The sequence below is a fragment of the Paroedura picta genome, chromosome 3, assembly GCF_049243985.1.
Source record: "Paroedura picta isolate Pp20150507F chromosome 3, Ppicta_v3.0, whole genome shotgun sequence".
NCBI classification, from domain to species: domain Eukaryota; kingdom Metazoa; phylum Chordata; class Lepidosauria; order Squamata; family Gekkonidae; genus Paroedura; species Paroedura picta.
The window spans coordinates 166,834,517-166,973,333 of NC_135371.1; the positions used below are offsets into that span (position 1 = coordinate 166,834,517).

Sequence of the window (138,817 nt, forward strand, 5' to 3'; positions counted from 1 at the left end):
AGGGGCTCCCAGCAAGAGCTGGCGGGGAATAAATAAGCAGATTCACCAGAGCTTTCGGAGAGAGATGCGAAGGCTTGGCGGACAGACACAGACCGGCCTCTGTGCCGCCTGGGCAATCCTGAGGCAAGGGGAAGGAGCCGCGTCAAATAGCCCATTTAAATCTAACTCCAGCAAGGCTGATCCGGGGCTTGGGGACCAAGCCCTGAGAGGAAAGGCTGAAGGACTTGGGAATGTTCAGCCTGGAGAAGATGGGGGGACTTAATGGCTCTCTTGAAGTACCTGGAAGGTTGTCATTTAGAGCAGTGGTCTGCAACCTTTTTTGGGTTGCGAACTGGGGGGGGGGATCCGGGGCCCCGCGCATGCGCGGCAGCCCCGGCACAAACACGCATGCGCGGACCTGCCACACATGCGCGTTTGCGCTCCTGGTGTTTAGTATCATTGACTTCAAGCAACATCTGGACAGATACTTATCATGGATGCTTTCGGCGGATCCTGCATTGAGCTTGGGGTGGGACTAGATGGCCTTTCTGACCCTTCCAACTCTATGATTCTATGATTCTAAGCAGCGGCTGGACAGAGACTTCTCCTGGATGCTTAGACTAATCCTGCATTGAGCAGGGGGTGGGGCTAGATGGCCTGTCTGGGCCCTGCCCACTTTGCCTGTGCCTGTTGGTTGCACATAAATTTATCCAAGAGCTGCCAATCTGTTTGAGATACCCCACCTTGCTTGAGCCAATTATATCCGTTCGCAAACTAATAGATCATCTAAGCCGGTGCCATTTGGAGGGCAAAGCTCAATGTGGGAATAAACTCATGGATGCTCCTGAAAATGGGGGCTGGGTGTCCAGTAGAAGGCTCTGTAGAACTTCACTCCTGTTGATGGATGGGTCTTCATAGCCACGGCATTCCCACCAATCAAATCACTGTCACAGAAACTTCCAGGGGGGCACTCCCTCCTGCTACGCTGATACAGAAGTGGCTAAACTGTGGCTCTGCAGATGTTCATGGACTACAATTCCCACAAGCCCCTGCCTTGACTGTTCATGGACATCTGGAGAAGTACAGCTTGGCCACCATTTCTGTTATTGTTGGGACTGAACGTTTCCAGGAATTCTTTCTAGCACTCTGCTGTAACGACCGTGTCCAGGTTTTGTGTTTTCATTAGTGACTAGATCCTGGTTAGCCCATTAACATGCAACAGCTTCATTGCCTGACAATGGGCACAAATTAAGAAGAAGAAGAGTTGGTTCTTTAATGCCGCTTTTCTCTACCCAAAGAGGTCTCAAAGCAGCTTACAATCCCCTGCCCTTTCCTCTACCCACAACAGACACCCTGGCAGTCAGGTGGGGCTGAAAAAACTGCTCCGTGAGAACAGCCCTATCACGACTGTGACTAGCCCAAGGTCACCCAGCTGGCTGCATGTGGAGGAGTGGGGAATCAAGCTACTCTTAATTACAACAACAAGCTGGTGTGTTTGGGAGTCAAGCTGCCTTGGTCAGACACAGATCACCAATTCTAGCTGCTCCACTGCAAATGAACGTATGTGGACAGTTTGCTTTGAGGTCTGCCATCCCTCTCATGCTTCCAGTTTTTCAGCATCCCGTTTGCTTGGGATAGTGGTTAGGAGTGCGGACTTCTAATCTGGCAAGCCGAGGTTGAATCTATGCTCCCCCTCATGCAGCCAGCTTAGTGACCTTCGGCTTGTCACAGCCCCGATACAGCCATTCTCTCAGAGCAGTTCTGTCAGATCTCTCTCAGCCTCACCTCCCTCACCTCCCCCTGTCTGTTGTGGGGAGAGGAATGGGAAGATTATTGTAAGCCTCTTTGAGACTCCTTTGGGTAGAGAGAAGTGGCATATAAGAACCAACTCTTCTTTTTCAGTAATATCAGGGCTCTCTCAGCCTCATCCACCTCACAGGGTGTCTGTTGTGGGAGAGAAAAGGGAAGGAGTTTGTAAGCCGCGTTGAGCCTCTGGATAGAGAAAAGCGGCATATAAGAACCAACTCTTCTTCGATCGACTGATGTCTGATGGGCATAAGGAACAGGGAAACTCGTGCATTCAGCATAGAACAATCTGTTTCCAAATAAAAAACATTATTCAGTTGTATTCAAGCCGGATGCTTTTGAGAGTTGAAATAGGAAAAAAAAATTCCTTCACATAAACACCCTGTAAGCAGTCCTCGGGGCAATGTAAATTTAAGATGCCAGAAAAGAGAAGCATAAATATTGTTTCAGATGCCATGGACAGGTGTTCTAAGATCCCAGACTTATAAAAACGGGGGGGGGGGGGCTGGATGGAAAACGAATAAAAGAAGGACATTATTGGGAAAAATGTGTGCGTTCCTGGAATCATGAAATCTTAAAATCTTGGCTTGTTCCTCATTTGGCTGATATGAAGAAGTGATGCATTTGACGAAGCAGAATTTCAATCTGCATGTTAATTGCATGTTTCCATAGCAAATCTGAGACATTTATATAAAACAAAACAGCTATGTGGAATTATGTGCCCTTGAACGGAGTTGTAGGAAAAGTCACCTTTAGTTTGGTCCATGGCCCGATGCATTAATCAGTGGGACCCAATAGGGCTTACTCTTGAAGAGACGGGGAAAGGACTGTGTAGCCTGCCAACCTCCAGGTGGGACCTGGGGATCACCCGGAATGATAGCTCAACTTACACCCCCCAAAGAGCCTTACGCTCTAGCACTTCCAACTTCCTGGTGACCCCTGGCCTCAGGGAAGCTCGCTTGACCCCAAACAGGGCCAGAGCTTTCTCCATCCTGGCCCCCGCCTGGTGGAACGAACTCCCAGAGGAGATCAGGGCCATGGCGGAACTTAAACAGTTCCGCAAGGCCTGCAAAAGGGAGCTCCTCCTCCAGGCATTTGGTTGAGGTCAACTTGCGTCTTCACTTCCCAGGGGCCCTCCTTCTGAGCCCCCTCCTATGGCACCCGCCATAATTCTGCCCAACCCGCTGGGCTATCGGGATGAATTAATTTAATGTTTCCCACATTTTTCTACTGTTCCACGTTGCTAGTTGTTTCACTTCATTCATTATTGTTAATCTAAGTTATCTGTATTGTTTCTCTTCTGTTTTATGTGAACCGCCCTGAGCCTTCAGGGATGGCGGTATATAAATATAATAAATAAACTCCAGAGTACAGAAACCAATTCCCCTGGAGAAAAGGGCTGCTGGGGAGCTGGGCATTATGGTACTGTGACCCCCTGAGGAGGTCCCTTACCCGCCCCAGGTCCCATCCCCAAATCTCTAGGGGTTTCCCAACTTCGATCTGGCAGTTCTACCCCTCATCCTCGTCCAGTGGCCAGGGGGTATGGTTGCCATCACTGGGTTAGGAAATACCTGGAGATTTCGAAAGAGAGCCTAGGGGAGGTGGCGTTTGGGTAGGGGAAACACCTCAACAGTATACAATGCCACGGAGCCCCCCTAACAAAGCCGCTATTTTCTCCAGGTGAACTGATCTCTGTCGCCTGGAGAGCGGGAGACCTCCAGCCACTACCTGGAGATTGGCAACCCTAGCCAGAGGGACCTGTACCCTGAGCCTCTGCAGTTGTTGTTTCTGCAACCTCTCAAGCCCAGGTCAGCCTTGTGAAGGAAGTTCCGTTCACTCTGGCCCTCGGCCCAGGGTGTGGCTCTGCGGGATCCGACACGGTTTACTCTCGAGGAAGCGGATAAAGGACCCCGAAGCCCTGAAGGTGCAGGGGTGCCTACTGAAGAAGGCCCACCGGCGATGTCTTCCCTTCCACCCCTTGACATATCTGAAATATTTCCAGCTGACGGTATGATCCCCGTTGGCTTGTTTGTTTGTTTGTTTCTCGAAAAGAAAAAAGAATCTGGAATTGGCTCTGCCAAGCTGCCCGTCACAGCCCGGGGCCCACGAAAATCCAGGGCACCTGGGCTGGCTTCCCCTTTCCCCGTCAAATCACAGCCTGGCTGCAGGAGGCAGCAGCGAGGGCCGATCTCCACGTCAGACTCTTAACCCCAGTTACGGTCTAGGCTGCGGGCCTGCCAGGAGCTATATATAGCCGTTCCAAATAGCAAAAAGGGGGCATGCGGAGGAGAGAGGAGGGGGGGATGTGGGGAGAAGCCCGTGCAGCTGCTTGCTCCCTCTTTCCCCCCCCTCCCCAAGGCCCTTGAGGGGAGATTCAAATATTCCAACAAAACAGGAAGGCTCGATGGGGGGAACGCTGGAAATGAGGAACAGCTGCGGGAGAAGGGGGGACCCCGTGCCCCCCACGGGGAAGGCCCAACAGCCTTCAGGAAATTGGCAAGAATCCACAGATGCTTGATTGGAGGAGGAGGGAGGAGGGTTTTGCTCAGGGGGGTGGGAGGAGGGGGGAAGAAAGCCCCTCCTAATGGAGGCGGTGGGGGGGAAATATACCCCTGATCCTCTCGAAAGGGAGGGGGACTTTAGCAAAAGGAATAAGAAGGGCAGCAGGGCGTAACCTGCTTCATTGCTTCGTTCCCTCACACCTGTCCTCCAAGCCTGAAATTACATGATAATAATTATAGCACACCGTTTGCTGTGTTTTCCAAGGGCTGAAACCCAGAATTGTAGAATTTCAGAGCCTATAGAGGAGGAGGGCCAGCAGAGATTCAGATCTCTCTCTCTCTCTCTCTCTCTCTCTCTCTCTCTCTGGGTGCTTTCACACCTACTAAATAATGCCGTCTCAATCTACTTCGGTGACTTCTTGCAAGTGTGTTTTGCCATTTCACACAGTAAAATCCCTTGGCAAAGTGTGTTGGTAGTAGATGCCTTAGGATGCTTAGGGCTGATCCTGCGGTGAGCAGGGGGTTGGACTAGATGGCCTGTCTGGCCCCTTCCAGCTCTATGATTCTGTGATTATAATAAGTCTGCAGGTTCGGTAGACACAGACACAGCTCCTCAAAAACAACAGCTCTTTTATTCAATACCGAACCAACTAGAACGGGAAACACAGGAATGTCCCAAACTTATGTAAAGTTCGGCTGGCCCCTCACAGAACCTGACTGGTTCTTATCGCAGGCTACTCATTGGTCCCTTTTAGTAAGAGTCAACGATTGGTTGATTTACGATTCCTCATTTGCATGGTGTACAGCAGGGGTAGTCAACCTGCGGTCCTCCAGATGTCCATGGACTACAATTCCCATGAGCCCCTGCCAGCGTTTGCTGGCAGGGGCTCATGGGAATTGTAGTCCATGGACATCTGGAAGACCGCAGGTTGACTACCCCCGGTACAATTTTAGCCCCACTGGGTCCACATACATAGTGTGTTGGAAGCACGCTGTTTCACGCGTGTTCCGATTTCAGAAGAGAAACAGTTTGGGTCGGTGCCAAGCACAAATGCCGCTTGGTGGCTGCCGTTCCCTTTGTTTCTCCTCCTCGCAGCTTCATGGGATCCCAGATTCCTAGCACAATGTAACCTGGTTGAGTGCCAGGCAGTCGTTAAAGGCACTGGAGGTGGGGAGGATCTTCCATTTCCAAGCGCACTCTACCCCTAAATACCAGAATCTGGGAACAGCAGAAATATATTTATAAATTCAGTTTACAGGCTGCCCAGTCCACTTTTCAGTGGGCTCACGGTGGCTAATAACATTTTAAAAAAACCAAAATAATTTTTAAAAACTAGAAAAACCTCAAATTTAAAATACAACCCCACAATCTATGGATAGATAGCTTTTTTGGGGGGGGGGGGGAGTGGGGTAGACCTGAGGGCCAACAATGGAAGGTGTCCAGTATCAGCCATAGATCTGGTGGGACAGTTTGGTTTTCCAGGCCTGGTGAAACTGCAAGAAGCCCCGCAGGGCCTGAATCTCAATCGGCAGGGCTTTCCACCAGGTTGGGGCCAGGACGGAAAAGGCCCTGGCTCTGGTGGACAAAAGGCGTGCTTCTTTCAACCATGGACCTCCAGGAGATTCACTCAAATGGGGGTATATGGGAGAGGGAGGCCTTGCTGATGGGCAACAACTGGAAAAATGGGGAAAATGGACCCAGCAGGGATCTTTTCAAAGGTGTCACCAGCTACATCCCTGCCTTCTTGGTGGCCTAAGGGTTAAAGGAAAGCGCTGAAGCCGGAAGCCTCGGAGGAGAAAGTGTAAAGCAAAACCCCCAGTCCTGTGTGGCACTCCCACCCCACACGCGCACCTGCAAGGGGGCTGTTTATCTGATCAGAAGGCAAACCACATTTCCTCCGCCACTCGCAGGTGCAGGGAAGGGCCTCCCTCCCGTGTTCTTGGCAGCATCTCCTCCTCCGAGCTTCTCACACCTGAATCTGAATCAGGGGAAGAGGCCAGAGAGACTCCGGTGGCAAAGGCAGAGGGTGTTGTGCCCTTGAATCATAGAAGCATAGAGTTGGAAGGGGCCTCAGCGGTCATCTAGTCCAACCCCCTGCACTACATCCCAATCGCTCATCCACTGTAACCTGCCACCCCCTTGAGCCTTCACAGAATCAGCCTCTCCGTCAGATGGCTCTCCAGCCTCTGCTTGAAAATCTCCAAAGATGGAGAACCCACCACCTCCCGAAGAAGCTTGTTCCACTGAGGAACTGCTCTGTCAGGAACTTTTTCCGGAAGTTTAGATGGAATTTCTTTTGCACTAATTTCATCCCATTGGTTCTGGTCCGTCCCTCTGGGGCAAGAGAGAACAACTTTGCTCCATCCTCTGGCAGCCTTTTAAATACTTGAAGATGGTGATCAGATCCCCTCTCAGTCGTCTCCTCTCCAGGCTAAGCAGACCAAGCTCCCCCAACCTTTCTTCATAATGTGCCCTCCAAATCAGCTCTGTACTCCCAGTCCAATCCAACTGAGGGATTCAGTGCCAGAGGAGGGCAAGGTGACCATAGGAACAAACCGCTTGGGAAGGAGATTAGCGGAGAAACCTGCAAGTTGACTTCAAGGCTCAAAATAAGTTTAATCAAACTGAGAAAAAAAGAAAAGAAAGAAATGATCAGTGCCACAGAATGAGCCCCGGTGAATTGCTCATTTTCAGAGAAGGAATTCTTCCTCAGTGGCGTGAATGTGGCAATTACGAGCCAATTGCTTCAGATTATTAATGTTATAGTTATTTATATGTATGGATTAAGAGCCTCTTGTGGCGCAGAGTGGTAAGGCAGCAGACATGCAGTCTGAAAGCTCTGCCCATGAGGCTGGGAGTTCGATCCCAGCAGCCGGCTCAAGGTCGACTCAGCCTTCCATCCTTCCGAGGTCGGTAAAATGAGTACCCAGCTTGCTGGGGGGTAAACGGTCATGACTGGGGAAGGCACTGGCAAACCACTCCGTATTGAGTCTGCCAAGAAAACGCTAGAGGGCGTCACCCCAAGGGTCAGACATGACCCGGTGCTTGCACAGGGGAGACCTTTACCTTTAATAATAACAGGGTTGTGTGCTCCAGCCGGTTCGGCAAGCATTGAAGCCAGAGCCAGCCAGCGCCGTGGAAGGGTGGCGCTGGTGGCATCCGGTGCCTGCATGCTGGTGCAGAGCTCTGTGCCAACGTATGGGCGCCGGCTGTCACGCTGCCATCACCCGTCCCCTGCTCGCCACTGGCTGCCTCGGGCTTCGGTGCTCAAAATCGTCCTTCCATCTACCGCAGGGGTAGTCAACCTGTGGTCCTCCAGATGTCCACGGACTACAATTCCCATGAGCCAAAGCGTCCCACCCGAGTAGCTACTGTGAGGGGGAGTGAAAAGTCGCTCAAAGAGCTTGGTAGCAGGAGAGACCCTGGAATCAAATGGTCCAGACAGGGCAGCAAGCCGTGGCCGCGTCTGCGCATCACTTGGCGACATGCAAAGTCACTGGCAACTGGCCCGGCTGGCTCACACACAATCACTTGGTGGCGAACAATTTCCAATGTGCAACAAGCATGCAATGGCCAGCGATACTAGGATTGTTTCTTGTATAGTTTCTATGTTCTATGTCAACCGCCCTGATCCTTCGGGGAGGGCGGTATATAAATATAATAAATAAAAAATAAAATAATAAATAAATCTACAATCACCTACAAATATCACCGAGCCCGTTAGGTCACAATTTCATTTCATTAGAATCATAGAATCATAGAAGAGTTGGGAGGGGCCATACAGGCCATCTAGTCCAACCCCCTGCTCAACGCAGGATCAGCCCAAAGCATCCTAAAGCAGGATTTGCCTACGTTGGTTCCCAGAATCCATAGTTCCCTTGCATTGAAGCCACTGAGGAAGAGTTCCTTCTCTGAAAATGAGTGATTCACAGGGGCTCGTTCTGGCACTGGTCGCTTAAAAAAAAAAACGGTGACTAACTTATTCTGAGCCTCGAAATCAGCTTGTTTGTTGCTTTGCTGGAACTCTTCGGCTGACTGGTTTTCATCATTGGAAAGGAGACCAGACAGATTCATGGAGGATAAGTCACTACTAGGCTCATTCATTCATTCATTCATTCATTCATTCATTCATTCATTCATTCATTCATTCATTCATTCATTCATTCATAATTTAATGTATACACCGCCCCTCCCAACACGGTCGGCCCGAGGTGGCTTACAACAGATAAAACAAAATATAACAGTCTCCATGAAACCTGTGTTGAAGAGGAGAAGGCCGGTTCATCTTTACCGCTTAATGCTGAAATGGTTTGCTTCAGAATCAGAATCAGGGTGCTGGTCCATCAAAGTCAGCATCGCCCACTTCAACTGTCCATGGCTCTCCACGGTGTCAGGTGGAGATTTTTCGCATCTGCTGCTGCCTGGTCCTTTTAGAGGAGTGGTTCTCAACCTTCCTAATGCCGCGACCCTTTAATACAGTTCCTCATGTTGTGGTGACCCCCAATCATACAATTATGCCAGTGTTCTTTCACAGAAATTAAACCGAAACTGACCCATGGCGTGAAGATCCATGGTTCATGATTGTATATCAATTGGTTCCCCCCCCCCCCCCGGGGTTTCTCAGTTCAGTTCTGCCTCTTGTCCCACCAGGCTGATCTCGCTCTTTTCCACTGCTCCAGACAGACGAATGCTCTATCTCGATCTACCCCGCAAGGCTGTTGTGTGGATGGCGCCTCTCCCGGCCAAGCTGCTTGCCCTGCCGCGACCCCTGTGAAAGGGTCATTTGACCCCCAAAGGGGTCACGACCCCCAGGTTGAAAACTGCTGTTTTAGAGGGATGGAACTTGGGACCTTCAACAGGCCAAGCATGGGGCCCCAACTCCTCCCTTAAATGCTGCTCCCGCTCTCCCAGCTCCATTCAAGGAAAGCTAACCCCAGTTGTGGTGGCCGTGGCTGCCCCGGAGTCTAAAGGAAAGGAGGGGCAGGGTGGCCAAACCATATCTCTCCAGTCATCCATGGACTACAAGTACCATGCGCTGGCAGGTGCTGGCTCATGGGAATTGTAGTCCACGGGCATATGGAAAGCCACAGGGATGATGGAACCAGCTGTGTTTTCCCCAGAATTCTGTTCTCTGTCCTGGCAGGGGCTCATGGGAATTGTAGTCCGTGGACATCTGGAAAGCCACAGTTTGGCCACCCCTGCTCCAGGGATGATGGAAGCAGCTGTGTTTCCACCAAAACTCTGTTCTCTGTGCGGGCAGGGGCTCATGGGAATTGTAGTCCATGGACATCTGGAAAGGTATAGTTTGGCCTCCCCTGCCCCATGGATGATGGAACCAGCTGTGTTTCCACCAAAACTTTCTGTTCTCTGTGTCCTTGATCTTTCCCCCTTCGCCTCCATCGAAATGCTAAAAACAGTCCAGGAAGCCTGGCTTTGATCAGCTAAACCAGGCGAGGGTTGAAGGTTTACATCCCCTCTTCCCCTCCCCAGGGCCCGCCTGCCTGCTCACTGTGTACAGACTGCAGGGAGAAGTAGGATCACGTTGGCTTTGGCACATGCAGGCACCGGCCTCTCCCACTCACTGAGCAAAAGAGATTTGTCTTTTCCGACAAGGAAGAGAAATAAAAGCTACGGGTGGGAAAGTGGACCAAACTGCCAGGTCCCAGACCATATCAGTACCCAAGCAACACTGGGAACACTCAGCATCATTCAGAGACCACCCAGGGCCCTCCAGTCCAGCCCCCCCACCTTCTCAGGGACTTAAAAAGCACCCCCTCCTGACAGGTGCTCATCCAACCTCCACCTAAAAACCTCCAACAAAAGAGACTCCACCCCCTTCCAAGGTGGCCCATCCCGTCTATGAACAGCCCTCCCCGTCAGAAAATGATGGCTTATATTTCAGTGGAACCTCCTGTCCCATCACTTGAACCCATGACTTCTTGTCCTTCTCGAAAGCTGCAGTGAACAAGTTGGCCTCCTCTTCGACATGCCTACCTTGTATGTAGTTCAGGTTTTCTCAGCCAGGGTTCCATGAGACCCTGGGGCTTCTTGACGGCCCTGGAAGAGTTTCCTGAATGGGTGAGAATTTGTTCATTATTTTTAAAATGTTTTTTAAAGTGTGTTCAACGTTTATCGGGTGATGACCATATATGGTCATGTTGACCCACCCACCCCCTCCCCAAATGGCCAATGGTGGGCCTGGAGGGGGTGGGAAGGGGCGGGGTCCCAGGTGGGCGTGTCCACAGCCATACTTCCCAACCATATTCTGCACAACTGTGCTACTTTGGGGAGTTCTCAAAGCCTGAAGAATGTTTCAGGGGTTTTTCAACAGTACAAAAAGTGGAGAAAGGCTGATGTAGTTAAACACAGCAGGTGGTGCGGAGGCTGTGGACAGCAGTTGTCAGTCGGAGTGGTTAATACTGACCTTGTTCGACCAAAGCTCTGGTTCAGTTTGAGGCAGAGTCATTGGTTTGCACATAACATTCTGGAAGAGTCCCAACCCCTAGGGAACACCCTTAGGGAGTCCCAGGCGATCAGATCTTGAGATTAAAATCAGGACAGGCCAAAGGAAATACCTCTATACAGAGAGGAATTAAATTGAGCAGTTCCCTGCCAGAGGATATAGTGAGGGCCATGGGAACAATCAGCATTAAAAGGATTTTAGATAGATTTGTGGAAGATAGGTCTCTCGGTGGCTACTAGCCGTGGAGACTGAGAGGAACCTCTATGTTCAGAGGCACTAAACCATTGAATTCTAGAGCCAGGAGGCAACGTCAGGGGATGGCCTCAGTCACTCTGTTGTTAGCCCTCCAGAGGAACTGGTTGGCCTCTGGGTGAGGCAGGATGCTGAACTAGATAGACCACTGGTCTGATCCAGCAGGGCTCATCTAATGTTCTTATTGTGGAAGGCCTTGCCCTCTGTGTCCTGTTGCTGGCCCTGCAGAGGAACTGGTTGCCATTGTGTGAGAAAGGATGCCATACTAGATGGACCATTGGTCTGATCCAGCAAGGCCCTTCTGATGTTCTTATGAAGGCTTTGGCCTTGATGCCCTGTTGTTGGCCCTCCAGAAGAGCTGGTTGGATACTGTGTGACAGAGAATGCTAGGCTAGATGGACCATTGGTCTGATCCAGCAAGGCTCTTCTGATGTTCTTATGAAGGCCTTGGCCTCTTTGCCCTGTTGTCAGCCCTCCAGAGGAACTAGTTGCTACCATGTGAGAGAGGATGCCATACTAGATGGACCATTGGTCTGATCCAGCAGGATTCTTCTAATGTGCTTATGAAGGCCTCGGCCTCTGTGCCCTGTTGTAGGCCTTGCAGAAGAACTGGTTGGCCTCTGTGTGAGACAGGAGGCTGGACTAGACGGACCACTGGTCGGATCCAGCAGGGCTCTTCTGATGTTCTTATACCGAGATCCTCTGGTTTTCAATGCCGGTTCAGAGTGCATTGCTGTGGTGTCCATTGCCACGATAAAGGCATCCGCGAACGTATGCGGTATTCTAGGCGAAGATATGAGCTGACAATGAGGGGAATTAGTTATTTGGTGGGCTTCTTTCCAGAGAATGTAGGAGCCTTAAGTACATTTCCATTCTTGGGTTTGGGGTTTGGCAAGGAAGAGGCCCGAGGATTGTAGCAATCCTGACTCATGCCTCACATAGCTGCTTGGTGGTGTTATTTTTATGGCCGTCCCATTTGCGAACCAAGACCAGAAAACGGGTTTAAGCTTAACCCGGGATCCCTGGAATCCTGGGCCACGGGAGGAGAACCTTCGCCAACCCACGGACAGCGAGGGCATCTTCCTTCTGGAGTCGGCTCCGGCCAACCTCAACAAGGCTAATTCCGGCAGGAAGGAAGCCTCGCTCAAGGGCTTTGGTCAAGATCAAATGCAGACCGATTGCAGACAGATTGCGTTCTACGGAGGGTGGTTTCCGCAAAGCATCCTGTGCCTTGGCAGACTCGCTTCAACTGCCCAGCTACAATTTAAGGATTAAATCTCAGACAGGCTCTCCCAGACCTTGGTGCTGACCAAGATTAGCTTCCGGGAGTGTTGTGATCGGGGCTCCCTGGGGTTCTCCGGCATGAAAATGGGAATTTGCTCCTAGACATTCCTTCCCCGGTGTTTCCCCCCCGCCCTACGGAATGGCCTGGCTGAGGAGATCAGGAAGTCCCCCCCCCCCCCCGCAATGGTTTCCCACAAAATAATGCAGGAGTGAATTATTCAAGGAGACTTTTCTTCAGACGCAGGAGGGAAAGTTCTTAGGGACTGTGTAGTCTATACCAGGGGGTAGTCAACCTGTGGCCCTCCAGATATTCATGGACTACAATTCCCATGAGCCCCTGCCAGGGCCTCACTGTGACTATCCAAGGTCACCCAGCTGGCTGCAGGCGAAGGATCGGGGAATCAAACCCATCTCGCCAGATTAGAAGCCGTCGCTCTTAACCATGACACCGCACTGGCCCCCGTGCTTAGCAGCAGTTTGCTGGCAGGGGCTCATGGGAATTGTAGTCCATGAACATCTGGAGGACCACAGGTTGACTACCCCTACTGCCGTAAGGGAGTGGCGGGAAATAAATCTAATAATAATAATAATAATAATAATAATAATAATAATAATAATAATAATAATAATAATAATAACAATAACAATAACTTTACGGAAACGAAGATCCTGCCATGAAGCTTTGCATCATTTCAGCTTTGCATCATATCAGTGCTTTTGCATCGTATCAGGGCTCTCTCAGCCTCACCCACCTCACAGGGTGTCTGTTGTGAGGAAAGGGAAGGCGATTGTAAGCCGCTTTGAGCCTCCTTCGGGTAGGGAAAAGTGGCATATAAGAACAAACTCTTCTTCTTCTTTAACATATCGCGTTGCCATGAGGTTAAGTCAAAAAGTGACTAAGGCTCCAGTTCACAGGCGCACAGGTTAATTCCAAATAAAACTTTAAATTCCAGGCAGCGGGGTGTAGTGGTTAAGCATCATCAGGACTGTGACTATCCAAGGTCACCCAGTTGGCTGCAGGCGAAGGAGCAGGGAATCAAACCTGTCTTGCCAGATTAGAAGCCGCAACATTTAACCACGACACCGCCCTGGCCCCCGTGCTTAGCAGCAAGAGCAGTTTATTGAGGGAGCGATATGACGCTCATGCTTATTTTTGCCGAAACTGATTTGATAGGCAATACATTGATCAATATAACCCCAGAAACCTTGCCCCAGTGGACAGCAGGAGAGCGTCCCCCTGCTCCCAGGAGAAGCGCATGACCTTGTCTTGCGTCCAGGAGTACATGGCATCATTCATGGAAGGCGGACTCAAGGCCAGCCTCACCAATAACGTCCAAGCTCCATCCTCCCAAGAGAATATTGCCAGTTGGACTATGCAAACTTTGCTAGCAATGCAAAGCAAGAGAAAGCCAGAAGAACAGTTGCAGTCACTTAACTTTCCCAGACTTTCCTCCCCACTGGCAGATGACTATATACAGAATGGCAAGGGACATTGACAAACCATCATGGCAGGAGGCCGGCCACCAGGCGGATCTTGTCAATGGCTGTGGATCAGTTTGAATCAGTAGAGCCTTTCTGCATGCACTCTTCTGCAAAAAAAAAACAACAAAAAACGCCAAGATGCAAACTTTTTGGGCAGGCATTTGCTGGATGATGCGTTCGTGTCTGAGCAGCATTCAAATGCAACAAGTTTGACTGCCGGACGTTCGTGGCAAAATCTCTTGCATCCCTAAAGAAAAGGCCTGATTACTATTAGGACAGTGGTATGGACTAAACTAGATGGAACACTGATCTGATCCAGCAGGGCTCTTCTGAGGTTCTTATTTTATTTTATTTATTCACAATTATATTTATTTACTGCCACTCCCTGCCAAAGCAGGCTCGTGGTGGGTCACAACATAAGACAATGAAACATCAATCATAAAACCATTCGAAACATCTAACATTATCACAAGAAAACTATGAACCCTGAAAACCTAATAATATCAAGATAATATCAAAATCCCTCTGCTGCCGCTGTAAACAGTATGGGCCAGAAAAGTGGGAATTATAGAAAAAAGCAACAAAGTGGGTCTTGGCCAGTCTAATACTTTGGCCTCTGAACTGGGGGACGAGGGAGAGATACCAGATTTTTAATCCCCGGTACTCATTGTGCCCAGCCTCAATGCCCTGTTGTTGGCCCTACAGAAGAATGGGTTGAGGCCACTGTGTGAAGAAGAAGAAGAAGAAGAAGAAGAAGAAGAAGAAGAAGAGTTGGTTCTTATATGCTGCTTTTCCCTACCCGAAGGAGGCTCAAAGCGGCTTACAGTTGCCTTCCCTTTCCTCTCCCCACAACAGACACCCTGTGAGGGAGGTGGAGCTGAGAGAGCCCTCATATTCCTGCTCTATCAGAACAGCCCTATCAGTGCCGTGGCGAGCCCAAGGTCACCCAGCTGGCTGCATGTGGGGGAGCGCAGAATCAAACCTGGCATGCCAGATTAGAAGTCCGCACTCCTAACCACTACACCAAACTGGCTCTCAGGATGCTGGACTAGATGGACCTGATCCAGCAGGATTCTTCTAACGTGGTTATGAAGGCCTCGGCCTCTATGCCCTGTTGTTGGCCCTCTGGATGGTTGGCCACGGTGTGAGATGGGATGTTGGACTAGAAAGACCACTGGTCTGATCCAGCAGGGCTCTTCTGATGTTCTGTGAGGGGAAGTCCTCAGCCCCTCTGCCCTGTTGTTGGCCTTGTAGAGGAACTGGTTGGCCCCTGTGTGAGACAAGATGCTGGACTAGGTGAACCACTGGCCTAATCCAACAGGGCTCTTCTGAGTCTTATGCTGAGATCTTCTGGTTTTCAAGGCAGGTTCAGAATTCATAGCTGTGGTGTACTTTTCCATGGTAAAAGGCCTAATGACTATCCAGATAGCAGTATGGGTTGCAGTGGAAGGGCGATTCCCATGCACCATTTTCCCGGCCTCAGGTGGCTCTCAGGATTTTTTGCTCTCTTTGGTAAACCAGTGTGTACTGTACAAGTCCTTGTATGGCTTCCCCAGTGGGGTAAACAGCAGATTCCCAGGATCAGTTTGGATCAGGAAAACGGCATGAAGAAAAGGTGAAAGCCTGCTTTCCTTTGCACCAAGGTTGTCATCAGAACCAGGCCCCCGCAGGTTCATTTTTATTCATCAAGAGGTTTTATTGGAGACTGCAGTCACCTTGAGACTGGGAGTGATTTGGGTTGTCGTTTCAGTCAATATGTTTGCAATTGGGATTTGTAAGCTCCCTTGAGCCCGGAGGAAAGGAAAGGAGGGAGGGACAGACGGCATTGGCTGAATTCATGTATGCAAGAGGGCGGGAGCACCGAGCTCCTTAATAGAATAAAACAGTTTTATTAGATTGAGCCATAACACCTGCAGGTGGCCCCCACTGAGGGATTGTCAAGTTATTGTTGAAGTGCCGTTCTAATTGTCCCAGTTGATGTGTTGTTGTTATTGTTATACTGTTATATTGATTTTGATAGTGTTCTATGTGAATGTTCAAAAATGTTTTATGTAAACCGGCCAGAGCCGTAAGGAAGGGCGGTATAAAAACTTAAATAAACAAACAAACAAACAAATAAATAAAATAAGGAGGCCCAAGACTGCATTTGCCTTCTTTACTGCTACATCACACTGTCTGCTCATATTTAGATTGCAGTTCATAAGTACCCCAAGATCTCGTTCACACGCGCTGCTACCCAGAAGAACTGAGATGGGAGAATCTCCTACCCCTCGCAGGACATCCCTATGTCTAGCAGACGTTCGAATCATTCGGCACTGAGCCAAAGAGACCCAGCACTGAATCGCTGATGGACAAGTACATTCAGCGTGAAATTTCCCAGCCTCTCTCATCTTAGCTGTACATTCATGTGATACAAGAATGCAGACATCCCTGGCTTAATCCGGATTTAATCCTAGCTGGCTTCTCTGCAATGCCTTCCCAGGCTACAGAAAGCCAGGATTCCACAGGGCAATTTATCCACACCTAAAACAGCCCACGGTTCCATGTGACTTCTCAGGCCAGTGGGGGAAATATTGGGTGAGCCACGCATCAGAATTTCAGGCTCACACAGAGCTTCAGTCCCCCACTTTCTCAGGGACGTAAAATCACACACTCTTGACAGGTGCTCATCCAATCTCCAACAAAGGAGACTCCACCATCCCCCGAAGAGGCCTAGTCCACCTTCGAACAGCCCTCGCCATCAAAAAATCCTTTCTGATATTGATGTGGAATCTCTTTTCCTGTAATTCGAACCCACTGCTCCTGGTCCTTGTCTCGAAAGCTTCAGTAAACAAGCTGGCTTCCAGTTGAAAATCAGAAGTGAAGAAGAAGAAGAAGAAGTGGCATTCTTATATGCCACTTTTCTCTGCTAGAAGGAGTCTCTTTCCTCTCCCCACAACAGACACCCTGTGAGGGAGGAGAGGCTGAGAGAGCCCTGATATTACTGAAGAAGAAGAAGAGTTGGTTCTTATATGGCACTTTTCTCTACCCGAAGGAGTCTCAAAGCGGCTTACAATCACCTTCCCATTCCTCTCCCCACAACAGACACCCTGTGAGGGAGGAGAGGCTGAGAGAGCCCTGATATTACTGAAAAAGAAGAAGAGTTGGTTCTTATATGGCACTTTTCTCTACCCGAAGGAGGCTCAAAGCGGCTTACAGTCACCTTCCCTTTCCTCTCCCCACAACAGACACCCTGTGAGGGAGGTGCAGCTGAGAGAGCCCTGATATTCCTGCTCGATCAGAACAGCCCTATCAGTGCTGTGGAGAGCCCAAGGTCACCCAGCAGGTGGAGGAGCAGGGAATCAATCCCAGCTCACCAGATTAGAAGTCCACACTCGTAACCACGACACCAAGCTGGCTCAGAAGTGAGATCAGCACATCTGCCCAACCATCCAGGATACTGACTGGAACTCTAGCTCTGAGTGACTCTGAGTGCGACGTGATGATGTCACTTCTGAGTTTTGCACCCAAAATGATCTGGTGCCGGTCGGAGCAACTGTCTCCCCAAAGAATCTGATTTCATTTCTAGTTGTCCAAAAGAACTGGAGGCAGACGGCAAGTCTTAAATCCATGGGTTCAAGGAAGCCCGGACCAGTGGGTGTTCAATCCGCTCTTTATACACACTTTTCTTGGATGCTTTAGGATGCTTAGGGCTGATCCTGCGTTGAGCAGGGGGTTGGACTAGATGGCCTGTCTGGCCCCTTCCAACTCTATGATTCTGTGATTCTATGATTCTATTGTGATCTCAGCATGATGGTAAAATAGGCAAAACTGAATGGAGAAACCTCCCGAAAACCCCAACTTTATATACATAAACGAACAATGGATTTTCCCGTCAGTGGATGCTACTAGTCCATTTCAGGTTTAAACCAACTGGATCCTGCAGACGGGATCTAGCCACACATCGATCGATTACATTGCCCACTTCGATCCTTCTTTGGACCTCCAGCTCGGTCCACGCCAGACCTGCAAGCACAACAGTAAGGGAAAGGTACTCTCTGTTCATGGTGCGTGTCATCTTCTCATCTCGTCTGACAGATTCCGCGGTATGTTTTTCCAGGCCTTAATCCCCATCCAAGATTCTTAGAAACTATTTTCGGACTCCGGCCCGAGAAATTTCTACCAAGAGGCTGCTGTTTGGATCCTTTCGTAGAGCCTCTCCGTTGGCCTGGTCCAAATCAAGAGGTGTCTCATTTCACATACCAAACCGAGCTATTTAAAGAGGTTTGACAAAGAGGACAGACGACGGATCTAGCCCAGTTTTGTCTATTCGGAGGGCCGAGGTTTCTCTGCGGCTTCCAGGGGAGAACTTTGCCAAATCCAGAGAGACATAATCCAGGCCCAACTGCAAAACTCGGCGCTTGGGGTTCACCCCCCTCCCCCCCCCAATGCTGCCTGTAGATAGCACAGCCTGTTTTGGAGGGCAGGAAATGTGAGCAAAAATAAAGCCAAGGGATAGTATTATTTATTAGATTAGAAGATTACATTTCTTAGCTATAGTATACCATGCAGAGCTTATTGGTGATGAATGAAGGACAACAAACTCCCGTTCCCCTAGATGGGGAAATCAGCTTTCTTTTGAACGGGGTCAGCTGCTGACCTGAAGGTCAAAGGTGAAAAGGCAGACGAGTAAAACCTCTTTTGCCCACTAACCGTGGGAAACATGAGCCAATGGATTTGGAGGCCCCCAGTTTACTGGGGCGTGAGGGAAGCCTGCTCATTCTGACCCCTGTTCTGATTCTCTGAGACTATCTGTGTTTTGTCTTTTAGCAGGCCCTCTTTCCCCCCATTAAGCCCGGGGAACTGCATGGGATACGCAGCCCATAGCTACGATCGTAAGCTCTGGGTTGGGAATTACCTGCCCATTTGGGGGGCCAGAGCTAAAGAAGATGCAGTTTGGGGAGAGAAGTGACCTCAGCAAGGTACAATGCCATAGACCCACTGGAACTTACCTATCTGTCAAAAAAAAATTTTTTTTACACAGACATCCGAGAAAGAATTGAGTTTGCCTTATATAATATAATATAATATAATATAATATAATATAATATAATATAATATAATATAATATAATATAATATAATATAATATAATATAATATAATATAATATAATATAATATAATATAATATAATATAATATAATATAAATATATATATATATATATATATTATATATATATATAATACTCCTGGGAATTGTAGTCCATGGACATCTGGAGGGCCGCAGTTTGACTACCCCTGCCGTAGGGTCTACCTTCCAAAGCAGCCATTTTCTCCAGGGGAACTGACCTCCTTTGCTTGGAGATGAACTGTAAAACAGAGGGGCTTCTTGCACGCCTTCAAAATCGCACAATGGTTGCCAATTGAAAACGCTATTGATTTGCCATAACGCACAACGTCGTTGACAATCTGCATCACTCCCGAAACCGATCTGCAAAAAGCGCTTCGTTGTAGCGCTTTCAGGGAAATCCCAAAAAGTGGATTCACCCTCCGGAAAGCGCTACACTCTTGCAACCAATCTGCAACACTAGATCCCTGGGTTCCACTGGCATCCCGAAACTGGGGGGGCGGAGCCTGCAGAGAGCAGGGTGTGGGGAGGGAAGTGACCTCAGCATGATACGATGCCCTCAGCATGGTATGGGTCCACCCTCCAAAGCAGCCTTTTCCTCAAGGGGAACTGATCTCGCGCACCTGGAGATCCACTGTGAATGAGGGAGATCTCCAGCCTGCGCCTGAAGGATGGCAACCCCGCCCCATGGAACATGTAGTGAAGACATTGATGGCTGTGCTGTCAAGAGCTGCCAAGTTGCAGGCCAACCTATGGCGACCCCAGAGAGTTTGCAAGGCCAGAGGGGGTGGTTTGTGATTGCTGTGACCTTAGACGTCCTTGGTGGTCTCTCATCCAAGCATTCCCCATCGCTGGCTCTGCTTAGGTCACAAGGGCTGATGAGATCGGGCCCGCCTGGGCCACCCAGCTCAGGAGACAGCGCACACCCCCTTGTGAATTCTCCGAGAAGGCTCATGAAATGTGTCTGCACACACGTTCGTCCCCCCGGTCATGCCCTCCTGCGCCCGTGAGTTCAGCCTGCCCGCAGCTCTCGTTGCCTTGCTGGGGTGCTCCTCCACGGCCTGCGAGGATCTGGTTTCCAGTCTCGCGCTGGTCGGGATTAGTTCATCGCAAACAATGCAAATCCCTCTGCACTTTCCCACGGCCTGAGCTTGGGGCTCGTCCCGGCTCTGCTGATCCCGTAATCTTCAGCGTCCCTCCCTCATTCCAAAACCGGGAGGGGGGTGGTGGTGGAAAGAGTCTGCAGGAGCTGCGGACAAAGCTCGAAAGCCCAAGACGTGATGAGGAGGGGGTCATCAGGGATGAAGCTGAGAGGCCTGCAAACCAGAAGAAAGGAGGATCTCCCAAAGGAGGAATGTGAACACCAAATCTGACCTCTGGTCCATCAGGTTAGTATTGTCCATGCTGACTGGCAGCAGCTTTCCAGGGTCCCAGGTGGTGGTCTTTCACATCTAGGGATGAGCAGAAACCAGCTCACGAACACAAGTTTGTCATGAATTTGGGCCAGTTGTTGGTTCCTGAAGGAATGTTCGCAAACTGAAGAACTGCCACAAGCTTTCAAGAATTGTGATGTACTTCATAGCGGTTCACAAAAGGCAGAAAGCAGGGTTTTAATGGCTCTGAATCATTTAAACTTTGGTTTCTCCTCTTCACAAAAAAGATGTTTTTAAAATGGTGTTACCCACCCTGAGATCCTAGGGATGGGCAGGCAATAGATTTATTATTATTAATTATTAAGATTACAGCCATTTAGACCATTGCTTTCTGCTCCCCACGGAAAGCGACGGGGAGCAGAAAGCAGGGGGGTCCCAAACCCTAACAAACCCGTTTTCTTAACAAAAGAATCTCCAGCTATAAACCACGAACCAAACCGAACTGCAAAGCTATGGTTTGTGCCCATCCCTATTCACGTCGCCCACCTCCTGATCTTTTTACCTGGAGATGCCGGGGATTGAACTGGGGACTTTCTGCATGCAAAGCAGAAGCGCTTCTCCTGAGCCACGCCCCCCCTCCACTTCAGAGCTTTAAACATTTTAAGAGACCAATTTAGGCATTTAGCACAATTTTATCCTGCCCTTCCCGCAAGGTGGCAAACATTCCTCCGGCTTATCCTAACAACAATAAATTGAGAGGCAGCCAGCCAGATGTGCTGAGTAAATAAATATCTAGGAACACAACAGGGTCAATGTTGCCTTCTGGAGACACTTCGGGTCCAGAAAGAGTTGGGGGGGAGGACTGAAGCTTCCTCTCCAGATACACCAAGGTCACATGTATGATTGTGCAGAATCAGAGAAGACCGGGGTGGGGGGTGGGGGGTGGATGCAACATGTAGAGCTCATCTAGTGGCCATTCTCAATGGGGGCCCTGGCACATTTGAAGGGGGCACGGAGGATCTTCTTAAGTAGCCGAAGTACATCTTTACCCACATAGACAAAAAAAGGAACACAAGGCCTACGAAAGAGCTTATCAGCAGCTTGCCTCAAACCAGTTCATCCAGAACCTAGGGATGCCAATCCCCAGGTGGGACCTGGGGATCCCCTGGAATTATAGCTCATCCCCAGACTAAAAAGATCAATTCTCCTTGAGAAAATGGCTGCTTGGGAGGACAGACTCTATACTCCATTGAGGTCCCTTCCCCGCCTGAAATCCCACCTACTCCCAGTTGCATGGCGAAAATCTCCAGGTCTTCCCCAACCCAGAGCTGGCCACCCTCTCCAGATTACAGAGATCAGTTCCCCTGGAGAAAATGGCTGCTTGAAAGGGGGGACTCCACAGCATTAGACTCCACTGAGGACCCTCCCTGCCCCAAACCCCACCCACCCCCAAAGCCTCCAGCTATTTCACAACCCAGAGCTGGCAACCCTAGCAGAGCCATAAGAAAAACCTGGTCTGGAACTCCTCCAGGTTCTTTAGAACCACCATCAAACAGGAAACGAATTTCCAAGTGTTACCAAACTGCTTTGTGTGGTGCTGATGGCTTTTGGTACATGTTTTCTGTTCTGGGGCCTCTCTGTCGAACACATTTGACCTGCATCCCCTGAAACATTTTGTGTGAAGTGCAGGAAAAAGCCCCATGAGCGCTGCTAAGTTGAGGTTGTGTCTTGAGGTCAGGTGACCGTTCACAGAGGACCACGCATGTGGGAGCTCACCTTGGGATCATAGGGCTTTCCCTGGCCTTGCACTGGCCATTCAAAATGCCAAGGTGCCCGTTTTCTTCGTGCCAGGCCGCTCTTCTTCTCCTCCCCCCCCCAGCCCTCCTTGGTAATCCCCTTTATCAGAGCCGTTGGGAGTCAGTTGACTGTCTCTCTCTAATCAAAAAGGGTGGGGAGAGCTTTGCTCCCGCAGATAAGACGCCAGGACCCTTGAGAATCCAAAGTCTGCAGATGGACATGGGCGATGGGGGAAGCTGTGGGATTAACAGATGCCTCCCTGGACAGATAGCTAGGAAGTCCTGTTTTTGAGGTCAGCTTTACCGAGCTTCTCAGCATTATCATCTCTGTTCTCGACCTCGTTCTACCGTACATTTCTTTTCGGCCTTATCAACAGAGCCCTCCTGTTTACCTCAGCAACTTGGTGGAGATGAGCAAGCTGTGGTTAAAAGAAGAGCCGGGGGAAACTCAAGAAGCTCACAAAATGGCTGCCGCCTTCTCTCTGTGCCATAAATTCGTCCATAACTAAACAGTGGTGTTATTTCATGTTTCGGTTTTGCTTCTAGGCATCGTCTGTCTTCCTCCTTTTAGGGACAGGCTTCTGGAGACATAATCGGGCTCAGAACGGGACTCGTAAGGTTAGCCAGCCGTCAAGAAGAGGCTCCTGTCTTTGTACCTGAAGATGTGAACAAAGGAGGTTCCAGCTTGAAGAGGTTCTTCTGTAAGCCAGAGAACACCTTGAAGGCCCACCGATGTTTCACTGATGATACAAATAGGGATGTCAGTCCCCAGGTGAGACCTGGGGATCGCCTGGAATTACAACTCATCTCCAGGCCACAGAGATCAGTTCCCCTGGAGAAAAGGGCTGCTTGGGAGGGGGGACTCCACAGCATTAGACTCTATTGAGGTCCCTCCCTGCCCCAAATCCCACCCACTCATGCCCATGAAGTCTCTAGGTATTCCCCAACCCAGAGCTGGCCACCCTATCCCCAGCTTAATCTTCTGTGTGATCTGCTATGTCTATGGACAGCCTGAACTGAGGGAGCTAGTTTTTGATCGAATCAGACCACCGGTATGCAGCCTTATCAGTATCCCCATTGCTCACTCTGACTGGAAGCTGCTTTCCAGGGTCACCACATTAAGGATTTTCCTGGGTCCTGCTATGGAAACCTTTTAGCTGGAGATGGCAGGGATTGAACCTGGGACCTTCTGCACACAAAGTAAATCGTCTCCCAATGAGCCACAGAAATTCCAGATGGACTTGAACATGTGAAGCTGCCACAGACTGAGTCTGACCCTGGATCCAGCAAGGTCATTTGTGGCTCTGACTGGCAGGAGCTCTCCAGGGTCCCTGATCGGGGTCTCTCATGTTGCCTTTACACAATTATTATAATTTGGAAATGGTGGGGATTGAACTATTAACCTTCTGCATGCAAAGCTGATACTCTACCTCTTTCCCACTCTTCCACATGAAGCCTGCTGGGCTTTAACACAGTTCTTGGGCCGGTTTAAGTTCACTCAGAACTCTCTCAGCCCCCACATAGCTCATAAGGTGTCTGTTGTGAGGAGAGGAAGTGAAACATAACTGAAAGGTGCTTTGAGACTCCTTTGAATAGAGAAAAGTCAGGTATATAAACCTACTTTTCTACTATGACTACGCCATGGCTTCCTTTATAAATGAGTAACCTTATTTTGCAGCCCCTCTACGTTTTGACATTTCACCAGGTACTGCTTGTCCAAGCCATGAACAAGATGGCCCACAGGAAGCCGGATCTCAGCAGATCTCAGCAGCTAAGAAGGGCTGGCCTGGGATTAGTAGTTGAATGGGAGACCACCCAAAATGTCCAGGGTTGCTATGCAGAGGCAAGCCACCTCTGAATGTCTCGTTATAAAGATCCCCCCCCCCCCATTTGAATCATAGAATCATAGAGTTGGAAGGGGCCATACAGGCTACCTAGTCCAACCCCTTGCTCAATGCAGGATCAGCCCTAAGATGATTTGCCATGTTTGTGCTTCCTCCCTCCAAATAATAAAGCTTCTTCCAGAAAGAGTAAATAAAAAAGAGATCTTTCAAAGAATTCCAGGAGACTCCAGTGGTTAACTCGGAAGAAAACCAACCTTAGAAAAGCCTCTATCTTGGGATCGAGGCAACCCGACCTATACCTGCTGTGAATAGATCAAGATAGGTTGCTGCGTTCTGTAGCAGACTGAGTGGTACTTGGATGCGAGACCACCAAGGAAGATTCTGCAGAGGCATGTGGTGGCAATCCACCTCTGCTTCTCAGTTGCCTGGAAAGCCCCTTGCTGGGGTCGTCATAAGTTGGAAGCTAAGCAAGGTCAGAATTTGGATGGGAGAGCACCAAGGAAGGCTCTGCGGTGGAAGGCTATGACCAACTCCCTCTGCTCCTCCCTTGCCTTGAAAGCCCCTTGCTGGGGTCGCTGTAAGCTAAGCAAGGTCGATACGTGGATGAGAGACCACCAAGGAAGACTCTGCAGAGGAAGGCAGAGTCAACCACTCCTGCTTCTCCCTTGCCTTGAAAGCCCCTGGCTGGGGTCACCATAATTTGGAAGCTAAGTAAGGTCAGTGTTTGGATGGGAGACCACCAAGGAAGGCTCTGCAGAGGAGGGCAATGCCAAACCACCTCTTTTTCTCACTTGCTTGGAAAGCCCCTTGTTCAGTTTGCCGTAATTCGGTTGCGATTCACCTATATATTGCCAATCTCTCAAGTTTCTGAAGGCGATAATAAGTTACGATCACACTATTTCGAGTTATATGAAGGTGGAGGAAGGAAGGAAGGCCAGGCCGCAGTGAAGCAATATATTCAAAACCAGAGGTTCTTTATTAGAGGGTGGTGAAGACAAGTATGCAGGTATGACTCATAAGTAGCTGTGAACATGCATTTAATGATCATTGGTAGACATTTATGATACATCTGTGTTTTGGCCCATATACTGTCGTAGCAATGATGAAATATTAGTTGACTCATAAAAAGGTGAACCCCCCTGATGGTTCTCCAAGCAGCTTAGAATAATATCTGTTATCCCCATCCCTTATATCCCGACAACAGCTCTCTAAGGCAGGACAGATGCTGTTCAAAGGGCACCGAGAAGGTGTCCATAGGACACTGATTCTGTGAAGGTTCAAGGGAGTGGCAGGTTACAGTGGATGAGCGATAGGGTTGTGAGTGTCCTGCATGGTGCAGGGGGTTGGACTAGATGACCCAGGAGGTCCCTTCCAACTCTATGATTCTATGAGCACGATTCACTGGAGAGTGGAGATTTGAACTCAGGACCTCCAAGTCCTCATCCAGTGTGAACCAGCACGCCACACTTTTGCTATTAGGTTTAGCAAGGGAGCCAAGGCACGTTTTTAAAGAATCGCAATCACCAGGCGTGACCCTGACTAATATTTAGAAGGATTTGGGTGGCAGTTCTTCCAAAAGGGTCGTGACGCAGAGACAGGGAATGGCAAAGCTGCCAGACAATCCTCAGAGCGCCCGGCTATACCACATGCCGCATGATAAATAATAACCAAAAATATAAAGATGCCAGGAACTACTATTCCCGCCTCTTCCCATGACGTTATTACAGTATCAATTGATTTGTGCTTTGGCTGACGTCTGTTCATTGGGATGTCAACGCTCCCTAAGGCTACGTAGCAGAAGACATGGAGCATAGAACTTGGTGGTCCAAACAGAAGCTTCTAGTCCTCAGGATTACAAAGGGAGGTGTGGAAAGGGGCAAGTAGAGCCTCGTGCGAATGCAGAAGGGTCAGGAACTGCGTAGGGCAGCTTTCAAGCAGAAGGGGGGAGGAGGAAGGGCAGAGCTTCCATGCCCCCTTAAGCCCTTTGCTTCCCCCTAAAGCAGTGATCCCCAACCTTTCTGAGGCTGGGGACCGGGAGGGCAGCAGGCCGTGCCCGCGCATCGTGCATGCGCAAATGCGTCATATGCGGCCAAAATCGCGCATGCGCGGCACTTTCGCGCATGCACGCATGCGCAAAAGTGTCGCACATGCGTGATTTCGGCCGCGCACGGTGCATTTGCGATGTGCGGGCGCGGCCCTGATTTCCTCTCCCCGCCCTCCTACAGTAAGAAGCTTCCCGGGCCGCAAGCTTGCGGCCTGGGAAGTTTTTTACTGCGGGGGCGGGGCGGGGAGAGGGAGCTGTGGCCTGGCGCCATGGCCTTTGCGGCCCATCACTGGGCCGCAGCCCGCAGGTTGGGGACCACTGCCCTAAAGGTTAAGCAAATATAGACAAGTGGGACGGTTTGTAGTGAATACAATAAGAGAAAGAAAAAACCTATCCCAAGGCTACTATAGATGTTACTAAAATTATTACAAAATTAATGAAGTAAAGGGTTCTTCGTTCGTTCTTGTCTGTTTATTCTCGTGTAGGATCCAACCAGAACGGTTTCTAGATATGTCCCGTTTTCAGATGGAAATTTTCCTCATTGGTTGTCCTTTGAATGTCAACATAATGAACATCCAAATTGTGAAATTCAACTTCTGCTGAATAATATAGCATCTATATCGGCCTTTGGCTCTTCAGTATGGGGATGCTAGTAATACCAATGGCTCCACTATACAAGAATGTGGAAGAGCAGGGATTCAAACCCGGTTTAGAGGCCGCCGCTCTTGACCACTACACCAAGCTGGCTGTGAGGAAAACAGGCCGGTTTAAAAAACCATCCAGTCAAAAGCTTGTCAAAGCAAGAGAGGACAGACCCAGCAGCCCCATCCAGGCCTATCAATGGCTTACAAAGCGCTGCACCGCCCTCCAGTGGCCAGACAGGTAGACTGCGCATGTGTGTTATGCGCCCTGCCTCCCGTCGCTCCAGACCAGGGGTAGTCAAACTGCGGCCCTCCAGATGTCCATGGACTACAATTCCCAGGAGCCCCCTGCCAGCGAAAGCTGGCAGGGGCTCCTGGGAATTGTAGTTCATGGACATCTGGAGGGCCGCAGTTTGACTACCCCTGCTCCAGACTGTGACATTCATGACCTCCCCAAAAATCCTGCCCTGCTCAGGTCTTGCAAAGGGAGGGCCCCGGCTTCCTTGCCCGAGTCCATCCGCCTCACATCGGGTCTTCCTCTTTCCCTGCACAGTTGTCTTTTCTAGTGATGCTCATTTTCTCGTCGTGACCAAGGTACAGTAGCTTCAGTCAAGGCCCTTTAGGTTCTAGACAGAGGACAGATTTGATTTGATGGGGCAGATGGAAACCCAAAAAGAAGGGAAAGAAAGGGACTGTGGGGTTTCCGAGAGCAAGTAGGCAAAGAGTGATTATGAAGATGTCTCTTTGCGTTGGTACATCCGAGGCACCGGAGAAATGGGGGATTCTTTCCTTGACCAAGCGCCATTTGAAGCTGCCGGCAACCGGTTCAGGAGCAATTGCAAATTGGAGATGGGGTTGCCAGCTCTGGGTTGGGGAATACCTGGAAACTTTGAGGGTGGAGCCAGGAGTAGGTGAGAGCGGGGCGGGCCCTCAGTGGAGCATAGTGCTGCGGAGTCCCCCCTCAAAAGCAGCCGTTTCTCTTTATCCTAGAGATGAGCAATAATTCCAGGGGATCCCCAGGTTCTGGATAAACTAGTTTGGGGACAAGCTGCTGAAAAGGTTTTTTGAAGGCCTTGCGTTCCTCTCTTTGTCTCTTTGGGTAAAGGTCTACTTCAGCTACTTAAGAAGATCCTCCGTGTATTCTTGAGTGATTGGGGCACCGTGCAGTTGGCAAGCTTTCAGGGCCTCTGGAACAATCTGCAGCGGTGGCCTCACTTTTTGCTTCCCCGAAAGCCAAACGTGCAACCTGATCCCAAGCTACCCGATGCCAGAATGTTCCCCATTCAAAGTCCAAAGAAATGAAGCGGAGTCGGTCTGCAAGATTCCAGAAAGAGGAAAAAACCTGACCTGAAAGCAATGTCAAAATAAACTCCCAAACTTCAAAGCCACTTGTCTCCAATTATTATTGTCTTTTATTAATCCTCCATGTATCCAGGTCAAACCGGAGTGGGATCCAGATATCAATCCCTCAATATTCTCTCTTGCCACAGAGAAATGCAGTCCAAAAATTGCAAGCAAAGTTAGGGAGGAGGGGAGGGAGGGATTAGATGCCCTTGTTAGCCAATTGCAGGAGGTATTTTGCCCTCGGTATATTTTAGATGTGTTGTTTTTAGGATGGGGTTTTATGGGGATTTTATATGTAAACCGCCCGCCTTGAGTCCAAGGAGGAAGGCGGTCTAGAAATTGAATAAATAAATAAATAGACACATAAATATGACCTGGGAACCAGAAAAGAAGGTGGCAGAAACATCCAAATAATCAAGTAAAAATAAAGCATGTGGCAAGAGATGTGTCAAAAAACTGACTCAAAACATGAGTCCCCCCCCGCCCCAATTAAATGACAGTGAACTTTAAAAAAAATCTGTAGATACGAAGCGCAAAATATGATAAAAGTCTGCAAGCAAAATGCATGTTCTAAAAGGCTTGCTAAAAATCCTGGTGTTGTTTCCTTTGCTTTAGTTTCCCTAAAAAGCCCTTCTCTGCCAGAGCAGGCAACCCCTACGCACAACGGCGCTAAACCGGAAATAGCCCAAACGGAGTGACGCACGGAGCCGCATGGCCCTGCCACAACAGGAAATAGCCGGTGCATGCTGGGAGATGTAGTCCCAAGAGGAAATCAGAATGAGAAAGGGGGGGAGGGAGGAATGTGACCCTCTCTTGGTTTTTCTCTTTTTCTCTCTCCTTCTCCCACCCCAGTCTAGGGGATGCTCCTTTAGGTTTGGCATTTCTAGAAAGCTCAGCCTCAGTGGGGCAGGGAGGCACCTCCTCTCTAGCTGGCCAGCAGACAGCAGAAGACACGAGGCGATTGCCCAGGAAGACCAAACGCCGCCTCGACGCCTCGCTCATTTGCTACCTTCCTCACGGGGAGAAGAAAACAAACCTGCAAAGAAGAGCTCAAGCAGCTTTCTAGCTAGGCTGATCCTGCACTGAGCAGGGGGTGGGACTAGATGGCCTCTAATGCCCCTTCCCTATTCTATGGTTCTCCGATTCAGGCGGGCTCTCTGGGGAAAGGGGATGGTGGGCTATTGTACTGTGGCTGCAATGTTGGGGCCGAGGCGTCCACAACTGCCTGTCAAGCCAGAGAAGAAGTTACACGTGATTGGGGTGATCATTGTGGACCTAAAAGTACAAACCTCTCCCTCGAACTCTGCAGAGAACAGGGGAGAATAGTGCTGTTACAGCATCTCCTGAGTCAGGGTCAAACTTTAATGAGAGGACAAAGGAACTCAACCTGTATGCGCAAGTTAGGAACCTACAAGGCTGAGCACCAGCAGAATAGGTCTAAGTATAAAAAAATTAAAGTGCAAATATTTATTTCAATGCATGTGCGCATATAAAATTTTAAAAAATCAACGTGTATCATGCTCTATTGCTCAAATCCGAACCCTTTTGACACATAGATCAGTTGCCAAATAACAAAATGCATTTCAACCCCCCTTGGACATCTTCAGGGGTCTAATATTTAAATGCACTCATGTGATGCAAAAATGGGGACTCTGAGGTGGTCAGCAATCTGAAATGGATTAAAATGTATTACGAAGAGCATTGTTATGCAATAATAATCTATTAACTTTTTAAAAGATAGGTCTGTGTATAAATCCTTGGGGTGATGATGACTCACATGAATGGAGAGGCCCCCACATGAATGGAAAGTACCCAAATCTATCCCTTGGAGCCCTCCAATTAAAATATTTATTCTTCAAAATGCCACCCTACTAACAACATTTAATACATAAAGTTAATTCATTATAAAAACCCAAAGGATGCTCCTATTAAAAGCCTTTTATATGCATTTACGCCCCTTGTAGAAGCCCTCTCTGTACCTGAGTGTATTCTTGGATGTCTCCTGGAATGGAAGAAATATTTACATCCTACCTGCTGTGAGATGTCCTTGAAGTACATTGGCTGCCTGGTGGTGTGGTTGCAAGTGTGGGAAGGCTGCTGAACAAAGAGACCTGAAGAAGTACCTCTTTGAGGCCATTGGCAGGAACGTGCAAAAGTACGAAACTTACTAGTAAAAATATATTTTTACAGAACCCCACCTTGCTATTGGATCAACAAACAATTCAGTATTTAAAAAAACAGCCATACAGTCAATTAAACCAAATGGAGAAATACTGTTCAGCTTGTGAATCCAGAATAGTTCTCTTTTCCCAAGCAGTCTTGAAATAGTGCTGGTTGCAGCCTGAATGTGTTCTATTACCTAGAACCATCTGTGTGGGCAGACCTTGTAAAATATCTCACCAGGGGTGCTGTCAACCTCCTCTGTTTGATGTTGCTTCCATGTTCACAAGTTCTTGTTCTGATGGTTTGGGCTGTACATCCAATATACCATTTTTCACATTCACATTGAATTGCATCGATTGCAGACTCCGTGGAAAACACAATCAACACAACAATTAATCTAAGAAGGCTGATCTCCTGCAGCATTTCTAACTATGCTTGTTTTTTTAATTATTATTATTCAATTTATTTCCCGCCACTCCCAGAACTGGCTCGTGGCAGGTTACAAATGTCCAGTAAAACCTCAATAAACCCCCATTAAAATAGACAGCAAAAATCCTGAACAGGGGCCACAATATTTGTGCCCTCATGTGATGTAATGAGGAATCCTCTAATTCAGGGGTACTCAACAGCTGGCAGTCAAATGCTGGCAGGGGCTCCTGGGAATTGTAGTCCATGAACATCTGGAGGACCACAGGAGTCTAATTGACTATAGTGCCTGTGTCTTATTGGTGTTTGATTTACTGCTGATTAAGATGTCTTGAATATTCCTGGAACTTTTCTACGCAAAGAGAGGGGGAGCCCTGCATCTTGAAATGTTGTGTAATAAGGCCAATGTTTGTGATTTTTAAGTCCCCGAGAAGGTGGGGACTAACGGGAGCCGCTGCGACCCAGAGGCCTTTTCCTTGTGAATTGCCATGCACGGTCGCTAGGGGGCACTGAAGCGTCCAAGGCCGCCGCGAGATCTCCATTGGCTTTCCAAAGGCGAAGGCAGTTCTTGCAGTGGGGACCTCGTCCAGCGCGACCACCCGCCCCTCCCTCCCTCCCTCGCAGCTGGTCACTTTACTGGGAAATAAACCGCGGAGGCGATTCCTTGGCTAGCCAAAGGGAGATCTGCCCTTCCAAGCCCTGCAACGACAGAGCAGAGAAGCGGCGGCGATTCCTCGGCTAGCTAAAGGGAGATCTGCCCTTGCAAATCCGGCAACGACAGAGCAGAGAAGCGGCGGCGGCCTGTCTGAGCGGCGATTCCTTGGCTAGCCAGCGGGAGATCTGCTCCGCTCTGGTTTGGGGCTTCAGGCACTCGGGCGGGCCTGGGCCAGGGGGGGCGGCTCAAGGCTTTCTGGGGTGTGGGCGCGAAAGGATTGACTCCCGAGGAGGCGCGAGGCGGGGGTCCCGAAACGCCGCAGCCGATGTCGGGGTTTCAAAAGCAAGGGCGCCTGGGACGACTAGGGGCACCTCGACAGCCTGTCATTTGGTTTCTACCCTGACCGGGGTTCTGAAAGCGGGTAAGGATGGCCACGGTTAGCCAACTGATCCTCGGCTGGTGTGGCTCGGTAGTCGCCCATCCAGGGATTCTCCGGAGCCGCCCCAAAGGCGTAAGAAATTCCAAGCAAGGGTACACGGGGGTGGGAGCCTGTTAGTCTCCGGATTTCCCAGCTGGAAATTGGCCAGGTGAAGCGCCTGGGTTTTATTCCTAACCCAAGGGCAGTTTGCTCTCTCGCCCCGTCCACTCGCGGCTTGCGTTCTGAATCTGAACCCTTAAAACAAAAATCCAGCGTTCCCCCCTCCAATCTTTTATACCCCGCTTTCCACCGCCCGAAAGTCTCAGAGGCTTAACATCGCCTCCCCCCACAACAGACACCCTGCGAGGGAGCAGAGACCGAGAGCGTTAGAGAACTGCGCTGCGACCACCGCAGTATCAGGCCTGTGACGAGCCCAAAGCCACCCAGTTGGGAATGCAACCCAGCTCGCCAGATTAGAAACTGCCGCTCTTAACCCCTCCGCTACGGAGAAATCCGATTTCCGGATTGAAAGCCACCTTGATGCCAGATTCTCCCTCTGCGCTGGCGGTTCTGAACAACCCCCCTGGGAAAAGCTGCTGCATGCCGGGATGAAAGCTCGTTATACTGTTTTATTTCGAGTCGGGTGGTGTACGGAGAGACGCTGCAGCTGCAGGGATCAGCGATCAAGGCTCTTTCCACGACCAAGTGGGTGGCTCTTAAAAGAGCCTTTTGTGGGGGGGAGAAGAAACGGGGTCGAGTCGCTCGCGGCTTCCTTCCCGCGCGGCGCGGCTCACTTGGAGCTGGTGTACTTGGTGACGGCCTTGGTGCCCTCGGAGACGGCGTGCTTGGCCAGCTCGCCGGGCAGGAGGAGGCGCACGGCCGTCTGGATCTCGCGGGAGGTGATGGTGGAGCGCTTGTTGTAGTGCGCCAGGCGGGAGGCCTCGCCGGCGATGCGCTCGAAGATGTCGTTCACGAAGGAGTTCATGATGCTCATGGCCTTGGAGGAGATGCCCGTGTCCGGGTGCACCTGCTTAAGGACCTTGTAGACGTAGATCGAGTAGCTCTCCTTGCGGCTCTTGCGCCGCTTCTTGTCCCCCTTCTTCTGGGTCTTGGTCACGGCTTTCTTGGAGCCCTTCTTGGGCGCCGGCGCGGACTTGGCGGGCTCAGGCATCGCGAACGAGATTCAGCCAACGCAGGAGAAATAATATTATAAAAAACAAACCCGCACTGGAGAGTGAACGGAGCGAACCCGTCCGGCCCCTGTATTTATACTCTCCTTATGCAAATGAAGGGCTCCCAAGCTCTGCGTTCCGATTGGCGCAAACGGCCCGAGGGTGGCTTCATCATTCCGGAGCACGCGCATGCAAATGAAAGGACTGTAATCGCCGGGTGCCCATTGGACGGGTGCCGCGGCGCCGCATGAGATTGGCCGGCTGTATGTCTAGCGTCGCCATTGGCTCCGCGCGGCCGGCTCCGCGTCCGGCCCAATGGGAAACGGCGCTTCCCTGCGCGAGGAGGGGATAAAAGGGCCTGCGCCCTGGTGCTGCTTTTTAATTGCTGTTTTGGCTCTTTGCTGGCGTGTGGTCCGAGCAGCTGAGTCAGTGCCGCCATGTCTGGCCGCGGGAAGCAAGGGGGCAAGGCGCGGGCCAAGGCCAAGTCGCGCTCCTCTCGGGCCGGCCTCCAGTTCCCCGTGGGCCGCGTCCACCGCCTGCTGCGCAAGGGCAACTACGCCGAGCGGGTTGGGGCCGGCGCGCCCGTCTACCTGGCCGCCGTGCTGGAGTACCTGACGGCCGAGATCCTCGAGCTGGCAGGCAACGCCGCCCGCGACAACAAGAAGACGCGCATCATCCCCCGCCATCTGCAATTGGCGGTGCGCAACGACGAGGAGCTGAACAAACTCCTGGGCGGGGTGACCATCGCTCAGGGGGGCGTTCTGCCCAACATCCAGGCCGTTCTCCTGCCCAAGAAGACCGAGAGCCACAAGCCCAAAGGCAAATGAGCAGGCGTCCCCTCTGCGCTGCCCCCCCTCGTCCGAAAAATAAAACATCTGCTTAACAAAAGGCTCTTTTAAGAGCCACCCACGTTCCCCAGAAAGGGGCTGGAATGTGCTGTCGGGGCCGTGCAAGCTTAAGTACGCAGTTGGGGAGGGGAGGTGTATGTGAGAGCAGTGAGCAAAATAAAGGGGGGAGAAAGTGGCTGATGGGGACCCCCAGGGACTAAAGTTACCGAGATGTCTCAATGTGTTTGCGTTGGACATGGTTCACGCTTTCTTGGTAATCGCTACTGGTCTGCATTGCAGGACTGTCGTAGTAATTGGACCGCCCCTTTTCAGGATTTCCCACTTCACAATTCGAAGACTGTCCGCCATTCGGGGAAGTCTTATTAGGGTGAAGGAAACCGCAACGTTTGAGTTCGTGGGAGGGGGGGGGGCTCTTTGAAGACCAGTAAAGCTTTATTCAAGGCTGAACTTTCGTGTGCAGGCACATTTCCGCAGGCAGTAAGGGACGAGGCTTCCTGCGTTGGCCACTACGGAATACTGGCTGAAGGGGACTCTTTGGGGTGTAATGTCACAGACTTACGTTTTAGGGAAGATGAGAGGGGAGAGGGCAGTATAACAAGCAGAGCAACCCTTGAAAGCGGAACTATCAAGAGTCCCCTAAATCACAGCAGTGTTTTGCAAATCGCACATAAAACGGCACGGAAGCATTTTTGAAACGCTCAAGACCGATCCCTTGCCCTCTCCAGAATATTTATACTCTCCCTGACCAGATGCTGAAATTCTTCCTGTACTCAAGGGATGCATGACAGGAAAGGCGGCCTTGCGATACAAGCTCTTTTCAGGGAGAAGTGGGTGGCCCTTAAAAGGGCCGTTGGATTTGGGGGCGCCGCGGCGGGAGACCTTAGCCGCCGAAGCCGTAGAGGGTGCGGCCCTGGCGCTTGAGCGCGTAGACCACGTCCATGGCCGTCACGGTCTTGCGCTTGGCGTGCTCGGTGTAGGTCACAGCGTCGCGGATCACGTTCTCCAGGAAAACCTTCAGCACGCCGCGAGTCTCCTCGTAGATCAACCCAGAGATACGCTTCACGCCTCCGCGCCGAGCCAGGCGGCGGATTGCCGGCTTGGTGATGCCCTGGATGTTATCCCGGAGCACTTTGCGGTGTCGCTTGGCGCCACCTTTCCCTAGACCCTTTCCACCTTTGCCACGACCAGACATGATTCTCTCTGCTCTGCTAACCCCTCTCAAATGCACTTTCGATCTGGAAACTCGCGTTTATATTGCTCATAGTCCGACCAGAGTGAAAACCGCGAGACTAAAGTGGGGGCGGGGAGACCACGGTAGGCCCGCCCTCCTATGACGTCACAGGGCGAAGGTAATTCGCCTTGTCCAATGAAACGTGGAGGCTGTTTCGAAAAGAGCCGTGATGGTCATGCGGGGTGGGATTTAATTGAAAGGGAGAATGATGGCGCCTTTTTTCTTCCCCTCCCCCATCGGCTGCATCGAGGGTGGACGCCTTGCAGTAGCTCTAAATAAGAATTGCTAGACGAGTCTGTTAGATTAAAACGAAATCAGCTATAAAAAACACCAGTGGAATCCTTCACGCCTCGCCCCCATATGCTCCCAAACTGTAAAAGGCGATTTTTATTAGGGAAAATAGCTGCATTTGTAACTGCGCAGGGGGGCACTGTATGTTTTTAATCTGTTTTATTAGCTTTGGAAACCAGTCCAGTGATGGTCCTGAATTCGATTTTACAAGTCAGACTTGCGATTTGAGTCTGTGGGGAGTTCCAGAGGATCCAATATACATCCATTGCTCAAACAATGCAAAATAATCTTGGAATCTGAAATAGAAAAACACACCATGGAATGTGTTTGAGCAGGAGGGCAGGATTTCTTGGTGTAGAATTTTTAAGATGCAGATTCGAGCATCCATCCACAGAATATTTGCTAATGTGGGGTGCATGAGAAAGGGCACACAGCCTCGGGCCAGCAGTCCGGCATCACATCTTGGGTCCCCAAGTGGAGGGGGGAAGGAGGCAGGTTATTTACACCTGATTTCTAAACGTGGTGTTTCCTGAAATGCTCAAGTCAAGGCTGCAGCAGAGCTGTTATATAAAACAAGAGAATCAACCCGTTGTATTTCCGAAGTCTTCTGGCCATAACCAGATTCGAAACGGAGTGCTGTAATGTAAGGGATGCAGGAGGTCCACTCTTGACTCTTTTGCTAGGTTTTCTTTTTTGTTGTTTGTTTATTTCTTGTAATTTGTGTTTAAACTGTAAAAAATGAACATAGATTCTGCAATGAAAAGGGATGATCAGAACAGTGCAATCCTAGAAAGAGTTACACCTTTCAGAGCCCATGGACTTTAGTAGACATAGAAAGTTGTAACTATGCTTAGGACTGCACCAGCAGTGCTGTATAAGGTGGCTGAACTCTTCCTAGTATCCCTCTCCCTGCAGGGTAGAACAGGTCACATCCTGAGTGGAACAGAACTGCTGTAACCCTAAAATATGCAAGGGACAGTGCAGGACTATGCATGGTTCCAGATTGCTGCTGAACGGGGCTTCTGGTGTTACTGAGCAGCTGCTCCTGCAGGGGTGGCCAAGCTGTAGCTTTCCAGATGTCCATGGACTACAGTTCCCATGAGCCCCTGCCAGCATGTGCCGTTTGGCCACCCCTGACTTAGAGGGTACATTGCTCTTGAATTATTTGGTTTTCAATAGCTGGCAGAAGGACAGGAGCCATAAGACTCCAGTGTGGTAATTAAGGGTAAAGGTAAAGTAAAGGTAAAGGTATCCCCTGTGCAAGCACCGGGTCATGTCTGACCCTTGGGGTGACGCCCTCCAGCGTTTTCATGGCAGACTCAATACGGGGTGGTTTGCTAGTGCCTTCCCCAGTCATTACCGTTTACCTCCCAGCAAGCTGGGTCCTCATTTAACCGACCTCGGAAGGATGGAAGGCTGAGTCGACTTTGAGCCGGCTGCTGGGATCGAACTCCTAGCCTCATGGGCAAAGCTTTCAGACGGCTGCCTTACCACTCTGTGCCACAAGAGGCTCTTAAGGGTACTGGATTCTAATTGGCAGAGCCTGGATGGATTCCCCACTCTGCTTCCACACACAGCCAAATGAGTGACCTTGGGTCGGTGACAGTTCTCTCAGAGCTCTCTCAGCGCCACCTAACAGGTGTTTGTAAGCAGCTTGCAGGGGGGGGATGCCATAAGTTAATCGGGACTTGACAGTATGTAGTGCAGTTTTTGCAGGGAAAACGGAGCCGTACAACTGGTCTCTCACTACGGCTTGCCAACAACCTGGAGAAAACTCAGCTTATCCTTTGGGTAGAACCTTCGTGTTTGGAAAGAGGCAGAGGAGGCTTGTCATGCCTGGAGGGAAACAGCAGCACCCGGTCAATAAAACCCCACTGAAATGACATTAAAGGGATGGGCCGTTTGCTCCCGCCAGGAGTTGGCAGGTCCGCTTCTCCCTGCGCCTGCGACCTGATCCTTACAACTGCAGGCTTTATAAAGCGGTCGCCTTCCCACCCCCAAAGGAAGATTGATGTAGGAAAACAACCCCCGATTGCATGCATGGGTAGATCTCGCACAAGCGGGCTCAGCCGCGTGCTTTGACGCCCCCCCCTCTTTTTTTTTAGCCAGGCTTTTTTTTTGGTTTGTTTGTTTGTTTAGCAACGCCCCCTTCGCCACCAAACGCCGGATGACGCAGAGAACAAAAGAGCCCCTCCACGCAGCAACGGCCCGGTCTCCTATACGCAAAGAATGGTAGCTCGGTCCCGAGCTCCCTATTGGCTCAAGCGCCCTCTGACGTCCCCAACCCCATGCAAATCGCTCGGAACCCGAGGCTCCCCGTCCCCATTGGGTGGCTGCACCACATCCTCGCTTCCAGTTGGAGGCGCCGAGCGAAGCTCTTTTTTGATTGGCTGCCAGGGGACACGGTCCTAGCGCCACCAATCAGATGCGAGAGTTCAGCCGCTGGAAAGGTATAAAAGCCCTGGTCCCGGATTGCTGGCTGCTGAGCCGATCGTCGCCAGGGTTGCTTTTGTGACTTTGTTTTTTGGCGCTTGAAGCGAAGATGTCTGGCCGCGGGAAGCAAGGGGGCAAGGCGCGGGCTAAGGCCAAGTCGCGCTCTTCTCGGGCCGGCCTCCAGTTCCCCGTGGGCCGCGTCCACCGCCTGCTGCGCAAGGGCAACTACGCCGAGCGGGTCGGGGCCGGCGCGCCCGTCTACCTGGCCGCCGTGCTGGAGTACCTGACGGCTGAGATCCTCGAGCTGGCCGGCAACGCCGCCCGCGACAACAAGAAGACGCGCATCATCCCCCGCCACCTGCAGCTGGCCATCCGCAACGACGAGGAGCTCAACCGGCTGCTGGGCAAGGTGACCATCGCCCAGGGGGGCGTCCTGCCCAACATCCAGGCCGTACTCCTGCCCAAGAAGACCGAGAGCCACAAGGCCAAAGGCAAATGAGGGCGATCCTTCCCGCTCGGCTGAACCGAGGCCGAACCCAAAGGCTCTTTTCAGAGCCACCCACCTTTTCCCAGAAAGAGCTGGTCCACCTCTGGCACCCAGAGAGGCAGGTGAGGGGGCGTGGGGCTCTCCAGAGCGGGCAGGAAATTGACTAGCCTGCGCGGGTGAACTGCAGACAAAAAACTGCTAAAAACTTAAAGGGACTTCAAAGTTGGAGAGACTTTCATAAAAAACTGCTTAAAACTTTGAGGGATTTCAAAGCAGATCATATTTCTGCTTTGTATCCTGCTTTTGCGTCTGCGATTCCGGTTCCACAAAAAGGTTTTTGTTCTTTGCCTTGCTGTGGCAGTAGAAACAAAAACAGGGTGGCGTGGTGGGCAAATGGAACTAAATAACAAAAGGATCCAAAAGTCCATTAAAAGTGACAGGTTGGATCCATTGAGAACCATACTGTCGTGCTGGGATAAAGCGAAGGGGAAAGACGGTAGTTGATACTGAAACTTTGTTGCATGTCAATGCGAAAAAACAACCATGTAGCTTGAATAAAAGAAGACAAGTTTTAATTTTTGACTTTTGAAGCCTTCCTTATGGGGTTGTTTACTGGGTAAGCCATAGTGTTGAAATTACTGTATTTGCCGGTGTATAAGATGACTGGGCGTATAAGTCGACCCCCCAATATTTCCACTCAAAATATAGAGTTTGTTACATTACATTACAGTACTATGGGCCACTATGGGCAGCTATGTATATCCCAACTGAAGTGCACCCGGCATATAGGACGACCCCCCCCCACTTGGAGGCATGTTTTTCAGGGGGGAAAAGTAGTCTTATACGCCAGCAAATACTATAGTTCCTGTGGCTGCTTATGTTTGTTTGCTTGGCAATTTGATAAATATGCCCATTAGTATTGCATTAATAAATAAGATTTGTGCCAAACCAAATAAAAGACTATTGGCACCTTGGAAACCTTGAATTTAGCCTAGTGGCAACTTTCAGGTGTCCACTCACAGCAATGCTGAGGTTGCAGTACTGAGGAAGCAAGAAAAAGTACCCTGGTTGTGCTTACTCGTAAGGAAACCCTCGTAAGGGTTGCCAGTCTCCAGGTGGGGCCTGCAGACCTCCTGGAATTGCAGCTGAATGCAAGACTACACTGGTCTTTTCCCCTGGTGGAAATGGCTTTTCTGGAGATCGATGGCATCCATCAGCAATGGGTTCCTTACCTTTCATCCCTTGTGGTTATACTGACACATTTCCAGGAATTTCATACACTAGATTTGGCATCCTTGTTATACTCCCAAAATCTTGGTCTCAGAGGTCATAGATGTACTCCCATCTGACAAAGGGGACTGTCTTTCAAAACCTACCCTTGAAATTTGGTTGTACCCTAAGGTGCTACTTAGAGAAAACAAAAAACCTAACTGGAATTAGCTAGGAGCAGAAAGGTTGAACGTCTGTACAATTTAAACCAGGGGCAGTCAAACTGCAGCCCTCCAGATGTCCATGGACTACAATTCCCAGAAGCCCCTGCCAGCGAATTTAAACAATGGGGTGTTTAAACATACACCAGGCCTTCTTGACAGCCCTAGATGGGTTTTCTGAATGAGTGGGTCAATTATTATTTTTAAAAAATGCATTTTTAAAACGTGTTAAACATATTATTATTATTATTTAATTATTATTATTTAATTTCTAGACCGCCCTTCTCCCAATAGGTCTCAGGGCGGTTTACAACATAAATAGTTAAAAACACAATAAAATCCCCATAAAAACCCCAATTAAAAGTTACATATAACATAACATATAGCGGCGGTGGTCACAATTCTGATCTTAGTTCAGCCTGGTGGGGAGAATAATGTTCAGAAGAGGGTGGCACCAATACAATAGATCTAACCATGATCTCGGTGTTAGAGATCTCAATATTGGAGGGGATCCTCTGATGGGTTAGTGGGAGAGCTGCCCTGGCCTCAACCATATGCCTGGCGGAAGAGCTCCGTCTTACAGGCCCTGCGGAAAGCTGGTAGATCCTGCAGGGCCCTTAGCTCTTCTGGGAGCTCGTTCCACCAGGTTGGGGCCAGGACTGAAAAGGCCCTGGCCCGGGTCGAGGCCAGGCGCACATCCCGTGGGCCCGGGACAACCAGTAAATTCATACCCGCAGAGCGGAGTGCCCTGCGGGGGGCATAAGCAACCAAGCGGTCCCGCAGGTAGATGGGACCCAGACCGCGTATAGCCTTAAAGGTCAATACCAATACCTTGAATCTGATTCGGAAACAGACTGGTAACCAGTGCAGATGACGAAGCACCGGCTGAATGTGGGCCCTCAAAGGTGTTCTAGTGAGGACCCTGGCAGCCGCATTTTGGACCAGCTGTAACTTCCGAGTCAAAGACAAGGGAAGGCCCGCGTAGAGCGAGTTACAGAAGTCTAATCTGGAAGTGACCGTTGCATGGATCACTGTGGCCAGGTGTTCCGAGGACAATATGATCACATTGACCTGTCACCCCCCTTCCAAAATCCAAAATAACCAATGATGGGCCTGGAGGGAGAAGGAAGGGGAGGTGGGCATGGACACAGCTCTGCTTCCCAACCATATTTTGCATAATTGTGCTATTTCTGGGTTGGCTGAAGAATATTTCAGGGGATTCTCAATGGGAAAAAAGTTGAGAAATGCTGACATACACATAGCTTATAGGTCAACATTATCATGTGTACCATACAGTCTTAGACCTAAAATTGTATGATGCTTATTTGGGCTTTGTGTATGTATTTAACCTTAATTTTTACAAAAACTGCACACAATCAATGTTTATATCATTTCAATACCCTATTGTCTACATAAGTGGCTCTCAACCTTCCTAATGCTGCGACCCTTTAATACAATTCCTCATGTTGTGGGGACCCCCAACCATAAAATTGGGCAAGTGTTCTTTCACAGAAATTAAACCAAAACTGACCCATGGCCTGAAGATCCATTGTTCATGATTGTATATAAATTGGCAGGCATCTTCAGCGGGAGCTGCAACAGTGGCGTGCCCCCCCCCCCCCAACTAAGCTGCTTGCCCTGCTGGGACCCCTGTGAAACGGTTGTTCGACCCTCAAAGGGGTCCCGACCCCCAGACTGAGAACCACTGGTCATAGCATAATAGATTTGGAAGGGACCTCTTGGGTCATCTAGTCTAACCCCGTGCGCTATGCAGGACACTCACAACCCTATCGCTCATCCACTGTCACCTGCCACCCCATTGAACCTTACAGAATCAGCCTCTCCGTCAGATCTGGTACTAGCTAGGTTGTTTCTTCTCCTTTCCATGTAGCATTTCTCCCCTCTTTGTTCTTTGCTACTTTGTTCTTTTCAAGCCTGTTTCTCCAGCCCTGTTTATGGGCCCAGCCACTGAGGCAATTCAACGGTTAACTTGGGAGGTGTCAGATTCCGAGCAGGAAACAATTGCTCCAGAGGTTCCCAAAGGGCTGATTAAAGGTGATTTGTTTTTTGAATTACATTTGTGGGAAGACTCCAGCATCTCATTTAATTACTTCCGGGATAGATGTTTTCCTCATATGAATGTACGGGAAACCACCTGCCAGCGAAGAGAGCTCAAAGAAACAATCTGGCTTACCTGAACATTTTCAAGGCCTTTTTTCTCACCATAGAACTATAGAGTTGGAAGGCTCCATAGAGGACATCTAGTCCATCCCACTGCTTAGTGCAGGATCAGCCTCAAGCATCCAGGAGAAGTCTCTGTCCAGCCGCTGCTTAGAATCATAGAACCATAGAGTTAGGAGGGACCAGACAGGCCATCTAGTCCCATCCCCTGCTCAGTGCAGGATCAGCCTCAAGCATCCAGGATAAGGAGACGTGGACTTCAAGAGAACTAGATTGTGTAAGTATGTATTATATATCTGAAAGGTTGTCACATTGAAGAAGGCAGGGAGCATTTCCTGTTGGCAGCAGAAGCTAGGATGCACAGTAATGGCTTTAAACTACATGTAGCATGGTGCTGGCTAAATATCAGGAAAGGAACTCAAAAGTTGAGCTGAACAATAAAAATAATTGGTTGTTTATTATGGCGCACAATTAAAAACAGAATAAAAACTTCTTTAAAACTATACCGAACTAACAGCACATAGAACCAAGGACCAAACGCGTTTTGACGCTTCCGGGTCTTCCTCAGTGGTCAAGATTATAATAACACACTCTATATAGAAATATAGAACTCTCTGTATAGCTCAATGGTTGAGTGGGGTCCTGAAAGATAAATATTGGAAAATATCAGAATGAGCATAATTAAAAGAAGAGTCTAATATGTGAATCACTCAAAAATAAGTGGTGACTTACTGTCATGTGTACATTTTATCCTTTTGCCTTTTTGGAGACAAATTCCTAAAGTCACCACTCTGTAAAAATAAGAGACTTCTTTTGAAAAAAAAAATTTTTTTTTAAAGTGAAATTGCCCATATTGCCAACAGGGCCTTACAGATGGGCATAAATAGTTTCCTTCCTAATACAATGGTATAGCTTTTTCTGATGCACATGAGATTACACTCTGAGTACTGAACTTAATGATAGCGAAGGTATGTATGGGGATACCCTGTTGGCAATATGGGATTGAGCAGGGGTTTGGCCCCTCCCAACTCTATGATTCTAAGCAGCAGCTGGACAGATACTTCTCCTGGATGCTTGAGGCTGATCCTGCATGGAGCAGGGGGGGTGGTACTAGATGGTCTTACTGGCCCCTTCCAACTCTATGGTTCTATGATTCTAAGCAGCAGCTGGACAGATACTTCTCCTGGATGCTTGAGGCTGATCCTGCATGGAGCAGGGGGGTGGTACTAGATGGTCTTACTGGCCCCTCCCAACTGTATGGTTCTAAGCAGTGGCTGGACAGAGACTTCTCCTGGATGCTTTAGGTTGATCCTGCATGAAGCAGGGGGTGGGACTAGATGGCCTATTTGGTCCCTCCTAGTTCTGTGATTCCTCCGAGTGGTCAGAAGGATGAATGAGAACCCCATTTGTTTTGTTTCTTGCCTGCTTGTATGTGTTGGGTGGACCCAAGGAGGAATGTTTCGAGAGACTGTTGCTTACTAACCCCCTCTACACACATGTGTTATAATCTCTACAAGTATCTTCCATTTATAGTGACCCTAAGAATTCTTGACCCCTCCTTAAAGTCTGTTAACAGCCATGCTCAGCTGGTTTTTGCAAACTGAGAGCCGTAGCTTCCTTGATGAAGTCCATCCATCTCCTGCTGGGGTCTCCCTCTTTTCCAGGGACCCTTGTATTCTCCTGATGGGACCAAAGTTAAATAGCCCCAGTTTAGCCCAGCCTTTCCCAACCTTTGGATCATGGAGGAACCCCTGAAATATTGTTCAGACTTTGAGGAACCCCAGAAGTGGTGACGTGCCCCTCCAGAGAAATGGGTTTGGGAGTAAGGTGTGGGAGCCAGCCAGTCCATCAGTTGATCATTTGCCATTGCCTTGATGGAGAACGAGGCTAGGCCTGTAGAGCAACAGGGGGAGTGGGCTCCAGTGATGTCTAGTGAGGTCTGCAGCCTTCCAAATGTCTAGGAAAGGCCACGGAACCCCAGGGTTCCCTGAAACCCTGGTTATGTTATTAGGCAGTGTCCCCTCCAAGCTGCACTTAACACAGGGAGCCCTGCTGAGAAGCAATTTTGCAGCCATGCAGAATTTGAAACCTTGAACCTTGAACTGCCCTTTGTCCATTTTAAGATGACAGCAATTCTGTTCTGCTCAGGACTTCTAAGGAAGTCCAGAGGTAATATACAGAGGCAGGCCTCTTGCCTGGAAAACCCTACAGGGTTGCTGTAGGTCAGCTTTGACTTGAGGGCATGTTCTGCCTCCACTCCCAAGGCAAGCTGAGAAGGCACACCTGGATTGCATAGATTGGTGATGAGATTAGCTGGGGCAGGGAGACCTCAGGTCAGTTGGACAAAGGCTGGGTGTGGACTTGATGGCCCTCCTGGGGGTGGCGATTGAATTACCTGAGTGGCAAGGCTGATTCACAAAGGGCTAGAGATAGTCCATGGCCCTGACCTCACCTGTGATAACATTGCCAGGGAATTTTGTACCACAAAGCAGATTCCTGCATGGTCTTAGAAGGTCTGTTCTTCAAAGTTTGAGTCCAGGGACCGTTTTTAAGGCCAACAAAGGTCCATTCAAGGTTCAAATTTCCCCCATGCATGCCCACTTCATCTTCCAGTTGCCTCTGGACTCAAACTTTGTTCGGCTGCTTCAGAGGAACACAGTCAGGTATTCTTCAGCAAACCATGACCTTTAAACTTGGCCTGAATTGTGATGAACTCTTCAGAAGACTAGAACTATTGTCAAAGAATAGAACCTGGCCCCTTCTCAGTAGGTGCCTCACCCTTTCTATTGCTGGCAGGCTGATCTCAGTTCCTACATATTATAAAACTGCTATTTCTAAAAGGCACTAAGCTGCTCTTTTACAATACAGAAAGAAGAGACAAAAAGACATATAATATTACATCATCATCACATACTACCAAAGAAAACAGAGTCCAATCTTAGACTATATTGAAAATGAGATGGAAAGAAATAATTGATTAGTAAACAATACACTGTTAATCTACAACAACAACAGTTTATTTACAGTCAATTAGACCAGTACAAGAACGGCTGAAATAGCAAAACATATGGTAAGACGTTGAATGCATTTAAGAATCATAAAATCATAATCATCACAGTAATCAACATAAAATTATACATATGTGATGACTATAGAAAATGCACAAAGATTTATTTTCGTGTGAAATTTTGGCACATCTTAATGGCTGCAGAGAGCCTTTTGTGGCGCAGAGTGGTAAGGCAGCAGACATGCAGTCTGAAGCTCTGCCCATGAGGCTGGGAGTTCAATCCCAGCAGCCGGCTCAAGGTTGACTCTGCCTTCCATCCTTCCGAGGTCGGTAAAATCAGTACCCAGCTTGCTGCTGGGGGTAAAATGGTGACGACTGGGGAAGGCACTGGCAAACCACCCCGTATTGAGTCTGCCATGAAAACACAAGAGGGCGTCACCCCAAGGGTCAGACATGACCCGGTGCTTGCACAGGGGATACCTTTACTTTTACCTTTAATGGCTGCAGCACAGAATTTGGTGGTACAGACGAGGGTTGGGGTGCACTTTAATCTCTACTTTGGAAAATATGTAGACAAAATAAATCAGACAAATAGGACAGGTCCTGTCCACGTCCCTGAAATGAAGCTTCCTGAGGATTCATCCTTCTTTGCCAGCTGGAAGATGCAGTTTGTTGGTGGGAGAAGCCCAGTTCAAATGGCTGCATCTCAGACAGAAACTCAGAGCCATGTTTACTGTGATCCTCTCAAAGACCGGACTTCTAGAGATATAAAGGTGCAGGCTGAATGCTGAAGCAAACATTCCAGTTTATTACATTGCTTTGTTTTAACAAAAAAGGGATCTCTAAAACCTCCCCCCAAAGGCAGAACGAGTATTTATTAGGGCCAGGCATCAAAAGTGAGGGAAAGCCTGCTGCAGGCAGAATAGATCTGCCATTAACTCTCTGGCTGCACACAAAAACTCCCCTTCTCCAACGGAGCGGTAAGACTAGAAAAGTTCTAAGCAGGTTCAGGAAGCTTCCAAGCCCCTCCCTTCCAGTTCCCCAAAGCAAGGAGCAGTTGTTTCCCTAGCAATTCCCTGCTCCCTGCTGAATCTCTGGTTTGAAACAAGATGTCTCCAGCAAGGGCGGGGGGGCTGTGTGTTTATATCCCTCTGCTTGTGCCTTGGCGGGCAGGAGAGGCCCGCTACAAACATGCTGAGGTCTACCACCAATCAGAAAGCAGTGCCTTCTCGCTGCTACCAATCAGGAGTCTCCTTGGCCTCTGGGGGCGGGGACTTCACCTGAATCCAAACAACAAGCTTATGTAGAGAGGAGCAATTGGTCCCTAAGGGCCGCTCTCCCAAGCTGGCGAGGCCCGAGCCATAATGCAGGCCACCTGGGCCTGCTGTGGATGCTCAGCTCACAAGCTAAGGCAGGGGTGGCCAGACTGTGGCTTTCCAGGTGTCCATGGACTACAGTGACCATAAGCCCCTGCTAGCATGCTGTGTAGTCCATGGACATCGGGAAAGCTGCAGTTTGACCACCCCTAGGCTAAGGCATTATCCATCTCTGAGATGCAGGGGACTCTGTGTAAGCTCAGAGAGATTCTGCTAGCTGCAGCTGAGCTATATGGGAAAGAACTGTGAATGGGAAAGAACAGCAAAAGGCTGTTCAGGCACTTCTGATTCATGGAAATCGTATCCCATAAATGAATAAACCTTAACCAGAATAGCCCAGGCTAGCCTGACTTCATTAGATCTCAGAAGCTAAGCAGGGCTGATCCTGTCTAGTAGTAGGATGGGAGACCTCAAAGGAATATCCCACTTTAGTTATTTCTAGATGCATATGCCACCCTTTCTCAGAGTGGCTCACCGCATTCCTTATACACATACGATCCATGAAAATCATCAGTCCAATTAATTTAGGATAAAAGCCATATCAAAAGGTCACCCACTTTCTCTCTGGTGGGAGAAATGCATTTTGATGGTGGTTTGGGTTTGTTAGATGCTTTGTCAGCCTGACCTCTCTCACATGATGCTTACATAGACAGGTCCCATATGAAACAAACATACACACACACACACACACACACCCCATGCCTTTCCCTGCCAATCTCCACAACAGACCCCCTGCCATTCTCTTGCGAGTGCAAAGTTCTGTCTATCTTGGATTTTCAAAGCTAAAGACTAAGAAAGAGGGCAAGTCTTCCGCCTGGCAATACCTGGTATTCATCCGAGGCCTCCCATCCAAATACTATTCAAGGCAGGCCCTTAGCTTAGCTTCCCATCTTGGATTACTCCTGTCTGGATGTGCATTCCCTTACCAAAGTTTGCCAATATAGTAATCAAAATGGCCAGTGTTGGGTCTGGAGGGGGTGTGCAAGTAGGCCTGTACACAGCTATGCTTCTCTACCATATTCTGCACAATCACGCTAATGGAAGCCTGAAATGTTTCAGGGACTTCTTGAGGTTAAAAACTGAGAAAGGCTCACTTATAGGTTGACTTTCTGGCTATTATATATATTTAACTGTGTTTCAGACTTCTATTTTATTAATGCATTTATAGGGGGAGAAGCAAGAGAAATTAAACATAGTTAAGTTGGATAGTCTCTGTAGCTTTAAGAAACACCCAAGAATTAAAATCATGAGAAATTTTAAAACTGCAGCTCATCCTTGTGTAAAGATCAGAGTAATTCAGGATTACTTTCCCTGTTCTACAGTTTAGCAGTACCTACCTACCCTCTTAATCCCACCAGAGACAAAGTAACAGACATGTAACAGCCCTTTCCCGGAGTCATGTGGGTGGCCCTTAAAAGAGCCTTTGGGTTATTTTGTTGCCGTCCGCGGGAGTTGCGACTTTAAGCCCTCTCCCCCCGGATGCGGCGCGCCAGCTGGATGTCCTTGGGCATGATGGTGACGCGCTTGGCGTGGATGGCACACAGGTTGGTGTCTTCGAAGAGCCCCACGAGGTAGGCCTCGCTGGCTTCCTGCAGGGCCATGACGGCCGAGCTCTGGAAGCGCAGGTCGGTCTTGAAATCCTGCGCGATCTCCCGGACCAGCCGCTGGAAGGGCAGCTTGCGGATGAGCAGCTCGGTAGACTTCTGGTAGCGGCGGATCTCCCGCAGGGCGACGGTCCCCGGGCGGTAGCGGTGAGGCTTCTTCACGCCGCCGGTGGCGGGCGCGCTTTTCCGGGCGGCTTTGGTGGCCAGCTGCTTGCGGGGCGCTTTGCCGCCGGTGGACTTGCGAGCGGTCTGCTTAGTACGGGCCATGGCGCTTCTCCACTCCGGTGACTCTCGGCAGAAGGAGCAGCAGCAGTGTGGGAAAGAGCGCGCGGCGGCGGCGAATTTATAGCGAGAGCCCCGCTCGCGATTGGCCGCCTCGGCATTCGAATGTTCCCGGGGTAGTCCGGGATTGGCCACCAGGTTTCGGTCTGGGCCCCGCCCCTTTTTGCCTGTTGTGCTCCGATTGGCCCCGGAATGCCGAAGCGCTCCCGGGTGGTGGGGGGGGGAATGTCCCAAGCACTTAAAAAAAGAGCATTATTTTTCATTCCTTGCGGATTCTTTACCTACAGGGCTGCGTGTATTTGTTTTGTTTTTAAAACATTTTATTTTGGACATTCCGCTTGTTCGGCTCCCCCCCTCCCCTTTCCCCTTTCCATCGGTTTTATTGCTATTCTTTAAAATCAAAGTGCTCTAAACACTCCCGTAGGAAACAATTAAATATACTCCAGGGGGAAAATGAAAAGCCGGATCTACACGGATTCTCTACTTTTTCTCCACCCGGAGCCTTAGTTTCAGTCACGTGTATGTTTGTGCGAACGGTCTGAACCGGGGAAGAGGGGGGGGGGTGACCCTCTAAGGCTCCATTTCGGCCAAGGAAGTTTTCCTGCAAAGGGGCGCGGGGGAAATGCAGATTAATCTAATCAGTCGCATAAAGGGATAAATTCGTGTTTTTAAAAAAATATATATATAGTGTGTGATTTTCCTGCCGGACACCTATAACGCACGTTTACACGGAAACAAATCTCAATTGGACTCTTTCTCTCCCCCCCCCCCCCCCCCAGCCAGGGTATCCGGGACACCTCCGCCTCTCATTTCCCGCAGAAACCTTTCGGGAAAACCTCGGGTTGTGTGTGAGTTTATGTGTGTGATTTTCATCTCCTTACAGCGGCCTCGGCAGCAGCGCTTGCGGGAGGTGAAGCTCAATCCCGATTGCTTTAATGAGCATCAAAAGGCGGAGCCGGGGAGAAGAAAGAGGTTTGAAAATCCCGCGCAGAGAAATGATTGGACGGAGGCAATTTTTTTTCCTTCGCTCCTCCTCCTGGAGCTCTGATTTACAGGGGCTACTAAACAAAAAACAACCCCTTTATTCACCATTCTAGAGGGGTAGTTTTAATGTTGAAGATTGACAAGGGACCCAGCAGTTTCTCTGTACAACATCTGGCAAAACTATCTCCTCTCTGAGAAAGTGAGTTTTGAGGTTATACTCTAGGTGCTGCTGGACTAGGGTAACCAGGCACAAGGGCTGGGCGTGGGAATCTAGGGTTGCCAACTCCAGGCTGAGGAACTCCTGGAGATTTGGGGATGGAGCATGGGGAGGAGAGGACCCTCTGAGAGGTAGGGTGCCATAGATCACCCATTTACCCCAGGGGAACCAATCTCTGTAGTCTGGTGATGAGTGCTAATTCTTGGGTATCCCCCAGATGCCACAGGGAGGCAGTCACCCCATCCTGAACTCAAGTCAATCTGTGAACTTTCTCTGTTCTGCAAAACAAAGTAAACAGATTCTGGGTAAAGGTACATGCTGTTTTAGAAGAGATGTTTAATATCAAGTTTCCCATGAAAGCTGAATATATATGTTGTTAAGTATATGATTTACTCCCTTCTCATGCAAGGATTCTCTTGTTCCCTGCCACGACAGAGGCAAGACTAGTCTTGGATAAGAACTGGAAATCACAGGAGATGCCAGTTACTGATTTATGGTTGGACAAACTCTGTATTGCTGAATTAGCAAAAATGGTAAAATTCATGTCTATGGTCAACAACAACAACAACAACAACAAGGGAAGAATTCCAGGATCAGTGGAGGTTCTGTTTGGACTACCTTGTTAAATGAAGCAAGGAAAAAAGGGACTGTGGGAGTCCAAGGGAAATATTGTAACCAAGATCTATTCTTCTCTTTTCTGTTATAGAGGTATTTCTATACCTCTATAAAAATAAAAATTCTTATTAAAAAAAAGGGGGAGGAAAGAAATGCTGGAAACATCCCACTAGAAACATCCACCCAGAGGCCCAGCCAAATTTCACAGGGAAACAATTAGGTGGTTTTTTTTAATAGAATCAGAGTCCAGTAGCTCCTATTGTGCTATTCTTTTGTGCTATTCTATTGTGCTACTTCAGACCAACACGGCTACCCATTTGAGGTGTTTTTTTTAATGAAGGATTAGGTGTTGTATTGTACGCAGTTTATTTTATGTAGTTTTTTAGAATATGGTCAACCATGCTAAGATGACAGGACAGGGAGGAGTTGGAAGGGATCTCCTGGGTCATTAGGCCCAACCCCCTGAACTATGCAGGACACCCATGGTGGCCCCCAGTTTCATGCCCAAGTGATCCTTCCTTCAAAAATCTCCAAAATCCATCCTGGCCTGGAAATTCACCAACCATCCCATTTTGATTTTTAGGTTGCTATTTGTACAGACCAACTGGATTTTCAGGGTATAAACTTTTAGAGCTCTGCCCTAAATAGTCCAGGTTAGCCCTGGTTGGTACTTGGATGCAAGAACATCAAGGAAGTCCAGGGTCACACATAGAGACAGGCCATGGTCAACCTCCTCTGCATATCTCTTCCATTGAAAACTTCATCGGAGTTGCCATAACTCAGCTAGCTGCTAACCTAATGGCAGCTTGTTCTTATTAAGCTTTCAAGAGTCAGCTTCTTTCCTCAGATACTAGTAAGAATAGATCTCTGGATCTGTAAACCCCGGTCAAAAGATGGAAGCAACCTTGTAAAGACTGCTTGCAAATGATGCAAAGCATGGTGTAACCTAATAAAATGCAGAGTCTGGAAACTGATGTATGGAGTGACAGGAGCACACAGGAAGAGCCCAAAGGGGCATATTTAATACTCTCACAGAATCAGATGGGTAGCCCGTCCAGCCCCCACTGTCCAACTAAACTTGCTGTCCCAGGAAACCGATTAAACACAGATTTAAAAAAAATACCTCTCCTCCCCTTGATGTTACCTTCTACCACTGATTACAGTAAGATTTGCTGCCTCTGAATATGGAAGTTCTTTGTCACCTCCCCAAACACACACACTGGTAGCCCCTGACAAACCCTCCTGCATCTACCAAATGCCCCTTCGGCAGCGAGTGAAACAACACATCCTGAACTGGTTCCCTGGATCCGGATTTCAGGTGGCAACAAAGACGCATTTTTTCCGAGCAAAGCCACTCCGGAAATCAGTGATTTTATTGCCAGAGACGCCGAGTACGCTTCACACCTCCAGATGGAGCAGTGAATTGTTTCTAGGAAACGGGAAAAGTGGGATGCTACAGCCCCCCCCCCCCACCCATTTCCTGGAAATTTACCATCTGGTCAATTTCTTGCCAGCGAAATTAAAGGCATCGTTCAGTGAGGATGCCCCGAAAGTTATTTTTAAAGAGGTTCCTGGCTTCAGGACAAAACGCCAATGGTGAAGCAGACCCCCCCCCCCCAAAGCTGAGTGACAGCTCTTTTACGTGACATTGTGGGTGGCTCTGAAAAGAGCCTTTGGGTTCAAGAGAGAGGAGCTTCCGGTAGAGATTCCAGTAGTTTTATTTGCCTTTGGCCTTGTGGCTCTCGGTCTTCTTAGGCAAGAGCACGGCCTGGATGTTGGGCAGGACGCCCCCCTGGGCGATGGTCACCTTGCCCAGGAGTTTGTTCAGCTCCTCGTCGTTGCGGATGGCCAGCTGCAGGTGGCGGGGGATGATGCGCGTCTTCTTGTTGTCGCGGGCGGCGTTGCCGGCCAGCTCGAGGATCTCGGCCGTCAGGTACTCCAGCACGGCGGCCAGGTAGACGGGCGCGCCGGCCCCGACCCGCTCGGCGTAGTTGCCTTTGCGCAGCAGGCGGTGGACGCGGCCCACGGGGAACTGGAGGCCGGCCCGAGAAGAGCGCGACTTGGCCTTAGCCCGCGCCTTGCCCCCTTGCTTGCCTCGACCAGACATTCCGGCGCCACCGACTCTTCCCGATGCAACCTCACTCAGCAACAAGCAGGCAAACCGCGAATGACGAGCAAGCGCGCAACGGGGGCTTTTATACCTTCCCGAGACCTGCAAAGCGGCACTTTGGATTGGCTGCCCTGGGCATTAGGTCTTCGGCAGCCAATCACGAGGCTGCGTTTCTCCGCTCCGCCAACCCGAGGAGAAGATGCGGCGTCCGGCCAATCGCGACCAGAAGCTCCCAGTCCCCTTCATTTGCATGTGCGCGCGCAGGGACGCGGACGTCGGCAGTTCTCAGGAGCCAATGAGAGCGCGGGAGCTTCGGCGCCTTCATTTGCATAGAGGGACTTTAAATAGCCGCGCGGCGGAGTCGCTTCTCAGTCGTGCCTGCCCGGAGAGCAGATCGGAGCTAGAGAGACTTGCTCGTTCGCTGGTTGGAATCGCGCCGTCGACATGCCCGAGCCCGCCAAGTCCGCACCGGCGCCCAAGAAGGGCTCCAAGAAAGCCGTGACCAAGACCCAGAAGAAGGGGGACAAGAAGCGGCGCAAGAGCCGCAAGGAGAGCTACTCCATCTACGTCTACAAGGTCCTTAAGCAGGTGCACCCGGACACGGGCATCTCCTCCAAAGCTATGGGGATCATGAACTCCTTCGTGAACGACATCTTCGAGCGCATCGCCGGCGAGGCCTCCCGCCTGGCGCACTACAACAAGCGCTCCACCATCACCTCCCGCGAGATCCAGACGGCCGTGCGCCTCCTCCTGCCCGGCGAGCTGGCCAAGCACGCCGTCTCCGAGGGCACCAAGGCCGTCACCAAGTACACCAGCTCCAAGTGAGCCGCGCCGCGCGGGAAGGAAGCTGCGAACGGTCCCCCTTCTCTCCTCCCACCCCCCAAACAAAAGGCTCTTTTCAGAGCCGCCCACTTTTTCGTAAAAGAAGCTGCAATGACTATAATTTTTTTTTAACCAAAGCGGTTAACTGGGCTTGCCCGGTGGCCGCAGCGCCTGCCTTTCGCCCCGTTTCAGGGATTCTCTGAATAAAGCTTTGAATGCATTAAGCGTTGTTTCAAGTTTATTCCCCTCCCCGCCTCCCGATGACGAAATAGGTTCTTTCCGTTGTATTAAGAGGCTAGATCTCTTGCGTGTGGTCTGCCTTTTAATTGCAATATAAGGCAAACTTGCTTTAGGATGACTGAAAAAATAAGATATCTTGCCCCTCTCCCACACTGCATTTAAATTAATAGCTGGGAAAGCGGTGACATACATGCCCGTGCCTTTCTGAGCTAATTTACTGGAGTCGTTCTGCCTAAGGTTACACAGGGAGAAGGCTTGGCGACCTGATAACATTTTCACTGCCGGTTCTCCCTACTATATTTAGGAGCAGGCAGCCGGTAGAACTGCTGAGGGGTGTTTTTTTTTTTTTAAGTCTCTGCCTGATCGTTGCCTTTCAGGGTTACGGTTTACAGTGAAGCCGAGGAAGTTGACTATTGTCTCAGCTGTCCCCTATTGGAGCTGGACGAAGTCTGACTCCAGTGGCAACTTTAAGACCAAAATTTTTTAGTCCTGGTGCAACTTTGTGCGCACGTGTAGTCTGAAGAAGTGTGCATGCAGCAAAGGCCAGAATAAAATGCCCTGGTCTTAAAGATAGCCCCTGACTTAGGCTGCCTAAGGAGGTGGTGAGCTCCCTCTCACTGGCAGTCTTCAAGCAAAGGTTGGATACACACTTTTCTTGGATGCTTTAGGATGCTTAGGGCTGATCCTGCGTTGAGCAGGGGGTTGGACTAGATGGTCTGTGTGATTCTGTGACTCCATTTTTCTTGCTGCTGCACCCACCTGAATTTAACTAGACTATTAATACTCTGGGTATATTATGCAGAAATTGTAAGCGCGTGATCTCCATAAATGGCTCCTGGGAACATTTCTTAGATGGTATGAAGCATAGAGAACTGGGTGGGGGAAACTATGGTATTTTTTGGGGGGTGGAGAAAAGTAGCAAGCGTTCACATGAGAAATGCTGTGATGGAAGTCCAAATATTTGTGTGCGCACAATGGTAAATTTGTGTTTCCTCATGTCAACATGTAAATTCACTTCTGGAGACAAAACTGTTCTGCACAGGATTATCAGTACTTTAAAAAGATATCTCCTCACGTCTGGTTCTTCTGAAGATCAACAAACCCTTCCGTTTTATTCTCACAACGCCCTAGTAAGGTAGGTGCAGCCGGTTAAGTGTGTTACTCCACCCCGCCAGCTGTGCTGTGCTGTTGAATATGGATCTCAAGCGAAGCCTTGTCATAATCCAGCACTATTAACTACCTTTCGCCGTTTCTGCAATCGCGGCTGTTTTTCAAAAGCAAATAGTTGAGCCTTCCCTCAAACCAAGCCTGTACAAATAGGTACCTGAGGGAAGGAATAAAGAGCAGCCAAAAACCCTGGCGATTGTGAAATGTTTTCTGGTTTTTTGCCATTGGAAGGAACAGGTTTCAACTGTTCAAAAGAGGCCCTGTCTTTTGGGGTGGTTTCACAGACACCCAAGCCAGTTTTCAGGGAGCAGCTGTGTTTTCTTTCAGAGTTTACTTAATAACCGTGACACTTCTATGCCAGGTACTGAATACTGGCATTATTCATATACCTTTCTTAAAAGGATCCCCCCACCCCCCATTACATAATAGCCCGTTTGTGTTAAATGCAGTGGACTTCAGTGTTGGTCTGAAGTAGCACAACAAATTATTTTAGTCCAGTGGCACCTTTAAGACCAACAAAGATGTATTCAAGGCACGCACACAAAAGCTAATGCCCTGAATAAATCTTTGTTGGTCTTATAGGTGCCATTGGACTCAAATCCCATTGGTGTTAAGCTTTCTGTGACTCAGCAGTTTAATCATTAGACAGAATGTAGCCAAAATGCTTTAAGCAGCCTGGTATCCTGACCTTTGAGACCAAGTACAGTGAATCCATGAATCTGCCTAAAGCAGAATCGGACAGGTAAAGACCCGTCAGCCGTAATATAAGCAGAAGAAAAAAGTCTCAACCTGGTGATGGCGAAATGATTCATGAAAACAATGTTCAAAACCATTTCAAAATGGATTCCTATGTATAGTCCGTTTTCGATAACTTCATCAGTGATCTTCTCACTATTGTTTATAACTCAGTCTTTTGGGTGATGAAATTATAGAAAATAAGTACAACGATATAGGCTAGATATCAGGAAAAAAATGTTCACAGTCAGAGTAGTTCAGCAGTGGAATAGGCTGCCTAAGGAGGTGGTGAGCTCCCCCTCACTGGCAGTCTTCAAGCAAAGGTTGGATACACACTTTTCTTGGATGCTTTAGGATGCTTAGGGCTGATCCTGCGTTGAGCAGGGGGTTGGACTAGATGGCCTGAATGGCCCCTTCCAACTCTATGATTCTGTGATTCTATGTCTATCCACTGGAGATTAGCCGTAATCCCGAATCTTCAGTCATCACCCAGAGGTTGGCAGCAATGTTCGCTCTCATTTTGCCTTCTTGCTGAACGTAGTTGATATCTTGAGTGGGATATAACCACTGTAATCTTAAAATCAAGAAAGGGCAGTGCAAGACCCGACACGATTCCAGATAACTGCAGAGTGGGGCTTCCTCTGTTAAGCGTAGCTTGGGGTGGGGGACGGAGAGGGGCTGCAGCCTGACCCATTTGAGCCAAACAAGGGAATGACACCAAACAAGTTTTGAGTCCTACGGCACCCTCAAGATAGATTTAGGGAACCAGTGTGGTGTTGTGGCTAAGAGTGGCGGCTTCTAATTTGGAGAACTGGTTCGATTCCCCACTCCTCCTCATGCAGCCAGCTGGGTGACCTTGGGCTAGTCACAGTTCTGTTACAGCTGCTCACACAGGGCAGTTATTCCAGATCTCTCACAGGGTGGCTGTTGTGGGGAGAGGAAGGGAAGGCAACTGTAACTTGCTTTGAGAATCTTATGTATTCAAGCTTACATGTAAGCTTTCATGTACAGGTGCACTTCTTCCGACCTGAAGAAGCATGCTGTGCACCCAAAAGTTTACACCTTGAATAAAACTAAGTTGCTCTTATGGCTGCCATTGGACTTGAAATTTGCTCAGCTGTCTCTAGTGGCTACCCTCCTGAATAAGCCAAACATGAAGACAGCAGAAATGTGGAACAAGGGGCAGTCCCCCCTCAAGCAGGGGAGGGGAAAAATCCAGAAAAAAAGAATTACAAAGCCTCATCATTAGATGAATGTGAATAGGTTACCATGTTTAATTTACCAAACTTTCCTCCATTATAACAATTTAATTCCCCCCCCCTTAAAACCAAATGTGTTTCAGCCTCATGGCCCTCCTTGGTGGTTCAAAGCATGACCATGTTAACATTAAAACGATTCAACCCCCCCCCCCCTTGCATTTCTTCTTTTTTCAGATTTTTAAAGCGTAAACCATGAATCTTGTATTTTGAATATTTGTATTTTATGGTGTGTGTGTGTGTGTGTAGTCAACAAGGCAGCACAACAGATGCAGTTCAGAGTCCCTCCGAAGAGGCGGGCCTAGGGGGCAACTTTTTAACAGAAAGATCGAAAAGTTTGCCAAGCCCCAGCGGCCAAGGCGTCTTTCCCAGTGGACGCATTTCCCTTGGATCTGAATCAACGAGTCCCCTTGTATAAACTTGATAACAGGGCACTTGCATATGATTTAGCTAGGAATCATGAATCCCCCCCCCCAAAAAAAAACAAAATCCTCCCCTACCCCCCGGGGAAACCTCCGTGAATAAGAGACAAAACCAAGACCCCAGAGGCGGGTCTGAATCAAAAGGGGGGCAGTCCGAAAAGTTCCGGCTTGAAATCGGCCACCGAGGGCAGCACGAGAGTGGCTCCCCGGGCGAGATCTTTGTTCAAGTTGTCGTCGGGGATCATGACCACCTGCATGCCGGCGTTGAGCGCCGCCTGGACCCCGTTCGGGGCGTCCTCCAGGACGAGGCACTTCCCCGACGGCGGCGGCGGCTGAAATCTCCGGGCGCAGACCAAGAAGATGTCCGGCTGCGGCTTGCCGGCTTTCACGTCGGGGTCGTCCCCCAAGACGACGTGGTGGAAGAGGGCGAAGAAGTCTCGGTGGCGCGCGGTTTTGAGCTCGAAGCTGGCTCGGGACGAGCTGGTGGCCACGGCGATGGGGACCCCGTGCCGGTGGAGGTGGCGGACGAGCCGGTCGACTCCCGGCATCAAGGCGGCGCCGGGGAAGAGCTTCTCTTGCAGGATGCGGCATTCGTGCAGGAGCTCTTCGGCCGAGAGCGGCAGGTCCAGGGCCGCTCGGATAAGCTCGGCGCCCTCGAGGGCTTTGGTGCCCATGGCTAAGGATTTCACGTCCCACGTGTAGGTCTTGCCGAAGCGCTGGCAGACCTCCTGGTAGGCGATCGTGTACAGCCGCTCCGTGTCCAAGAGCAGGCCGTCCATGTCAAAGATCAGGTGAGTGACGGCCTGGAAGGGAGGCGACGCCATCGCGCCACGTCGAGCCGCGTCCCCGGAGCGGAGGGACAAACCCTCGGCCACAGCCGGCCCTTCCTTGCCCTGCTGGGGAAAAGGAAAGCTGCAGACGTTCCCGGAACAGGAAGTTCAGGATCCTTCATGGAGCTTTCGTGGTGAATAACAGCCCTCCCCAGAAGCCAAACCTTGCAAGATGCAAAGGTCACTTGTCTACGCAGACTCAAGGGCAAAAGGGAAAGGCGCCAAACTCGCGGGTTTGAAATGCTCGGTAGCTGATTGGTCGCTTTGAACCCCCCTCCATTGCTGATTGGCCGAATCTCTGAACTAGCCCGCTGGGTATGCAAATATCAGTAGCTCTGCCCCTCCCTCCACCGCCTGGCTCCGCGGTTTTCACTCTGGTCGGACCATGAGCAATATAAACCCACGCCGTCGACTTGCGAAAACACTTCGGTTCTGCGCTTGTGAAGTGTCTTGTAGAGATGTCTGGTCGCGGCAAAGGCGGGAAGGGTCTGGGGAAAGGCGGCGCCAAGCGCCACCGCAAAGTGCTTCGGGATAACATCCAAGGCATTACCAAGCCAGCGATCCGTCGCTTGGCCCGGCGTGGGGGTGTGAAGCGCATCTCCGGGCTCATCTACGAGGAGACCCGCGGCGTGCTGAAGGTTTTCCTGGAGAACGTGATCCGCGACGCTGTGACCTACACCGAGCACGCCAAGCGCAAGACCGTGACGGCCATGGACGTGGTCTACGCGCTCAAGCGCCAGGGCCGCACCCTCTACGGCTTCGGCGGCTGAGTTTTCCCGCCGCGGCCCCCTCAAATCCAACGGCCCTTTTAAGGGCCACCCACCTCCTCAATAAAAAAGCTGATTTCCCTACTGCTTTATGCGAGTGAGTAAAACGTTTTGCGGACCCGAAAAAACGAGCAATGACTCTGCCCTCCTTTCCTGCCGCGAATCTTGCAGTTTTCCAGGGACCAGAAAACTGGTTCTTTCCTACTGCGGACGAACGTGGCTAATCTTTATCGATTATCCTGATTTGTTAGTGTTTAACTGTTAACCTACATTTGTAAACCGCTGTGCAATCGGGGCTAAGTGTTAAATCTTTCGCTTTCATTCAGAAGGAAATGGGGGGGGTGGGGGTAGATCCCCGCGCGTTTACTATTCCCAGTTCCAGCAGCGCCTAGATCGAAGGCTGCACTCCGGGACAGAGACGTTAATTTCCCGTTCCCCGCTCAACACGTCCCCGGTCGCCTTTGTCCTCGAGCCCTTTGTTCGCCAGTCTCTGATCGGATTGGCTGCAGCCGGTGACGTCACAAAGGAACTGCTGCGGGTGTCCTTGCTTTGCCCCGGGATGGGAAGAGCTCAAGGGTTTTGCTGCCGACCTAGAGCCTGCAGCTCTGCCGGATCTCCTTTGGTCAGCCTTTGTGTGTGGTCGGGGGAGAGCAGAGGGCTTAACGGGGCTTCAGAGTGGTGGGTCGGGGCTTTCCGGGCTGTGTGGCCACGGCCCGGTCGTTTCAAGCTCTGAGTTTTTGCCAGTCACTGTAGTTGGCATCTTCAGAGGCAGGATACTGCCAGATGAGGGGCGCTCCGTGCCAAAGTCGTGGGCTGTGGAGGGTGCAAACAGTTGCTGGGCGTTTGATGGTGTGTATCTGTGTGTGCGTAAGGCATCACGTTCCCGTCTTCTCTGGGAATCTCCTGGAACTAGGAAGTTTCTTTGGAGTTCACTAGGGAAGCCAATTAGTCTTAACTGTTCCCGTTCCCATTCATTCATTCATTCATTCATTCATTCATTCATTCATTCATTCATGTGATTTATATCCTGCCACTCCCATACAATGGCTTGTGGCGGGTCACAAGGTCCTCATTAAAAATACCATTAAAACCCCCATTCAAAGGACATATCAATACAATATTTAAAAAAATACACAGCGGACAGGCAAAACAACACAAACCCCGCGCCCAAGGCTAACACCCACAATCAAGGAGGAGAAGGAGCCTAGGTGGCACTGCCCAGGTGCTAACACCCACTCTTATTTTATGAACTCCACCCAGACATAGAAAAAGCGCTTCCTCGTTCCAGCCCAACCTCTGGGAAACTCCCAGATTGGTCGAGTACATGCTGTATTATATCCCCCCTCCCCCCGAGAAGTAAATAAAATGCCAGATTGCCAGAAGTTGGCTGCAACCTGGCTGCACCTTACACACCCATACACAGAAAGAGAGAGAGGGAGAATTAAGAATGAGTTGGAATCATCTATGTATTTATTTAAGTATTTTTTGGTAGCAGAATAAAAGAAAGATCCAAAAAGGCAAGTTGTTTCCCTGCACAGGGAGACTGGTTCACCTTTGACAGCAGTGGGATGCAAATCGGGAGCCAGAGAGATGTTGGGGCGTATTTTGCCATGGCCTGCCCCCACGCCATGACCTTGGTCTTCCTTGGAGGTCATCCTTCTGAGTGCTAGCCAGGGCCGACCCTGTGTAGCTTCCGAGCTCTGGCAGGATCTGGCTGGCCTGGTATCTTGAAAACCCCATGGGCTCACCATGTCAGCCGTGACTCCACAGCAAATATAAACAAGCATTCCCCAGCAAGCATAAAAAATGGTGGTGGGGTGTGTGTGTGTGCAAAGGCCTGGCTTGCGTCCGTCACAAATCAATTTGTCCTCCCCCCACGATGCCTCAGTCTTCTGCAGTCTGTAGAACTTCTAGGGCAGATGAATGGGCTTGCAAAGAGTTCCCTCCGGGCAATTTGAAAACCATTCATCTACAGAACTCCTGGCCGGAGGGTGATGGATGGAGTATGAATGGCCTATCAAGGCATGGGAAATAGGTATGCTGGGTAGCCTGTAGCCAAGATAATCCATATCCATTTGGAAAGTGGACTCCCCCCCCCCACAGCCTACACAGTCGGCCTGCCCATCCATGGAAACTTGACTCCTAAATAAAAAGACCCCGTCCTACAGTGAAGGCAGAAATTTCAGAATGTGTGTTCCCTGGATCATTCCTAGATTCTTCTAAAGAGGGTCGAGGAACGCCAGATTTGGCAGTTCATTGTAGCAGACATCTTTCCTAGGATAGAATCATAGAGTCGGAAGGGGCCAGAATGGCCATCTAGTCCCACCCCCTGCTCAATGCAGGATCAGCCTTAAGTATCTAGGAAAAGTCTCTGTCCAGTCACGGCTTAGAATCATAGAACCATAGAGTTGGAAGAGGCCAGACAGGCCATCTAGTCCTGCCCCCTGCTCAATGTAGGATCAGCCTAAAGCATCCATTGAAGTATCTGTCCGGCTACTGTTTGAAGACTGCCAGTGAAGTTTTTATAAGAAGACCAGCTGGTTTATTGTAACCTGCTTTTTACTACCCAAAGGAATCACAGCATGGTTTAACGTACCATCTTCCCGGTCACAGTAGTTCAGCGGTGGAATGGGCTGCCTAAGGAGGTGGTGAGCTCCCCCACATGGCTGCCTTTAAGCAATGGCTGGACGGATATTTCTCTGACACCCGTAGAGGTAGGTAGAGTTGAGAGAGCTTGGAAAACATTGACTAGCCAAGGCCACCCAGCAGGCTTGATGTGGAGGAGAAGTGGGAAATGAAACCTGGTCCTCCAGATTAGAGGCCATCACTGTTAACCACTTTCCCATGCTGGTTCTCTTGCCTGGAGACTCTGATACCTAAGCAGGGTTGAGGAAAGCCAGGATTGGTGGTTTGCCCTCGGGGAGAGATGCTTTTTGGTTTCAGCTTCCAAGGAAAGAAGAAAGCTTGCTCAGCCTAAAGATGAACAGAAGTCCCCTGCTGAAGATGAAGAAAAAGAGTTGGTTCCTTTATGCTGCTTTTCTGTACCCGAAGGAGTCTCAAAGTGGCTTACATTCGCCTTCCCTTTCCTCTCCCCACAACCGGCACCCTGTGAGGCAGGTGGGGCTGAGAGAGCGCTGATATTCCTGCTCAGTCAGAACAGCTTTATCAGTGCTGTGGTGAGCCCAAGGTCACCCAGCTGGTTGCATGTGGAGGAGGAGCGGGGAATCAAACCCAGCTCACCAGATTAGAATTCCGCACTCCTAACCACTACACCAAGGTGGCTGTCATTCAAGACGCTTGAGATTGGTATCCTCGGGATGCAAGTTGGGATCCAAGAATCGTGGGGCCTCCAGACGGCCTACGGACAACTGCAGATGTAGAGAAATGCTGACACCAGAACTTCTCATGGCCTTTTCACGCTGGAAGCTGCTGACATACATTGGCCTTGCAGTGAAATCCACAAACCCATTATAGGCACCTGGTCCTTCTCTGAGATGCTGCACAGGTTAGCTTGGCTGCCTTCTAAAGCAGCACTTCTCAGAGCCCATAAAAGTGGGCCCCAGGTGTTTGCAGTTTAATTGATTTGGTCAAGTCCTGTTTTTATTAAAGGGCCACCACACAAAGTCAATTTGGACATGTGGATCACCGGCCCATTGCAGCTGGCGACCTCTGCTCTGGTTCATGAAGCTGCTCTGATAATCTTATCCCAGATCAGCTTTGTCTTTGGCCTTTCTAGCAAGCAGCCTGGGTGGGAGCAGAATGGAGATTTCCCTCCCCTTGCCTCTAGCTCTGCATTGGGACTCCTACAGATTCCCAGGCTGCTCTTCCATATGGAAGATCTCACGGCTAGAATCTGCAAGATCTGCAGTGTGCATAACCGAGCAGCATATGAGGAGTGTCCTGCAGGGGGCATCAAAGGAAACATGAATTTAGCATAGTTACATTAGGAACTTGTTGGTATTTTTTCAAACACTTCCCTCCTAAGTCCTGATTGGCTCTTTTGGAGACTTCCTGCTCCCGGAGCACACTTCCTCCTTGCTTGCCTCCAGAACACAAGAGGCTGAAGGACTGCAGGCAACAGTCAGACAAACTGTAGCACTCTCTCTTTCCTCTCTTTCTACACAAAGCCGTTTCTCTTCACAATTAAACTATTTTGTTATTTTTTAAGCCTCCCGGTGCTCGGCTCCTCTTTGCATATTTAGACTCTGCCCACACTCACAAGGGATTTGACCCTAACCTCTACGGTCTCTGCATCACTAAAAAGCTCACAGTCTTTGGGGGCCGCATGGGTCTCCTCTAGAAAGCTCGCCAGTGCCTTGTGGCTCCCAAACAAGGGCGGATGGATCCATCGCAGGGGCTTCCCCCTTCTCCCAGTGGGACCTTGTGCCCCAAAGCCAGTATAGAAGGGTGGCACAGAAGGGTGAGGCTGAATTTTTGAGATTCACTCCCCCCCTCCATCACGAAACTGTGCTCTGGCGTCGGAAGCAGCTGCACGTGATGCATTTGAGGAAGGACGTGCAGAGGCGCAGGAGGGCTGGGAAGCGGAAGAGCAAATTGTAGTAGGTGTTGACGGAAAGGTCTCCGGAGGTGTCGGCGTACTTCAGGGCCACCAGGGGCGTGTACAGGGGGTTGGTCTGGGTCCGGAAAGGCGGGCGCTCCTTGCCGATTACTGTCACAACCACCTGGAGAAAAGCAGGGCAGAAAGAGATTGGGAATTCGAGGGACTTCTCCCTTGGGTTTTAATGCCTTCCTCAACACCCAGGACTCCTTGGCTTCTGGAGCTGGGATTCTCTAAGTGTGTATATACATATACAGAGTCAGAGAGTTAGCTCTCCAGGGTCATTTAGTCCAACCCCCTGCAGAATGCAGGAAGCTCACAACGGCCCGCCCACCCGCAGTGACCCCAATTTTATGCATGGATGACCCCCTCCCCCCCAGATAACCCCCAGAATCCCTTGCCAGTCTGAACTGGAAGAAATTCACCTACTGATCCCAAAGTGGTGGTTGGCATTTCCCTGGGCATGCAAGAAAGGGCCACAAGAGCCAAGCATGGACACAATCCCTTCTCCCCCCCCCCCCTTCACAGCCTGCCTAAATTCATAGAATCAACATTTCTGTAAAATGGCTTTCTAGCCTTTGCTCGAAAACTGTTTCCAGCACTGGCCAAAATTCTACAACTCCTTTGGCTCCCAAGGTACAGAACGGGCAAACCTAAGGAGAGAACTACCTGCCCACCACAGTGACCCTAATCCCATGCCCAGATTATGCCCTTCTGCCCACTCACAATGTGCCTAAATTCACAGAATCAGCCTCTCCGTCAGATGGCTCTCCAGCCTCTGCTCAAAAATTTCCAAAGAAGGAGAACCCACCACCTCCCAAGGAAGCCGGTTCCACTGAGGAACTGCTCTAACTCAGGGGTAGTCAACCTGTGGTCCTCCAGATGCCCGTGGACTACAATTCCCATGTGCCCCTGCCAGCATTGGCCAAATGCTGGCAGGGGCTCATGGGAATTGTAGTCCATGGACATCTGGAGGACCACAGGTTGACTACCCCTGCTCTGACTGTCAGGAACTTCTTCCAGGTGATTAGCTGAAAAGTCTTTTGAATGAATTTCGACCCATCGATTCTGGTCCGACCATTTCAACCCATTGGTTCTATGCCATGGAAACAAGGGAAGCCCATTGATTTCCACAAGCCATTCTTCATATTTTTAAAAACACTTGGTCCTGTCCTCTTAAAAAATTTGTGGGCTTACTTTCCTCAAATTCAACCAAAGTAGACTTTGCTTGTATAAGCCCCCTTTTCAAAGACCCAGTGGTTTATGGTTGCCTTCCCTTCCTCTCCCCGCAACAGACACCCTGTGAGGGAGGTGGGGCCGAGAGAGCTCTGACAGAACTGCTCTGCAACAACAGCTCTAACAGGACTGTGATCACCTAGCATTTGGAGGAGTGGAGAATCAAACCCAGCTCTCCAAATGAGAGGCTGCCATTCTAGAACTCTACACCAAGCTACACCATGGCCAGCCTATAAAGATAGAAGCTCCAGTTAAGACTCCAAGAGCCTGCAACCAGAAACCAGCATATTAGGGGGAGAGGCAGAATCCTCTCCATTAAAGGCCTGAATGAAAGGGGACCTTATTCTCTGGCCCCTAAAAATTTGCAGGGCCCGGCTAATCTTCACCCTAGTTTTGTAAGTGGGAGCCACCACACAAAAAGTCGCAAACACCTGAATAACATGTTGATAAAGCAGCTGCCTGATTGCCACTGGTGATCCGGGCACACAGTGTGGAAACCCTAGAGCTGGAGGGGACCTCAAGGGTCATCTAGACCAGCCATTCTCAGCAGGGGCCATCTGGCACCTTGCAGGGCCCTCTCGCTCATCTGGAGACAAATGGGTCCCTACCTTGGCCACAGCTTCAGGAGTCTGGCCTATGCTGCCTCTCGCTCATCTGGAGACAAATGGGTCCCTACTTTGGCCACAGCTTCAGGAGTCTGGCCTATGCTGCCTCTCGCTCATCTGGAGACAAATGGGTCCCTACCTTGGCCACAGCTTCAGGAGTCTGGCCTATGCTGCCTCTCGCTCATCTGGAGACAAATGGGTCCCTACCTTGGCCACAGCTTCAGGAGTCTGGCCTATGCTGCCTCTCGCTCATCTGGAGACAAATGGGTCCCTACCTTGGCCACAGCTTCAGGAGTCTGGCCTATGCTGCTGAAGATCTCATGCGACGCTGGGAGGTAGATCTCCTTGAAGTAGCGCACGGTGTCGGCGTCGGCCCCTGGGAATTCGGAGCGTGACACCTCCTCGATCAGCTTGGCCTCAAATTCAGTGTTCACCGGGCCAGGCTCCACTAAAGAGATGCTGTGCAGAAGGGAGATGTAGAGAAGGGGGTCGGTTAGCATGCTGGAGCAAGAGACCCAAGGTGAAATCTTTGCTCTGCCGTGAAATCTCGTGCGGCTGTGGGCTGGGCAGGCAAAGGCCCCCGCACTCCCTGGTCTGGACACCCCAGGCTAGGCCAATCTTGTTAGACCTCCAAAGCTAAGCAGGGTCAGCCCTGGCTAGTATTGGGATGAGAGACCCCTGAGGAATGCCAGGGATCAGGCAGAGGCAGGCAATGGCAAGCTGATTTGGGGGAGGGTGCGGTTTGGGGAGGGCAGATGGAGTGCTGTAGAAGCTACCCTCCAAAGCAGCCATTTTCTTTGGGGGTGGGGAGATCTCTGTCCTCAAGAGATCGGTTGAGATACCAGGCGATCTCCAGGTCCTACCTGGAGGTTGGCAGGCCAAGGTAGAGCTCAAAGAGGCAAACTGGTAGTATCCGCAAGAACCTATTTCACTATTTACATTGCAATATTTACACTCTATAGAGCCTCTTGTGGCGCAGAGTGGTAAAGCAGCAGACATGCTGTCTGAAAGCTCTGCCAGTGAGGCTGGGAGTTCGATCCCAGCAGCCGGCTCAAGGTCGACTCAGCCTTCCATCCTTCCGAGGTGGGTAAAATGAGTACCCAGCTTGCTGGAGGGTAAACGGTAATGACTGGGGAAGGCACTGGCAAACCACCCCGTATTGAGTCTGCCATGAAAACGCTAGAGGGTGCCACCCCAAGGGTCAGACATGACCCAGTGCTTGCATAGGGGATACCTTTACCTTTACCTTATTCTCTATTGACACTGCAAGGTTCACAGGTTGGATCTGAATACTCCCCTTTGTGTCAGACAATGATGCATGAGCAGCTGGTTCTCCTCAGCTCCCAAGCGTGTGTTCCCTGTTTAGGATCAAGGCCATGGTGCAAGTGGAGGAAGGGCTTCAATCCGCAACCCCCACAAACACCAGTTTCCCAACCTGACCCAGCCCCATAGGGTGCTATTTAAATAAATCCACATTTTCCCTAGTATACACAAGGGGCCCTAAAAGAGCTACATCCCAGAGTGTTTCAGGAAATGAGGAGGATCCTTCATCTTTGGTTGTCTGATACAGGCTGGGAACCCAAATCCAACCCATGTGTTCTGTAACATGTAAGGAGTCCCTATTAAAGGGAAAGCTGCTAGTATTTCCGCCTCCTTTCCTGGAAGCTTCAGGGGAGGAAGTTTGTGCATGAAGATCCTTCCCTGTTTTCCTAGGCCAGGTAGGTGAATTCTCTGAGATTTACTCACTCACAAGATATTGAATTTGAGGAGCTGCACGGCTAGACTCTCGCAGAATCCTTCAATGGCAAATTTGGAGGCAGCGTAAACATCGTTGAATGGAACACCTGATTGGAAAGCAAGAAACTGTAAGAGCCAAAGAGGTCATGCTGGAACGGGCCAACGGCCCATCCAGTCCAACCCTCTGTGTCACACAGTGGCCCAAACCCAGGTACACTCAGGAGGTCCACCAGCAGGGCCAGAATTCTGGAGGGGTGGGGCAATGATTCCCTGTTTCCAGTCACCCACTGACCATGTGTACCATGGGGCCATTTGAGACATTGGCCAAGCAAGGCTTTCGATAAGCCAACGGCAACCGGGTTGGCTGTACAGATTTTTAAAAACATTACTTTAGCAGCAGCTGCTACCACAACAGAAGGATCTTCCCTTCATGACTGTAGGAAATCTGCAACAGCCATTTTGTGGCTGGCTCCGCCTCCTGTCGCAGCCATTTTGTGGGCAATGCCGACTGTGCTGCGTGTCAGAATTCCTATGGTGCCCCCAGGCCCCAGCAACAGATGGCCGGACCCTTAACTAAAAAGAAGTCGTAAGAACGAGAAAAAGGGGAACTGAGGGGCTAGATATAAACCTGCAAAAGAAATCACACAATTGGGTGTTTGAGGATTGGAAGGAAAGGCCCCCATAATATGGAACTCTGGAACTTTTCAATAAAAGGCTAAGATTTTGCCTAGCTGTCATGTAGGACTGAACATTATCTTGCTTGTTGTGGTTGTTATTCAATTTATTAATCTCTGCATCCAGACTTGGGGTGCTGTGCAGCATACATTTCTACAATAGTGGTAAGATGAGAATATAAAAACTATAAAGAGAAGAGTGAAAACTCTATCCCTGTGCTCTGTCTCACAATATCTCTGTGTCCCATACAGTTATTTTTATAATATTTAGAAGAAGAAGAAGAAGGAGAAGAAGAAGAAGCAGAAGCAGAAGAAGAAGAAGAAGAGTTGGTTCTTATATGCTACTTTTCCCAACCCGAAGGAATCTCAAAGTGGCTTACAGTCGCCTTCCCATTCCTCTCCCCACAACAGACACCCTGTGGGGTGGGTGAGGCTGAGAGAGCCATGATATCACTGCCCGGTCAGAACAGTTTTATCAGTTCCGTGGCGAGCCCAAGGTCACCCAGCTGGTTGCATGTGGGGGAGTGCAGAATCGAACTTGGCATGCCAGATTAGAAGTCTGCACTCCTAACCACTACACCAAATTGGCTCTTAATTTATATCCCACCTCCACCCGGAGGCTCGAGGCGGGTCACATAAAAACCCACAGTTTGTGCATTCTGGCCTCAGCCATACACCTGGCGCAATAGTTGCCATTTCGCAGGAGAGCTTTCATAGTTCTGTCCGGGCTCTGCCGGCAGCGTATCCCACCAGGCTGGGCCCCTTAGATATGCAGGGCCCAGACCACGCAAGGCCTTAAAGGTTAGAACCAAGGCCTTGAATTTGAGCTGCAAGGCACCTGGGTTTCCAAAGCTAATTAGGAGATAACCAAGCATTAGGAGTCCCAGGTACTTAACTCTTTCCCTGCCATCGATTCTGCCCTGCAAATGCCTCCCTTCCCGACCCTGGCTGCTTTTGCTCTAGACAGGTTTCTAATTTTGGAGCCAGGCAGCGGAGGTGGCGGTGGGGGGGGGGGGGATGATTGCAGGGGGCACGGGACATCTGCAGGAAGAACTCACCAAGGGAGTTCAGAGATCTGAACCTCATGCCTGTTTCTTTGATCAGGGCCTTCCTCATTGGCTTTGAATAAGGTCGTGTTTCCTGTGGAACTCAGGGGGGTCTCTGCTCCCTTTCTCTCCTTTCACTCCTTTCTCTCCCTCCTCCTCCTCCTCCTCACCTTGCATCCCCATGGTACTGCTGATCACCACGATGTGCCCGCTCTGACGCCGCTTCATCTCGGGGAGGACGGCTTTGATCATGCGGATGGCGCCGAAGAAGTTGGTCTCGAAGACGCGCTTCATGTCCTCGATCGATAGGGACTCCACGGGGCCGATGAGTCCGACGCCGGCGTTATTTACTGGGGGGATAAGAATCGCGGAGTGAAGGACTTCTCCCCATTCAACCTCCACCAGTACAGGCTCTCAACCGCCCTCGTGCCGCGACCCCTACAGCAGGGGCGGTGGTGGTGCGCATGCACCTGTGTGCATGCGCAGGTGGGCACACATGCACACGTGCTGCTTCCGTGGCACTCACCGTGGCGCTGGCCTTCTCCACGGCTTGTATGAGCTCTGAGGCGGTGTGGAGGAGGCTAGCACCACGCAGTCACCGTGGCCGTCGCCACCGGCAACCCTTGGGAAAGGGCTGAATGACCCCTCAAGGGGTCGTGACCCCCACGTTGAGAACCACTGCACTAGGGCAAGCCGTGGACAGGGGTCGGGAAGAGGCCACGTTTCATGGCCAGATCCTGTGTTCCTCTAACCTTGTTTCTCTAGTTCACAAACCTTGCTCAAAATACCGTTCTATATTTTTGTTCACAGTTCATTTCCTCCCATTCGTTAGAATCGCGGTTCTCAATGACACGCGATTTCTATCCCCTGGAGCCTTTATCACGGGCACATCGATTCACCATCGATGTGCCCGTGATTTTAGGAACTTAGGCAGATTGTGGGTGGGTGGGCAGGAAGGGATCAATCCATCGATTCACCTGTCTTTTTGGCGGCGTCTTAGAAACCATAGCAATGCTGATTGCAGTGCTGTGATTCCATTGAAGGAAAAATGAGCCGTTTCCGCACACGTCCGCGGGGGGAATTAGAAAGGCACACTGATTGTTGGGAAGAGCTTACAATAAAACCGCCTTGCCGTCTAATAGCTAATGACCTCGAGGGGAGCAAGTGGCGCACAGGTCAAGTGTACTTACAGCATTATGCCTCATTGACATTTTTAGTTTTATGATGGTGGCAGCAAACCTTGCCGCTTGGAGAGTAATGAATCGGTCCCTGTCTGCCAATAGTAATGCTAATTTATTCTGATCTGACCTTCGCCGGAAACGAGACAGAACGGTCCTCGGAAAATTCGGATTCCTAAACCGTGAGCAATCCAAATCAGTTATCCAATAATATATTGGTGAAAATATCAAAGTTCAGTGTTGGTTTTGCCTTCCTAAGTGGTTTTCTTCTGCAGCCTGCGTGGGAGATACAGAGTCATAGAGTTGGAAGGGGCCTCCGGGGTCATCTAGTCCAACCCTCTGCACAATGCAGGACACTCACAACTACCTGCCCGCCCACAGTGGCCCCAATTTCATGCCCAAATGATTCCCTCCCCCCATACACACACACCAAAAATCTCCAGAATCCAGCCCAGCCTGGAGGAAATTCACCTACCAACCCACAGTGGCAATCAGCAATTCCCTGGGTATGCAAGGAAGGGCCACAAGAGACAAACCTTGGCACATCCCTTCCTGCCCACCCACCCACAATCTGCCTAAGTTCATAAAATCAACATTTCTGTCAGATGGCTCTCCAGCCTCTGCTTAAAATCTTCTAAAGGAGAACCCAGCCCCTCCCAAGGAAGCCTGTTCCCCCAAGGAACTGCTCAAACTGTCAGGAACTTCTTCTGGATGATAAACCAAATATTCTTTTGAATGAATTTCAGCCCATTGGTTTTGGTCTGACCTTCTGGGGCAACAGAAAACAACTCTGCTCCGTCTTCTACATCAGGGGTAGTCAACCTGTGGTCCTTCAGATGTCCATGGACTACATTTCCCATGAGCCCCTGCCAGCATTTGCTGGCAGGGGCTCATGGGAATTGTAGTCCATGGACATCTGGAGGACCACAGGTTGACTACCTATGTTCTACATGACAGCCCTTCAAGTATTTGAAGATGGCTATCAGATCCCCTCTTAATCGTCTCCTCTCCAAGCTAAACAGACCCAAAGAGAGGAAAACCACTCCACTGGTCTGCTAGGGTCGTAGGATGGGTGGATAAGGAACCAACAAACCAGATGACAGAAATACTATTGGCAGAAGTGCCTCAGTTTGGTTGCTTTAATAAGGAAGAATAAAAATACAATTTAACTGGGTCCCATTTCAGAGCTGGGGATTCTTTCTGGTCTTCCTATTGCCAGCCTGGGGTAGTGGTTAGGAGCTCTGACTCCTAATCTTGTGAGCCAGGTTTGACTTGGGGAGAGTTGGGGCAGGGAGAGACCTCCGTGGTCATATCACTTGATAAATGTTGAACACATTCATACAGGGGTTGCTAGCTGACTGCAGCAGCACTGCTGATATCATAATGGTGCCTAGCAACTGGAAACCACAACAGCCAGGATGCAAGGCCCAGTTTGACCTTGTCATAGGCCAGCGTGGGCATAGCAAAATGGCAGCAGAGGCCCTGGAGGGACGTCCCATTTTGCCCCGTGAGTGATTCTTGGCAGCTTATCCCTTTCTTACCTTGGTTTGAAGCTGTAGAAAGTTAACCTTTTTGAGTCACTCTGTTCACAATACGTTAAATGTACCTTGCATGATTGTGTCGGGTAAAATGTGCTCTGATTTTTGTAAGTAAAATTTCCTTCTCTGGTTACCATTGGAGTCAGATCACCTTTGCCATTTGTTGGAGTGGAGGATTGAGGATACCGAGCAAAGCTCCTGTGCTTCCAAGGCAAATGATTTCTTAAAAAAACAAACCACTTAACCCAACAGGAACTCCTACCTAGCACATCCACCCGTTTCTCGGGAAGGCTGCTCAAGCACTCGGCCACCGACTCCTCGCTGCAGACATCTAGGCGCTGAATGAACAGGGTGTTGTTGAGCGTGGCCCCCGCGGCTTCCTCCAGCTTCTCCTTCTTGCGCAAGTCCCGCATGGTGGCGATGACTGGACGGGGAGAAGGCATACAACAAGCCTGTTGTCACATCCTTAGTGGCCGCGAGAGGGCCAGGACTTCAACAAGAAGCCGTGCATCACAAGTCAACAGGAAACCCCAAAGCGTAAGGACAAAAGAACTGCATCAGTTCAAGAAAAGCTGCTTACTGTCAAGTTGCAAGTGACTGCTGGGGTGGTTGGTCATTGCTCTCCTCTGCGGAGCAACCTATGTCTTCCTTCGTGGTCTCCCATCCAAGTACTAACCCTGCTTCGCTTTCAAACTCTCGGGAGTTTAGGTTTAGCTGAGCTACTCAGGCAAGGTTTCTTTGGTTTTTTGATTTAGAAAATAGCATGTTTAAGGACTTTAATACTTCAGGACAGGGGTGGCCAAACTGTGGCTCTCTAGATGTCCTTGGACTACAGTTCCCATGAGCCCCTGCCAGCAGGGAATTGTAGTCCATGGAATCTGGAGAGCTACAGTGTGGTCATTGTAGCTAATCTAGGAACACCCCGTGTGTTTCTTATGGCATAAACCAGGGGTAGTCAAACTGCAGCCCTCCAGATGTCCATGGACTACAATTCCCAGAAGCCCCTGCCAGCATCCGCTGGCACGGGCTTCTGGGAATTGTAGTCCATGGACATCTGGAGGGCCGCAGTTTGACTACCCCTGGCATAAACTAAGTTTCTGATGCAGTCTAATCCATAAAGAATCGTGTCAAAGCGTAAAGAAAAAATTTTCAAACTGTGCCAGGTAAAGTGGCCAACCTCAGGTTGGGAAAATTCTTGGAGATTTTTTTTTTGAGGGGGGGGGGCCTTGAGAAGGGCAGGATTTGGGGATGGGAGATTCCTCTGTGGGGTAGAATGCTATCCAGCCAGCATGGTGCAGTGGTTAAGAGTGGCAGCTTCTAATCTGGAGAGCTGGGTTTGATCCCCCAGTCCTCCTTCACACGCAGCCAGGTGAGTGACCTTGGGCCAGTCTCAGTTCTCTCAGAGCTCTCTCAGCCCCACCTATCTCACTGATCTGGGGAGAGGAAGGGAAGGTGATTCTGAGCTGCATTAAGGCTCCTCCAGGGAGTGAAAATTGGGGAATAAAAAAACCCAACTCAACCAACTCTTTCCAAAGTGGCCATTTTTGCCAGCAGAACTCCCCTCTGCCATCTGGAGATCAGTTATATTCTGGGAGATATCCAGGCCTCATCTTGAGGTTGGCAACCTATGGGCTCAGGTAAACTGGTAGCCAGTCTATTCCTTTCTGGGCAATTAGGTAGAACAGAGCCCACTTTTCTGTTGTTGTTGTTTTTTTGCTGAAATCTTCCTAAGGACTAGTAACTTAAAAAAAACCCTGAAAGCTGGAACACACAAGGAAGGGGTCTAATATCTGAGAGGAAGGGCAGCCTCTGCCAAGTCCCTAGTCCTCAATGAGCAACTTGGGGCAGGGGGGAAAGGGCAGAGTGGGGATGTGGGGTACTGGTTAGCGCTCTCCCTGCTGGTCCTAATTGCGGTGGCCTTTTGCACAATGGATGTATATACCAACCCTCCCTGCAAAGCGGGCCCAGAGTGGTCGCCCATAAAAATAACCAATACCGATAAACCCCCACTTGCTAGATCCCCTCCGCCAGCCTAATCAGACTGGAGGATCTAAATACAAGGGAGGGGGGAGCCAAGGTGAAGAAGGGAGGCCCGTGCCCTGACCTTAGCCAAACACCTAGCAGGTGAGTGCCACTTGGCAGGCCCTGCAGAACGTTGACAGTTCCGTCAATGCCTGGATTTCAATCGGCAATTCATCCCAACAGCTTGGAGCCAGGAGGGAAAAAGCACCGGCTGTAGTCGAGGTTGGGCAAATGTCTTTGGGGCTGGTGTTTGTGGAGTGCAGCACAAGTATTTAAAAGTACTGAAAAGGCTGCCATGGAGAGGATGGAGCAGAGTTGTTCTCCATCTTTGGAGATTTTTAAACAGAGGCTGGATAGCCATCTGACGGAGAGGCTGATTCTATGAAGGTTCAAAGTGGTGGCAGGTGACAGTAGATGAGCGATAGGGTTGTGAGCGTCCTGCATAGCGCAGGGGGTTGGACTAGCTGACCCAGGAGGTCCCTTCCAACTCTCTGATTCTATGATTCTATGATTTTCTCTGGGGACATGTTGGGAGAGGCCGTTGCTCGGCTCTTTGCACAGGCCTTCTGACTTGGAGGCAGAGGAAGCTGAACCATTGCCAGGGGTCAAGAAGAGCGCAAGGGAGGATTCACGCACTGTAAGCCGCTCCAAGGTCAGGGTGCTAATTCCTTCTGTGGCTAATCCCGCTCTGGGCAGGTGAGGCGGGGGGTGGGAGGAGGCCCAGCTGCCAGCACGAGCCTTAAGATGCTTCTTCCCCAGAGCATTATGGGCATCGTACGTGCGGTCCTGTCCGGCAGGCAGATCCCGTGTCTGCCCTGCGGGAAGCAAACCAGGCTCCTGCACCTTGGAGGCTAGGCCGCAGCAGCAGTCGCCCGGACTACGACGGAAACGTGCAGTACATCGTGGGCGCTAAGAACATAAGACGAGCCCTGGTGGATCAGACCAGTCATGGGATGAGATCTGATGAGATCGGGCGAGCCTGGGAATCCAGGTCACGGCTGAGACGCTCAGCAGGGGGGTGGCTGTGACCTGCCTCTGTCATCCAAATACTAACCAGGGTGGACCCTGCTTAGCTTCAGAGATCTGATGAGCTCAGCCTAGCCTGGGCCATACAGGCCAGGGGGTCAAGCTCTTACGGGACGTTTCAAAACAAAGCCACCTTTGCCATTTCCTCAAGGAAATCCCACCTGCCTCAAAACTTAGTCTCTGCAGGAAAGAATGAGCGGGACAAGGAGGGCAGTGTACCTTTTTTCTCCCTCCCGTTGCTAATAACATGTAAAGCGGCACAGAGGGGAAGAGGGGGGGGGACTACCAGTGATTTTAAGCCGCTTTGAGCCTCCTTCGGGTAGGGAAAAGCAGCATATAAGAACCAACTCCTCCTCCTCCTCCTCCTCCTCCTCCTCCTTCTTCTTCTTCTTCTTCTTCTTCTTCTTCTTCTTCTTCTTCTTCTTCTTCTTCTTCTTCTTCTTCTTCTTTCTTTTTCTTCTTCTTCTTCTTCTTCTTCTTCTTCTTCTTCTTCTTCTTCTTCTTCTTCTTCTTCTTGTCACCACAGCATCAGTTCAAATTGCTCTCTTCCTGGGCTGCTGCTTTTAAAAACGAAAATTCCCAGAGTTCCAATTATGGCTCTCCAACATGATGCACACCCTTCGGAGGGATGCTGTCATGTACTGAGCAGGAAATCTGGACAAGATTCTCTTATTCTCCACAGTCCTGCTTTCTTCTTTTTCACCTGCCAGTTCGGGGCAGGGGTGAAGAGCAGTGGACTCTACTGTGGAGAACCAGGTTCAATTCCCTGCTCCTTCACACAGTCAGCTGGATGACCTTGGGCCGGTCACAGTTCTCTCAGTGCTCTCCCAGCCTCACCTACTTGACAGGGAGTCTGTTGCGGAGAGAGGAGGGGTAGGTGATTTTAAGCAACCACAACCCTTGAGCCAGTGTGATATGTTGTGCTGGTTAAGTGTGGCTGCCTCTAATCCTGAAATCCGGGTTTGATCCCCACTCCTTGACATATAGTCAACTTGGGCGGTCACAGTTCTCTCAGCCTTACCTGTCTCACAGGGTGTCTGTTGTGGGGAGAGGAAGGGAGGGCAATTATAAGCTGCTTTGAGATACGAGAAACCTGCTGAGTGACCTTGGGCCAGTCCCAGTTCTCTTAGAGCTCTCTCAACCTCACCTCCCTCACAGGGTGTCTGTTGTGGAGAAAGGAAGGATAGGTGATTGTAAGCTGCTTTGGGACTCCCTTGCATAGTAAAAAATGAGATACAGAACCTTAGGAAGGAGAAGGAAGATCGGAGTCCATTAACTGGCTGGCTTGGTGGACTAGACCTTCCAGCCCACCCCCACTCCCAGCCACTAGTGGAGGATGGGAAGTAGGGCTGCCAGCTCTGGGCAGAGAACCTCCTGGAGATTTGGGGGTGAAGCCTGGGGAGAGTGACCCACTTCAGTAGGGCACAATGCCCTAGAGCAGGGGTAGTCAACCTGTGGTCCTCCAGATATTCATGGACTACAATTCCCATGAGCCCCTGCCAGCATTTGCTGGCAGGGGCTTGTGGGAATTGTAGTCCATGGACATCTGGAGGACCACAGGTTGACTACCCCTGCCCTAGAGCAGGGGTGGCTAAATGGTGGCTTTCCAGATGTTGATGGACTACAATTCCCATGCTGGCAGAGGCTCATGGGAACTGTAGTCCATGGACATCTGGAGGGCCACTGTTTATCCACCCCTGCCCTAGAGTCCACCTTCCAAAGCATCTGGGGAGCTGATCTCCGGAATTTGGAGATAAGCTTGAATTTGAGGGGGGGGGGAGGGTCCTCAATTCCCACCTGGAGGCTGGCTTCCCTGGTTTAAGCCGGACATGGCCCGAGGTTGCTGGCCAAAGGCTCCTTGGCCTACACATAGTCCTTGGTGCACAGGCTGCTCCCCCAAGCAAATGGGCTGGCTCATTGAACCCACGACCTGCCCAGGGTGGGGGGAAGAGACGCAGAATCTTTCCCCATATTTGGAAGTTTGAAAACTGCTTCGAGTCCCCATTGGGGAGAAATCAGAGGATAGAAATAGTGGAATGGGGAAATAAGACTCGCTACATGAGGCACTAGCCCCAGCCTAGATTGCTCAGATTGCTGGTCTGATTTTGGAAGCTAAGCAGGGTCGGTCCTGGTTACAATGTGGATGGGAGACCACAAAGGAACTAAGGGTTGCTACTACTCAGAGGCAGGCCATACTTAATCACTTCTAAAGGACTCTTGCCTTGAAAATCTGATGAACTGGCCATAAGTTGCCTGAGTCTTGACACCACCAACTCTGGGTTGGGGGATTCCTGGAGAGTTGGAAGTGGGGTTGTGCCTAGGAAAGGAGGAGTTTAGAGGAGGGAGCTCAGGAAGGCTGTCTGCCATACAGTCCTCCCTCCAGAGCTTTAATTTTCTCTGGGGGGAACAAATCTTTGTAGTCTGGAGGTCAATTATTCTTCTGGGAAACCAGAAGAATCAGCCATGTATGATCTCAGAATCTCAGGGTTCAGTCTCCAGGCAATTTAAAACACATAGAACAATGCACTTTGCAACTGGATGTTCCTGTAGGCACTTTCACACACACTGAATAATGCACTTTATAACACACTGCTTAATAATGCACTTTATAACACACTATTAACGCACTTTGCAACTGGATTTTTCTGTAGGCACTTTCATACACACTGAATAATGCACTTTATAACACTGTTTAATAATGCACTTTATAACACACTATTAACGCACTTTGCAACTGGATTTTCCTGTAGGCACTTTCATACACACTGAATAATGCACTTTATAACACATTGTTTAATAATGCACTTTATAACACACTATTAACGCATTTTGTAACTGGATATTACTGTGGGGCACTTTTGTAAAACACTAAGTAATGCACTTTCGATCCACTGTCAATGCACTTTGCAACTGGATTTTCCTGTGGGCACTTTCACACACACCAAATAATACACTTTCAATTAACTTTCAATGCCCTTTGCGAATGGATATGACTATGGGGCACTTTCGCACACGTTAAATCATGCACTTTCCATCCTCTTACAATGCACAGTGTGCCTAGATTTTACTGTATAAAATGTCAAATCCCCCTTGCAAACAGTCGCTGAAGTGGATTGAAATGGCCCAATTTATCCTGTGTGAAAGCTCTTTGGAGCACTTTGGATTTGGTGCTTTCCTGAGCCAGTTAACGAAGGGACTGGGTGACTCCTCTGGGATAGGGGGGGCGGTTAGTCGGGAGGGAGAGAAGAGCATGGCTGAGTCAAATTCACTCCCTGTCCAGCCCCTGCACCATCTGACCCCAGTGTCCTTGAGACAGTGTCTGAGTTCAGCCTAGTTTGGGGGGGGGGGGAGGAATGGCTCCCACCCAGCTGGGTGCTAGTGCAGGGCTGCACTGGGACTGGGGCAAGGGGGAGATTGCAAGACCTCTAGACAGGGGACGGGATGCTCTCAGTTGGCCTTCTGGACTCAGGGCTCACTGTTCTGTGGGTTGCCAGCTCTGGGTTGCGAAATCCCTGGAGAGTCATCCACCAGGGAGCCCAGGGAGGGTGGGTTTTGGGGCAGGGCGGGACCTTAGAGGTATACCCGACCATGCAGGGGTGGCCAAACTGTGGCTTTCCAGATGTCAACAGACTACAATGACCATGAGCCCCTGCCAGCATGTTCAAAGGATAATTGTAGTCCGTGGACTTGTGGAGAGCCACAGTTTGGAGCCTGCAGGCAAAAGAGCCTAGAGAGGAACAATTGAGGCGGGTGAAGTGGGATGGGAAGTGGGCAGGTCGTGAATACCAGCCTCGCTGCCAGCAAAGTCTTTTGGGCATGGGACAAGTGCCAAGGCGGGGCTTGCGGGCTGGGCGCTGTGATCGCCCAGCGACCATGGCTTTTCAGGCGGGTCACAGCCAGGGATGCTTCCCGGGGACTTCCCTGACCTTGCAGGGTTGTTGTGAGGAGGGACTAGAGGAGGGGGCGACGGAGGTATTAAGCCGCTTTGGCTCCCCGAAGGTGGGGCATCCTCAAAGGGAAAGGGAGGAGCAAAGACCAGGGACATCCTGCGGACACTTACACGAGAGGAAGCCCCTGTCTAGTGGACTTCAACCGGGTTCCGAGTAGACCTGCCGAAGATTGCAAAGCAAATAAGGTTGCCATATCCAGGGCGGGAGGCTCCTGGAGATCTGGGAACGGAGTTTGGGGAGGACGGGGATCCCAGAGGGGTCCAATGCCACAGAGTCCGCCTTCCGGAGCAGCCCTTTTCTCCAGGGGAGCTGATCTATTGGAGTCCGGAGATGAGCTGGAATTCCGGGAGATCCCCCGGTCCCACCTGGAGGCTGGCATCCCTCGCTGCAGAGCGAGCGGGCAGCAAGGCGCAGAGCCCCTTTCGCCCTCCAGTGGAATTTCCGGACAGCGGAGCATGCAGGGTTGCAACCGGAGCACTCAGCACCCCCTTCCCAATTCCATGTGACGCCCCCTTGCTCCCCAAGTCGCTGCGTGCTCCTCTCAGCCAGCACGGCCTCCCCAAGAGAGCGCTCGCCCCGCCCCCCCTGACGGAGAGCCACGCCCCCCGCGACCTCCCCCCCCCCCCCGCCTGCCTCCCCCCTTTGGGACGCCCCGGCCTCACCGTGGAAACGCCCGCCGGGGTCCTGCGCCAGCTGCTCGGCGATGCGCAGCCCGATGCCCGAGGAGCAGCCGGTGACCAGCACGGTGCGCCGGGACGCCGAGGCCATGGCTCAGCCGCCGCGGGGACTGATGCGGAGTCCTTCTTCTGGCGACATGTGATGCAGGGATCAGCTTGAGCCGGTGGTGACTGACGGGCCCGGGGGTGGGGTGGGGGTGGGGACAGCGCCAGGGCTGCTATTCTTCAGGGCAGGGCTGCTATTCTTCAGGGAGAGCTCTCTCAGAGCTGGCCTTCTGGCCTGGCACCAACTGGGGCCCACGAGGAAACCAAAAAGATGAAGAGTTGGCTTTCATGCCCCGCTTCTCACGACCTGAAGGAGTCTCAAAGCGGCTCCCATTCCGCATCCCTTCCTCTCTTCACAATAGGCACACTGCCAGGGAGATGGGGCTGAGAGAGCCCTGACAGAACTGCTCTGTGAGAACAGCTCTATCGGGACTGGGTCTAGCCCAAGGCCACCCAGGTGGAGGAGCTGGGAATCAAACCAAGGGTGCAGCAGAAGGGAAGAGAGTTGAGGAGGCTGAGAGAGGAAAGAGGGGCTCATTTATTTTTTATTTGTTTATTTATTATATTTATATACCGCCCTCCCCGGAGATTCAGGGCTCATAAGAACACAAGAACAGTACATGAAATGGTCTATAACAGGGGTAGTCAAACTGCGGCCCTCCAGATTTTTGCTGGCAGGGGCTCATGGGAATTGTAGTCCATGGACATCTGGAGGGCCGCAGTTTGACTACCCCTGGTCTATAACATATGAATAACCGTACAATAATATGGGAGGCTGATGGACCGGATATAGAATCATAGAATCATAGAGTTGGAAGGGGCCACACAGGCCATCTAGTCCAGCCCCCTGCTCTACGCAGGATCAACCCAAAGCATCCTAAAGCATCCAAGAAAAGTGTGTATCCAACCTTTGCTTGAAGACTGCCAGTGAGGGGGAGCTCACCACCTCCTTAGGCAGCCTATTCCACTGCTGAACTACTCTGACTGTGAACATTTTTTTCCTGATATCTAGCCTATATCGTTGTAGTTTAAACCCATTACTATGTGTCCTTTCCTCTGCAGTCAAAGGGAACAGCATCCTGCCCTCCTCCAAGTGACAACCTTTCAAATACTTAAAGAGGGCTATCATGTCCCCTCTCAACCTCCTTTTCTCCAGGCTGAACATTCCCAAGTCCCTCAACCTATCTTCATAGGGCTTGGTCCCTTGGCCCCAGATCATCTTTGTCGCTCTCCTCTGTACCCTTTCAATTTTATCCACGTCCTTCTTGAAGTGAGGCCTCCAGAACTGCACACAGGATATCTCAATGCTGGCCCCAAACCACCCCTAATTTTTTAAGATGGCCAGTAGAATACGTGAGATTTGGAGCCCAGAGCCCAAATCTCTTTGGCTCTCTGCCCAACAAATCACTCTGTCTCAGTTTTTGAACTTCAGCAAAATGATGAGAACAACGCCTCTGGTAAGGCCGCTGTAAAGACAGACTGCCCTTGGGTGAGCCCCATCTGCTGCCTAATGGCCTGTAGTGAACCATATTGCTAAGAAAAACTTGTGTCTCTCCACCCCCTCCCCAAAGAGCGGTTGTCTTTGATTCCTTCTCACTAGAGTTGCCTGGAGATCTCGCACTATGGCAACTGACCTGGAGGAAAGGGTTGCTTTGGAAGGTGGACTCTACGGAATCACAGACCCTTGAAGTCCCTCCCTTCCCCCAAATCCTGCCTTCCTCAGGCTCTACCCCCCCCCCCAAATGTCCAGAATGGGGTTTGATTGTGAATTGTTTTGCTTGTTAACCACCATGAGCCGTCAGGGACAGGAGTGGTAGGTTATAAATACAACGATGGATGGATGGATGGATGGATGGATGGATGGATGGATGGATGGATGGGTGGATGAATGAATGAATGAATGAATGAATGAATGAATGAATGAATGAATGAATGAATGAATGAATGAATGAATATTGGGTGAATGAAAATTTCCCAACTTTGGTCTGGAAACCCAACCTCACACTGTAACCTACTGGTCTCCCCAAGTCTTGTCCTTGTAGGTCAGCAGACCCTTAGGAACAACAGAGTGGGGGTCTCCCATGCGAAGGAGGATTTAGTAAGGTTGTCCACCCCTTCTTCGGTAAGCGTAAATGCCCTCTGTGTGGATGGCTCCAGAACTATGTCAATACATAATCCTGCACGAGCCCAGATTCTCCCTAGAAGCTAAAATCACAAAGAAGCTAAAAAAAGCTGAGGCTCTCATACTCTGATCCCGTCAGAAGATGGGAAAAGCAACGCAACATGGAGACGTGGAGAAGGAAGAAGACCCAACACGAGACGGACGGGCAAAACAGAGGAAGCCTTTCGCTTGTAAGACTGGAGAAAGCTCCTAACAACAGGATGGGGGGGGAGGGTCATAGCATTGCTTAGGTTCATGGAGGCCTATTTCTCTCAGAGGTGTCTCAGCCTCACATGCCTCACAGGGTGGCTTTTGTAGGGAGAGGAAGGGAAAGGTGTTTGTAAGCTGCTTTGGGTCTTTTTCAGGTAGTGAAAAGTGGGGTATAAAAAAACCTTTAAAAGATCCACAAGAAGAAGAAGAAGAAGAAGAAGAAGAAGAAGAAGGAGAAGAGTTGGTTCTTATATGCCGCTTTTCTCTACCTGAAGGAGTCTCAGTGGCTTACAGTCACCTTCCCTTTCCTCTCCCCACAACAGACACCCTGTGAGGTGGGTGAGGCTAAGAGAGCCCTGATATTACTGAAGGAGAAGAAGAGTTGGTTCTTATATGCCACTTTTCCTTACCCAAAGGAGTCTCAAAGTGGCTTACATTTGCCTTCCCCTTCCTCTCCCCACAACAGACCCCCTGTAAGGTGGGTGAGGCTGAGAGAGCCCTGAGATTACTGAAGAAGAAGAAGACTTGGTTCTTATATGCCGCTTTCCTCTACCCGAAGGAGTCTCAAAGTGGCTTACATTTGCCTTCCCCTTCCTCTCCCCACAACAGACACCCTGTGAGGTGGGTGAGGCTGAGAGAGCCCTGAGATTACTGAAGAAGAAGAAGACTTGGTTCTTATATGCTGCTTTCCTCTACCCGAAGGAGTCTCAAAGCGGCTTACATTTGCCTTCCCCTTCCTCTCCCCACAACAGACACCCTGTGAGGTGGGTGAGGCTGAGAGAGCCCTGATATCTACTTGCTCGGTCAGAACAGCTTTATCAGTGCTGTGATGAGCCCAAGCTCACTCACCCACCTGGCTGCATGTGGAGGAATCAAAGCTGGCTGTCAAAGGCAGACAGACTCACAACTGGGCTTCTGGATTAATAGAAAGCTTTATTGGGAGTAGATCTGAACACTCCGACATCTGTAGTCGAAGCTAATTGATACATGGCAAGCAAGCAGTTATCAATGCATCCTTCCCCTCCAAACGCCCCCTTTTTCCCAGGGTAGAATCACCCCCCCCCCCTCACAGGTGCCATCCTGGGCTTCCTGCCAGACAGTCTCTGGCCTGGCCGTCCTTGGGGCGCCCTCCTTCACAGATAACAAAGAACAGAGCAACATTTGCAAGAAAGTGTCCCAGCAGGAAAGAGTACACAAGGCAGTGTGAAATAACTCAGGGTTATAAAAAGGTCACAAAAGGTTCTTCAAACAACACACATCAAACCAACATGGAGTTTCTCTGGCCAACCACAAATCATGGCAGAGATCAGAGGGGCTGATCCTGTCATCCCGCCCTTCCATAAAGAGCCCCCCCCCTTTCACCCCCCATCCAGCGGTCTTGGACATTGAGGGAATTTATGATGAAATTCCCGCACCAACTTGGGGTACATTCCCAGCCTCCACCCACTCATGATCTCCCTTGGGGAACTCTTTCCAGTCTACAAGATATTGAAGCTTCCCAGGATGCCAGCGAAAGTCCAAAATCCGGTTTACTTCATAGTGTGTGTCTTTATCCAAAAAGACGGGAATAGGCACTGCAGGGGCAGGGTGCCAAGTGTCTGGAGGCAGGGCTTTCTTCTTCAGCAAGCTGGAATGAAAAACAGGATGAACATGCCTGTAAGTCTTTGGAAGGTCTAATTCAGGGGTAGTCAAACTGCGGCCCTCCAGATGTCCATGGACTACAATTCCCAGGAGCTTCTGGGAATTGTAGTCCATGGACACCTGGAGGGCCGCAGTTTGACTACCCCTGGTCTAATTCAACAGTTACAGAGCTTATGAGACGCTTGATTACAAAAGGACCCACAAACTTGGGCCTGAGCCTGCAGTAGGGCTGTTGGCTGCATAAATTCATAGTAGACAAGTAAGCCTGGCCCCCAACCGCCCAAGAGGGAGATGCACTCCTTTTCTTGTCGGCCTGCTCCTTATAGTCCTCTAGGCCAGGGGTAGTCAACCTGTGGTCCTCCAGATGTTCATGGACTACAATTCCCATGAGCCCCTGCCAGCATTTGCTGGCAGGGGCTCATGGGAATTGTAGTTCATGGACATCTGGAGGACCACAGGTTGACTACCCCTGCTCTAGGCAACTCAGGCGGGCCAGTGCGACACACACAGCTCACACCGCCCTTCCAAGGCAGCGTCCTGGGTTTTCGGTTTGCAATGCCCCAGGGGCGTTAAACCTAAGCCCTCGGGATCTCCAGCGTACACTGGGACCCTGCTTGCACAGCCAGTCTAACCCCAGGACAAACGGGAAAGCTGCACTAGGGGCCACCACCGGCTGGATTCGCTCCCAATGATCCGCAGCTTCTAGGTCCAGCGGGAGGGTGCGAGACGCTGCCTCCCCCCCTTTCACGCACTTCCCATCCATCTGGGCAAAATGGGGCGGCTTGTGGGGCAGCTCCACCCCCACCCTCAGGGCTTGAACTAACGGGGGTTAATCAACATCCGAGTGCCGCCAGAGTCTAAAACACTTTGCACCCCCACTTTCTTTCCCGTGCCAGGATCAGTCAGAGTCACTGGGAGGAGGAGGAGGAAGAAGAAGAAGAAGAAGAAGAAGAGTTGGTTCTTATATGCCGCTTTTCCCTACCCAAAGGAGGCTCAAAGCGGCTTCCAGTCGCCTTCCCATTCCTCTCCCCACAACAGACACCCTGTGGGGTGGGTGAGGCTGAGAGAGCAGGGGGATGGGACTCACCAAGCGCTCGCCCCTGCCCCGGACCTGCTGTCGGGGCTTCCTCACAGCAGGTCGTCCTCATCTCCGTCCTCGCTCTCGCTAGTGGAAGACGACCAATAGATAAGGGGCTTGCCCGCTGTGGCCTTTCCCGACGGCTTCTCTCCGGTGGCCCCTGAGGCCTTCTCAGACGGGCAGTCGGCGAGGAAGTGCCCCCGGCCTCCGCATCCCAGGCACAGCCCCTTCTTGCGGCGCCGAGCCCGCTCCGCGGCATCCGGGGTGGAGGATTTGGGCGGGGGGTTTCGCTTCGGGGTGGCCGGTTTCTTCTCTCCCTTGTGCTTTCCCTTTCTGAGTTGGGCCATACGGTGCATCCTTCTTTCCACGTCGCCGGCCAAGCGTACCCAGCCCATCACGGTCTTAGGGTCGTCCAGAAGCAGGCCCATCTGGACCACGTCCTTGCGCAGGCCCCTCCGGAACGCCTCGACGCGCTGCGCCTCGGTCCAGTGCGGGATGGACGACGCCAGCTTCCGGAACTCCCAGGCGTACTGGCCTACGGTCATCGCTCCTTGCCTCAGGTTGTTCAGATTTTTCTCCGCGGTTTGCACTTCGAACGGGTCCTCGAAGTACTCTCGCATGTGTCGGAGGAAGCGGTCGTAGTCCCGGACCTCGGCCTGGGCGTACCTGTAGAGGTTTACGTACCACCTGGCCGCCTCGCCCTTCAGGCAGTTGCCCACGAACCTGATCCGGTCACCATCGTCCCGGAAGGTGTGGCCAAAGTCCGCCATGTAGCCCTCGAGATGGAACAGGAAGATATGGATCGACGCCGGGTCTCCGCTGAAGCGCCAACGGAAACGACGGTGGCAGCGCCACCTAGCCAGGATCGCTGCCAGAGCTGGGGGCGATGGCCAGGCCCACCGATCCCCAGGTGGTGGGGCAGGGCCCGCTCTCTTGGCAGGTGGCTGCTTCGCCTGCTGCCGTGCCACAGCCAAGAGGGGTTCCCCCCCACTGGCCACCTGGACGGCCGCTTCACGCGCTGCCAACCTCGGGGCCGTTAGCGCGACACCTCCTTCCGGGATCAGGGCCGGGCGCTGCAATTTGGCCTGGAAAAAGCGTGCGCCCCTCTGCAGGTCTTCGCCCGGTTCCTCCTCCTCCGTAGCCAGCCACTCCCGCATAAGCTCCATTCGATCCCGACGTTTGTGGTTTTCCAGGGGAATCGCCGTCTTCTGATCGGGGATCCCCCACTGCAGCGCTGGTCCCCACTCGACCTCGGCCGGGTCGTCGTACTTGGAGAGGCGCCAACGCTCCGTGACGGGCCGCTCCAGAAAGAAGAGAGCCCGCAGGCTGTCCTGGACGGTCGCCATCCCGGATCTAGCGATGGTCTGAGTGGTTGTCCTGAGCCGCGCCCCCATAGGGGTCTCTTTCGTTGCGCCACCGGTGGCCAGCTCGGTCCCCCCATTGGGACCGGCCCGGTCGTCCAAGTCATCATCCCGCTCGTCTCGCAGTGGATCCTCTCTGTGTCCCGCCATCTCGGTCCGGAGAGAGACGGTTGTGAGATTCGACTAACTGTCAAAGGCAGACTCACAACTAGGCTTCTGGATTGATCGAAAGCTTTATTGGGAGTAGATCTGAACACTCCGATGTCTGTAGTCGAATGTAATCGATACATGGCAAGCAAGCAGTTATCAATGCATCCTTCCCCTCCAAACGCCCCCTTTTTCCCAGGGTAGAATCACCCCCCCCCTCACAGGTGCCATCCTGGGCTTCCTGCCAGACCGTCTCTGGTCCGGCCGTCCTTGGGGCGCCCTCCTTCACAGATAACAAAGAACAGAGCAACATTTGCAAGAAAGTGTCACAGCCGTAAAGAGTACACAAGGCAGTGTGAAATAGCTCAGGGTTATAAAAAGGTTTCAAAAGGTTCTTCAAACAACACACATCAAACGAACACGGAGTTTCTCTGGCCAACCACAAATCATGGCAGAGAGCAGAGGGGCTGATCCTGACACTGTCTCGCCAGATTAGAAGTCCTCACTCCTCACCACTGCTCCAAGCTGATGGAGGACGGCTCTTTAGGCTGAACGGAGATTTCCCTTTTGCTCAGCGGAGGGCTCAAATGCATACTGGCCATTTAAAAGAGAGAGACAGATCCAGAACTGGTGCACTGGGAGCGTACACTTCTTTTGCAGGATAGATTCAAATGAGATCATAGTCTGATGAAGGGTGCTTGCACTCGAAAGCTCATGCCTTGAATAAATCTTTGCTGGTCTTAAAGGTGCCGCTGGACTCTGGTTTTATTGTTCTTTTGCAGGAATAATTCAAAAATTTCCATAGGACGCCAGCCAAACGCTCCAATTCCTTGTTTCTGCAGAGCCCATCTTGCATCACTAGATGGCGACAGACCACAACAGTGGTCCAAGCGGGCCTTCCTTGCAGCCTAACCCATTCCTGAAAGGAAGAGTCACACTTTAAAAACCCCTTAACTTTAATTGAATGAGAGAGGTGTGACTCTGTGACGAATGGAACGCCCTGTAAGAGGAGAGAAAGCCAAACAAAATAGTGTCAGGCCTTATGTCCTTTCTTTCTTTCTTTCTTTCTTTCTTTCTTTCTTTCTTTCTTTCTTTCTTTCTTTCTTTCTTTCTTTCTTTCTTTCTTTCTTTCTTCCTTCCTTCCTTCCTTCCTTCCTTCCTTCCTTCCTTCCTTCCTTCCTTCCCTCCCTCCCTCCCTCCCTCCCTCCTTCCTTCCCTCCTTCCTTCCTCCCTCCCTCCCTGGTATCACAGTTAAGAACAGCAGCTTCTAATCCGCCAAGCTGGGTTTATTTCCCTGCTCCTCCTCCACATGCAGCCAGCGGGGTGTCCTGGAGCTCTTCACAGCCCTGATAGTACTGTTCTGACTGAGCAGTTCTGTCAGAGCTCTCTAGGCCCCACCTCCCTTACAGGGTGTCTGCTGCAGGGAGAGGAAGGGAAAGCGATTGTCTGCTGCTTTGAGACTCCTTTGGGCAGTAAAAAGCGGGATCTAAAAACCAACTCTCCTTCTTTGGAATGTATTATATGGCTTTTTTTGCCGAGGGTACAGAAACAAGGGAAAACTTGCTCTCAGGCCTCTGTATACCTCCCAGCCTGACTCCCAAACCTTGCAGCCCACCAAGGTTAGGGCTAACTGTAGGGGATCTCAGAATTCTCCCAGGGTTCTCACTGCCCCCTTGCCTCACTGGTTGTCCAGGGAAGGTTCCTGTGGACAGCAGAGGAGAGGATCCACAGTAATGGGCTTCATCTATGTGTAGAATGGTGCTGGCTACATATCAGAACATTTTTTTGACAGTCAGCATAATTCAGCAGTAAGCAGTGGCTGGACAGATACTATTCCTGAATGCTTTGGGATGATCCTGCATTGAGAAGGGGGTGGGACTAGATGGCCTGCCTGGCCCCTCCCAACTCTATGGTTCTATGATCCTAAGCAGCGTCTGGACAGAGACTTATCATGGAAGCTTTGGGCTGATCCTGCATTGAGCAGGGGTGGGACTAGATGGCCTGTCTGGCCCCTTCCAACTCTAGGATTCTATGATTCTAAGCAGCGGCTGGACATATACTTCTCCTGGATGCTTGAGGCTGATCCTGCATTGAGCAGGGGGTGGGACTAGATGGTCTGTCTGGCCCTTTCCAACTCTACGATTGTATGATATGGAGCTATCCTTGTCCAGTCACAAATTTGCTAGAGCTTTGGTATATCTCTGGGTTTGTGCTTAGGGTGGCCAGCTCTGAGTTGGGGGATAACTGGAGGAGACTTTGGGGGTGGGACCAGGAATGGGCAGGATTTGCCACCTCATTGGAGTATCCTGAGACAGAGCCCCCCCCCCCCCCCCAAAGCAGCCATTTCCTCCAGGGGAGCTGATCTCTATTGCCAAGCTATGAGCTGGAATCCCAGGGGATCCCCAGGTCCTCCCTGGCATCCCTGTTTGGTGGGCAGCTTTCCCCCACCTCCCTGTCTCTGCAAAGTCTCTGGGGGCTGCTTTGAGTCACCTCGTTGCCTCATGGCATGAGTCACTGCCTTTGCTCTGAAATCGCTGACCCAGATTCTTCTGTTTCCCAGGAAATATTTACAGCTGTATCTGGAGTCACCTCCCTCAGCCCCCGTCCTGGAGCCGGCCCAGTCCTGCCGCTGGCCCAGATTCCGTGCCTGGCTCTCCGTACGGCTGTGTCTGGGACTGGGGCAGGCCCGCATCCCGACTTCATGGCAGGATCCCACCAGGAGCCACGATGCCGTGACATTAGGCTCAGGTTGGCATTGTGAAAGGAAGCGTGTGGTGCCAAATATTTACCTGGGCAAAGGGACACCTGTCTTCCCGTTCCAAGGCCAGCCAACGGAATACGATGGGCTTGAATGGCTGCTGGGCTAGATGGCATTCGGACCTCCGGAGCTGCCCCCTAGTATTTCAACTGATAGAGGTGCAGAACAAGATTCGAATCCAGCAGTACCTTTAAGGCCACGGAAGTTTGGTTTGCTATGTGAGGTTTGTCAGATGCAAGAGATGTAGATGCAGTTCGGCTTACCAATTCTAGGTGGGGAAATTCCGGCAGATTTGGGGGAGGGGGGCTGTGAGCCTGGGAGGGCAGGATTTGGGTGAAAGATCTTGACGGGTACCCTGAACTTTAGCGGAATCTCTGGTTGGGCTGGTATGCACAGTGTGGTGCTGAGTGGGTGTGGTCAGAAAACAACAATTAAGGAAAAGAGCATATTCTGATCATTCTATTCCATTAATGCAAGAAGTACCGATCAGTAAATTTAAGATTATACGTCAAGCGGTCAACAGAAGATCCCTGTTCTAATCTAAATACCTGGATGGAGAGAGATGCTTATGCTTATCTTTTCATGGAGGGCTTGGCCTCTCTGCTCTGTTGTCAGCCCTCCAGAAGAGCTGATTGGCAGCTGTGTGAGACAGGAGGCTGGACTAGATGGACCATTGGCCTGATCCAACAGGGCTCTTCTTATGTTCTCATGAAGGCCTTGGCCTCTGTGCCCTCTTGTTGGCCCTTCAGGAGAACTGGTTGGCCTCTGCGTGAGACAGGAGGCTGGACTAGATGGACCACTGGGCTGATCCATCAGGGCTCTTCTGATATTATTATGAAGGCCTTGGCCTCTATGCTATATTGTTTGGCCCTCCAGAGGAACTGCTTGGCCCCTGTGTGAGACAGGAGGCTGGATTAGATGGACCACTGAACTGATCCAGCAGGGCTCTTCTTGTGTTCTCATGAAGGCCTCGGCCTCTCTGCCCTGTTGTCGGCCCTCCAGGGGAACTGGTTGGCCTCCGTGAGAGACAGGAGGTTGGACTAGATGGGCTATCGATCTGATTCTGCTGAGCTCTTCTGCCGTTCTTATGTTCCAACACCAGCATTTCCTCCAGGGGAATGGATCTCTCCAGCCTGGAGAACTGCAGACCCCACATGGCACCCATAGGACAAGCCAAGAAGCTGCAAAGCAGGCAATCTTCTTTGGCCTCAGTGATTGGCATGAGAAACAGTGGTGTAGCTGTGTGTGTGTAAGACAGAGAGAGAGAGAGAGAGAGAGAGAGAGAGAAGGGAGCTGTGAATGTCTAAGCATGTCACACCAGCAAGGCTGAATCCTACAACCCTTTTTCACTGTCCAGGCTTGGGATCTATTGTTAATACAGAAGAAAGCTGGTGTGGGGAGGATAGGTTCAGGCCAATCCTCTACCCCAGAAGCTGGCTGGGTCACCTCAGGCTGGTTACACTCTCTCGGCCTAAAGTCGTGAGGACAAACTGGAGAAGGGGGGACTGATAGCTTGGTGCAGCGGTGAGGAGCACAGACTTCTAATCCGGCGAGCCGCCAGCTGGGTGATCTTGGGCCAGTCACAGTTCTTTCAGAGCTCTCTCAGCCCCACCCACCTCACAGGGTGTTTCTTGCAGAGAGAGGAAGGGAAGGTGACTGGAAGCCACTTTGAGAGATGTGAGATCGGCTGGGTGACGTTGGGCCAGTCCCAGTTCTCTCAGAGCTCTCTCAGCCCCACCTACCACAGAGGGTATCTGTTGTGGAGAGAGGAAGGGAAGGCAACTGTAAACCGATTTGAGACTCCTTTGGGTAGGGAAAAGCAGGGGACAAATACCCAGCTCTTCTCCTTCACTTGCCAAATTCCTGGGCCACCCCCTCTTGCTTTGCTCCTTGTATGCCCACAGGATCTCCTGTCCAGGCATCCTCCAGGCCTGCTGAGCTCCGAGAAGCTGGTTGCCTTCCAAGCAAACCTTGGCTTTGGTGATCAGGGCTCTCAGACATTCTTGAGCTCTGGCAGGGGCCGGTTCAGAAATCAAGTGCTTGGTTGATTGCGCACACCGAGAGAAAATCCAGGCAGGGGAGCGTGCGGCTCTGCACGCCTGTTGGACGGAGGCCCTTTGTATATACGGACGAGGCTGGGCTGGTTGAGGAGAGATTATATTTATGTACAGGGAAGGCGCAGAGTGTCTCGCTCCTCTGGAAGACTTTCCCACCCAGCTCAATACGATTTGCTCGGCAGGATTCCGGAGGGAGAGCGGCGCTAATCCGCCCAAAGCCACACGCAAAAAACCCGAGAGTGTTTCGTGTCAATTTCAAAAGGAAGATCGATGACAGTTTCCCGGGTCGCCGTCGAAAGACCACCCGGCCGGCGCGCGGCGTCGTGTCAGTTTCAAGAGCCGGTTGATGGCCGCGCTCCTGGCGCGCTCGACTCGGGAGCAAGCCCCGCAGAACCCGATCGGACGTGCGAGGGAGCCTGCCGAGGATCGGGGCCCGGGTTCCTCGGGGCTCGCTCACCCACCCAGGGCGGCCCGCCAGCTTTCTTCGCGGCTCCAATACGGGGGAGGGAGGCGCCGTCCGAAAGGGCTGGAGCGCCGTGTCCGGGGGGGGGGGGGGAGGCGTGGAGGAGGGGATCGTGGGAAACTCCGGGGCCCAATCCGCACACGAGGCTGCCCACCCTCCTCGCTGGCCCGGGTGCAGGGGAAGCCCCCTTCGGCGCCCGCCCAGCGCAGCCCAGCCCAACCCAGCCCAGCCCGGCTTGGCCCGGGGCTCGCTTTGCACGGGGGCGGGATCGGGGCGGGGCTGCCTCTCGGCTGGGCGCTCGTCGGAGTCCCCCTCCGGAGAGTGCCGCGCGGAGCCAGGCGCCGGGGAGGATGGCGACGAGGCCGGCGGAGGCGCGGGGTCTGCGGAGCCCCCTGATCTGCTTCCTGGCCCTCCTGCTGCGCGGACTTCCCCGGGCGAGGGCAGGTAAGGGCCGGGCGGGAGGAGGAGCGGCAGGACTGACTTGTTGGGAACCCGGCGGACGCCTGCCGAGCGCTCGCAGGTCGCATCCCTGCTCCAGCGCCCCGCGCAAACTTGAAGTTGTTTAGGATCGCTCCTAAGGTGCGCGCGCGCGGGGGAATACGCGGCTTTTGCAATGGTTTCTTGGCAGCTCGCGTCTTGGAGCGCCGCGCCTTCGGCTCGGAAGCCAGCCTTTTTCTCCACCGCGGCCTTAAGCAGCCCCCTTCTCCGCTCTCCCCCCACATTCAGATGACAAGCCGGGGAGGGGGGTTCTGGCTCGGTGGCGGCGCATCTGCTTGGCGTGAGGCGAGCTGTCCTCGGGATTCAGGCGCAGCTGCCTCCAGGGACGGCTCCGGTCCTGGCGGTGGGAAGTGCCGTCCAGTCCCCACGGACTTAAGGCGTTTCCGAGGCAAGAGCCCTTCCGCTGTGGTTGGCCATGGCCTGATGTTGGTCTTCCTCGGTGGTTTCCCATCCAAATACTGAGCAGGGCCCGAGGCGATCAGGAGAATTTGGACGCTCAGGTCCCAACCCGTGGGAAAGACCCCGGAGAGCCGCTGCCGTCCGAGCTGGCAAGACTGACGGCGAGATTCTCTAAGGCAGCTGCGCCCTGTGACCAACCGCGTATTCCACGGATGCACTTGCAGCCTGTCCCGTTGGGTCCCCACGAATTTGGGGAAGGGGGGGGGATGGGAATCCCAAATGACACTTGGCATTCCCAGCACCTCCCTCACAAGTTGTCTGTGTTGAGAAGGGAAGGCGATTGTGAGTTGCTTTGAGGCACAGGAGGCCTGCTGGGTGATATTGGGCCAGGCCCAGTTCTCTCAGAGCTCACCTCCCTTACAAGGTATCTGTGGTGGGGAGAGGAAGGGAAGGAGATAGTGAGCTGCTGCAAGGCACAGGAGCCCTGCTGGGTGACTTTGGGCCAGTTTCCAGTTCTCTCAGAGCTCACCTCCCTCACAAGGTATCTGTGGTGGGGAGAGGAAGGGAAGGCGATTGTGAGCTGCTGTGAGGCACAGGGATGCCTGCTGGGTGACTTTGGGCAAGTCCCAGTTCTCTCAGAGCTCACCTCCCTCACAAGGTGTCTGTGGTGGGGAGAGGAAGGGAAGACGATTGTGAGCTGCTTTGTGGCACATGACACCTGCTGGATGACCTTGGGCCAGTCACAGTTCTCTCAGAGCTTTCCCACCCTACCTATCTCACAGCGTTGTCTCTTGCAAGGAGAGTATAGGGAGGCAATTGTGAGCTGCTTTAAGACTCATGAGGCCTGCTGGGTGACCTTGGGCCCTCTACAGTTCTACCAGAGCTCTCTCAGCTCCACCACCCTTACCGGGTGTCTGTTTTGGGCAAAGGAAGGGAAGGTGGTTGAGACTCCCTTGGAGAGTGAACAGCAGGATATGTAAAACAGCTCTTCTTCTTCCTTCCTTCCAAAAAGATTGGGAATGAGTAATGAGACAGAAGCATGATGGTCCAAGGGGAATGAATCCATGGTGCCAGGGAGGAGCATTTGTTCCTGAAGGTGGGCTTGGCTTTCGGAGAACCTCGGCCCCCTTCTAGTTTGGCTGAAGCAGAAAGCAGGCACCTGTCTCTGAATCCGGTCCCTCTTCAGGGTTCTTTGCCCTTCCCCAGAAGTCCTGCCCCACAACTGGAGAACCACTGTGATCAACCAACCAACCAATCGCCAAATAATAAACATTTGCATGGATCTTGCCAGAGTTCAGTATGTTTCATCTCCATTAGCTCTGAGGACTCCAGGATATATTTCGATGATCTTCTCTGACTTTTCCAGTCTCCGGTCTGTAGAAGGAACAGGGCTGGCTCCTTTCCCAGCTGCGTTGGCCTCCATCCTTTGCAACAGCTTCGTGTTCGGTTTTGCAAGGGAAGAGGCAGTGCCGTTATTAATCAGAACGCTTGAGCAAAAGAAAAATCAGCTTCAGAGCGAGGTAGTTTCCTTTCGATTCGACGGATGTGTTATCTGCTCTCTGTTTTCTGCGTCGAATCCCAGCTCTCTCTGTATCTCCTTACGCCAGCTGCCTTTCGGTCTGCACCCACGGGGGGGAACCCATTTCTTAACTGTAGCCCCGAAAGAAATGTAACGGGCATATCTGAGCGAAGGCTTCCTGGCTCCCAGATGCTCAGACGCGAGGCCTGGCAAAGCAGGGTGTTCACGTGTGACGCAAGAAGATTTTGCCTTTCTCACAGCCACACACGAGGACGGGAGTGAATAACAGAGAGGAGACGGTGCCAGGCAAACACACAGCGAGGAGGAGATGCTCAGAGAGTGGCTTGTCTGTAGAAGTCTGGCCACGCCGGCGAAACACAGCCTGTCATGCAGATGTGTGATTATCGATAGACTCCTGAATGGCGATAGACTTTCCATTTATGTCTATTCAGGGTAAATATTTAGCTACTCAGAGCAGGGGTAGTCAAACTGCGGCCCTCCAGATGTCCATGGACTACAATCCCCATGAGCCCCTGCCAGCTTTGCTGGCAGGGGCTCATGGGAAATGTAGTCCATGGACATCTGGAGGGCCGCAGTTTGACTACCCCTGACTTAGAGAAATAGCCGAGCAGAATGCGACGTGAGCATCACACTGAGCTGTGTTCTTTTTTCGATTTTCGAGAAGGGAAGTGCTTTGTTGCAGGTGCTTGTCCTTGCAAGGTCAGCCGCGAGACCTACCTTGCAGGGTTGCTGTGAAGCTGGCTCAGGGTGTCAACAGGAATAGTTTTGAACAATGCAATTTAATTACGAATGCCTGCTATTATGAATGGCATCCATCAAGAGGGATGGGTGGGCATTTGAACAAGGGGGGCGGGATCTGCCTCGGGCCTGACCAGAGTCCGTGCAATTGAGTTAGCCTCGGGCTTTCAAATCTCCTCTGCCTTTGGAAGTATTCACAGCAATGGGGAGAAAAAGCTAAACTGGTGCCTTTGGACAGGTTTCTGTGGCTGGCAACGTGTGCGGTCTTTTGACTCACACAGATCTCTTCAGCAAGCAGAATGGACGTAGGTGCCTCAACAACATGCATCCCTTTTTGTCAGCCAGAGCTGTGGCCATCCAGAGGGCCATGCAGAGATCCAAAGTTATAGTGAAGAACATTTCTGAACAGGCAGAACAATATCAATATAACCGATAATAGTCATGATAGAACATACCAACTTGTACAGGGTGGGAAGGCTCTCCCCAGCTGCCACTTTGAACTCCCCCCTGCCCCGTGGTTTTATTGAGGGGCGCTCATGGTATGTACCATACTGTGGTCGGAAAACCCTGCTCTTGGGCCTCAGAGTCTTCCCCATCGCCGAATGCCTGGCCAAGTCAACTGGAGATGCTGGGGATTGAACCTGGGACCTTCGGCATGCCAAGCGGATGCTCTGCCACTGAGCCATGGTCCTTCCCATGTCAGATGTTCTCCAGAGCAGTGAAAGGAAGGTATTCCACCACAATTTGACAGTGGTGGCCAGCAGTTTTACCCTAATCCCTAGCAGGGTAGGTGGGGAGTTGGTTTGCCGCCGTGCTTGTTATTGGACTCTGTATCTCTGTTCATTATAATTTTAGTGGGGTTTTTAGGGGACTGTGTATCTTATTTTTATTTCACGGGCTGGCTCTGCCAAGAGTAGCAGGAAATAAATTCAAATAATAATATTTATTTATTTAATTATTTATTTTATTTTATTTATTTGATTTCTATACTGCCCTTCCATATGGCTCAGGGCGGTTCACATACAACATCATACATACATGGAACGAGTCAACATACAACATAGTCAATATACAACAATAACAACCCAACAGCGGTTCTAAACAACAACTTCAGGGATCCCAACAATACAACATAACAAGCTAAACTCCCTAGAGAGGTCAGGCTGCTTCAGGCCATGGAGGGGATGTCAGAGGTGGGGGGGGGGGCTGTCATCGGTCTCAGGCAATGCCTGGTGGAAGAGCTCCCTTTTGCAGGCCCTGCAGGATTGTGGGAGTTCGGACAGGGCCCTGATCTCTTCAGGGAGCTCGTTCTACCAGGTGGGGGCCAGGACAGAAAAAGCTCTGGCCCTTGTTGAGGACCAATGTGCTTCTTTGGGGTCAGGGATCACCAGCCAGTAAGGCTCTTTTGGGGGTGTAGGCAGGGAGATGGTCTCTCAGGTCCACTGGGCCCAGACCACGTATGGCCTTGAGGGTAAGAACCAAAACCTTAAGCCTGATCCAGAATTCAATTGGGATCCAGTTGAGTCGTAGACGTATAGGCCGGATATGAGATCTCCACGGTGCGTTGGTGAGAATCCTGGCCGCTGCGTTCTGCACCAGTTGTAGTTTCCGGGTCATGGTTAAGGGCAGGTCTGCATAGAGCGAGTTTGCAGAAGTCCAGTCTAGAGGTGACGGATCACTGTGACTAAGTGCTCTGGTGCCAAGTAGGGCGCTAGTAGCTTGGCTTGGCAAAGATGCTAGAAGGTCAGACACACTACTCCTGTGACCTGCGCCTCCATGGAGAGGGAGACATCGAGGATCACCCCCAGGTTCCTGGTGGAGTGGGCTACTTTTACTTCTAGTAGTAGTAGTAGTAGTAGTAGTAGTAGTAGTAGTAAAGCAGTTGATGATGCTTTTGGAAATGTGGAGGCTCAAGCCATGGGGGGGGGAAGTGTGTGGGTGTGTCTGAAGGGTAGAATTGACACATTTCTCCCCCCTCCCCGACCTTCATACACACCCACTCACTTCCCTCCCCCACGGCTGGAACCTCCCCGTTTCTTTCCCCACCCCTTCCGCATGCACGCCCAGCCCAGCCGCAGCGGGACAAAGCTCTTTGCCAGGGGAAGCCAGCAGCAAAGGAAGAGAAATGGGCTTTGATTACAAACAACTGGCGGGAGACGCCTGTCAATGGCTCCCCTTTAGCCCACCCCCTTTGACCCCCTTCCTCCCCCTCCTCTGGACTTCCAGAGAATTTATTACGAGACTCCACTGGCAGAGAGGAGGGTCTCTGGAGGGCGGCTGCAGGCCAGGTTCCCTGCTTCCCTTGTTTATTGTTTCCTTTCACTCCAGGATGGAACCCATGGATATAGCGTCATCCACTCAGTCCAGCTTGCAAGCTTTGGAGAGCTTCATACGGTTGTCGACTCTGGGTTGGGAAAGTTCTGGAGAGTTTTTTTTAGGGGGTAAAGTCTGGCAGGAGCAGGGGATGGGGAGGGGAGGGACAGAGGGGTGCCAACCTCCAGGTGGGACCTGGGGATCCCCTGGAATTACCGTCCCTCTTCAGACTAAAGAGGAAACAGCTGCTTGGAGGATGGACTCCATAGCATGAGATTCGAGGTTCCTCCCCGCCCCAAATCCCACCCACCCCCAGCTCCACCCACAACATCTCCAGAGTTCTCAACCCTAGAGAGACATTGGATAGGGATAATGGTGCACAGTCCTCCCTACAAGGGAGCCAGCTTGGTTAACAGCAGCAGCTTCTGATCTGGAGAACTGGGTTTGATCCCCACTCCTCTGCAGCTGGAGGACCTTAGGCTAGTCGCTGTTCTCTTAGGGCTGTCCTCACAGGGCAGCTCTGCAAGCCACTTGGAGATACCTGAGGCCTGCTTAGTGACCTTGGGTCAGCAGTTCTCTCAGAGCTCTCTCCATCCCACCTACCTCACAGGCTGTCTGTTGTGAAGAAGGGAAAGCTATTGTAAGCTGCTTTGAGACACAGGAAGCCTCATGGGTGACCTTGGTCTAGTCGCAGTTCTCTCAGGGCTCTCTCAGCCCCACCTCCCTCACAGAGTGTCTGTTGTGGGCAGGGGAATGGAAGGCCACTTTATGCCACTTTGAGATTCTTCCCAGGCGTGTTTTTGTACCTTGAGTTTTAGTACCTAGAAGAAGCATTTATTTTTTTCAAGGGAACAGCACTTTTGTCTGGAGCTCCTTTGGGAAACCTCTGGGCTCCACCTGGAGGTTGGCAACTACAAGCCTCTCTAGTACGCATGGCTTGGATCTGGAGCAGCTACAGGGTGGGCAAGTGATAGGGTCGCCCACTTCGGTCGTCAGCCTCCTGGCGGCAGCTAGAGATCTCCTGCTAGCACAACAGAGCTCTAGGTAACAAAGATCATTTGCCCTGCAGGAAACGGCCACTCTGGAAGTGGCACTCTATGACCTTATGCCCCAAACCCCGCCTTCCCCAGGCTCCACCCCTGACTGAAATCTCCAGGAAGTCTCCAGCTCAGAGCTTGACAATAGCTGAATGTGGCTTGGGAAAGGCCTAGAGACCCAGAGGGGCTTTGGGGGCAGCAGAAGAGACCTCCGCCGGGCCTAATGCCCGAGAGTAGGGGTAGTCAACCTGTGGTCCTCTAGATGTCCATGGACTACAATTCCCATGAGCCCCTGCCAGCGAACGCTGGCAGGGGCTCATGGGAATTGTAGTCCATGGACATCTGGAGGACCTAGAGTCCTCCCTCCAAAGTAGCCATTTCCTCCAGGTGATGTGGTCAGTGTTGCCAGGAATTCAGCTGTCATTCTAGGGCCTAGTCCGCACACAATAGATAATGCACTCTCAATGCACTTTAGAAGTAGACTTTCCTGTTCCGCACAGGAAAATCCAGCTGCCAAAGCACATTGAAAGTGCATTATCCCATGTGTGCGGAATGGGCCCAGGAGATTTCCAGGCCTCACTTGAAACTTGCCAGCCCTACTATTAACCCCCCCGGCGCTTTTCAGCAGCAGGTGTGATGCTGCATCCCAAGACCCCGGAGAGGCCCCCAAACGCTCAGCCCAAAATGTGCCTCCCGCCTCATTCCAAGACCCGTTTAGACTTGACGGCGAGGGTGGGTGGGCAGGGGGGGGAAACAAGGGGTCTTTCGGGCCGGTGAGCTCAGCGTCTGCAGCTGAAACGCCACAGGGATTGAGGGAGGTCTCGGTCGGAGGGGTGTTGGGGGTGGGGTGCGCTTTTGTGTGTGAGCACACATGCTTGTGCTGACAAGCGAGCGGGGATCAAGTCACGGTCACAAGCCGAGAGCTGCACGGGCTGGAGCATTTCTTTTGATCGCACACCCTTTCTCAGTCCTTTTGTCCCTGTTAATCTCTGTTGGGCTTGGGGGTCTGCCAAGCAAGTCTCTCTTTTCCAGGCAAGCCCGATCCCATCTGATCTCGGAAGCTGAGCAGGGCTGACCTTGGCTACTTATTTGGACGGGAGACCACCAAGGACTGGGGTGGGAGTTCCTCCCAGGAACACTAGGGGTCATGACACAGGGGCAGGCAATGGCAAACCCCCTCCCAAGGCCCCTTGCCAGGCTGATAAACAATCCTCATTTCTCCTGGCTTGGCAACACACACACCTTGATCGTTCCACATAAAATGTGAAGGGGACTTCTGACGACATGATAGCCAGTGATTGGCCCTCACTGGGAGGGCCCTCCTCCACTGAAGGCCAGTCAGAGGCTTTTCCCCACCCACTCCCCCTCCTACTTCAACCACGCAGAGCCGGCAGGAGGTGAGCTGTGCTGCTCCGCAATCAACCAGCATGCCTCCTTGCCGATGTCGGGGGCCGTGTGGACTGGCTGCCTCCTCGGTGGGGGCCTGGCTGGCCTTTGGCAGCGACGAACCCCCAGAGGCAGTGATGAGGATGGCCCTGCCAAATTTGCCCTCATTCTACCCACCAGCAGCACTTTCCTCCTAGAATCATAGAATCATAGAATCATATAGCTGGAAGGGACCTCCTGGGTCATCTAGTCCAACCCCCTGCACTATGCAGGACAATCACAAATCTATCGTTCATCCACTGTGACCGGCCACCCCCTTGAGCCTTCACAGAATCAGCATCAGATGGCTATTCAGCCTCTGTTTAATGATTTCCAAAGATGGAGAACCCACTACCTCCTCTCCATACAATCTTTGCTGGGTGGTGGCAGGGAGGGCCCTATGCCCCCTCTGGGGCTGCCTCATGATGGTAGAGCAGTGTGGAAGGTCACTCGCACCATTCACCGCCATCCCTCCCCTCTCTGTGTCATCCTCATCATGCAAGACCCCCCGGAAAGGCCTAACACATCCTCCGTCATGAACCAGCATCCCTAAACATGGCCTTTCCCCTGTCTTTTTGCCCTGGAAGTTACTGGAGGAGGCAGCTGTGTTAGAGAGCCATTTCCTCTTCACAAGAATGTTCTTAGAACAGAGGTTCTCAAACTGGGGGTCGGGACCCCTTTGGGGGTCAAACGACCCTTTTACAGGGGTTGTGGCAGGACAAGCAGCTTGACCGGGGGGACGCCATCCACACAACAGCCTTGCGGGGTAGATCGAGAGAGAGCGTTCATTTGGAGCAGCGGAAAAGAGCAAGATCAGCATGGTGGGACAAGAGGCAGAACTAAACTGAGAAACCCTGGAAGAAAAAAAGCCAAATTTATATACAGTCATGAACAATGGATCTTCATGCCATTGGTCAGTTTTGGTTTAATTTCTGTGAAAGAACACTTGCCTAATTTTAGGGTTGGGGTCCCCACAACATGAGGAACTGTATTAAAGGGTCGAGGCATTAGGAAGGTTGAGAACCACAGTCCTAGAAGCAGGACAGCTGGCACCAGGGTTAGCATCTCACCCGCTTTATCGTACAGGATGCTTTAGGCTTGAGTGTCTGCAGACCTGATAGCTCTGGCTTAGGAAACTGCTGGAGATTGGGAGGGGAGAGCCTGAGGAGGGCATGATTTGAGGCAGAGAGAGACCTCAGAAGGGTATAATGCCAGAATCTGCCTTCCATAGTAGGCTCCGAGACCATCAGCTTGAGGTTGGCAACCCTAGCCTGATGCTGTACACGAACCCAGGCTTGCGCGGTTTCTGGCAACCCCAAAAAGGGCTTCTAACTCATTTCTTTATGTTTTCAGAACACGTCCAGCTACTTTCCTATCCTATCAGAGGCTCAGAACAGGCTGGGAGAGGCCTGGTGGTTTATAAATTGTTTTTGTAAACACAATAAAAATCCACAATAAATTACTGAGCCTTTCCTTTAAAAATAGCATTGTTATCCTCCATCTAGGAAAAGTTTCAGAAACTTGTCAGGGTTGAAAAGCAAACCAATTCCAGCCTCCCCCCCTCCCACCCCCCGAAACCCAGTAAAACAGATTACAAGCAGCTATTGGCACCAAAGCAGCAAGAGAAGCCGGCCTTCACTGAATTCTGTTGAGAAAGCTCTTATATGCTTGGCCATTGACAGTGGTTTGGGGGGCTGGGGGGAAGAGGGTGGGGCGGGGCCTTTGGCAGCCAGCGAAAAGCAACCGGTCAGATACTCCGCAAAGCTCCCTTTTCCCTTCCCAGCTGGCTACTATTTCTCTGACCCCCTCTGCCAGTCTGGCCCACCTGTCCGCATTCTTCATACCTTCCCCTCCTACATTCACCGAGACCTCTCCGAAATTTTACAAGTCTTTGGGAAGAGGGGAAAAACCCCTACTCCCCCTGAACTTCAGCAGACGCATCTCCGGTAGACAATAAGGCCGTGCAGGAAATTGCATAATCCCTGCTAAAGCAGCGAATCTGGGATTTCCTTGATGCCGAATGTGTGGGTCTTCTCCCCCCCCCTTCCCCTAAGTATGTTTGTTTTGGTACAGTGTACACAAAGCCATGTTTAGGAAGGAGGGCTGGGGCGACTCGTTCGGAGCCAAGAATCCGCACAGCTGTTTGCCTTCTGTGCTCCGGCTGCCTCCAGGGATGGAGCTAGAATTCATAAACAGGCCGTATCGACGGCAGCTTTCCTGGGTCGACGGGACCTCAGGTTCTGTACTGCAATCCGTGCTTCTGTGTCATGCAGAATTAGGAGCGTGGGTCTTGCAGGCAAGATGCCTTCCCATACGCCGTCTGGACCCTGTGTAGGGAGTGATTCGCCCAGTGTGGCCCCAGAAGAACCAGTGTTTTGGTGGTCCCCAGGCTGAAGGAGGTGTGGTTGGCCTCAACCAGGGCCAGGGCTTTTTCGGCTGTGGCCCCAGCTTGGTGGAATGAGCTGCCAGTCGAGACGGGGGACCTGACGTGAGGTCTGCAGGTGCTGCAAAATGGCGCTCTCCCAGAACAAACTAGCACTCCATGCAACCTACCGGCCTCCCATCCTCCAACTCTGAGCTGCCCGCCAAGTTGGAAGAGCGGACAGGCCAGGAGGCGGCTCAACAAACTGAGCAGATGGAACAGAGCATCCTACTTTTAAATAATGTCTTGAATGGTTGTTTTTGTGGATGATGTCCGTGTAATACATACGACGAACGGCCCTGAGCCTGCATGCAGGGAAGGGACAGTATACTCAAACCAATACTAGCTAAGGGAGCAGTAGAAGGTTGCCAACCTTCAGGGAGTGCCTTGAGATTTCCTGGGATTACAACGGAGCTCCAGGTGACACAGAGCAGTCAGTTTGGGGGAAATGGCCTCTTTAGAAGGTGGCTTCTATGGCATTAGACTCCAATGAAGCCCCCCCTCCCTTAACCTCTCCATCTTTAGGCTCCATCCCCTCAAATCTCCAGGTGTTTTCCAATGTGGGGTGGGTAACTGTAGAGGAGTGTGTTCCAAGAGGGTTGATTTTCACGGTGGAGTTCTTGCACCTGCCTCTCCTTGAGAGCTGGCTATGAAATCACCACGGAGTTCATAGAGTCACAGAGTTGGAAGGGACCTCCTGAGTCATCTAGTCCAACCCTCTGCACTATGCAGGACACCAACAACCCTATCGCTCATCCACTGTCATCTGCCACCCCCTTGAGCCTTCACAGAATCAGCCTCTCTGTCAGATGGCTATCCAGTCTCTGTTTAAAGATTTCCAAAGATGGAGAACCCACCACCTCCCAAGGAAGCCTGTTCCACTGAGAAACCGCTCTAACTGTCAGGAACATCTTTCAGAGGTTTAGATGGAAATTCTTTTGAATTAATTTCAGCCCATTCGTTCTGCTCTGTCCTTCTGGGCAAGAGAGAACAACTCTGCTCCATCCTCAATATGGCAGCCTTTTAAATACTTATCTGATCCGCTCTCAGTCGTCTCCTCTCCAGGCTAATCAGACCAAGCTCCTCCAGCCTTTCTTCATACGTCTTGGTCTGCAAACCCCTCACCATCTTTGTTGCCCTCCTCTGGACACGCTCCAGTTCGTCTACATCCCTTTTCAGCTGGAGTGCCCAAAATTGACACAGTACTCCTAGTGAGGCCGAACCAGAGCAGAGGAAAAGGGGGGAGGGATAAAAACGATGTAGAGGAATCTGCTGGGGTTTCTAATGGTGGATGGGCCAAGAGAGGCCTCGTGCATTTCTACAGTCCATCCCTGTGGTCTGGCAACCAGCATAGAATCACAGAATCATAGAGTTGGAAGGGACCTCCTGGGTCATCTAGTCCAACCCTGGCCTGCACTATGCAGGACACTCCCAACCCTATCGCTCATCCACTCTAACCTGCCACTCCCTTGAGCCTTCACAGAATCAGCCTCTCCGTCAGACGGCTCTCCAGCCTCTGCTTAAACATCTCCAAAGATGGAGAACCCACCATCTCCCGAGGAACCAACTTCGATATAATACTCAAAGTGTCGATGGGTGTTATCCTAAGTCCAGGGTGACCAAACTGTGGCTCTCCAGAGGTCCATGGACTACAATTCCCATGAGCCCCAGAGGCTCATGGGAATTGTGGTCCATGGATCTCTGGAGAGCCACAATTTGACCACCCCAGGCCTAGGGAGCCTTTCTGGAGGAAGAAAAGCTTATGATTTGGAAAGCCCATTTATGTTAGTATTGCGAACTACTGTCTAGATCTCCAGACCCCATCTGATAGCTGGAAGCCCCAAATTGGAGGTATGCATCAGTGGGGGGATTGGATAAAGGCCATCATAATACTGTGCAGGGAGTGGATCCTGTTGGATAGAAAAAGGCTAGAAGATCATTGATGTGTGGAAGGGGGAGAAAGGCTATCCAGGAACTTATTGGCTAATGTGCTTCACGTCAGCAGAGTCTGAATCTGCAGAGAGAGCGGAGTACCAGGCCAGTTAAAGAATCAAAGAGTTTTATTTATGAAGCGAAATGCACTGCACATGCAAAGAGAGAGAGAGATGGAAATCTAACTTTCAAGCTAGCTGTGGTCTGCTGTCATTCTTCCAATGTTCAACCACTGCTCTGGAGGCAAGCAGGGAGGAAGCGTACGCAAAGGGCACTCCTTCTCCAGGGCACAGGAGGAGGTCATTTGAGAAGCATCAGGAAGCTCCTGATAAATCCATGCTGAATACACATCTCCTCCAACGCCCCCTGCTGGACACTCCTTATATTCTGCTCAGTTATGCACATTGCAGGTCTTGCGAATTCCAACCCCTCAAGGGGACCTTCTGTCCTTAACTCTTCAACGTGTGCTTGTGGGAGTGGGTGAGTGTAGGGAGGAAGGGGGCAGAGGGCAATGGAGCCCAGGCTGCTGTTGCAATTTTCCTCGTTCTGGGCCAACCACCACATCTGCCGGCTTCATGGCCACCACAGGGGAGAGCATTTGAGCAGCAAACAAACCCGCGGCCAGCTGTTGCCTTTCTCTTCCATGGCTGCCATTCAAGGCATCTCCATGTCCACATGGCCCGGATGAATCATGCAGGCAGCTGGGGAAGCTTCTGCAGAACTGGCAGGACAGATGAGTCAAGGTTCAGATTTTTAAAAAGCTTTATTTATTTAATTTCCAGGCCACCTCTCCCTACTCATGGGCTCGGGGTGGCTTACACCACACCCCCCCTCCCAAATTTTTTTTTAAACATAATGAAATAGTTTTAGAAGGGAACGTGTTGGCTAATGTGCTTCAAGTCGGAAGAGTTGCTTAAAGAAGGTTGCTTAAAGAATAAAAAGAGTTTTATTTATGAAGTGAAAAAAACTGTGCATGGAAAGAGAGAGATGGAGACCTAACTTTCAAGCTAGCTGTGGTCTGCAATCATGCTCCTGATGTTCAACTGCTGCTCTGGTGGCAAGCAGGGAGGAAGTGAGCCCAAAAAGCGGGAAGTCTCCTGTTGAGACAATCAGGATGCTGAAGGAGATCATTTTAAAGGCATCAGGTAGGTCCTATCCTATCCCTGCTAAATACATATTTTGGTCAATTCTTGTTCTTGAACTTGATAGACTCCACAGGCATGGGGGGAGGGGGGAGATAAATCGGCATTTGGCAGAATAGAGCAGAGGCACTTGAATGGGTGAAGGCAGGGGGAGGCCTACAATTGTGTCTCAGCTGCCCTGGCCTCGAGCCTAGGCGGGGCAGAAGAGTGATGTTAATATTCTTCAGAGCATGTTTGTCATCCCGTTGGCTTCCTTCGGTCATTTGCCTGGGCTGCTCGTTTCACAGATCGAAGCTGGGGTCATCAACTCTCTCCCAGATGGTTAGAGAAGTCCCTCAAGGGGAATAGGCTTCCTTGGGAGGTGGTTTCTCCTCCTCAGGAAGCTTGCAAGCAGAGGCTAGATATAGCCACCTGACAGAAATGCTGATTCTGTGAACTTGGGAAGATTGTAAGAGGGTGGGCAGAAGGGATTCTGTTGGTGCTTGGCTCTTTTGGCCCTTTCTTGCATGCCCAGGGAAATGCCAATCAAGACTTTGGGGTCAGGAGGTGAATAACTTCCAGGCCAGATTGATCAGGAATTCTGTGTTTTTTTGGGGAGGAGGGGGCAACATCTAGTCTTGGAATTGGGGTCACCGTGGGTGGGCTAGTAGTTGTGAGAGTCCTGCATTGTGCAGGGGCTTGGGCTAGATGACCGTCCAACGTCATGATTCGATGAGCGTGCCTTCTGTCCCGGCATTCGGTCCTCACTGCTGCGATACTTCCTGAAGGCACCTTCCACCCATGTTGGATAATACCTTTTCATGGCTCTTCGGAAGTCAGTTTTGCTGTTCCATACAGGAAAACCCAGCTGCAAAAACATCACAACAGATTCGATTTGGCCTTCTTCCTGGTTTGGCAAAGTATGGCTCCTGTGGGCCATGTGTATTTTTCAGCACCATGGACAGGTCCCCAGGAAGGTCACCTGGGCCAGCCTGTGTGCTGTAGGTGGGACGTCTCTTAGTTTGACATCAGGGGTTCATGGTTTACCCCAGTATTTCCCCCTCTGCTGCTGGGAATGGAACCTCCTGATTTGGACAGGTAGTATTGGGTGACACATACCCAGCTGTGAACAGCTGGCAGGCAAAAGGCCTGCTTGGAGCCATGTGGTCCGGGTATCTGGGGGAGGCAGGGCTGGAAGTCTGATTTTATTTAATTGCTTGCTGGCTTTTCAGCAGACTTGTGTCCTTGGCTTAAACTAAGCCTACCAGCTGCAGAAGTTGGGTTGATATTTTTTTTAAAAAACTGGGGGATGGAAAATGCTTCAGAGGGGCTGTGGAAGAACCTCTGCTTGGCATGGAGAAGGTCCCTGTTTCCCTCCCTGGCATCTCCAGTGAAAAAAGGTCCAGGGAGAAATTGGGGTGAAAGGCCTGAGATGCTGGAGAGCTGCCACCAGTCTGAACAGGCAAAACTGACCTTGATGAATTAGGGCTCTAATAAGGCAGCTTTAAGTGTTCAGATGAGAATGGGTGACCAGCATTGCTAAATTCTCTATTTAAAAAATGACGACAAAGCTTTCTCCCTCTGGTGAGCTCATGGGTCTTTTCCCCCTCCCCCCGGTTCTCTTTTTAGAATCATAGAACCATAGAGTCAGAAGTATCCATAGAGGCCATCCAGTCCCACCCCCTGCTCAATGCAGGATGAGCCTCAAGCATCCAGAAGTCTCTGTCCAGCCACTGCTTAGAATCATAGAATCCTAGAGTTGGGAGGAGCCAGACAGACCATCTAGTCCCTCCCCCTGCTGAATGCAGGATCAGCCTCAAGCATCCAGAAGTCTCTGTCCAGCCACTGCTTAGAATCATAGAATCCTAGAGTTGGGAGGAGCCAGACAGACCATCTAGTCCCACCCCCTGCTCAATGCAGGATCAGCCTCAAGCATCCAGAAGTCTCTGTCCAGCCACTGCTTAGAATCATAGAATCCTAGAGTTGGGAGGAGCCAGACAGACCATCTAGTCCCTCCCCCTGCTGAATGCAGGATCAGCCTCAAGCATCCAGAAGTCTCTGTCCAGCCACTGCTTAGAATCATAGAATCCTAGAGTTGGGAGGAGCCAGACAGACCATCTAGTCCCACCCCCTGCTGAATGCAGGATCAGCCTCAAGCATCCAGAAGTCTCTGTCCAGCCACTGCTTAGAATCATAGAATCCTAGAGTTGGGAGGAGCCAGACAGACCATCTAGTCCCACCCCCTGCTCAATGCAGGATCAGCCTCAAGCATCCAGAAGTCTCTGTCCAGCCACTGCTTAGAATCATAGAATCCTAGAGTTGGGAGGAGCCAGACAGACCATCTAGTCCCTCCCCCTGCTCAATGCAGGATCAGCCTCAAGCAGCCAGGATAAGTCTCTGTCCAGCCGCTGCTTAGAATCATAGAATCCTAGAGTTGGGAGGAGCCAGACAGACCATCTAGTCCCTCCCCCTGCTCAATGCAGGATCAGCCTCAAGCAGCCAGGATAAGTCTCTGTCCAGCCGCTGCTTAGAATCATAGAGTTGGGAGGGGCCAGACAGGCCATCTGGTCCCACCCTCTGCTCAATGCAGGATCAGTCTAAGCATCCAGGATAAGTTATATTTCGAGCAGCTGCTTAGAATTATAGAGTTCTTGAGTGGGAAGGGGACAGACAGGCCATCTAGCCCCACCCCCTGGTCAGTGCAAGATCAGTCTAAGCATCCAGGATAAGCAGATGGGATCTCTCAGAAGCGGATGGGATCCAAAGGTTAATGGATGAAAAACCTCATGTTCGGGATCTCTCAGAAGCGGATGGGATCCAAAGGTTAATGGATGAAAAACCTCATGTTTCATTTCAGATTGCGAAATTTTGCACCCACACGATTCTAGCTTGCCGGAATAATATAAGAGCCAGCTTGGTGGAATGGTCAGGAGAGCCAATTTCTAATCTGGTGATCCGAGTTTGAATCCCCACTCCTCCACATGCAGCCAACTGGGTGACCTTGGGTTCAATACAGTCCTGATAGTACAGAGCAGTTCTCTCAGAGCTCTCCCAGCCCCGCCTCCCTCACAGGGTGTCTGTTGTGGGGAGACTCCTTCTGCTAGAGAAAAGCAGCATATAAAAACCAACCTTTCTTCTTAAAATACAACCATTATAATCCCATGTGCTTTTAGTTACTGATATGGAAAATATTAATTTTTCTATCCCCTAAAAGTTTTGAAGTTTTATCATGCTCAATCCTTGCATTCTGGTCTATGATCATATAAATAAACTTGACTTGGGTCTCACCCACCAGGGGAGTCAACATGTCTTTACACGAGAGGAGGTCCCTTGTACTCCAAAGGGGTGTTCTAAATCCTCATGTGTAAATTAGGGTTTTTCAACGGGCTCTCTCCAGCACCCTCCCCTGGCTTTAAGTGGAGTCAGCTGCGTGTTCCTGTGTGCGTATCAAATGTGACATTGCAACACATTTTCAGTTTTCCCGGCCTTTTGAGGTCCTCCGCTTGATTAGCGCGGTCAGATCCCTCACACCGCAATGTTTGGACCAGGAAATCACAAGGCCTGTGGGCAATAGCTGAATCAAAACCACTTCTGCATACCTGGTAGGGGGCAGGGGGTGGGTCAGCCTGAACTGGACCTTTCGCACCAAGTCCTAGGAACCGGCGTACCCTCAAGTTGCAGCCAAATTATGGGGTCCTTGTAGAGATCTCAAGGCGAGGGACCTTCAGAGGGGGTTGGCCACTGCCTGCCTCTGTGGTCTCCCATCCAAATACCCACCACGGCCAACCCTGCTTAGCTTCTGAGATCTGATGCGACTCAGCTAGCTGTGCTAACCTGGTTGGTAGGGCTGGTTTATCAGTGTAGTACATGTAGCTTGTGCTACAGACCCCATATTTCTAGGGGCCCAACATGGTGCCTTTCTCCCATGGATCCTCTACCCCCCCCCCCATTTCCCTCTTTAAGGACAGTCAGAGTGATGCCCCTTTCCACTAAGCAGGGCTCCTCCGTCCCAGTCTGGCTGCTCCCACCGCCACGCCCCCGGAAGTGACAGGCCACCGGAAGTGACATCACCACCTGCGTTAAGAGGCAGGCTCAAGGAGGATGGAGACAAAGGAGGCGGTTTATGGTGGGAGTAGGGGCACTGCAGGCTCCGCCCCCATCTAGGCACAGAAACTTTGAGAGAACTCACCCTCAGGAGGGGGAACGATGGAAGCGGCTGACTCCCTTGTTTGTGGCTGAGTCCATTAGGCTGCGAACCCCCTCTGGAGCTCCCACAGACCTCTGGGAATCTGTGGACCCCCAGTTGGGGGCCCCTGCCATAGGGCTTTCCAGGCAAGAGACTACTAGAGGCGGCTTGCCATTGCCTGCCTCTGCATCCCAACCTCCAGTTTTCCTTGGGGTCTCCCATCCAAATCCCAACCAGGGTTGCCCCTGCTTAGCTTCCAAAATCTGATGAGCTTGGGCCAGCCTGGGCTGTTCAAGCCACAGGTGGAGGCAGGTGTGACGGGGAGAACCCCCAGGGTGGCGTTCACGGAGAGCCAGGACATCTCGTTGTTTTTGGCGAACACAGGAAGGACGAGGCAGTCGTGGGGGCCCTTACCCGCAACCTGAAGTGGTAGATGCCGGAACCAGCTCCACCATCTCTGCAAGCACTGGGGGACACATTGATATCTGATGTCTCCCATCCCCCCCCCTTTCCCATTTTCTTTGGTTCCAGCACAGCACAGTTTGCAAGCTTCGGCTCCTGGGTATGTGGGTCAGGCCCTGGGATCGGCTCTGCTCAGGGCAGACAAAGTCAAGGCTGCAACCTACCCAAAGCTAGTGACCACCCACGATGCATTCCCTCCCCCCCCCACCCACCAGCCAGCCAGCCATCCAGCCATCCAGCCAGCCACTGGCAGTTCCTGCTTTGCCGCTCAGTTCCCAGGCTCTGTGACTCAGCCTCCTCCTCCTCTTCCTCCTCCTCATTGCCCCGAGGCAGCTGTCCTGCAGTCCTGTGCCTCTAGCTGCTGCCATCTCTCTAGTCCTGTCCCTGCTCCGTTCTTCAAAGACACACCAGAATGCCTGCCCGGGTCTCTTCCACATCTTCTGCATAAAGAGAAAGAGCTGTTTTTTCTACCCTGCTTTTCACTACCCGAAGAGGTCTCTACGCGGCCTACAGTCGCCTCCCTTTCCTCTCCCTTGGGGATTGGCCCCCCAGCCTGCCCAGGGTCTCTGGCATGGTCAGGAAGCTGCATCTGTAGCATCAGGCTGGCCTCTGTATGGAGGAGGCCTGGGCTAGGCCAGCAAGGGTGATCCTGACCCAGTTTCCTTCATACCGAGGATGATTGTCCATCTGGCCTTTGCCTCCAAAGGAGGGTCTTGTGTCCGTGTCACTCCTGGCTGCTTCCCCAGGGAGCTTTTTGCTCTCAGCCTCCCCCATCTCAGCATCTTTTATGAGGCTCTACCCGACAGCCTTGTGCCCATCGCCCGCCTTCTGGGCTTTTCCTAGATTTCCAAAACGTCCTTCGTACAGTGGATGAGCGAGAGGGTTGTGAGTGTCCTGCATAGTGCAGGGGGTTGGACTAGATGACCCAGGAGGTCCCTTCCGACTCTATGATTCTATGATCTTTCTGGGAAGAACTTGCTCAAAGCCAGGTTTTTGGGATTCGTGAGGATGGAGAGGCGCGGATTCCGGATGGACAAAAGGAAACACTTTTTTACACAGAAGGATTCAAATGTGGGATGTGCTGCCAGAGGATGGAGAGATGGCCACAGGACAAAACAGCTTTCACGGGGGACGTGATAGGTCCATGGAGGACAGGCTTATCAATGGCTACTGGCCACGCTGACTAAGGAGAACCTCCATGTTCAAATGCACTGTTTCTCTGAATCCCAGAGCCAGGAGGCAACCTCAGGGGAAGGCCTTGGCCTCCATGCTCTGTTGTTGGCTGTTCGGAGGAACGGGTTGGCCACTGTGTGAGACAGGATGCTGGGCTAGACGGATTATTGGATTGATCCAGCAAAGCTCTTCTTAGGTTTTAATGAAATCCTTGGCCTCGGTGCTCTGTTATTGTACCTCCATGGTAACTGGTTGGCCACTGTGTGAGACAGGATGCTGGGCTAGGTGGACCGTTGGTCTGATCCAGCAGGGCTCCTGTTACGTTCTTATTTCTGCCCTTCTTTCCTACATTTGGCACCATTTGCCCACATTTCCACTTGTGCCTGTCACTTCTCTTCAGGCAAGTAGGTTCAAGCCTCTGCTTAGAATCAAAGACCCATAGAGTTGGGAGGGGCCAGACAGGCCATCTAGTCCCACCCCCTGCTCAATGCAGGATCAGCCTCAAGCATCCGGGATATCTGTCCAGTTGCTGCTTAGAATCATAGAACCATAGAGTTGGAAGGGGCCAGACAGGCCACCTAGTCCCACCCCTTGCTCAAAGCTGGATCAGCCTCAAGCATCCAGGAGAACGCTCTGTCTATTTATTTGGATTTTTGTACCGGCCATTCTTTACAGCTCTGGGTGGTTTTGAAGACTGCCAGTAAGAGGGAGCTCCTTAGGCCACTGATTCCACTGCTGAACTACTAGAAGTGAAGTTCCGCCTCCCCCTCAATATCTAGGCAGTTCCGTTCAACACAAGTCATTACTGCGTGTCCTCTCCTCTGCTGCCAACAGGAACAGTTCCCTGCCCTCCTCCAAGTGTCAACCTGTCAAATACTTAAAGACAGCCATCATCCCCCTCTTTCAGTCTCAACCTCCTCTTCTCCAGGCTGAACATTCCCAAATCCCTCAGGCTTTCCTTCTAGGGCTTGGTCCCCAGGCCCCGGATCATCCCCGTTGCTCTCCTCTGCCCCATCCCTGTTTTGTCCACGTCCCTTTTGAAATAAGGCCTCCAGAACTGCACCCAGGACTCCAGGTGGGGCCTGACCAATGCGTTGTACAGCAAGGCTAGGACATCTTGCGATTTTGATACAGCCCGCGCCTGCATTCGCCATCCATCACAAAACCGAGCACGTTGGCTTTGATTACCGCACAGCGGGAGACGTTCTTATTTTTCTGTTTACAAAAATCTGGGAGTTCTCAGTCCATAGTTACAGGCTCTTGGGACGGAGTCGGCTATCTATGACATTTGCCAATCGTCTCCGATAGAAACGAAAGACGTTATTTGTGGTTTTGGTCCCCCACCAATCATCCCGAGACGTTCTTAATCTAAATGACAGGTTGCTCTGGAAGCCTACGGGGTTCTCTTCCAGCGGCAGACAGAGGGTCCCGTCCTGTCCTGCCAAACGCTGGATGCGCGCTCGCATGAGAAATGCTGCCACGCCGGCCAGGAGCTCATAGATGTTGGCCGTGGCCGCTTCCCCTGTGAGAGGTGCAAAATAATGTGCTTTCGAGATAGCAGATGTTCCCGCAGCCAAGATCCATGAGCTCTTGGCTTCCAGGCCATGCTTGCTCGCATGAATGCACACTTCTGGGCAGGGAGGAATCCTCAATGTGCCTCCATTCCCCGCCCCCCCCTCTCTCTCCCCTTTGGCTTCCGATGTGAAGTTTTGTCCAAGCCCTTGATTACATATGGAAAACAAGATCTCTCTCTCTCTCTCTCTCTCTCTCTCTCTCTCTCTCTCTCTCTCTCTCTCTCTCTCTCTCTCTCCCCATCCCTTCATGTTTGGAATGCGAGCACAAAAATGCATTTGTCTCAGCCTCCTTTCACATGACCAAAGTCAAACCACATTAAGCATTAGTCGAGGAGACATGTGTGAAAGCGGCGGGCAGGGCTCCAGGTCCGATTACACCACGCTGGCTCCGAGGGGCGGATTTCCGTGGGAAACCTATCTGCCTGTTTGCGTTTGGATCGACTGTGTTGGCCGCCCCGTGCTTCTCGCAGCGTTGGCTTGTTGCTAGGGCTCGCGTCGAGCCCTTCCAGATGTTCCTTGCGCCGGCGCGCTTGGTGCGCATGGATGCTGCATCATGGGTGCCGTAGTCTTCGCCGTGGAAATGTCAGTGTTCTCGTGCGGCGAGTTTTGAGCCCAGCGGTACCTTTAAGGCCTGTGGAGTTTGATTTGGGTATAAATCAGAGAACACAGAAGAAAACCCTGTTTCAATGTCTCTGAAAGAAGTGTGTGCGGAAACGAAAGCTTATATCCGGAATGAAACTTTGCTGGTCTTCAAGGTGGCCCAGGACTCGAGCTTTGTTCGGTGGCTTCAGTTCAACATGGCTGACCACCTCAGTTTATTCAGGTAGATCCGGTTCTCGTTCAGGTTGTAGTTGATAGAAAAGAGTCTCATGTAAAGAACACAGTTCCCTGTCGCCAGTGGCCGGCTGGTCCAGCACCACGTATGTGGAAGAATGAGGACATTGAGAAGACTAGATGTGCCTGACTCCATGAAGAACCAAGTGAAGAGTTCACCAGAACAGGGCTGGCCAAACGGTGACTCTCCAGATGCCCACGGACTACAATTACCATGAGCCCCTGCCGGCAGGGGCTCATGGTAATTGTAGTCCGTGGGCATCTGGAGAGTCGCCGCTTGGCCAGCCCCTGAACTAGAAAAAGGTATACAGGACAGGAGGGGAGGGCAGAGAGCAGCTCCTGGTTTCAGACCAAAGAGAGGCATGGGTCTTGGCCACCATGTGCTGGACCAGATGGGCCATTGGCCTGCTCCAACACGGCTTCTCCTGTGTTCTTGTAAAATGAAACAAATGAAGGGACATCCAAAGCGGCCCTCCCCACCTACAATCTGACATGGTACAGCCCCCCCCCCCAGGGCTCCTTCTGCCAGCAGTCCATCATATCCACCTTCTGTCCTCACTTCCGAACACGGCGGGGTTCTCTAACCGTGATGCTGTCGGCTCCTGCCACCGTGCGGCCCACGCGCCTCCTTTGCTTTCGAACACATTGCCCTGCTGTGTTCGGTGCAGCTGTTTTTCCCTGCCATTTGTCATTCTCAGAAGTTCTCCTTGTTCTTCCAGGGCTGCCACAAATCTACCCTCCCGCCCCCCCCCCCCCTTCCAAAGGGTGGCCATAAAGCATTGATGACATTTGCAGAGGCGCACGGCGCTGTTTGCTTAGGCAGCCTTTTTCAAGTCACATTTTCCAGCTCAGCATCTCTGCCCTAGATAATAGCCGGGGGGGGGGGGGAATGCCTCCCGTGCGGTCCCACACCCTGTGGCCATCTCAGCATCTGATGGGATTTTGGGAATCCCATGGAGTCCTTTCCTTGGATGGGGATGGGGATGGGGTTGGGATGGGTGGAGAGAGCAGGGACAAGGACTGTGGCGGGAGCATCTTCGGCCGGAAGTGGGGTCGTAGAGCTGGGTCAAGGGAGCATGAGAGAGAGGACCGAGATGCAATCATCTGTGTTCCCATCCCTCTGCCGGGGTGCAGAAAGAATTTGGTGGAAAGCATTGCGAGAACACTTTGTGTTCTCCCAGGGGTACTGTGGCTTCCCCGCGCGCACATGCGTATTGTCTGCAACAGTTATTCCCCCCACCCAACTCAAGAGGGAAGTCCCGTGACAACCTTACTAATAGAAGGAAAAATAGTTTTGTAGAGCCAGCGTGGTGTAGGCGTTAAAAGCAGCGACTTCTAATCTGGTGAGCTGGGTTTCATTCACGGCTCCTCCACCTGCAGCCAGCTGGGTGACCTAGGGCTAGTCGCAGCTCTGATAGAGCTGTCCTCACTGATCAGTTCTCTCAGAGCTCTCTCGGCCTCACCTCCCTCACAGGGTGTCGTGGGGAGGGGGGAGGGGAGGGAGATTCTAAGCTGCTTTGAGACTCCTTTGGGCTGTGAACAGCAGGTAGAAAAAACAACTGTCCTTTTTATCCCACATTTCTCTCCTGTGGAGACCCAAAACTGCTAAGAACCATCTTCTTCCCTCTATTTGATCCTCATAACAACCTTGCAAGGTAGGGCAGGCCAAGAGTGTGCCACTGGCCGAACATCACCTGACCACCTTTCATGGTAGAGTGGGGATTCGAATCTGGGTCTCCCAGATCCTGGTATGACACTCTAATGGTTGGCAGAGTTTAGATATGTAAAGGAGAAGAGCACCAACTGCTTGAATAATAAAATATTAAGACAAGAAACAATTTTGTAAGTCAAGAAGGGAGAGGGATAGTTCTAGCAGTCTAACTGACTAACAATCAGGGAGGAAATGTCTGCAAAGAAATAGGAAGTCTCCAGCTGAGCCAATCAGGACACAGGAGGAGATGATTTGAAAGTACCAAGTACTTCTAATCTAAATATGCTAACCACAAATTTACTCTGATGGCTTCTGAGAGACATTTTTCTTATGCTGTTTAATCATGCACACTACAGCTCTTGTAAATCTCAGCACTAAACATTATACCACACTGGCTCAGTGACATGTTCTGGAGCAGCAGTCCCATTTCAAACCGTGGGCATATTCTGATACAGGGGAGTGGATAGAACCACAAAATGGCTGCTAGAGGAGGTGGAGCCAACTATAAAATGCCCCCTGCAGGAGGCGGAGTCATGCACAGAGAGAAAGCCCAAGTGCAAGGGAAAAGAGGAGTAATTTAAAAACACGCTGGGAAAAAAGGCGCAAGAGAGAATCAAACCAAAGGTGGAGAAGCAGCTGCCCCTAAAATTTTATTTTAATCTGCGCAGTCGATCAGATCTTCAGTGGCAAATCAGAAGCCCTGCTGGGCAGGAGCCCTGCCTGGCTCCACCCACTTTCTAAAAACATTTGGTGGGCACCGAGGAAGGTATCAGAAGGTACCAGAGTGCCCCTGGGCATCATGTTGAGGACCAGTTTGGTGTAGTGCTTAGGCCCTGGTGGCCAAAACCCAGGTGCCACTAGGAGGTCCAGCAGTGGCTCTAAGAGAATAAAAGAAGCCACGTTGGATCAGGCCAGTTGCCATGCAGTCCAACACTCTGGCGCACCATGGCCAAAACCCTGGTGTCAGCTTGGTGTAGAGGTTAGGAGCGTGGACTTCTAATCTGGCGAGCCAGGTTTGATTCTTTGCTCCCCCACATGAAGCCAGCTGGGTGACCTTGGGCTCACCACAGCACTGATAAAGCTATTCTGACCGAGCAGTAATATCAGGGCTCTCTCAGCCTCCCCTCCCTCACAGGGTGTCTGTTGTGGGGAGAGGAAAGGGAAGGCGACTGTAAGCCACTTTGAGCCTCCTTCGGGTAGAGAAAAGTGACATATAAGAACCAACTCTTCTTCTTCTTCAGCAATATCAGGGCTCTCCCAGCCTAATCTCCCTCACAGGGTGTCTGTTGTGGGGAGAGGAAAGGGAAGGAGAATATAAGCCACTTTGAGACTCTTCAGGTAGAGAAAAGTGGCATATAAGAACCAACTTTTCTTCTTCTTCAGCAATATCAGGGCTCTCCCAGCCTCCCCTCCCTCACAGGGTGTCTGTTATGGGGAGAGGAAAGGGAAGGAGAATATAAGCCACTTTGAGACTCTTCAGGTAGAGAAAAGTGGCATATAAGAACCAACTTTTCTTCTTCTTCAGCAATATCAGGGCTCTCCCAGCCTCCCCTCCCTCACAGGGTGTCTGTTGTGGGGAGAGGAAAGGGAAGGAGAATATAAGCCACTTTGAGACACTTCAGGTAGAGAAAAGCAGCATATAAGAACCAACTCTTCTTCTTCTTCTTCTTCTTCTTCTTCTTCTTCTTCTTCTTCTTCTTCTTCTTCTTCTTCTTCTTCTAGAGGGGCAGCTGCGTGAATCTGTGGCAACCAAACTTAAAAAAAAAAAAAGTCTTGCCACAACTGAAAAATTGGATAGTTTCTTTGCAGCTTTCCTGCTGCCTGCAGTCATGAAACCCTGGTTGGGAAAACCTGCTGCAGAACAATAAAGTTGATATTCCAGGAGCACCTTTAAGGCCCACAATGTTTCATTCAAGATATATACACCTTTGTGTGCAAGCACATTTCTTCAGATACCTGAAAGCACACGAGCGTGAATATTCTGCATAAAGCCTCGTTGGTCTTCAAATTGCCCCTGGATCCAAACTTTGTTCTACTCTTCCAGACCAACCCATGCCCCAGAAAGCATATCCTTGCTCAGTCAAAAGCACACAAGTGCAAAAAAGCAGAGGCGAACTGCCAGCGGATCAGAGGTTGACTTACTGCTGGTGACGCATCGGGGAGATGCGCTGGGACATTGATCAACCTCCCTTTCCTCTCCCCGTCCCACACTCGGGCAGCCCTCCACAGGATCTGTCTCGCGTAGGACTGATTTAGAGTCAGAAACGCTCGCTGGAAGGGCCTTTCGGCCAGCGGCCTGCTGCGTTAGCCCTCCGAACGACTGCCAAGGCCAGGGACGCCCACCCGTCAGGACGCCGGCCAGCCAAGCTGGAGAGAATTGCTTTGTGCGGGGAGGAAACAGAGGCGTGTGGCGAGATCGACATCACCGGGCACAGGAAGGCAGTGGCTGCTGGCCAGAGGCTTGGGGACGCCTGCCCTGAGTCATCCTTGCAGAACTGCTGGGCTGGAAAGTTCTCATGGCTCCCCTGGGAAAGTGTCATATGGCGATTACAGGATGGATGGGCATGGCTTCTGCTGGCTTGGGATGAACTGGAAGGCCTGAAGGTTCAGGCTCAGTGGAGGAGCCTCTGCTTTGCGCCCAGAAGGTTAAGGCTCAGTGGAGGAGCCTCTGCTTTGCGCCCGGAAGGTTCAGGCTCAGTGGAGGAGCCTCTGCTTTGTTCCCACAAGGTTCAGGCTCAGTGGAGGAGCCTCTGCTTTGTTCCCATAAGGTTCAGGCTCAATGGAGGAGCCTCTGCTTTGCGCCCAGAAGGTTCAGGCTCAGTGGAGGAGCCTCTGCTTTGTGCCCAGAAGGTTCAGGCTCACTGGAGGAGCCTCTGCTTTGTTCCCAGAAGGTTCAGGCTCACTGGAGGAGTCACTGCTTTGCGCCCAGAAGGTTCAGGCTCAGTGGAGGAGCCTCTGCTTTGTTCCCACAAGGTTCAGGCTCAGTGGAGGAGCCTCTGCTTTGTTCCCATAAGGTTCAGGCTCACTGGAGGAGCCTCTGCTTTGCGCCCAGAAGGTTCAGGCTCAGTGGAGGAGCCTCTGCTTTGGGCCCAGAAGGTTCAGGCTCAGTGGAGGAGCCTCTGCTTTGTTCCCAGAAGGTTCAGGCTCACTGGAGGAGCCTCTGCTTTGTTCCCAGAAGGTTCAGGCTCACTGGAGGAGCCTCTGCTTTGGGCCCAAAAGGTTCAGGCTCAGTGGAGGAGCCTCTGCTTTGGGCCCAGAAGGTTCAGGCTCAGTGGAGGAGCCTCTGCTTTGTTCCCAGAAGGTTCAGGCTCACTGGAGGAGCCTCTGCTTTGTTCCCAGAAGGTTCAGGCTCACTGGAGGAGCCTCTGCTTTGTTCCCAGAAGGTTCAGGCTCACTGGAGGAGCCTCTGCTTTGGGCCCAGAAGGTTCAGGCTCAGTGGAGGAGCCTCTGCTTTGGGCCCAGAAGGTTCAGGCTCAGTGGAGGAGCCTCTGCTTTGCGCCCAGAAGGTTCAGGCTCACTGGAGGAGCCTCTGCTTTGCGCCCAGAAGGTCCCCGGTTCAATCTTTGAAATATCCGATGCTCATTCTTTAGCCAGCCTGATTAAACAATACTGACTCAGTATAAGTCATTTGGGGAGGCACCATGTCTCAATGGGAGAGCATCTGCTCGGCATGCAGAAGGTCGCAGGTTCAATCCCCAACATCCCCAGTTAAAATGACCAGGCAGTGGGTGATCTGAAAGATCTCAGCCTGAAACCCTGGAGAATGGCTGTCAGTCTGAGTAGATGATATTGACCAGATTCCATCTAAAGCGGCTTCATGTTTTAATTCTTGATGGCTTTGGAATGGGGGCCTGGTCGATGCAAGGAGTGGAAGGATAGGAGAGAGCCAGTTTGGTGTCGTGGTTAGGAGTGCGGACTTCTAATCTGGGATGCCAGGTTCGATTCTGCGCTCCCCCACATGCAGCCAGCTGGGTGACCTTGGGCTCACCACGGCACAGATAAAACTGTTCTGACCGGGCAGTGATATCAGCGCTCTCCCAGCCTCACCCACCCCACAGGGTGTCTGTTGTGGGGAGAGGAGTGGGAATGCGACTGTAAGCCGCTTTGAGCCTCCTTCGGGTAGGGAAAAGCGGCATATAAGAACCAACTCTTCATCTTCTTCATAATAAGAGGTTGTAGAATGTCCCATCCCATTAGAATAGCCTTTCCCAACTTTTTTACCATTGAGAAACCCCTGAAACATTCCTCCGGCTTCGAGTAACCCCAGAAGTGGCACGATCGTGCAGAATATGCTTGGGAAGCATAGCTATGGACACGCCCACCCAGGGCTCCTCCCATTCTCACCCTCTCCAGGCTCCAGGGTTGACATGGCCACATATGGTCTTAATCACTCGATTAATGTTTAACAAATTTTAAAAATATAATAAAACTTAATTAACCACCACCCATTTGGGAAACCCTTCCGGGGCCATCAAGAAGCCCTGGGGTTTTCACAAAACACTGGTTGGGAAAGCAGGCCCTAGACACCATGAGCAGGATGCATTTTGTCAAGGTTGTACCACACCAATCATGCTCTGGAAGGGGATATCAATCAAGCTCCCGGGGAAAAGCAAGGGGAAGGTAGTTGGTGTGGTGTGGCCCTTCTTCTATCACATCAAATCTGGGAAGCAAAGCCAGTTCGGTACTTGGATGGCAGCAGATCTTGGGCAGCTCACATTGTCTTGGCCTAACCTACCTCACAGGGCTGTTGTGAGGATAAGATGGAGGAAAATCATCGAATCATCAAATCATCGAATCATAGGGTGGGAAGGGACCCCCTGCACAATGCAGGAGAAGGATGTGAGCCACGCTGGGTCTCCTCTGGAGCGAACGGCCATTAAACCCACCAATTGAAGTAGAGTTCCTTTTTTTTTCCTGCTGCTTCCGTGAATATTTATGAGGGTCGTCATGACCATTCGCATCAGTGGTGAGTGAAGCAGCTCGAGCAGTCATGACAGTCAGTCCGAGATCAGCTTATCTGTGTGATACAGCAGGGGGAATCTGCGGGAACTTAGTTCTCTGCAGGCTGAAAGGCGGACCTCAAATATGGCGGCTTGTCTCAGGGGAACGGTGCCGTTCGGCGGGGGCTCTGGAGCTGCGGCCATCTGAGTAGACAATGCTGACTTTGACAGATGTGATTCAGGACTTTAACACTGATCTAGAGGCAATAGGCAATATACCGAAATATCAAAAAGACCAAGATCATGACAACTACTGGCAGTAGCACCAAAGTCACGATTGACAATGAGAACATTGAACGTATTGATGATATCATCCTTCTTGGCTCTATGATCACTCCAAGTGCTGGATGCAGCCGTGAAATCAGACGGCGAATAACACTGGGCCGGAACGCAATGTTAGGCATGAACCGAATATGGAAGAGTAAAGATATCAGCCTTAATACAAAGTGCCGGCTAGTCAATGCTGTTGTCTTCCCCATAACAAGCTATGGATGTGAAAGCTGGACCCTGAAGAAGGAAGACAGGAGGAGAAGAGATGCTTTCGAATTAGGGTGTTGGAGACGAATGGTGCGAATCCCATGGACAAACAAAGTTATCAACAAGATAGTTTCAGAGAGGAGCAAACCAGCTGTGTCATTAGAAGGGAAGATATTACAGCTGAAGCTCACGTACTTTGGATACATCATGCGATCATGAAATTGGGGTCACCGTGGGTGGGCAGGTAGCTGTGAATTCTTGCATTATGCAGGGGGTTGGACTAGATGACCCTGGAGGTCCCTTCCAACTCTAGGATTCTGTAATCCTATGTGTGTGGCAACGGTGCCCTTTATCCTAGAAAAGACCCAAGCCGAGGAGTAAACTGTTTTTCTCGTCCCCTTCCCTCCCTTCTTTCTTTGGTCTTGTGGGGTGGGGAATTGGAGGACCTGCTTCTGGAACCTTCGGTTAGAACTGCAGACCCTGAAAACGACGTTCTGCTTCCTTTCCAGATGGCCTTGTGGATGTGCTGCAGGCCTTTGGTGTGCGGGAGGGCCAAAACGGGGTGTCCATCGCCGCGGGCATCTGCACCCAGAGGAACGGGTCGGAGGAGAGCGACTTGGCCTTCCGCCTGGAGAACCGGACCCACTTCAGTGTCCCCACCAGGCAGCTCTTTCCAGGTAACGGGGGAACACGGCGTGTTAAGAGGTGGGTTGCCACCTCTGGGCCAGGAGACTTTGGGGGTGGAGCCCACAGAGGGAGGGGCTTAGGGAGGGCAGGGGGCTTCAGTGTCTAAGGCCATAAAAGCATAGTTCCCTTAGGAACTTCCTGATCTTTTTCAAAGATTATCCTCCCTTGTCCTGATTGGTGCTGTTATGGATCAAGCAGTGTAAAATTTACAAGACCACAACAAAGACAGCTAAGCAGCAAGAGGATTTATTGAGGATACCTGTTTGCAAGCATGGAGAGAAAGCCAATTGGTGCATTCTCTGAAGTCTGCATCAGTGCAGCTCATTTTTAAGATCTTGATACGTCATCATGAGGTATCCTGACGCTCACTCCCTCACTGTCCCTTTGACCAATCAGGTCGACGACGGAGGGCGTGCAATCTGACCTATCACGGATGGCTATATATCTTATTACAATTTTCTCGCTCTTTGTTTCAAAGAATACATTCCTTTATATGGAGGGATGCCACATTCAGGAGCTATCTGCTTTTGACAAATTCAAGGTTACTTTGTGAGACAAAGAAATAACTATACACATAGCAGCCAACAATGAACTCAAGATACATTCTGCCTGACCTAAAAATAAACCATAGACAGACTGTGTCTAAAGTGTGTTCCACAAATCTGTATTTGTGTTCTCAATTGTGTTCCACAAATCTATATAATCTATATCAGTGCGTTGGGAGATTTCTGGCCACTCTGAGCATATTTCCTCCCTGCTTGCTTCCAGAACAGCAGAGGGACAGAATGAATGTCTCCAGACCAGGGTTTAGTGAAACCCCGAGGTTGACAGTCCTGGAAGAGTGGCCTGAGTGGGTGGGAGTGAATTCAGTTTTTAAACTTGTTAAACATTTATCGGGGGATATTTTTAGTAAATGTAAGGCCTTAGGGTGGCTTTTCTCAACTTTGTTACCCGTTGAGAAACCCCTGAAACATTCTTTTAGGCTTCAAGGAAGCCCAGAAGTGGAGCAATCATACAGACCGTGGTTGGGAAGCAGAACTGGGGAGATGCTCACTCAGAGTCCCTTCCTACCCCCTCCAGGCCCACCACTGGCCATTTGGGGAGGGGAGGGCAGTCAACATGACCATATATGGCCATATCGCCCAATAGATGTTTAACACATTTAAATTTATATATATATATAAATATATAAATTAACTCCCACCCACTCAGGAAACCCTTCCAGAGCCATCAGGAACCTTGGCTGAGAAAGCCCCTGTAGCTGAGAGAAGGATTTTATTAACGGACCGGACGGGAATGTAGCCTAGTTTTCACTAAAGGCCAAACCACAGGTGGCTTGGAATGCCAGGACTGGCTCTCCCAGAGGAGTACTATTTGTCCTCCTCTGCAGCCCCCACAGGGCTCTGAGTTGGACGGGGACAACACAAAGAGAGGGATGCAATTAACTCTTTCCTTCCTGGCTTTTGCCTGTTCAAAGCTGTGTGTTCTATTACTGTAACTAGCCCTAGTGGGGAGGGAAAAGGCAGCCATATTTTGCTTGTCTTTTTATCTCTGCTGGGATAGTGTCAGGATGGAAAATAACACTAGGGAGGCCAGCCTCCAGGTAGAACTCGGAGATCCCCCGGAATCATAGCTCATCTTCCAGTGACATAGATAGGATTGCCAGCTCTGGGGAATACCTGGAGACTTTGGGGGTGGAGCCAGGAGTGGGCGGGGTTTGGGGCAGGGAGGGACCTCAGTGGAGTCTGATGCTACGGAGTCCCCCCTCCCAAGCAGCCATTTCCTCCAGGGGAACTGATCTCTGTAGTCTGGATGGGGTTGCCAGCTCTGGGTTGGGGAAGACCTGGAGGCTTTGGGCGTGGAGCTGGAAGTGGGTGGGATTTGGGGCAGGGAGAGATCTCAGTGGAGTCTGATGCTCTGGAGTCCCCCTCCCAAGCAGCCCTTTTCTCCAGGGGAACTGATCTCTGTAGTCTGGATGGGTTTGCCAGCTCTGGGTTGGGGAAGACCTGGAGGCTTTGGGGAAGGAGCTGGGAATGGGTGGGGTTTGAGGCAGGGAGGGACCTCATTGGAGTCTAATACTATGGAGTCCCCCCTCCCAAGCAGCCCTTTTCTCCAGGGGAACTGATCTCTGTAGTCTGGAGATAAGCTATAATTCCAGGAGATCCCCAGGTCCCACCTGGGGCCTGGCATCCCACCTTGCAGCGCATTGCAACACACACCCAGCCCCTGTTACCCGGAGGAGCCAAGGACGGGGAGACGGAGACCAAGAGTGATGGGCAGACCCAAAGGCCCCGGAAACTGTTTCCTTACAGTGCGCTGCCTTCTTCCCCTGCAGACGGCCCCTTCCCCGTGGACTTCTCGGTGCTGGCCACCCTGCGAGCCCTGAGAGGCAGCCAGTCCTTTCTGTTCTCTGTGTACGACGTGCGGGGAGTCCAGCAGCTCGGCGTGGAGATCGGCCGCTCGCCCGCCTTCCTGTACGAAGATCAGCATGGCCACCCGCTGCCCGAGGACTACCCCCATTTCCACCGAGTCAACTTGGCCGATGGGAAGTGAGTCTTGCTGGGGCTGGAAGAGGGTGCAGAGAGCCGTGGTCGAAGGAGCACAACGGATGAGGGGACGGGCGGCTGGGTCCTCCTGGCATCTTTGGGGGCTTATTGGGGGTCCTGAATTCTGACTGGGGTCATGCAGGGGGGATGGATCTACAGGCTGCCAACTCCAGGCTGGGGGGTTTTCTGGAGGTTTGGGCAGGGGTGGTTGAGGTTTCAGGACTTGTGGGGCCTTGGCAGAGTAAAATTGCAGCAGGAGCAGCCCGACCAGGGGTGGAGGGACCCCCAAAGTGAGAAGGGGTATCACTCCAATTGTCTTAAACAGGGGTAGTCAAACTGCGGCCCTCCAGATGTCCATGGACTACAATTCCCAGGAGCCCCTGCCAGCATTCGCTGGCAGGGGCTCCTGGGAATTGTAGTCCATGGACATCTGGAGGGCCGCAGTTTGACTACCCCTGGTCTTAAAAGAGGGAAAAAGGGGGGGGGGGGGAAGAGAGGGGCTGTGGCCCTGATCCATAGGGGGGGGGAAGGGAAGGCACCATGTGGGGCCTGTAGCACCTTTTGCATGCACTACATCAGGGGTAGTCAACCTGTGGTCCTCCAGATGTCCATGGACTACAATTCCCATGAGCCCCTGCCAGCGTGGTAATTGCCCCTGCCAGTGTGGGAATTGTAGTCCTGCACTACATGGACAAAGTGGCCTGAGGTTTGGGGTGGAGCCTGGGGTGGGTGGAGTTTGGGAAGGGGAGGGACTTCAGCAGGGCATCATGCCATCAAGTCCACCCTCCAAAGCCGCCATTTTGTCAGGGGAACTGGTGATAGTGGTCTGGAGGTCAGTTATAGCTGGGATATCGCTAGGAGAGCCAGCTTGCTGTAGTGCTTAGGAGTGCAGACTTCTAATCTGGTGAACCGGGTTTGATTCTGCACTCCCCCACATGCAGCTGGGTGACCTTGGGCTCCCCACGGCACTGAGAAAGCTGTTCTCATAGAGCAGTTCTCTCAGCCTCCCCTCCCTCACAGGGTGTCTGTTGTGGGGGGAGGAAAGGGAAGGCGACTGTAAGCCGCTTTGAGCCTCCTTCGGGTAGGGAAAAGCGGCATATAAGAACCAACTCTTCTTCTTCTTCAGTAATATCAGGGCTCTCTCAGCCTCCCCTCCCTCACAGGGTGTCTGTTGTGGGGGGAGGAAAGGGAAGGCGACTGCAAGCCGCTTTGAGACTCCTTCGGGTAGAGAAAAGCGGCATATAAGAACCAACTCTTCTTCTTCAGTAATATCAGTGCTTTCTCAGCCTCACTCACCTCACAGGGTTTCTGTCGTGGGGAGAGGAATGGGAAGGCGACTGTAAGCCGCTTTGAGACTCTTCAGGTAGAGAAAAGCGGCATATAAGAACCAACTCTCCTCCTCCTCCTCCTCCTCCTCCTCCTCCTCCTTCTTGGAGCAAGGCATCCTTTTGTATGAAACAAGGTAGCCAACCCTTGGGGAATACCTGAATCTTCCCTGCTGTTACGTTGGTTGTAGATTGTAGGAGGCTTCTAAATTCCATTGCGTCAAGGATGGGAAGAGCCTGCCTGTCCCTCCCTCCCCCCAGCAATTCCAGCATCTTTGGTCACAAGCCAGTCTTATATATCCCCTGTGCCTTTTTGCCAAAGAGTATATAAATCCTTGGACTTGGTCACGGGAAACCCCGGTTCAAATCCCTGCTCGGCCATCTGCTTCCTGGGTGGTCTTAGCGTGTTCCCTCCCCATTGGTGTTTCCCAGCCTAGCCTGCCTCCTGGATGCCAAGAAGAGAAGCAAGGTTAGCCGTGCAGTCCTAAGGAGAGTTCCCCTTTCCATGGTCTCCTGACTTTGGTAGGTTTAGGAGGGCGGAACTCTGCCGGGGATGGCATCATCAGGATCTGAGAGGTGATTAATCAAGACAAAGCTCCGGCTGGACGGTCAGCTGATTAGATCAATCCCATACATCAAAGGACCTGTAGCGGGTTGTTTGTTGGACTTGGAAAGGGAAGAGTCAGGTTCAGATCCCGTGACACTCCTTGGGTGGGCTGGGGATCTATCGTTCCCTAGCCCTATTCCGTAGGGGTCAAGTGGGATCACGTTGCGTGAGCTTCCCCCGAGATCCTTACAAAGAAGGCAGAGTACAGGTATGTTTAGGAAGAAATAGGGCAAACAGGGTTAATGGTGTGCCCACCAGTTATGACCCCTGGAACTTCTCTGACCCTTAACGGGAAACCCAGGGCCTTCTTGACAGTCCTGGAAGGGTTTCCTGAATACGTGGGAGTTAATTTTTAATATATATATTTTTAAATTTGTTAAACATTTACCAGGTGATAAGACCATACATGGTCATGTCGACCTGCCCCCCCCTCCCGAAATGGCCAATGATGGGCCTGGAGGAAACAGGAAGGGGAGGGTCCCAAGAGCCCCCAGGTGGAGGATGCCCAAATGCAAAGGAGAAGGAGGAGTGAGAGCATGAAAACCAACACGGAGATCGCAGCTGCAACCAAAAGAAAATTATTCTTAGAATCATAGAATCATTGAATCATAGAATCATAGAGTTGGAAGGGTCCTCATAGCCACGCAGACGCAAGCGCCCCACATGTCTCTGCCCACTTTCTAAATACATTTCGGCGGGCAAAAAGAAAAGTCTTGGCAAGCACTCTGTCGCCCGCCAGCGCCACGTTGGGGACCCCTGTCCGAGTGGATACCCAAGTTTGGGACTTGTCTCCTCCTTTGGCAGGTGGCATCGCATCGCTCTGAGTGTGGGAGGCGCCAATGTATCCCTGAGTGTGGACTGCGGAGACCCAATGACGCTGCCCCTGCAGAGAGATGCGCATCCCGTCGTCAGCGTCGAGGGCATCGCCTTACTGGGGGCCCGGCGGGCGGATGAAGATGTTTTCGAGGTAGGCACGCTTCGTGCGTCTCCCCTGCCCTCTCTTGCATTTCTTTCGATCAAGTAGCTTCCAGTAACGCGCCTGTATTTTATTTTATTTGCCATATTTATACTCCGGGGAATGGACTCCGGGTAGAGGCCAGGAAGGCCTGGAGGATCATTGTCCATGGGGTCGTGATGGGTTAGACACGACTTCGCACCTAACAACAACAACAAATTTATACTCTGTCTTTGTCGACAAGACTCCAGGTGGATCACACCGAGGAAGTCAATACGGAACAGGCTGAGACCGGGCGGAAGATATGAATGATAGAAATCTTGAACCATACAAAACCAAAAAGGGAACAATCCCCCAATCTTAACATTGGTGCACTTTAAGAGCCAGTTTGGTATAGTGGTTAGGAGTGCGGACTTCTAATCTGGCATGCCAGGTTCAATTCTGCGCTCCCCCACATGCAGCCAGCTGGGTGACCTTGGGCTCCCCACAGCACTGATAAAACTGTTCTGACAGAACAGTAATATCAGGGCTCTCTCAGCCTCACCCACCCCACAGGGTGTCTATTGTGGGGAGAGGAAAGGGAAGGCGAATGTAAGCCGCTTTGAGCCTCCTTCGGGTAGAGAAAAGCGGCAAATAAGAACCAACTCTTCTTCTTCTTCTTAATAAATAATTATTTACATTTTATATAGTTTTATAGCTCAGCTTTTGAGTTCCAGAAATCTTGGACCAGCCAGGAATCCGAAGCACGAATATTAATGAGTATTGAACGATGCCAAAATTGCACATTGCAATCTTACTTATGGCAATCCCCTGACCTGGATAGCCCAGTCTAGCCTGACCTTGTCAGATCTGAGAAGCTAAGCAGGGTCAGTCCGGGTTAGGATTTGGATGGGAGGCTGCTGGGGAAATCCAGGGGCACAGAAATGGCAAATCTGAATCATTCTGGACTCTCTGTCCCAGCCCCTAGTTATTATACCAACCAGGGCTAGTGCGATCCTCTCTCCTCCTTATCCAGCAGCAGAAGAACTACTCTAGCCTTTCTCAGCTTTTTTACCATTGAGAAACCCCTGAAACATCCCTCAGGCTTTGAGAAACTCCCAAAGTGGCCCAAATGCAGAGTAGGGTTGGGAAGCAGAGCTGTGGACACACCCATCGATAGCCCCTCCCCTTCCCATCCCCTCCAGGCCCATCATTGGCTGTTCAGGAGGGTCGACATGATATGGTCATATCACCCGATAAACGTTTAAGAAATTGAAACAAAATACTAACAATTTATTAACTCCCACCCATTCGGGAAACCCTTCCAGGGCTGTCAAGAAACCCCAGGGTTTCACCAAACCCCGGTGGAGAAAGCCTGCCCTAACCCTTTACCCAAGCACCTTTCTGAACCATTTCACTACTGTGCAGCTGTATGACTTGTGTACAAATCCCCCTTGAACCATTCCGTTTTTAGCGTTTGCAGAAAGCCAGGAAAGGGGACGCCATCCTGATCTCTTTAGGCCAGTGGTTCTCAACCTTCCTAATGCCACGACCCTTTAATCCAGTTCCTCCTGTTGTGGGGACCCCCAACCATACAAGTATGCAAGTGTCCGTTCACAGAAATTAAACCCAAACTGAGCAACGGCGTGAAGATCCCTTGTTCACGATTGCATATAAATTGTTTTTTTTTCCCGGGGTTTCTCAGTTCAGTTCTGCTTCTTGTCCCACCATGCCGATCTCGCTCTTTTCCGCTGCTCCAAACAGATGAACGCTCTATCTCAATCTACCCTGCAAGGCTGTTGTGTGGATGGTGCTCCCCCGGCCAAGCTGCTTGCCCTGCCACGACCCCTATGAAAGGGTTGTTCAACGCCCAAAGGGGTCCTGGCCCCCAGGTTGAGAACCACAGTTTTAGGCAAACCGATGACTTCCATGTTTCCTCAAAGAAAACTCCAGCTGGGGTGCATGCCCATGAAATATGGCTTTTTAGCAGCACTGTCTTTCTTTCTTCTAGTTAGCAGCCATTGACCCTGGAGACCTCTTCCTTCCATCCCTAAGAACACCTTATGGCTTTGCATTTTGAATCTCTGATGGTCGCAGTGAAGAACAGCCTTGAGACTATTCTTTAGCGCTTCTTTAGGCCAGTGGTTCTCAACCTTCCTGATGCCACAACCCTTTAATACGGTTCCTTCTGCTGTGGTGACCCCCAACCCTAAAACTATGCAAGCGTTCTTTCACAGAAATTAAACTGAAACAGCTTGGGAGAGATCGGGGTCTCTTGCTGAAGGGACTTGTACCGTTGAAAAGTCAATGTTTCATGCTGAATGACGCCGGTTTGACCTGAAGTCAGTTTATCCATTGTGCTGAATTTAGGAGTGACATTTATCGTATTGCATTTTGAAGCTAGGGGGATTCGAGAACCGCACGCAAGATTAAATTCTGAGGCCAGGGGCACCTTTCAGAACAACAAAATGTGATTCGAGGTACAAACTTCCGTGTGCACGCACGCTTCCTCAGACACAAAGCCCTGGAAGGGAAGTAATGATTCAAATTACACATCAAAATCACATCAAAATCACAAGATGTCATAGTCCCATTGTATACAGCACTGGTCAGACCTCACCTGGAGTACTGTGTGCAGTTCTGGAGGCCTCACTTCAAGAAGGACGTAGATAAAATTGAAAGGGTACAGAGGAGAGCGACGAAGATGATCTGGGGCCAAGGGACCGAGCCCTATGAAGATAGGTTGAGGGACTTGGGAATGTTCAGCCTGGAGAAGAGGAGGTTGAGAGGGGACATGATAGCCCTCTTTAAGTATTTGAAAGGTTGTCACTTGGAGGAGGGCAGGATGCTGTTTCTGTTGGCTGCAGAGGAGAGGACACGCACTAATGGGTTTACACTACAAGTACAACGATATAGGCTAGATATCAGGGGAAAAAGTTTTTCACAGTCAGAGTAGTTCAGCAGTGGAATAGGCTGCCTAAGGAGGTGGTGAGCTCCCCCTCACTGGCAGTCTTCAAGCAAAGGTTGGATACACACTTTTCTTGGATGCTTTAGGATGCTTTGGGCTGATCCTGCGTTGAGCAGGGGGTTGGACTAGATGGCCTGTATGGCCCCTTCCAACTCTATGATTCTATGAAATTAGCCGTGTTGGTCTGAAGTAGCACAATAAAACCAGAGTCCAGTGGCACCTTTAAGACCAGCGAAGATTTATTCAAGGCATGAACTTTCGAGTGATTGCACTTGAATAAATCTTTGTCGGCCTTATACCACTGGACTCTGATTTTACTGGAAGGGAAGGGGTCCGTTCAAACGTATAGGCAGAGTGCGAGAGTAAATTAACATGCGGCATAATGAAAATGGGTAACAGATTCCAGAAGCAAGTAGGAAAAACCAGCCGTTTGTATTTAATTGCGTGGGAAACACTTTGTGTACAATAAAGACAACCACATTAGGAGAACAGTGAGCAAATATATACTCAGTTGCTGGCAGCAGTAAGCTGAGACCTTGCCCTGTGCCCCTTCCTCTCCTCTCACACATGGAAGCATCTTAGGGCCTCAGCTTCTCTGAAGCTCTGCTCACAGACCAGAGGAAAACATACCAGTAGAGCGTTCCAAACTGCAATGCATTCTACTAGTTATGGTTCCGTTGCCATCAGCTTGTGCCAGTCAGTGATTCCAAATAAGAGCTAATCTGAAATACAGAGGACAAACACAAGATTGTTGAACTTGTCTTATCATTGTGTTGTTTGTCCACGGTCTGGGCTTTTCGCCCTGTTATTGTTACCAAATATTCCCTGCGAGCTCCTGTTTTGGGCCTGCCCTCCCATCCTAGTCATGCTGCCGCCTCCGGTATGCCTGGCACGGATCCTGCTGGCTGGCCGGCCCTGGGTGTAAGACGCTGGATCAAAGACGCTGGTTTTTTGCAGGGCTGCTGCCTCGTAGGGCTGTTCCGCAGTAACTTGGTGGATTCCAAATGCCCTGTTTTGTCCCCACCCTGGGAAATACAGATCTGACACCAGAACGTGATGAACCACGACCCTTCCACTATGCTGCCCCTGCCTGTGGTTACAACCTTCAGTCTGTGTTGATGCCTGTGTGGCTCTAAGAACCCAGCATGGCCTTTTCTTTTATATGGCTGCACAGCCTGTGAGATTTATGGCCAGGCTTTTTTCATGGAAATAGAGCTGTGTTTTATTCCCTGAGGAGGGAAGAAACACAGAATTGGGAAGGAGGCCTGACAGCCTCTTAACTCTTTCCCAGAAAGAAAGAAATGTAGCCTGTCTGTCTTGTGCTTGCGGCCTCTGCTGCTGATTGGTTGAGCTGGTGAGAGGGCATGGAATGTTCAGGAACATTCCAACTTCTCGGGGAAAGACAGCTGGTGGATTGTTTGCAGGTCAGCCTCTGGGATGGTTATCAGTTTGGATAAAAACAAAACCTCGCTTGAGGAAACAAGTTGGTTTGCGGAGCAGGCTGAAGGCCCAGGAGAGACCTCAAGGCAAGGAGCCGGAAGTCCAAGAAACAAGGTGGCTGAATGAAAGGTGCGGAATTGCCGATTAATTGAGAAACAGGATCCCAATTGCAAAATAGATGGAGGACCGCTCACATTATTGGCCTTCGTGGTTTGCCTCCAAGGCCTTCGTGGTTTGCCTTCACAGTACTGCTGATTCTCTATCTGCCTGGGTGAAGAAAAGGAACAAGCACCAATGAAGGAAAGAAAGCCCAAATGGTAGTGCAGTAGCCTGAATGGCAAAACAACATCTCAGAGCCCCAGACTGAAAGCCCCAATCAGCCGTGAAGCTCACTGAATGACTCTCTCAGTTTAACCTACCTCACAGCACAGTTGGAAGAGCAAAATGGCGGAAGCCATGGATGCCTCCCTCCACAAAGAAACCTCCTTGAGGAAAAAAACTGGTAAACAACAGGCCAACCTGGTTCCTCGTTTGCACACTTCAAGAGCAGGTGCTACTTCCCCTCAAGGCTGGAGCAGATTTCTTAAAGAGCAGCTGCTGCCACAGGACCAGTGAGAGGGCACCTTGCCTCAGCTCATAAGAGTGACTGGCTTTGTTCTAATGGTGATGGATTTCACTTGCTTCTGGTCAGAGCAGGTCATTAGGGTTGTTGGCTCCATGTCGGGAAATACTTGGAGATTTTGGGGTGGACGGCAGCCCTAACCTGTTGTCCGGTAGAAAGTGTTCGCAGTTTAACTATGCAAAGGGGCAAAGCACCAGGCTGCTTAAAATAATAATTTTTATGAAGGAGAGAAGCAAACGTTGCATGGAAAGGGGAGAGAGAACCCTAACTGCCTGACTGTTCTTCTTCGTGTTCATTCTGTTCTGGAGGCAAGCAGGGAGGAAGTATGCCCGAAGGAACAGGAAGTCTCCTAATGAGCCAATCCAAGCCACTAGAGGGGGTTATTTGAAAAAACTTCAGGCGGTTCCGAATCTAACTATGCGAAATACACACGTCCTCCGATGCCCCCTGCAGGACAGTGTTCATTTGCCTTTGAGTCATGCATACTGAGAACTTGAATATTTCTTTAGAAAGTCGGCACAGTGTTGCTTTGGATAAACATGGGTAAAGTTGTGTGAAGAAACGTGAATGGAGACAGACCGGCCGCCCCAACCCATGCAGATCCAGGGTCCTGGGCTGCTTCGGCATTGCTGTGCCTTAACAGGAAAGTCCTGCCATAGGGACTCCTAGGCCCATTATGCACCTGTCGGATAATGCACTTTCAATGCACTTTGGAAGTAGATTTTCCTGCTCTGCGCAGGAACATCCAGCTGCAAAAGCACATTGAAAAGTGCATTATCTGAAAAAATTCTTCTTCAATTCTTTTTTTTCATATGTGGTGGAGATGTGAAAAAGTTTATAAGTTCTGGGCAAAAATACATACTATTATGCAGAAAACGTGGGGTCTTAGATTTCCTATGAAAGCTGAATCTATGTTACTAAGTATACCTCCGCAGTGCCTCCCAACCCACACACAAAGTTTATTCATCTACGCGACGACGGCAGCAAGACTAGAATTGACCAAGAAATGGAAAACGCAAGAATTACCCTCGATAGAAGACTGGCTGAATAAATTAGCTGACTTTGCCAAGATGGCTAAACTGACACTGATAGTCAACGGAAGAACAGGAGAGGCTTTTCAAGAACAATGGAGCCCTTACCTGAACTATCTAAGAAAATAATACAAAAGGGGATTGAAACGGGGAACTAAATGTATTAAATGAAGAGCATAACCTTTCTTTTTTCTGTATTAATAATGTAGATTACATGTACTCTATTACCTATAGTCTTGGAAAATAAAAATAAAAATCTTAAAAAGAAAAGAATAGAAAAGTGCATTATCTGACGTGTGCAGAATGGGGTCCTAGTCTGGATGGGACTGTGTTGGTCTCGACAGAGTCCAGAAGAAGAACGAAGCGGCGGCCGACTCCCACATTCCTTCTTCAGGCGCAAAATGTCAAAGGCTACGAGGCAGGCGGGTGGGCCGAGGCCTGGGGGCGGCTGAGAACAAGCACCCCTTGTTGTGGCTGGTGGAAAACCTTCTCTGGAGGTTGTGTGTGTGTGTGTTTGTGGGGGGGGGGGGAGTTGAGGAACTGCCTGGAAGCGTCAGCCCAGCCATTTTAGAGCCAGGGAAAATGGTCTCTGTCTGTTGAGCAGTTCTGGGAAGGGGACGGTGCAGGGGGTGGGGTGGGGAAGGACCCTGAGGAATGTTGGTGTGCCTTTTCCCCCTCGCGCTTTCATTCCGGCTATGTGCCCAGGAAAGAATGCTGCTCATTCGCTGGGAGCAGGAATGAGAAGCTTCAGGCAAAAGGGCTGGGGGTCCCTCCTCTGAGGTGGAGTCGGAGAAAAAAATATAACTTTTTCAGGCAATCCAATCCATATTTTGCATTTGGGGTTGGACTACACCTCATGGTTTTGCAAGGAGGGCGGGAAGCGTTTACCTTTATGTCCTCTGACTCAGGTTTGAATCGGTCAGTCGATAAAATCAGAGTCCAGAAGCACCTTTAAAACCCACAAAGATTTATTCAGAGTGTGAGCTTTCGAGTGCAAGCACTCTTGGTCAGACTTGCTTGCACTTGAAAGCTCACACCTTGAATAAAACTTTGCTGGTCTTAAAGGTGCTAGTGGACTCTGATTTTATTGTGCTACTTCAGACCAACACGGCTACCCATTTCAGTCAGTCAATCAGTTAGTCAGTCAGTCAGTCAGTCTGTCTGTCTGTCTGTCACCCTCCCCTCCCTTCCCCTTATCCTATCCTATCCCAGCCCCCCCCCCCCATGTTCTACTATGTGTGACCTCATAGCTGCTGGAAATGCAGTTCTATGATTTGTCCGTTTGTTTTGATGCATCTGTAGGCGATTCTATGTGTTTATTTACATGTGGGAATCTGGCCATTCTCCTAATCCCGTCTGCTTCCCTGGTGGTTTCCTCTCCAGCGCGGGGGTCTCCCTCGCTCTGATTCGGCCTTCTCTGTCCCGATCTGACCTCATTCCTAGGGCCGTGACTCACTCCTTCTCCCCCTCCCCTTTCCCAAGCTCTCTGTCCTGCTGCCGAATCGCTCTCCGAAGGAATGCTGGGAGCTGGATAATTGCAGGTCCCAGCTGAGCAGGTGGGAGCAGGCGGCTCCGGGGGTTGCGCTGGAAGAAGGCCCGGGGCCCAGACTTTACGAGATGATTTATCGGGAGCGAATGTTCTTTGTGCACCAGGCCTGGCTGGGGTTGCGTGGGCGTGTCCAGCTGCAACGGAATTTGTGCTGAACGGTGCGTGTGCTGAATCGGTCCGGAGGCTCTGTTCTAGGGACTCTGGACCCAGGCGAAAAGGAGAGACAGAAAGCTGAATTGGGCTGAGATCATTTCTTTGTAGCAACTTCTGGTTGGATCAAAGTAGGCAGGCTTTCGGGTAACACAGAGCTCTTTCTCATACCATGCCATGAGCTGGAGGGAGTCAATCCTCCAGGGCCTGGATAGAGTCAACTCCAGTTTTTAGTAGCTAGCAGAAGAGATGGCCTGCAGGTGGCTTGAGTTGCCAACCTTCTGGTGGGGCTTGGAGATCTCCTGGAATTACAATTGATCTCCAGACTACAGAGATCAGTTCTCCTGAAGAAAATTGTTGCTTTGGAGGTGGACTGTGTGACATTATACCTTTGTGTGTCCTCTCCCCTCTCTAAACTCCACGGTCCCCACGTTCCTCCCCCAAATTGCCAGGAATTTTCCATCCTGGAGTTGGCAACCATAGGATGCCAGGCCATAGCAAACACCTCTTAGCAATTCTCTTTCATGCCTGAGGGTGCCCCCGGGACCAGTGTGGGGTTGCCAGGTCACTGCCCGGGGTGGGAGAGCCCCACCATCCCTAGCTGGCTGGAAGGAACTGGCTAGCTATAGTGAAGGAGAGCTAGCCCTGAGTTTCAGCCTTCTCACTCGCAGCATAAAGAGCCCCAGAACAGCAGTGTCACTTCCAGGATGCAGTGGAAGTGACATCATTGTGTTGCCAGCAAGGCAAGGACTTGGGCAAAAACTCTATGATAAAAATAGCTTCTGCCACAGAGATTTTACTGCAACGCCGGAGTATCACCCCTTTGTTAGTGATGCGATTGTCATGAACCAAGGTTACTCTCTTCAGTGGTCAAGGAAAAACTGAGATGTTCTTTAAAAAAGAAACAGAGTTTTACTAAGTCCAAGAGGAGACATCTGGAAACTTCATGACAGGAAAAACCTATTGCTAAGAACACCTAGCAAGTCAAATACTAGACTAGATATAGATAGTCACCCCCAGCCCCCACCTGCATTTCAGCCTCCCACCATTTACACTTCCCACGGTGGAGAGGCTATCTTCAAAGACCAGTTAGAACAAAAAGAAAGTTATTGTTTTTGCACCTAGTGGCTGAAAGGCACCAAGGCCTATGCATTGAAGACAACACAAACTACAGATAACATCATGAAGAATGCTTTGGAAACAGCCTATGCGTGAGATGAGAACCCAGCAGGAGGGGGCAAGAGAGTGGGGAACTAACGAGCACAGACAAGTCTGCAAAGGCTCTTGGGACTCACATTTTGTCTATACTATATAGTCTGGAGTGGGAGCAACATGACAGTAATGACATCATTTCCAGTATATGCTGGAAGTGATTTTGCTGCATTGCCATTTCTGAAATTCGGGAATGGGCCCAGGTGTTCCTTCCCAAGGCTGCATGCTGTCTCCCCTGGGCCATGTAAAGCTTGGGTGGTCTGGGCCTCTTTCATGCAGACCCTTCTGCAACTCCACTGGCTCAGCCCAGATGGGAATAGGCCACTGGCTCATCCATGAGAGGTCCCGGTGGATACACTGGCCAATTCATCCCCAACACCAGCTGATAAAGTTCCGTGTTCATCTCCTAACATTCCTATGAATGTGTAGCTGATGTCCCCAATATTTGGGGCATTGGTGTTTGTGACAGCACATGTATATGTGTACACATTCGTTCAACCTGACTTTTCTCAATCTTCCTTGTTTTTTTCCCAGGGTGATCTTCAGCAGCTGTTAATTGTACCGGATCCAGCTGCCGCTGCCCAGTACTGCCAACACTACATGCCAGACTGTAACAGGCCACTCACCTATGCATTACATGCCCACTATGCTGAAGAGGTAGGTGACAGGGATTCCTGGCAATCCCCAATTTTTACATCCCATGCCCATGGAGAAAAGAGGTATGGCCAATGTCTATGGCCTGTATCCTGCTCAGGGGACTGCTGACCTAACCAGTGGAAAAAACCTCTGAGCGCAGAAATGATTGATTAATCCATTGATCCTTAACTATGATGAGTCTGTGAGTTCTGTTGGGATTTTAAGGAAAGCTCATAGGAGATGGCCAGAGTGCCTGATATAAATCATACAGCTGGAAGGGATCTCCAGGGCATCTTCCACTTCTGCTCCCTTCTTGACAAAGTCCCTACGGCAGGGGTGGCCAAACTGCAGCTCTCCAGATGTCCAAGGACCACAATTACCATGATCCCCAGCCAATTGTCCATGCTGTCAGGGGCTCATGGTAATTATAGTCCTTGGATATCTGGAAAACCACAGGTTGGCCATGCCTGCCCTACAGGGTCACCATAAATTGGCTGCAACCATGCCGCCTTTACCACCAAGGCCAAGGTGAAGTTAAAGGGATTGTTGACATCAAAGATTTGGTCCCCACACGCTACATGGATCGGTGCCAGAGACCTCAGTACTGAAGAAGCAGAGGGATTCAAGTAGTGGATACTGTAGTCAGGAAATGGAGGGAACCAGCATGCCCTTGTGATACCAGCCATGGACCCTCCACTTCAATTTTCCACGTCGACAAGGACATTGTAAAGGGCACTGAAATATCCAGAGAACTTTTAAGAGTTCATCAGCAGAGAAATGGCTTCTGGGGCTGAAGAGGTGGCATGACAGCCCACGTGGCTGGCCAAAACTGCTTAGAGCGGTGTGCACTGACTTTGGGAGAGGTGGATTCACCCATGATGATTTGCCATCCTGATCTCAGAATCAGGACCCACCCTGTCCATCATTCCACTTTGGAGACTGGAGGAGAATGACCTCTATCCCCCAGAGGGTGTGCTTGGAACCTATTCCCCACAAAGGGCTACCTGCACCATGATGCTTAGTTGTATGTGGAAACCCTGCTCTTTGCTCCACCTGGAACTGAATAGAGGTCAAAAGAGAGGTGAGGCCTTCAGCCTTTCTGGAGCCGGGACTCACTAAGCTCCAGCGTATACAGAAATTCACATGATAATGCAGTCATGTGACATGAAGGGGAGGAGCCAGCTTTTCCCTGTCCATGCTATCGAGGTATCCCCTCCATCACTGAGCGTTCTCTCGTAGTCGTCCTACTTATCCCTTTTGCTGTGCATCAAAACAGAGGCACGAGCCACAGAGCTCGGCTGCCTTGACATGTGGGCTCTCGGCAGGCCTTCCCGAAAAGCAAGAAAGAAGAAGAAGAAGAAGAAGAGTTGGTTCCTATATGCCACTTTTCTCTACCCAAAGGAGTCTCAAAGTGGCTTACAGTCGCCTTCCCTTTCCTCTCCCCACAACAGACACCCTGTGGGGTGGGTGAGGCTGAGAGAGCCCTGATATCACTGCTTGGTCAGAACAGTTTTATCAGTGCCGTGGCGAGCCCAAGGTCACCCAGCTGGCTGCATGTGGGGGAGCGCAGAATCGAACCTGGCATGCCAGATTAGAAGTCTGCACTTCTAACCACTACACCAAACTGGAACAGCAAACCTGCCGGGGGCTCGTGACCAGGTTCGGTGACTAAGAAGACCAACCCATGAGTTGGATGGGAAAAGGTCAGTTCTGCAATCAGTTAGCCGACCAGCTGACAGGTGGTGTGCAGGTTGGGGCCCTGCCCATGATAGAACAGGGGCTGAGGGTGTGTGTATGGGGCAGCCTGGTTCAACTATTCAAAAGTGGTGCTGCCCCAGAAATATTTTTCAGGCTTCAAGGAGCCAAGGAACTGGGCTGGAAGTGACATGAGCTCGCCACGCCCCCCTGACACATTCAAGGAGGACGGGGGGGGGGGGGATAGAAAGGAGGTGGTTTGAGGTGGGAGTAGGCATCCAGGGGTCCATTCTCTTTCCTGGTATGGTAACTATGCAAGAATGCCATCTCCGGGTCAGTGGAGAGCGGCTGATTCCCTGCCTTCATGGCGGTGTGGCTGAGTCCATTAAGGCAGAACATTCGGGAAAGGCCAGGGAGCTCCTGGGGCAATCTCACGAAGGAGAGAGGAGCCCTCGTTGGAAATCCCTGGTACAGGGAGAAGGGGCACCGTTACAGGATTTAGTTGGATATCCCACGTAAGCCACCTTCTGTGACCCAGGGCTTTCTAGATCAGGGGTTTCCAGCCTGTGGCCCTTTGGAATCCTGGCCCAGTCCAGTGGGCACTGCCAGCAAATAGCTGTTGCAGGTCAGTGTCAGTCACACGGTAAAGATCCTTGTGCTGTGGTGGCAGCTGCTGCCAATCAAACTTCCCTGGCCAATCAAAAGCGTTACGGAGAGAAATCACCACCTTGTCCCACCCGTTTCCTAAAGCCACTCGGTGGGTGCCAGGAATGGTTTCTGCAACGTGGGCACCAGGTTGGGATGGCTGCTCTAGACCGAGATGGGATGAGGTCTCTTGGGTGAAGGGGTCTTTCCTGTGTTTACCTCCTGCGAGGGCTGGAGCAGTGTTCTCTTGCCTCCCTGAGTCTTGGCAACGGGATCCTGGTGCTGGGGGCCTGTGGTTGGTGTCTGGTGGGTCTCCTGGTGTCCGGTGGGAAAGGGAGGGTGCCTCTTCTCTCTCAAGTGCCTCTTCTCTCTCCACCCTCCCTTTTGCATTGTCTTTCCTCCCTTCCCCTTCCCCTTCCCCTTCCCCTTCCCCCTTCCCCTTCCCCTTCCCCTTCCCCTTCCCCTTCCCCTTCCCCTTCCCCTTCCCCTTCCCCTTCCCCTTCCCTTCCCCTTCCCCTTCCCCTTCCCCTTCCCCTTCCCCTTCCCCTTCCCCTTCCCCTTCCCCTTCCCCTTCCCCTTCCCTTCCCCTTCCCCTTCCCCTTCCCCTTCCCCTTCCCCCTTCCCCTTCTCCCCTTCCCCTTCCCCTTCCCCCTTCCCCTTCCCCTCCCCTTCCCCTTCCCCCTTATCCCGTGCAGACGTTCCCCGCAGGAAGGGGAAGCGAGGCAAAGGCAAGGGGAAAGGTAAAAAGAAAGGGAGAGGCAAGAAGAAGCGGAACAAGGAAGCGGTCGAGACCACCTCGCTCCCTACAACCTCGGGCCAGGTACAGAGTGCAACTAACTGCCCTCTGCTGGTCTAACGACATGCGCCACCACTGCCAGTCTAACCCGCTGCCCACCTAACCTCGCCTAACTCACAGCTTTCCATCCGCTTTAACCCAGCTGCACTGAGCTCCCCACCTGGCGCTCCCTGTCTTTGCTCACCGTCACTGGGCATTTTGCTGCTGTCTGTTGGGTGGCCTTAAGAACCAGGTCAAACGTGCCCCAGTCATGGTCTCCAGGAGGGCTGGAAGCCCTGGGCTCATTTCCGGGTTCCAGAGTCCCCTGGGGATTCAGCTGGCCCTCTCATCTCATCGAGGTGAGTTTTTTCGACCTTTTGGCCATGGAGGTACTGCTGGAATTTTTTCCCCAGGTTTTGAGGTACCAGGAAATGATGTCATAGAATCATAGAGTTGGAAGGGACCTCCTGAGTCATCTAGTCCAACCCCCTGCACTATGCAGGACACTCACAATCCTATCGCTCATCCACTCTAACCTGCCACCCCCTTGAGCCTTCACAGAATCAGCCTCTCCATCAGATGGCTCTCCAGCCTCTGTTTAAAAATTTCCAAAGATGGAGAACCCACCACCTCCCGAGGAAGCCTGTTCCACTGAGGAACTTCTTTCGGATGTTTAGATGGAATTTCTTTTTCATTAATTGCATCCCATTTTTTCTGGTCCGTCCCTCCAGTGCAAGAGAGAACAACTCTGCTCCATCCTCTACATCAGGTGTAGTCAAACTGTGGTCCTCCAGATGTCCATGGACTACAATTCCCATGAGCCCCTTCCAGTGTTTGCTGGCGGGGGCTCGTGGGAATTGTAGTCCATGGACATCTGGAGGACCACAGGTTGACTACC

The 138,817-nt window shown here is 51.1% G+C and overlaps 12 protein-coding genes across 12 annotated transcripts in view; 5 read left to right on the forward strand and 7 right to left on the reverse strand.

Moving 5' to 3' along the window:
• Positions 1-31,116: 31,116 nt before the first annotated feature.
• Positions 31,117-32,802, reverse strand: LOC143833447 (histone H2B 5-like). The gene has a single exon (XM_077329298.1). The coding sequence runs from the start codon at positions 32,749-32,751 to the stop codon at positions 32,371-32,373; it is 381 nt and encodes a 126-aa protein (XP_077185413.1). The 5' UTR covers positions 32,752-32,802; the 3' UTR covers positions 31,117-32,370.
• A 339-nt stretch (positions 32,803-33,141) lies between these two features.
• LOC143831385 (histone H2A type 2-B) lies at positions 33,142-33,743 on the forward strand. The gene has a single exon (XM_077324378.1). The coding sequence runs from the start codon at positions 33,190-33,192 to the stop codon at positions 33,577-33,579; it is 390 nt and encodes a 129-aa protein (XP_077180493.1). The 5' UTR covers positions 33,142-33,189; the 3' UTR covers positions 33,580-33,743.
• Positions 33,744-34,054: 311 nt separating this feature from the next.
• LOC143831386 (histone H4) lies at positions 34,055-34,810 on the reverse strand. The gene has a single exon (XM_077324379.1). It carries the CDS (start codon positions 34,790-34,792, stop codon positions 34,481-34,483), a length of 312 nt encoding a protein of 103 aa, XP_077180494.1. The 5' UTR covers positions 34,793-34,810; the 3' UTR covers positions 34,055-34,480.
• Positions 34,811-37,616: 2,806 nt separating this feature from the next.
• On the forward strand, positions 37,617-38,617 carry LOC143833450 (histone H2A type 2-C-like). Its single transcript, XM_077329300.1, has one exon. It carries the CDS (start codon positions 37,665-37,667, stop codon positions 38,052-38,054), a length of 390 nt encoding a protein of 129 aa, XP_077185415.1. The 5' UTR covers positions 37,617-37,664; the 3' UTR covers positions 38,055-38,617.
• An 8,820-nt stretch (positions 38,618-47,437) lies between these two features.
• Positions 47,438-47,951, reverse strand: LOC143833449 (histone H3). Its single transcript, XM_077329299.1, has one exon. The coding sequence runs from the start codon at positions 47,905-47,907 to the stop codon at positions 47,497-47,499; it is 411 nt and encodes a 136-aa protein (XP_077185414.1). The 5' UTR covers positions 47,908-47,951; the 3' UTR covers positions 47,438-47,496.
• Positions 47,952-51,438: 3,487 nt separating this feature from the next.
• Positions 51,439-51,922, reverse strand: LOC143831387 (histone H2A type 2-C). The gene has a single exon (XM_077324380.1). It carries the CDS (start codon positions 51,843-51,845, stop codon positions 51,456-51,458), a length of 390 nt encoding a protein of 129 aa, XP_077180495.1. The 5' UTR covers positions 51,846-51,922; the 3' UTR covers positions 51,439-51,455.
• A 302-nt stretch (positions 51,923-52,224) lies between these two features.
• LOC143833451 (histone H2B 5) lies at positions 52,225-52,894 on the forward strand. The gene has a single exon (XM_077329301.1). It carries the CDS (start codon positions 52,293-52,295, stop codon positions 52,671-52,673), a length of 381 nt encoding a protein of 126 aa, XP_077185416.1. The 5' UTR covers positions 52,225-52,292; the 3' UTR covers positions 52,674-52,894.
• A 3,168-nt stretch (positions 52,895-56,062) lies between these two features.
• LOC143833452 (pseudouridine-5'-phosphatase-like) lies at positions 56,063-57,502 on the reverse strand. Its single transcript, XM_077329303.1, has one exon. It carries the CDS (start codon positions 57,312-57,314, stop codon positions 56,628-56,630), a length of 687 nt encoding a protein of 228 aa, XP_077185418.1. The 5' UTR covers positions 57,315-57,502; the 3' UTR covers positions 56,063-56,627.
• Positions 57,503-57,730: 228 nt separating this feature from the next.
• Positions 57,731-58,171, forward strand: LOC143831388 (histone H4). The gene has a single exon (XM_077324381.1). It carries the CDS (start codon positions 57,779-57,781, stop codon positions 58,088-58,090), a length of 312 nt encoding a protein of 103 aa, XP_077180496.1. The 5' UTR covers positions 57,731-57,778; the 3' UTR covers positions 58,091-58,171.
• Positions 58,172-59,539: 1,368 nt separating this feature from the next.
• RDH8 (retinol dehydrogenase 8) lies at positions 59,540-78,461 on the reverse strand. Its single transcript, XM_077329304.1, has 6 exons — positions 78,320-78,461; positions 70,922-71,083; positions 68,114-68,293; positions 66,237-66,330; positions 64,762-64,945; positions 59,540-62,769 (listed from the first exon to the last, which is right to left on the reverse strand). The coding sequence occupies exons 1-6, from the start codon at positions 78,423-78,425 to the stop codon at positions 62,545-62,547; spliced, it is 951 nt and encodes a 316-aa protein (XP_077185419.1). The 5' UTR covers positions 78,426-78,461; the 3' UTR covers positions 59,540-62,544.
• A 307-nt stretch (positions 78,462-78,768) lies between these two features.
• Positions 78,769-85,157, reverse strand: LOC143833454 (uncharacterized). The gene is made up of 2 exons (XM_077329305.1): positions 83,479-85,157; positions 78,769-82,377 (listed from the first exon to the last, which is right to left on the reverse strand). Exon 1 carries the CDS (start codon positions 84,978-84,980, stop codon positions 83,520-83,522), a length of 1,461 nt encoding a protein of 486 aa, XP_077185420.1. The 5' UTR covers positions 84,981-85,157; the 3' UTR covers positions 78,769-82,377; positions 83,479-83,519.
• Positions 85,158-90,062: 4,905 nt separating this feature from the next.
• LOC143831213 (collagen alpha-1(V) chain-like) overlaps positions 90,063-138,817 on the forward strand; it is a 53,026-nt gene continuing 4,271 nt past the window's right edge. The window contains exons 1-5 of the mRNA XM_077324276.1: positions 90,063-90,699; positions 119,607-119,774; positions 122,120-122,333; positions 125,067-125,229; positions 134,703-134,825. Of these exons, the coding sequence (XP_077180391.1) occupies positions 90,063-90,699; positions 119,607-119,774; positions 122,120-122,333; positions 125,067-125,229; positions 134,703-134,825 (1,305 nt within the window). The remainder of the gene's footprint in view (positions 90,700-119,606; positions 119,775-122,119; positions 122,334-125,066; positions 125,230-134,702; positions 134,826-138,817) is intronic.

Bases quoted from the DNA above. Each gene is read 5' to 3' on its own strand.
- LOC143833447 (XM_077329298.1), bottom strand. From the start codon at position 32,751: ATGCCTGAGCCCGCCAAGTCCGCGCCGGCGCCCAAGAAGGGCTCCAAG.
- LOC143831385 (XM_077324378.1), top strand. From the start codon at position 33,190: ATGTCTGGCCGCGGGAAGCAAGGGGGCAAGGCGCGGGCCAAGGCCAAG.
- LOC143831386 (XM_077324379.1), bottom strand. From the start codon at position 34,792: ATGTCTGGTCGTGGCAAAGGTGGAAAGGGTCTAGGGAAAGGTGGCGCC.
- LOC143833450 (XM_077329300.1), top strand. From the start codon at position 37,665: ATGTCTGGCCGCGGGAAGCAAGGGGGCAAGGCGCGGGCTAAGGCCAAG.
- LOC143833449 (XM_077329299.1), bottom strand. From the start codon at position 47,907: ATGGCCCGTACTAAGCAGACCGCTCGCAAGTCCACCGGCGGCAAAGCG.
- LOC143831387 (XM_077324380.1), bottom strand. From the start codon at position 51,845: ATGTCTGGTCGAGGCAAGCAAGGGGGCAAGGCGCGGGCTAAGGCCAAG.
- LOC143833451 (XM_077329301.1), top strand. From the start codon at position 52,293: ATGCCCGAGCCCGCCAAGTCCGCACCGGCGCCCAAGAAGGGCTCCAAG.
- LOC143833452 (XM_077329303.1), bottom strand. From the start codon at position 57,314: ATGGCGTCGCCTCCCTTCCAGGCCGTCACTCACCTGATCTTTGACATG.
- LOC143831388 (XM_077324381.1), top strand. From the start codon at position 57,779: ATGTCTGGTCGCGGCAAAGGCGGGAAGGGTCTGGGGAAAGGCGGCGCC.
- RDH8 (XM_077329304.1), bottom strand. From the start codon at position 78,425: ATGGCCTCGGCGTCCCGGCGCACCGTGCTGGTCACCGGCTGCTCCTCG. The intron at 71,084-78,319 runs GTGAGGCCGGGG...CTCCCCGTCCAG, and splicing joins CCCCGGCGGGCGTTTCCACG to TCATCGCCACCATGCGGGAC. The intron at 64,946-66,236 runs GTGAGTGAGTAA...CCTTCTGCACAG, and splicing joins CTCCTCAAATTCAATATCTT to CATCTCTTTAGTGGAGCCTG.
- LOC143833454 (XM_077329305.1), bottom strand. From the start codon at position 84,980: ATGGCGGGACACAGAGAGGATCCACTGCGAGACGAGCGGGATGATGAC.